Source organism: Rattus rattus, chromosome 1 (genome assembly GCF_011064425.1).
Source record: "Rattus rattus isolate New Zealand chromosome 1, Rrattus_CSIRO_v1, whole genome shotgun sequence".
Classification (NCBI taxonomy): Eukaryota; Metazoa; Chordata; class Mammalia; order Rodentia; family Muridae; genus Rattus; species Rattus rattus.
In genome coordinates this window covers 11,073,107-11,204,785 of record NC_046154.1, presented here as the reverse complement: position 1 = coordinate 11,204,785, position 131,679 = coordinate 11,073,107, and the positions used below count along the sequence as shown (strand labels likewise).

The window sequence follows — 131,679 nt, the reverse complement described above, 5'->3', positions numbered from 1 at the left end:
AAAAAAGAAAAAAAAAAGGGGGAGCTGGGTGTATTCATTCACACATACATGTAGTCTCAGCTCCTGTAAGGTAGGCGTGGGAGAATCGGGAGCTCGTGGTCATCTTTGGTTTTATAGCCGGTTCCAGGCCAGTCTGAACTACATGAGACCTTACCTCGAAAGGGGAGTGAGGTGTTAGAGCACACCTTTAACTCCTGCACTCTGGAGGCAGAGGTGGGTGTGAGGCCAGCCTGGGCTACATGGACAGTTCCAGGACAGCCTGGGCTACACGGTAAGACCCTGCCTCAAAAGAGACGGAAGGGTGGTGGAGATGTCTCTCAGTTGGCACCGTGCTTGCCTACTCAGGGGTGGCGCAGGAGATGTGTACAGAATCTCTCCCTCTCCCTGCAGCTCTATGCTCGGGGACCAGCCTTGTAGTTATCTAGTTAATCGCTCAGAGGGAGGGGGGGGAGGGGCGGGCTGGCTCGGGTCCAGCCTCCAGCAGAGCTTGGTTGGAGCCGCCGGTCACTCACCTTGAACTGTCCAACTCGGGAGTCCGTAAAAGGAAGTAGGTCACTTAAAAAGAGCCAGGAGCACCTGAGCAGGTGAAGCAAAAGGGTCTCCTAGGGCTTCCGGCCTCGCCGCAGACACCCTCGGGGCTCTGCCTTCCTAGGCACCAACGCCTGCTGCTGATAATGAGCTCCCATGCAGGACTGGGGTGAAGATGGAGTGTGGAGCGCACACAGCCCGGAGGGCAGGGAGGCACAGCACCCCGTCCTTTGTTGGTGCCTCCCATTCCCAGAGTAGGATGCGGTTGAGAAGGAATTAAGTGGTTCTCCGTCCCCGTAGGTAAGTAGCAGCTGCAAGCATCCAGGAAGCCCTCAGCCTTTGAACAGGGTCCTTTGTCTCAGAGAAATCATTCCCTTTTGTGGCACCTGATCTAGCTGATGGAGACAGGAGCCGGCTTCCTGAATGGGGCAGCTCTGGACTCCCTGAGACCTCAACACCGCCCTACGCCCCCCAGGGGTCCTAGAGCAAGATCCCTGCACCTGGACAACCGAATCTTTCCCACAGGATGAACTAGACTCCAACTGACGATGCCCTGCCCTCCCCCCACCCCCACCCCTCCGTTTAGAAACCATTTACGTTTTATGCTGTCCTTTGAAATAATTTGATATTCTGGGAGACAGCTGGGTGTTTAGGAGGTAAAGTCAGTGAAATAAAGGCCTGAAAGGGGGGTGGGGCTCAAGAGATGGCTCAACAATTAAGAACACTGGCTACTCCTTTAGAGGGCCCAGGTTCAATTCCCAGCACCTACACGGCAGCTCACAGAGTCTGTAACTCCATTTCTTGGGGTTCAGCACACCAGGCACCGATGTGGCATGCAGGCAAAAATATCCATACACATAAAATCAAAAGAAAACAGGGTCTCATGTATCCCAGACAGGCTTCACGATACGTATCCGAAGATGGCCTTGAATTTCTGATTCTCCTGCCTCAACTGCTTGTGTATTGGAATTACAAGTATGGGCGGGGTATATGCAGTGCCGGGGATAAAACCAGTGTTCTGCATGCTAAGCAAGCACTCTGTTAATTAAGCTTCATTCTCAGCCTGCACATATGTCTTTCAATATCAGCTAGTGTTTTGTCTCCACCTGGACAACCTGGAGACTTTCCAGAAGGCCACCAGTACCCATCCTTCAGAGAAGGGTAGCCGGAAGAGTTGGCTGTCCACTTGTCTACTCATTGCCACACTCCACCCTTCCAGCCTCTGCCTGGTCTTCTTCCTAAGGCTCACAGAAGGAGCTTCTGTTTACACACCCACGGGAGCCCCACCCACCCTGTACAGCCCTAGGAGGTAACATCAGACCCAGAATCTCCAAGACTATACACTTCCGGGTCTTGCTTCCAGCCGGAGAAGGTGAACATTCCCAAATATCTTTTATTCCTTTATACATGAATTATAATTTAAGTGTGGCCCCCTAAAGTTCGTGTGTTGAAAACTTAATCCCTAAATTCATATGTTCATGATATCTGTGTGGGGCTTTTCAGAAGAGACCTGTGCCTGGCTTACTGTGCATCACCAAGTGTTACTGTTCACCTTGTCACGTTGCAGCGAGAAAGCCTCCACCAGACGCCCACGCCATGCCCCTCACAGGCCTCCAAATCCACGAGCCAAATAAACTTTCTGACTTGCCCAGTCTTAGGTATCTTGATATAGCAACAGAAAACAAACCAAGATAGGGGGTCTCTCGAATGCCCCAGCCTTGCTAACACAGCCGGTTGGCATTAGACACTAATGGTCTGTGTGGAGCCCTTTGCACATGCCCACCTCAGGAAGGGGTAATGTCAGTGTATACCTCATCTGCCCGAGTATCCACCTGAACTCTGTTTTCTTACCTATCACATTATGCAGACGTGGCCGTTCACGGCTAAGCTAAACTGGTTTTTCTAGAAATTTCGATTCCACCTTAAGCCTCTTGGACTTAGAACATTGTTTGGCACCCACAAAATAAATATTTTTTTTTAAAGACTTATTTATTTATTATATATAAGTACACTGTCTCTGTCTTCAGACACACCAGAAGAGGGCATCAGATCTCATTACAGATGGTTGTGAGCCACCATGCGGTTGCCAGGATTTGAACTCAGGACCCCTGGAAGAGCAGTCAGTGTTCTTAACCACTGAGCCATCTCTTTAGTCCCACAAAATAAATCTTTACATCCACACAGCCATAGCCAGGGTCCAGGGAGTCATGGCTTAAAGTGAGTGCTCTGGGGACCAAGGGAGGCATGCACCCCAGGAGGCTGCCTCGGAGGAATAATGACAATTCACTCGTAGGACACGCTCAGCAGTGTGACCTATATACAGTGGGTGGTCAGGACATATGGTCACCATGAAGTCACCCTGGGAGGTGTACTTCCACCCCCACCCACTCATACGTCACACAGAACACAGACTTATCTGCAGTACTTGGGGAGGAGCCCAGCCCCAAGTCCAATTAGGTGCCTACTAAATGCTTTCTGATGAGGACAGACAAGCTGGGATGATCCCTGAGTAGACGCCAAGGCCAACTGCCTTCCCCCCACCACAGAGCCTCTGTCTCACTTAAGAGGCTTTTGTCTGTGGGGGGAAGGGTGCTAACTGCCTTAACATCCCTTGGACTTTCCAGGCCAGTGGGGCTCAGAGGGGTCCTCCAGACGGCAAGGCAAGCAGAACCTGGGCACAGCAGCTCTGCCTTCTGGGGACCTTCCTTCTTCTCCCTTGTACTCTAAACACTCAGCACAGCCAGGCAGGGAAGGGGATAAAATTAAATCCTTGATCATGATCGAGTGGTTAAAATAAGCCATGGCAGCCAGAGGCTTCCTCCCACTGCAGCTCTGCTCTCAGCAAGCAGGAGGAGGAGGAAGGGGAGGTGAGCAGCACCCTGTGTGCCCAGCACCCTCCTGCTTCCTTCCGTCACCCAACGGGACCCAGTGCCCAGGCTGCCACCCTCTTCCTAGACGGGGAGTCCTAGGCTTTCCGAAGATGGGAACTCACATTAAGGGTAGCCCCCCGAGGATGTCTAACACTCTCTCCAAGAAGACAGGTTCTCAGCTCAGGGTTCCCGAACTGGAGGTCAGGGTTCAAATTCTGACTGCCAGGTATTTTGGCTGTGTATTATGAACAGATCACAGAAGGTCTCTGAGTCGGTGTTTCTTAATCTGGAACGTAAGAACAACAATGACGCCTCGCCAGCTGCTGTCTGCATTTATCAGCTATGCTGTGCTGAGAGTGGGATCCTGTGGTAAGGCGGCGAGGGGAGCAGCCTCCCTGGGGCTCAGGCCAAGCTGACTGGAGAGATTTTCAAGATGATAAGATGATAAGAAGTAAAGGTGGGGGCTGGAGAGATGGCTCAGCGGTTAAGAGCACTGGCTGTTCTTCCAGAGGTCCTGAGTTCAATTCCCAGCAACCACATGGTGGCTCACAAGCCGTCTGTAGTGGTATCAGATGCCCTCTTCTGGTGTGCAGGAAGACAGCATACTCATATACATTAAATAAACAAATAAATTAATCTACCCCTGGCTCACCCAGAGGCTGTTCTGACTCTAAGCCTGAGAGATCCATCCTCAACTTTTTTTTTTTTTTTTTTTTTTTTTTTTTGTTGTTCTTTTTTTTCGGAGCTGGGGACCGAACCCACATCCTCAACTTTTACCTTCCTCTTGTCCCCTTTAGGGGGACAACCCTGGCTGCTGGCTCTGCTCATCCAGCCTCTTCTATGAGTTGAGGTGGTCTGAGGCTGAGGACAGCGTGAGGAAACTTCCTTCCACGGTGGGCAATGCCCCAAGCGCAGGCACCTCTAATTTCCGCACCAGAATGAGAATGAGAGTCAGATGGGCACACCATTTTCGTACCATAGAACCCAGTTGGCCTGGAGGCCGCACCTGATGGTGGTGACCTGATGGTGGTGGCTGGTGTGGCTCTAACCTAGCAGGGCAGAGAGCTACCACTGCTGGAAGATCTGTGCTACACGTGGTGTGCTGCCGGGCAGCACCAGGGTGTACCTTGGCTCAGGAGCTAGGAAGCTGAGTGAGGAAACAATGAGGTGGTAAAAATAGTCCTTTGTTTACGTAGCTCACATCCTTGTGTGTCCTTGCATGAAACAGAAACCACAGCCACACGGATAAGGATGGGTCTTGGTGGAGGGAGTTCAGGCTCCCATGCAGGAGAGCCTGGCTGGGCAGGAGTGGGTGCATAACCCTGGACAGCAAAGGCCTTTTGTGTGGTTACTGCTGGGGCCCCTTAGAAAGGCCTTGCTCCCAGTCCAAGCCCTGGGAATCTTGAGGGGCTCAGTGGGGTCTGGCTGCTCCTTCCAAGTTTCCCCTTCTTAGCTTAGGCTGCTCCCCTGGGAGTGTGTTCCCAGGGGTATTACATTATCCTAGGGGACTCTGTGATCTGTGAGCTCATTTCAAGCTGACCCACCTGTCCACCGGAAATGCTGAAACTGTCTGCCAAGAAGTGCTGACCTGGTAGGGGCAGCCTAGAGTCTGTCTCTTAGGGCTTCTGTCTAGAACCTTCCTCCGGATCTTTCAGGGAAATCCCCCCAAACATGCAGTTCCCTAATGAGGTGAGCCCCAAGCCTTTGGCAGGCACCCAGTACTCCTCTGGGATCCTGGAGAGTTAACCCAGCCCACTATGAGCTAACTGGGCTCCTGCCAGATCTGAGCTGGTCAGGACCTGCTGGGCCAGGCTGAAAGGGCAGAAATGTAAGATCCAGCCCTGCCCTTGAGTTGCTGAAGTTAATGGAGACAGACTTGGAAAACTCCTCCTCACCCGGAGGATAACACGTCATAACAAGCAGACCCAGGCTTGCCGGCAGGGAGGGACACTGTCCCTTTGGAACGTCTGCACATGCCCAAGGGGACTTTCTCTCTACTTTTCCCTTGGCTGATTGGGAAAGTCAGGGAAGGTACAGAGGCCCGTGAATCTGATGGTCCCTGGCCCAGAATGCTTCAGGAGTGGAAAACCCACACAAACAGATTCTGTCCAGACTAGCCCAGAAGCTTTGTAGAAGAACCAGCGCTGTTCCACCACCATCCCCAGCTCAGTTGGGGGTTCCCCAATATGTCGGGGAGCAGCAGCCAGTGCCAGTTCAGGCTTGATTTTCTTCTACCCCACCCCCATCCCCTGCATTACTCTAGGCCCCTAGGGAGGAGGGGGAAGCTGACGAGGGCTATCCCACCCAGTTGAATCCAGCTGGCAACGAGGATTTACACAGTCCTCCTGAGGAGCTGCGGCTTATGTGCCCAGAGGCAGAAAGGCTTATGGGATTACTGTCTGGAGGTCAGCAGGGGGCCACAAGGGAAAGAAAAGGACACCAAGGAAAGCATCAGACTCACCTGGAGCCAGGGCTGGGTTTGTACCTGCCCCTCTCCGGACACCTTAGGTAACTCTGTTTCCATGTGTCTGAGCCTCAGGGAGCCTGTAGGACACATTACTGCCAATTCTTAAACATTCCTATTTAAGTCGCTCCCGGATAGATAGATTGTATTTCTTTAATCTGGGCCCTAATTTACCTTATCTAGATAATGAAATGTATGCAGTACAATGAAGGGCCATTCTGGGTGGCAGCTTCACAAGCCACTCTGTAACACTCCAGAGGTGGCTGCCCAGCCAGCCCGTGTCCTGGCAGAGCTCCCTCCTTCTCCATGTATGAAGAAGGAACCATGGTGCTTCAGGCTCTGGGCCTGAAGTCTTGGCTTTGTTTCTGCAGCAGCCTGGCCACTCCCTGCCAGGCACTTGAGTTGCATTTGACATCTCTTTAGTCACTGAAGTCAAGGCCGGTCTACACTTGCAATCACAGAGTAAACTGGTCTCCATCCAGTGGTTCCCCAAGGCTGCATGGCAGCCCTTTGCTTTTTCTGATGCCTGTGGCCATACAAGTTAAGGCCATGCAGATTTCCGCCTTGTACCCTGTAAGCCATTAGCATTGAGCATTCCCTCCTCGCCTGGTGCTTCCTTTGAACCGCTGACCCTCTTCCTATTACCCCGCTTGCTCCCTCCCTCCAACACTGGCATAGTCCTCTCTTCCAGACACTACTCTGAGCTTGCTCTCACTTTAGGGATTTTTTTTTTTTTAAGAATGCTCTCCCCGAATGGCTAAATGAACCTCAATCCTCTCCGGTTAGCCTGGGGATGGAGCTCCGTGGGCAGAGTCCTTGTGGGGCCGGTAGGAAGCCCTGGGTTTGAGCTCCTGCATAGTGGTGCATTCCCCAATCCCTTGGGGACTGGCAGCTGAAGGATCAGAAATTCAAGGTTGGTTCCTTGGTAGCACTCCACGAGTCCTAACACTCAGGAGGCATAGGCTCACAGACCTCTTTGTGAGTTCAAGGCCACCTTGATCTACATCGAGAGTTCCAGGACAACCAGAACTACCTGGAGAAACCTTGTCTAGAAGAAAAAAAAGTTCAGGGTCATCCTTGGCTACATAGCAAGTTTGGGAATAGCCTGGGCTACATGAGACTGCCTCCCAGCTTCAGTGGTCTCCCTCACTTTAGGGTTCACCCATCACCATTTCTTTTCTTTCTACAAATACTGACACCCCTAACTTTTTAAATTTATGAATTTTCTTTTTTTTTAAAGATTTTATTCATTTATTATATATAAGTACACTGTAGCTGTCTTCAGATACACCAGAGAGGGCATCGGATCTCTTTACAGATGGCTGTGAGCCACCATGTGGTTGCTGGGATTTGAACTCAGGACCTCTGGAAGAGTAGTCGGGTGCTCTTAACCGCTGAGTCATCTCTCCAGCCCTAAATTTATGGATTTTCTTATCTACTCGTTTATTTCTTCCTACTAAGGGTCTTGGATCCTTAGCTATTGTGTCCCCAGTACCTGGCAAGGCATGGCTCTCCATAAAGTTCTTTTTGTTTTTGTGTTGTTGTTGTTTTTCGTTTTGTTTTGTTTTTCAGATAGCCCTGACTATCTGAGAACTTTCTCTGTAGGTCAGGCTGGCCTCGAACTCACAGAGATCCATCTGCCTCTGCCTCCAAGTTCCATCTCTGCCTCCTGAGTGCTGAGATTAAAGGTGGAGTGTGCCACCATGCCCTGCATTCTCCAGAAAGTCTATTTTTACGTAAATACGTGTATCTTTCCTACACACACACACACACACACACACACACACACACACACACACACACACACATATCCATAAAGTCTTAAGTGACTGGATAGCCTTGGCCTTGGTATGGTTCCTCTGCTGGGCCCCCTGTGGGGTACAGTGACTATTTTCTGATATCAAGGGCACCGTGCATAGAGGAAGATGCTCTGTGTGAAGCATCTCAAATTCCCATGGGATATCCCGGGAGTGGGCTGGGGGGGAGGCTGGCCTTGGCACCAAATGGCTCTCCAGGCCTTCTGGGCCTGTCTTGTTGATGAACTGATTTTGGGCTACGGAAGTGGTGGGGGTTAGAGGGCATATGCGCGGTCAGCAGAGGGCTAAGGTGATGATTGTAGGAGCCACAGCCTCGAAGCGGGGTCCTGGAGGCCTGGCGCTTCCTCAATGCGCTTGCCCAACGATTAGGAACCATAGCCTAGGGGGCCTATTCTGGAGCCCTGCCGATTCCTCTCTGCACTTGTCCTTTAGGGTTCTCATCTGCTCCCACACAGACTGGCCTTCTTTCCTTGCCACAGTGACACAGCTCCTGGCAGTGTTGATGGAAAAGGAAGCTGCTTCCTCCGGGTCCCAAAGGATTCCCAAGGCTGACTCTGACTGAGTGTGCTTGAGTCACGTGTCACCCTCTGGACCAATCACGATGGCTGGAGATTTAGTTCTATTTCCATTGACTAAATGACTGGGGTGGAGCATCCTATTGAAAAGGGACATCATCACTAGAGACCCACAGAGGGGAGAGGCCATGTTGGTTCCTAAAAAGGATGCTGAGTGCTTCGAATAGGAATGTCTGCTACAGATCCCTGAAGCTGGCTGAGTCCCCAGGGTGAGAAAATCGTGGCTCCGTCAGCCTGCCACAGAGATGAAAACCACTGAGATTATGACGACCAAAGTCTTCCATGCTTTCAAACCGCCTTCTAAGTATTTCTGCGCACACCCATAGGCTGAGCTGCCCCCGACCTCGGCCAGACTGGCTTCTTCTGCAGTCGGCAGTAGTTAATATCTCAGGGGTGCACAACTCATCAAGGTCCTCAGAACAAGCCACCATTAAATGCTCAGCCCCAAATAGGATCTCTATCCTAGCACCTCCAAAGCTCGGGGGATGTCACGGAAGAAAGAGGGGGGAGGATGGAAGACAAGGACAGGGAGGGGTGTGTGAAACGGGAGGGGTGTGTGAAACGCCGTCTTCAGACATGACGATTGGTCATTGGAGTCATGACCCTATTGCCGATATGGTTACCTGCACAAGACCTGCACAAGGCCAAGCCAGCAATCTCAGTGAGCTTTCCAGCAGGCTGCACTAAGTGGAATCAGTACGTTATTGAATCAATAAAGATGAGGATATGAGGGTGGGAAGGAGGCCTGGGGGGCTTGTCCTGGGGGTTGGGGGTTAGGAGTTGGGTGTGGATACATTGTATACATGCAAAAAATTGTTAGGGCTGGAGAGATGGCTCAGCGGTTAAGAGCACTGACTGCTCTTCCAGAGGTGCTGAGTTCAATTCCCAGCAACCCCATGGTGGCTCACATCCATATGTAATAGGATCTGATGCCCTCTTCTAGTGTGTCTGAAACAGTGTATTCACATACATTAAATAAATAAGTAAATCTTTTTAAAAAAAGAAATTGTTAAAGAATAAATAAAAGGAAAAAATGACACTTTTTACAAGTAGACCTGCTGTATCATCAGAATGGTACTATACTGACAAGACTTTAGCCTTCTTGCCAGAGACTTACTGTATAGGCGTACTGTGCTTTGAGAATCCCTGCAGCAAAGACATCTAAAACAGAAACTACAAAGGCATCCTTTCCTACCTTCCTGTGTTTTGTTTGCTTATTTGCTTGTAGCCCAGGATGGCCTCAAACTCACTATGTAGCTGGAGCTAGCCTTGGGCGTCAGAACCTCTTATCACTGTGTCACCTGGGATTACAAGTATGTGCTACCACACATGGCTTTAACCCCAACCTGCCCCTCCTCTACCTCCTTTGTTTAACCTTCTAGTTTAGAGACAGAATCTTGCTAAGCTGCCTAGGCTGGCCTTGAACTCACTCTGTAATCCAGCCAGGCCTGGAATTACCATCTTCTCTTCAGACATTGGACACACAGAATTAGGTTCAGCCTCACCCTGAAGACCTCGTTTTAACTTGACGACCGCTGTGCAGACCCAGTTAAGGTCACATCTGGAGACTAGGAACTCAATGTACACATTTTGGGGGACACGGTTCAGCCACGGTTCAGCGGGAATCCCCTCCCTCTGTCTCACTAGCGTTAACACCGTAGCCAGAAGCTCATGGCTTGTGGTCTGCTGGAAGAGAGAGTGAGCCCATAATCGTGTTAATTGCCACAAAACCACATCTGCAATTAATATGCCTTTAGAACAAAGAGCAAATGCACTAATGACTCGTAATTGGACTTCAGCTACACCCTCGGCAGAGCCGTGCTACTAAGCCCGGGTGTTTATGCTCCGCTTCGAATTAGCAAAGATGAACAAATTAACATCCATTTCCCCTTGGCTCAGCTCTGGGGTGGGTGGGGGGGTCTGGAGGGGCACCTCGGGGGTAGAGATGGCTGATGGGTACCCTAGTTGGATCCTATGCCAAGCAGCTAGGCCCAGCCTTTGGGTCAGTGGGCAAGATGAGGGTGTCAGAGTATTGCCTAGCATGCTGATCCAGAGGGAAGGTATCTAGACCCTTCCATGAATCCTGAAGCCAACGCAAACCTAAACGGGCTTTGGCAGGCACCTGCTGGCGCTGGGGACTGTGTGTCAGGTGACAGGGAAAGTGTGATTTATTCTCTGCTGTATTGGGGGAACTCACACACAGGGGAGGGCAGTTGGGGCCCTGAGAAGCTCAGGGCTGTTGAGCACTCCCTCTCTGGGGTAGAGGTTACGTCCAGGGGCAGATGGCTGGCTGGAGAAAAGGAGTGACAACCCCCCTCAGAGACTCCTTTTTCTTCCTCCCCGCCACCCAGCACCCTCCCCTTGCTTTGTGTATCCCGGACCTTGGTGCAGGCTGTCTGCTCACCTTGTCTCCTCCCCTCAGGAAGGTGCCCTGCTCAGACCTGGATGCTGAAGGCTTGTCAGTCAGTCTTGACAAGAGGCAGCACCGGCACAGCTCTGGGGCCGGCCACAGCCTCCTTACCTCTGCCTTCACGTGTCTGGAATTCTTTGCTCTGGCTTCCCATCTGCCTCTTCCTCTACCTCCGCGTCCTCATCAAAGCACACCAGGGAAGGACTGCACATCCAGCCTGTGGCTCAGGCTGTCTTAACGCTTCCATCCATCACAGCTCCTGGCTGGGCCAGCGCTGTCAGGGAGAATCATTTACAGACTCCTCAGTGCCGCCCCCTCTGTTGTGGGCCCCTAGTCTGTCTTTCCCCACCCCCAGCCTTTAAAGGCAGCGAGGACCTGACATGCTAGCTGACCTTCTTGCCTTTCCCAGGTCTCTCTGGGCCTCCTCCTGGCCCCTCCTCCTGCTCAGGAGGCTCATTGAGAATTCTCCGAGCTCTGTAGCTGGGCTGCTGGAGGCTGCCATCCCCAGACAGACAGCTTCTGATTTGTAGAATCTTAATCAGTGACCCAGGGCCCAGCCAGGCAGCCCGACTGAGGTGGGGTGGGACACCGTGTGAACAGGGCCAGGGAGACAGGAGAGAGGACAGCTCTCCTCTGGCTGCCCGTGGCCTAAGGGGATCTAGAAACTGGAGGCTCTTGGTAGCCCCCCAGGGGATGGAGGCAGGAGTGAGCATCCACAGGGGCAGGGGCAGGTGCTGAGAAGTCTCTCCAGACAGGAGCTTCCTTTCTATGGCGGTACAGGCTTTAATAGGAAGCAGGCAGGTGGTACTGGGCTTTATGAACAGGGCTCGCTATGATGTCCTGGGCCCCTGGCTCCACTACCCAAAGATGTGAGGACCTCGGAGTCTGAGGCCCTGGAAGAAGGTACTTGGCTTAGGCACCACTCGTTTGCATTTGCATGGCTATTTATTTATTTATTTGTTTAATTTATTTTTAAAAACTGGGTCTCATTATGTAGCTAGCCCCAATTGGCCTGAAATCAGTCTGTAGACCAGGCTAGGCTTGAACTCACGGAGATGTGCCCGCATCTGGCTCTGTGGTGCTGAAATTAAATACAAGTGTCAGCCTGCTCAGAACTTAAGGTACCCTTCTTTCTTTTCTTTTTTTTTTTTTTCCGGAGCTGGGGACTGAACCCAGGGCCTTGCGCGTGCTAGGCAAGCGCTCTGCCGCTGAGCTAAATCCCCAACCCCTTAAGGTACCCTTCTTAAACCAGCAGATCCAGGCATGGCAAATCATGCCTCTAATGTCAGCTTTCAGGAGGCTAAGGCAGGAGGATGATGCATTTGGGCCAGCTGAGGCTAGACAGCAAGGCTCTCTCACAAACAATAAACCTAAGAACCGGTTTATTAGAAATTATCAGAAAATAGCCATACAGAGAGTGGGGGTGTCCAGTACCCCCAGCCTGTTCCCACCTGTGGGTATGTGAGGAAGGACAGGAAGTCTGCCTAGAATGACAAACATCAAGCACGGAGTCTTCTCGAGGGCCACACGTCTGTCCACAGCATCCCTTGAGAGGCACGCACCTCACGATTTCCCTACTTCTGTGGATGAGCGAATGGAGTGCAGACGCCACAGAACTACAGGATGTGGCCGAGCCAGGGTTACATGAGAAGAGACCCCAGAAGTGTTTGGAAACCTGCCAGGGGCCGTGTGCCAACGATGAGTCTGCAGCCTGTGAGGGCGTGATCTGGAAGGGCACAGTCAGACCTCTCTCTATCCCAGCGTCTCGGTCCTGACATCACAACACAAGCACTCAGAGGGGGCAGGGGGGGTGGGTATGAGCCAGACTGTGGCAGGCAGATAGATCGTCATGGCCTTGCAGACTTTTCAATGCCAGGGCATTGGTGGGGGTCGCAGTGTTGGCTCTAGGGACAGGTAGCTGACTAGTGAAGGGAGGCGGCAAGCCCCCTTCAGAGGCATAGATCAGACTCCTGTCCTTTCTTTCTCTGCCCCTCTCAGCACTCATGTATACCTGCTTTGACTTTCCATCGCTGCAAGGACAGGCTGTCAGACCTAGCTGTGTAATCTTGGGCAAACCGCTTAACATCTCTGAATACCGGTCGGTGTCTTCCTGTGTGTGAGAGGGTCATAATTACATTAATTGTGTGGGATACTGCCAGCGTGGACTCAGACAAGGCACACAGCATCCTTTGTGGAAGGCTGTCCCACCGCAAACAACGTGGGAGCAGAGCTGGCTATGTCTCCATCTCCAGAGGCGTGATTAATCCGGGCGACACAGATGAGGAAGGAGGGAGGAGGTAGCCCCAAGCCACATAGTGAGCTGAGGACTGGGGAAGCCCAGGGTTTGGCTCTTGGTACCCTACCGTCTTCCCTAGCACTGGATATTGATGGCTGAGCTTCAAGGCCAAAGGAAAAAAATCACTGGGGGCGTGGGATGGAGGGCAGATAAAAGACCAAAGAAGAACCGGGGACTTAGCTCAGTGGGTAAATGCACTTGATGAACAAGCTGACGACATGAGTCCGGATCTAAAGGCCTTTGAAACCGTAAGATGTATGACCCGTACCTCCCCCAGCTGCCCATCCAAGGGTGGGATCGGGATATACTGCCCACTGCCTTTGGTTCCTGCTGGGAGGGACAAAGCACAACACAGAAGGGATTATGAAAAGGTGACATTGTCCCTCTCTGACACATTCGATCACTGAAAGGATAGTTACTGCATCATACCTGGGGCTTTTCCTATCCCATACAGGCCGCACAGCCATGAAAAAGTACTAGAAAGTCAGAAACAAAAAAAGACGGGGTTGGGGGATTTAGCTCAGTGGTAGAGCCGCTTGCCTAGGAAGCGCAAGGCCTGGGTTGGGTCCCCAGCTCGAAAAAAAAAAAAAGAACCAAAAAAAAAAAGCAAGACGCAGAGACTCTTGTCGGTTGGTAACCCTAGCACTGAAGTAAAGACATAAGGATCGGGATTCAAGGTCTTCTGTTCTGTTAGGTACCAAGTTCAAGACCAGTCTACGCTGAGACTGTCTCAAAAAAAAAAAAATCTATGTATCTATCTGTGTATCTATGTATCTATGTATGTATCTATGTACCTATGTATCTGTCTATCCATCTATCCATCTATCCATCTATCCATCATCTATCTATCTATCTATCTATCTATCTATCTATCTATCTATCTATCTATCTATCTCAGTTGGTGGAGTGCTGAGTTAGTATGTACAAGGCCTTGGGTTAAATTTCCCAGGGTAGGCGCCATATTCCTGTAATCTCAGAACTCTGGAGGCCAAGACAAGAGAATCAGGAGTTCAAGGTCATCTTTTGTTTTGAATTCCAAGCTAGCCTAGGATAGGAGACCCTGTCTCAAAAAACAAAACAAAACAAAAAACCAACCAAACAAAAACTCCTGGTCTGTGATTGAGTACTGTCAACACTCAGGAGGAAAAGAAGGCAGGTGGACCTCTGTGAGTTCAAGGCCAGCCTAGTCCACAGAGGAAGATCCAGAACAACCAGGGCTACAGAGAAAAACCCTGCCTCAAAAACAAAACAAGTCAAAGCTATGAACAAAATAAATAATGCAACAGCGTCTCCCACTGCAGTAGCAATCGCGCCAAGCTCTGTGTCCTGCTGTTGGCTCAGCTGTTCTCCATGACAACACAGTAATCTCCCATGAGGGGCGCTAACTAAGGCCCTCAACCAACGTCATAGGCTTTAGAGGTAGCGGAGGCCCGCTCATTGCACACACACAAGACTGGAAACAGACCTTTAATAAGGAGGAGTCTGTATTAGGGGCCTGATTAAGACGCTCCTATACGCTCCCTCATTCACGTAACTGAGTACTACGCAGCTGGGACAATGATGGCTGTGTCTATGTACAATGGAAATCTCAGCCTTGGTCTTTCCATCCGTCTGTCTGTCCATCCATCCATCCATCTGTCTGTCTGTCTGTCTTCTTCCTTCCTCAGGGCTTCATACATGCTCCTTCACTGAGCTTCACCCTGCCCTGGGATATTTTCTTAAGTGAAAAAAAAAAAAGCAAAACTCAGAACAGTAGGTGTGATCTGCTGCCCTTCATCTCAGAAAGCAGAGAGAAATATAAAAATAAAACCAGAAAGCAGGCAGACTGGGCATGGACGTGTGTGTGTGTGTGCGTGTGTGTGTGTGTGTGTGTGTGTGTGCATGCGTGCACACGCTCGCACATGCAATACCAGCCCTAGGGAGGAGGAAGGAGAGGAGGGGGAGCTCATGGTCACTCTCTGATATATAGCAAGTTTGAAGTCATTCTGAGCTACAGAAGCGTCTGTGTCAAACAACAAAAGACAAACCCTCCAAACAACCCCAAAAGTAGAAAGGTAACCCAGAGTAGACAAAATGGTGAATATCTATACAAGAAAGGAGGGAGGGAGGGGAAAGGGACAGAAAAGGACTTTAAAAATATTTTGCTTTCGCCAGGTGGTGGTGACACACACCTTTAGTCACTGCACTCTGGAGGCAGAGGCAGGTGGATCTCTGAGTTCAAGCCCAGCCTGCTCTACAGAGCCAGTTTCAGGACAGCCAGCGTTATATAGAGAGAAACTTTGTCTCACCCCCAATTGCTTTCTAGGTCTGACTTTAATACAACTATAAAACAATTAATTTGAAGTTTTACAGAAGAGATGAGTAGAAATGTGTTTGAACCCAAGTGTGTCCAGCTTTAAACCATATTATACATTGTATCCGAGAATGTAGCTCAGAGGTAGAATGCTTGCAAGATGCCCGAAGTCATGAGCTCTGTGCAGGGCACCGCCAATAAACAGACAAAGAAGTAGGAGAGGGAAAAAGGTGAAAACAACATTGAAAGAATTCTCGCCAGGGCTTGCTGATGTGTACCTGAAATACAGTTCACGGAGGGAGAGACAGGAGCTGGAGAGGGCTCAGCTGCGGCTCTTCCAAAGGGTGTTACAAGCACCCAAGTCACGTGACCTGCAACCATCTGTAATTTCAGTTACAGGGATCCAACAATCACTCTCTTCTGGCCTCTTTATGTGTGTGTGTCTGCATAAAGAAAAAAAATCTTTTATCAGCAATAAAGTGATCTGCTCAGGCTACCCACAGGCAGAGATCAGGCTCGACCTTGTGCTCTAGGTCCTAATGGTTCCTGGTGGTTTCTTGGCTGAGGCGTTAGGACCCGCAGGAGTTTACGGTCAGCATGAAGACTTGTCTAACCTTCTCTGGTTGCAGCCCCTGACTGGCTTCGTTTCCCTGGTATATGGTTAGACAAGTACCCATAATAACTGCTTACTGGTCCAGACTCCCCTCTGCAGACACTTGCCAAGCATATACTGTGCAAACCAGTAATAATGTGCCTGCCTACCTGTGAGCCGGCGCTGCATTGCTGGCGAAGGGTGTCCTGCAGGTGACCTCAGTTCACCCTCACTGCCATTCTGGATTTAGGACTCACACACCCAGCCAGGAAGCCCAGGATCCATGAGATTGGCCCAATGGTGTCTTCTACAACTGGAGGGCAGGACTCTACAGGTTTCTCCTCCTCCTTCTGTTTTTTTTTTTCTTCCTTTCATTTTATTTATTTATTTATTTTGATCTATTTTTTTGAGACAGGGTCTTTCCTGGAATCTGATATGTAGACCTGGCTGGCCTTGAACTCACAGAGAACTGCTTGCCTAAACAGCTGGGTTTAAAGGCATACCTCATTACGCCAGCTCCAAAGCTGTACCTTCTGAGGCAATGGAGCCAGCTGTGGGATCCTGGAGTGCCTGCATGTGTGTGTGTGTGTGTGTGTGTGTGTGTGTGTGTGTGTGTGTGTGTGTGTGTACTTCACATATAGGCTCCTGTTTTATTTAGAGTTGGTGACAAAATTGAATGCCAGGAGTCCTACGCTCTACCAATCTACCTTTAAGCGAATTTGACATTTCCCTCCTCTGTGAAACAGAGACGACAAAAATACCTTCTGGAAGTGTTGCTGGAAACCATTTGCAGGTAAGAGCATGGAACAGAGGCTCCTATTGTTATCAAGTATTTCCCCAGAACTCAGTGATTTGGGAACTCTGTCCTCACCACACACTGCCTCACATCTCGAGTTCAAGTCTTCCTTGACCAACTGTCAAAGCCCCTACTTATCCTCGATCCCACAGGCAAGCCTGGCTTCCTCCCACTGTTTCCTGGTCCCTCCCAGACCCCACTCTGCCGGCCTCCTAATCCGGATCGATCGTTTGCACACTAGCAATCTCTTTGAAAAGTGCCACTGTGGCAGATGCTCTCCTCAGGCAGACCAGACACCAACTTTCCTGGCTTCCAAGACTTCCACATTGACCTTTGCAGCCAGTCAGGCTATGCTATGGGCAGAGTCTCAGCATGGGCAGGGTGCCCAGCTCTCCAGGCCACCCCACCCACCCCAGCCTTTTCCATCTACCTCTTTGTTTCTAAGGGACAGTGACGAGGAGAGATAAGGGGTTTGGGATTCCACACAGGGAAGATCTTTGTTTCTGTCTTTAATAGAACTGAATACATTAAAATTTCCCTTTGGCACGGTCTGTTGACACCAGCCAGTTCTGAGGTGAGACCTTGGTTTCATGTTCTGCAAATCTTAAAGATTTCTGAGAAACCTGCAGAGTCCTTTTTTTTTTTTTTTTAAATGGTGAGTTCCAGACTAACACTACTACTAAAATGGACAGGAAATTCACTCAATTCACCAGTAGGATATTTACTAAGTACCTACTATGTGCTTGACAATATGCCAGGGCTCAGAAGCCTTCTACTCCCAAGGGAAAATGCACGGACCATCAATTTACAAGGGTTGTATGCAAGACTCTGTGAAACATGTTAATTTTTTTAGCGACTGGATCGCACTGGCTACTCTTGCAGAGGACCTGGGTTTGGTTCCCAGGGCCCACAAGGCTGCTGACAACCAACTGTAATTCCAGTTCCGGGAGATCTTATGCCTTCTTCTGGTCTCCTTGGGCACCTCTTGGTACACAAGCATGCAGGTAGGGAAATAAATACCCATGCACATAAAGTAACAGAATAATTTAATAAAAATTTAATTTACATTTCATTTAATTTCTTGTGTGCTTGTGTGTGTGTGTCTCTGCGCACGCGCGCGCGCGCATATATGTGCACACACACAGTCCACATCTGGAAGTCAGAAAACAACTTGCATGTGGTTTCTGGGGATTGAACGCATTCATTAGGTTTTGGTGGCAAAAGCCTTTAGGGCCTTTGTCCCCTGAGCCACCTCTCTCCAGCCAAGGTCTCTTCGCTTGTTTGTTTGTTTGAGGCAGGATCTCCTGTCTCCCGGGCTGGCCTCAAATCCCCTATGTAGCTGAGGATGATCTAAATTTCTGGTCTTTCAGCTTCCACCTCGTGCGCACAAGCATGTGCCGTCCTGCCCAGTTTATGGAGCGCTGAAAATGGAGCCCAGGCTCTCAGGAATGCTAGGCAAGCACCCCGCTGACTGAGAGCTACCTCCCCAGTCCCCTGTGAGACACTTTGATTTCATCATGTGGCATAAATCTCCCGACTCTAGAGATGTGGGTATTGGATTTCACAGGAGAGGAAAGAGATCCGGAAAGTTTCATGATTTGCACACGGCACTCCTTGCCAAAGCAGAGCACCGTTCCAGCCCAGTCCTGCCGGCTTGGACTGTCGAGTTTGGTCCTTCCCACTGGGCTTGGGGGGATGGTGGTGCGTGTGTGTGTGTGTGTGTGTGTGTGTGTGTGTGTGTGTGAGAGAGAGAGAGAGAGAGAGAGAGAGAGAGAGAGAGAGAGAGAGGACTGGGGAGGTGGGGCAGGGACTGCCAGGAGGACTTCTTGACAGAGGCAGCCCTGACATTCTCGGGACAGGGGTGAAGGAGGCTGGGCTAGGGGATGCAGGCCTTGGGTAGGAACGAATTCGAGTGAAGACACCGACAGCACACTCTTAGCTGTGTAGGTCCCAGGCTGAGGTGGGGAGCCTTCCCAGAACTTCCTAGAGCAGCTGAGGTGGCAATAGGAAGTCTCAAGAGTCAACAACAATGCTGGCAGTTGTAGTCGCAGTCAGAGGATGACATCTTTGGCTGGGAGGAGTGCTGGGGGCGTGGTCTAGAGGTGGGGACGGGTCAGAAAACAAAGGACAGAGAGGAGAGTTTCCATTACAGTTTGCTTTGACCCCCTCTCGGGTCGCAGCACCTCTCCTCACAGCTGTTGAAGGTCTTCCTGTAGCATACAGTCCAAGTCCTCTGACCTGCCTGTGTCCGGGCACTTCAGTCTACCTCTATGGCCTTCTTTCCCAAACTCTCCTAAACGGTCCTCTCTCCCGACAGGCCATGCTCCGCCCAGCATGGAGGGCTGCCCGCCTTCCTCACCCTCTCCCCAAGCTAGCCCACCAGCACCCTGTCCTCTCCCAAACACACCCCTGACATTGTTGATGACTCGTCCAACATTGGCTGAATAACTCTTGTAGGGCAGTTGAGCTTTTTGTTGTGGGTGTCTCCCTAATGAGGCCACCCTGCCCTCCAGGGCTGACCCTACATTGTTTTACCTGAGAAGGCATTTCACTTTCCTCATCCGCAAACTGGAACCAATTAAGTCTCCGAAGGCGCAGTGCTCACTGAAGCTCACAGTGACTGCCAGCCCTCTCCTCTAGAATGGGGCAGTGTGATGTGTGTGTGTGGGTGTGTGTGTGTGTGTGTGTGTGTGTGTGTGTGTGTGTGTGTGTTTCCAGATTACAGTAGCCCTATAAGGAAAAGGGACAGACTCCAGAACCCTGTAGAGAACCCTTCTTTTGAATTTCCAAATTCCTAAAGGATACGTAGTATCTCTATTGCGCCACAAGCCTATAAGCCACAAAAGGTTTCTACGGTAAATCAGGAATCCCTGGAGTCAGAAGTCTCTTTCTAAACCCCCAGACTGGAGCTGGAGAACAAGTACAGACACCCTAGGCTGTTTACCAAACTCACTGGGATGAGCTGTGTTCCTTGCTCTGCTCTTCACCTCCACTCCGCAGAGGAGGTCACTGAGGTGCTTGGAGGAGACACCGCTTGGATAAAGTGAGCCGGTGCTGGAACTCCGAGGCCCACGGATCTGCAGTTCTAGGGGGTGGAAGGACAAGTCCTTAGGTTCGGAAACCGAGGCGCAGATCCCCAGGAGTTTTGGGGAGCTTCCAGGTGCAGCGCCCAGGGGCGCGCGCGAGGAGGAGGAGTGGATGCTCCGGGGAGGCTGCGGGCAGGGGGCGCGTCCTGCCCGTCCCTCCGGGCTGCTCCCGGGCCAACCCTCCCTGGCGCGTCCCCGCAGGCGCGCACCGAGGGCTCAGCCTGTGGGCTCGCGCACCCGTGGAGCGGGGAGCGTGCGCGCGCGCTCTCCCTCCCCGCCCCGCCCGCCGCCACCCCGCCCCCGGCCGGGTACCCTCGCCGGACCCGAGAGAGAGCGCCGCCGCCATCTTAGTCGCCGCCGCCGCCGCCTCCAGCGCAGCGCTGCCGACGAGGGGAGGGCGCGCGCGGCCCAGCAGCACGGCGGCTGCCGCTCACATCCCGGTGCTCGCCGCGCCGCCCAGCCGCTGGCCCCCGGCTGCACGCGCCCCTCTCGGCGTCCCGCGCGACTCCCTGCTGCTTCCGCGTCGGGCCGGCCGCGGCGCTCCGAGCCCGAGCGATGCTGCGCCGCCCTGCGCCCGCGCTGGCCCGGGCTGTCCGGCTGCTGCTGGCGGGGCTGCTGTGCGGCGGCGGGGTCTGGGCCGCTCGAGGTAAGCGGCGGGGCTCGGTGAGCCGGGTGCGGGAGCCATAACTGGGTGCAAGGTTGGGCCGAGTGCAGGAGTCATGCGGGGCCGCGGGGGTCGGGTCGGAGCCGGGTGCGGGAACCGTGCTCGGGCGCAAGGTGGGGGGCCGAGTGCGGGAGTCATGCGGGGCGGCGGGGTTATGGGCAAGGCGGGTATAGTGCTGCAGTCTTGCAGGGCCTTTGGGTTCTGGGCCGAGTGCGGGAATCGTGCCAGAGCCCAGGGTTCGGGCCCTAGTGCACGCATTGTATCAGGCAAGGTTCGGGTCCGAGTGTGGGGATCGTGCAGAGGCCCAGGGTTCGGATACGAGTGCGCGAATCATATTGGGCAAGGTTTGGATCGGAGTTCCGGAATAGTAACCGGGTGCAAGGAGGGGACAGAGTGCGGGAGTCGTGCAGGGCCGCAGGGTTTGGGTCCGAGTGTGGGAATTGTGCCAGGGCCCAGGGTTCAGGTCCGAGTGCGCGCCTCGTATTGGGCGAGGCTCGGATCCTAGTGCGCAAATCGTCTTCGGCAAGGTTCGGGGCCCAGATCGTATCAGGTGCACGGACGGGTGCAGGACCCAGTGCAGGAATAGTGTCAGAGCACGGGGATCCGTGCCTAGTGAGGTAGTGTTGCTGGGGCGCGGGGTTCCGACCCGACTGTGGGGCTGATTGCCCGGGCTCAGTGCGGAACATCGAGCCCGCTCACTACGTGAGGTTCAGGTTCAGGCGCTCAGAGAAGAGCTCCGGAGAACCTAGGCGCGCGCTGCAGATGCCTGGGGAAGCCAATTTCGTTCCCGGGCGGGGCACCTGGGCCTTGACTGTCCTAGTTGTAGCCGCAGGGGTGGTTGAGGTGCTGATCTGGGGAGATCTGGGGACGTGCGGTGGGGGTCAGCTCACTTTCCAGTAGCGCACGCAGCCTGGGGGTGCGCCCTTGGGTGGGATGCAGTGTGTTGGATGATCAGCCTAGGGATGCATACACGGATTTTGGTGTGTGCTTACATAAGATTCCACTCCTCCGCATCACTCTCCCAAGATCCCGGTTCTCTGCTGCGGCTAAGTGGACACCACGACTTCGCCCCCTTTCGCCTCCTCTCCGCCGCCTCTCCGCGTCCTTTAAACGTGTGGTTTCGGAAGTAGCAGGGGCGAAAACTCCGCTCCCTTCCCACCCTTTTGCCCAAAGACGAAATTGAGAAGGTGCTTGTGTTCGCTGTTCATCCACCAGTGGGAACGAAGTGTTCATCTCCTGTCACTTTACTCAGAGTAATGTTACCTGACTCGTGTGACCACGACGGAGACCAGGCAGCCCCGCTGATTCCTTAGGAGTGTAGGAGGCAAATATTTCTTTGCTAACTGAGTGTTTTAAACCTTTCATGCACTTCAACTAAACATTTTACCTGCCTTCTGATACTTGACCGAGGTTGCCACCGAAAACGCTTACGCATTGCAGATGAAGGCTTCTGAATGGAACTTGAAACCGTAAACATTTCCCTGGTCTTAAAGAAGTCTAGGTATTACAGTCCGCAGAGTGCTCGAATCTATTTTCTTCGAGTGTATATTTTGGAAATCAAAAGAGCCTTGTGGGAGGAGGATTGATAGACGTCTGGGTGAGACGGTCACATAATAACTTGCAAGCTTTCAAAAGAGATCCTTTTTCTCCTTGGCCTGATGTAGGAAAGTTGTGTTCACAAAAAGGGCAGAAGAGGGCAAAGCATCCTTTGTTCCAACATGCCACACAGAGGGTGATAAACTGAAAACGTCTTTTATTTCATCTAGAACATTCTGTCCATTCTTGTCAAATTCAGCTCCTTGCCACTAAGTATCTAAGTACTGCACATTTGATTATTTTTATTTTTTGAAAAGTTTCATCAAACCAACTATGAGATGAGATTTGAAGCCTGATATATTCAAGAGGGAGAAAAGTCATTGTCGCTTCTCTTGGGGGAAAAAAAAACGTACATGAAAGCAGGGGAGGGCTGGATTGGGTGTTTTGGAAACAGTTCAAGTAATATTTGGTTGAGTTGGTAATACAATTCCTTGCTTGAATCTCAGCTTTTAAAGTGTGTTCCTACACACCCTCTAATTACTCTGGTAAACTATGGTTCAGGCTCACCTGATTAGCCTCATTATGGCTGAGAGGAACGTGAAATTTCCAACGTCTTCAAAGTAAAAATGTTTGAACATCAGTTTTTCTTTTGCATGTGTCGTTTTTTTTTTTCCCCCCAGCCTGCACGGTCATGAATATTCCATGACATGCTAATAAAACAATTTCAGTTTGAAATGTTACAAATGAGTTTTATATGTAAATATGCAATTTCTGCAGGCACGTTCCCTGGCCTCATTATTTCAGTGAACATCTGAGTCCTCCCTGCAACGTTGGTGCTGGGGACGGAGCCCAGGGCTCGTAGGCTGGGCAGGTGCTCTGTTCCCAAGCCACACTGAGCCACACTGCCCCTTCAGTGTTCCCCATTTGTTTCTTGTTGCAATGGAATGGCATAAAGTGTTGTTCATCCTCCACACGCCTTGAATGGTTATTAATGAGATAAAGGTCACATGCAGACTTACAGTGAGAACGAGATAGTCTTACTCTGTGGCCCGACTTGCTGTGTAGACCAGGCTGGCCCTGAACTTGTGATTCTCTGGGCTCTTTTCCCTATTGCCGAGGTTACATATATGTACCTTCTGTATGGCTAATTTGGGTTTTTTGTTTGTTTTTTTTTTTTTTTAAGAGTACCATAGAATTTCACTTTAATTTAAAAAATCCAGCAAATCAAAACTCTAGACGTCTCCTCTGCATGTCCTGGATGGTCTTGTCTGCAGGAGCTCATCTTCTAGCCAAGGAGATTGGGAGAAACCATCAGGGGACAGAAATCGAGTGCAGAAGACAGAAACCGACATGAACGGGGATGCGAGATGCACTGGGTTTGTTTTTGCTTTTGCTTTGTCTGTCTTTTCTTTCATTTCTTTCTTTCCGAGACAGGGTTTCTCAGTGTAGCAGCTCTGGCTGTCCTGGAACTCACTCTGTAGACCAGGCTGCCTCAAATTCAGAGATCCTTCTACTTACGCCTCCTGAGTGCTGCGATCAAAGGTGTGCATCGGGGCTGGGGATTTAGCTCAGCACCTTACCTAGGAAGCGCAAGGCCTGGGTTCGGTCCCCAGCTCAAAAAAAAGAAAAAAAAAAAAAAAAAAAGGTGTGCATCACCACTGCCCGGCAAGATTTCCACACAGGCTTCTCACAGCCTCAGTCAGAAATACTGGGGGGGGGGGTGTTGTTGTTGTTGTTTGGTTGTGCTCTTTGGTTTTGTCTTCAAAATCAGAATGCTAACGGTCGAGCATGAGATAGGAAGGAGCGCCTAAGCTTTCCTCCTGTCCTGTTCCACAGCTAAAGCCTCTCTTGAGAGACAGGTGCCAATTTGAAGACTGAGCCCAGGGTCTTGCGTGTGGCTAAAGAAATGTGCTGAACTGAATCTCCTGCCCTCACCCCTCTATTTGAAATTGTCTGTCTGTCCGTCTCTCCCAGACCCCTGCTCTCCCTTTCTCTGTTTCACTTGCTCATTTTGCATATTATTATTTTTTTTATTATTATTATTATTTGGGAGAGGGAGCACATCTTCTAGGCATCTTGCTGGCCCCTGTTAAATGGGTTTTTAGAAATAACTTTTGAGGTGGGGGATTATTTCAATACAGACTTTATTATTATCCTTAGTGAACACTTTGTTTATTTGGACCCTTAAATGCAAAAAGAAGTAATAAAATGTTACTAAACCTTAGTGTGTCATAGTTTAAGAAAACTTTTTTTTTTTTTTAAATAAACTGTGAGCTGACATGTGGTTGCTAGGAATTGAATTCAGGACCTCTGGAAGAGCAGCCAGTGTTCCTAACTGCTGAGCCATCTCTCCAGCCCATAATTTTTTTTAGGGTGGGTGCTGGGCGGTTTGAGACAGGGTTTCTCTGTGTTGCTCTGGTTGTTCTGGAACTTGCTCAGACTCATAGAGACCCACCTACCTCTGCCTCCCAAGTGCTGGGATTAAAGGCGTGCACCACCACTGCCCGGCCTGTAATTTCATTTTTAAGTCAACAAGAACAACTCGTTTATGTATGAGAATATAGCCTGAAATGACATGTTTTTGTGAAATATATCATTTTTATATTGAAATGAGAAAAAGACTATAATTGTAACAAGCTTCAGTAGCTGAGTACGCGTTTGAGTTCTAATGCCATGGCACATGATAAGGAAAAACACTTAAAAAAAACAGAACCGAGGCTGGAGAGATGGCTCAGTGGTTAAGTCTCACCGTTTTCAGAGGACCTAAGTCTAGTTCGGTCCAGTGGATCTGGTGCCCTCTTCTGGTCTCCTAGGGTACTGCACACACGTGGTGCACAGACACACCTGCAGGCGAAACATATAAAAAATTAAAGATAAATCTTCTTTAAAATCAAAAGAAACCAGGCATGATGACGTATACCTGTAATTATAGCCCTGAGGAGGGTGAAGCAGGAGGATTGCCACAAGTTTGAAGCCAGCTTTGGCCCTGCAGTGAGTTCCAGTCCAATGTCAGAAGCCCGTACCTCACATATTCGGGTCGAGGCTGCAGACACGTTCTCGCTTGCTTTTCCTGAGGTCTTAATTTGCTGGGAGCAGAGTTTCTCAAAAGGAATCCGTCTTTGCACATGGAAGTCTAAGACGTCGATTCTCCTGTGAAACGCGGCTTACGCAGAACATGGGGAATGTGTGCTCCTGTTCTCTTCGTTGTTTAGAAACCCAGACGCCGCCGTGCCCTTTAGACGCAAGCGGAGGCTATGGAAAGGCCACAGGTGGGAGCCGCATGCTGCGACAGCCCCTCCCTGAGCACATTCTCTGTGGGAGCCACCGCACGGAGACATCTCACTTAGCTGCACAGAATTGTCCTGCCCTTTGTCTGCAGTGTTTTAGCGGTGATTTTGTTCATCTTATCATCTAGCTGTGGGATGTATTATTAGAGCAGACATTTTCACAGGCTCCCTTGCTGAGTGGCTTTTTTTTTTTAAAAGGTTCTTGGCAAAGGTTCAGTTTCTTCAAAGTAACTGAATATAGATATATACTTAAAACCTGTAACGTGTCTGAAGGTCAACTTCCTTCCACTCCAACCCCAGCAGGGAGGGCGTGGTGGGCAACATAAAAAAAAGAAGGTCTGTGCTTTCCTTTGTACCTTTCTCGTCAGAGGCGGACATTGTCTCTGTCCCCTGCTTCAGGTCAGGTCCCAAGAGCTCCTGTTGAATCTCTTCCCAGCTTCGCTGTTGAACCCATTCTCCATCTCATGAGCAGTCAGCCTCTGAACTCACTCTTTTTTTTTTTTAAAAGATTTATTTATTTTATGTATTTGAGCACACTGTCGCTGTCTTCAGACACACCAGAAGAGGGCATCGGATCCCATTACAGATGGTTGTGAGCCACCATGTGGTTGCTGGGATTTGATCTCAGGACCTCTGGAAGAGCAGTCAGTGCTCTTAACCACTGAGCCATCTCTCCAGCCCCTGAACTCACTCTTGAGGTCAAAAGAAAGCCAACGTTTCCCATATCCATTCAATGAAATAATTAACTGATAATTATGTTGTAGCTGGAACCCAGAACCCTGTGTATGCTAAGTCAGTGCTCTGCTACCGAGCTACATCCTTTTTTTTCTTTTTTTTGGAGCTGGGGACCGAACCCAGGGCCTTGTGCTTGCTAGACAAGCGCTCTACCACTGAGCTAAATCCTCAACCCCAACTGAGCTACATCCTGACACTCCCTTTGCAACAACACTGTGGAGGTAGATCTCAAACCATAAAATTTACATGCGTGTGTGTGCGTGTGCATGTGCATGTGTGTGTGTGTGTCTGTGTGTGTGTCTCTGTGTCTCTGTGCGTGTGTGTCTGTCTGTGTCTATGTGTGTATGTGTGTCTGTCTGCATGTGTTTGTCTCTGTGTGTGTGTGTGCCTGTCTGTGTGTGTGTGTCTGTGTGTGTCTGTCTCTGTGTGTGTGTCTCCATGTGTCTGTCTGTCAGTGTCTGTGTGTGTGTGTGTGTGTGTGTGTGTGTGTGTGTGTGTGTGTGTGTGTCTGTGTCTCTGTGCGTGTGTGTCTGTGTGTATGTGTGTCTGTTTGCATGTGTTTGTCTCTCTCTGTGTGTGCCTGTCTGTGTCTGTTTGCATGTGTGTATATCTGTCTGTGTATGTGTGTCTGTGTGTGTCTGTCTGTCTCTGTGTATGTGTCTCCATGTGTCTGTCTGTCAGTCTCTCTGTGTGTGTGTCTGTGTGTATGTATCTGTCTGTGTCTGTCTGTCTGTCTCTGTGTGTGTCTGTGTGTGTGTCTGTGTGTGTGTGTGTGTCTGTGTGTGTGTGTGTGTGTGTGTGTGTGTCTGTCTGCATGTGTTTGTCTCTGTGTGTGTGTGTGCCTGTCTGTGTCTGTTTGCATGTGTATGTATCTGTCTGTGTATGTGTGTGTCTGTGTGTGTCTGTCTGTCTCTGTGTGTGTGTCTCCATGTGTCTGTCTGTCTGTCTCTCTGTGTGTGTGTCTGTGTGTATGTATCTGTCTGTGTCTGTGTGTGTGTGTGTCTGTCTGTGTCTGTGTCTGTGTGTGTGTGTGTGTGGTTGACATCAGATGGCGTGTTTTATGATCTAGGGTTCACCATGGCTGGACTGCCTGCCAGTGAATTCAAATCTCTCCATTTCTTGCCACCTCAGGAATAGGATGTTTGACTTCATCACCATGCCCTGTGTTTACGTGGGTACTGGTGATCTGAACTCGGGACCCTGTGCACAGACACACACACACACACACACACACACACACACACACACACACACACACACACACACACACACACCCCTACCTTAGGAGACAGTCTCATATAGCTCTGGCCTCACCCAGCCATATAGCCAAGATTAACCTTACAAGTCTGACCCTCCTGTCTCCGCCCCCACCCCGTGCATGCTGGGATTATAGACATGTACTCCCCTGCGGTGCTGCGATAGAACCTGAAGTTAACCCTTTCGAGTGTACCATTTGGTGATGGCCCTGTGCAGAGTGGCAGTCACATCCATGCCTTTGGCAAGCACTGGTTTTCTGTCTGGATGTCCTGGTTCTGGACAGGGCACACCAGTGTTCTCACAGTACTGCCCAGGCCTCTTCCTTATGTGTATCCTCAGGATATGTCAGTGTTGCAGCGAGTGTCAGAACCTCATTAAAAATTTTTGGCCAAATGATGCTCCATTGTGCTACATTTTATGCATTTATTCACCGGCTGGGAGGTGCTGGATTACGTCCACTTAGTCCCTTTTCTTTTTTAAAAAATTGTTTATTTTATGCATATGAATACACTCTCGCCATCTTCAGACACCAGAAGAGGGCATCGGATCCCGTTACAGATAGTTGTGAGCCATCATGTGGTTGCTGGGATTTGAACTCAGGACCTGTGGAAGAGCAGTCAGTGCTCTTAACCACTGAGCCATCTCTCCAGCTCACACTTAGTGCCTTTTCCATACTATGAACATTGATACACAAGATTTTGAGGATGAGTCATAAGATCTCTTGAGTAGGAGTGGGATTTGTAGGGATTAGGGTAATTCTTCGTCCTCTTCCTTTTCTTCTTGATTTGTAGGAATTATGGTAACAACAACTCCTCCTCCTCCTCCTCCTCCTCTTCCTCCTCCTCCTTCTCCTTCTCCTCCTTCTCCTCCTTCTCCTCCTCCTCCTCCTCTTCCTCCTCCTCCTCCTTCTCCTTCTTCTCCTTTTCCTCCTCCTCCTCCTCCTCCTTCTCCTTCTTCTCCTTTTCCTCCTCCTCTTCCTCCTCTTCCTCCTCCTCCCCCCCTCTTCCTCTTCTTTCTCCTTCCTTCCTCCTTCCTCCTCCTCTTTTCCAATCTCTCATAGCTCGGCCTGATCTGAACCCATCGAGTAGTAGGGGCTCTCATTGGTTCCCTGATCCTGCCACTAAGAAGAGAGATCCCAGGCTACTTTTGGTTTAACCAGCCTCCTTACTCAGAGGCTCCGCCATCTGGCAACCTTCACAGTCGCCCATGGGAGGATTTTTCTGTTCAAACACCGCATCCGACGCTGTCTGTTCTTAGGTCACAGGTTGCTCATTTTTTCCTACTGGGGCAAAGAAGTGTTTCACCTAACCGGTTCCCTCCTTGTGTCATCCATGTTCCCCCTTCCCCCACGGGGCTCTGGGTACAAAGCTGCCTTTTCTCTCGCTCCGGTTTCCTTTGCGCTGAATCCTATCTTCCTTTCCTATCTTGGCGTCATCACCGCCTTCGGCTCTTTGCCACCTTTCACTCTGAGAGGCCCACGACGCTCTGTGGCCCAGTATCTCCCAAGTCCTGATGCTCAGTGGTCTGAGGTGAAGCCAGCTCATGTGAGGGACACATGCAGAGTGCGGGTCTAGGCTTCTGAGCAGGGCTGAAGGGGCCGGAAATGACACTCGAAGTCCTAGGCTTCAGTCATCGTAGAGGATGATGATTGCTCATTCATTATAGTTGTTATGCTGATCAAAGACCGGGGTTTAAAAATTAAATTATTTTGTCTGGTCTTTTGATTTTCTTTAATTAATGTTCCTTATTTACGCAGCCTTTAATCCTGGTACAAAACATTTGGAGATGACGTTTTTAGATTCAAGTACATTTTAAAACTCGGTAAAAAATAACTGTCATTTTAATACCTCCTTAAAAATCAAAAGAAACAAAGATACTTATTCTAAGTTCTTCCGGTACTTAAAAATCCTTAAAATTCCGTATATTCTGTACAAAACCGAGAATGCCCTTCGAGGTTCTGATCCTTCTGTCTCCACCTCCATGGTCTGGGACGACTGGCGTGTGCTGTCATTCCCAGTTTGTGGGTTCAGGGCATCAGACACACATACACACACTTAATACACATTCACACTCGAGTGTGGCTTTGTGAATTCTAGTGAGTACTGTAAGGCCAAGCCATACTCGAGTGTGTGTGTGCGTGCATTTTTTTTGACACAGGGTCTTACCCTGTGTCCCAGACCAGCTTAGAACTCACCATATCACCCTGGCCTGCCTTTAACTTTCCTCAGGCCTCCTTCTGCAGCCTTCTAGATGAAGCAGCCATGCGTACCCACCCTCCCAGCTGATGCTTGCCTCCGGCCTCCTGGGAGACTCCAGTCTTCTATTCTCTAACAGCCTCAGGATGGAGGCCCCCCTTCTTTGTGTGCACAACACCTTGCCACAGACATGGCACTCTAAGTCCGTCGGAGACAGGAAGAACAAGTGGGGTTTCTGTGTGATTGGGGGAGTTAAAACCCCGTGTCGGGGGGTTGGGGATTTAGCTCAGTGATAGAGTGCTTGCCTAGGAAGCTCAAGGCCCTGGGTTCGGTCCCCAGCTCCAAAAAAAAGAACCAAAAAAAAAACAAAAAACAAAAAACAAAAAAAACCCCGCGTCGGACAGACTGTGTTTACCTTTAGGAAATGTTGACTAATTCCTGCCAGTTTCGTGCTGCATATAGAATCAGCACCCAGGACTACGGTCATTAAAATTCACGGCGAATCCGTCAGCTCTTTTTCCTGCCTTGCATTTCAAACATTTGTCACGAGCAAGAACCGTGTACACGGACGTTGACGATGAGATTTTTTTTCCTGGCCTCTTCTGGGTAAAGACTGTGGAAGAACAGCGGGGTGGGGGGGCTGGCAGGAGGGCCGCGGCCAGCTTTGTGCCTGAGCCCTGTTACGGGGCGCTGCATTAATGGCTGAGCAGCTCGGAAATCCTCAGGGAAGGTTGTGCACCGAGGTGGTGAGGGCTGGTCTTGCTTCTGAGCGTTCGTAAATGTCTTCATACTCCCATGTGTGATTCCCCGGTAAAGGGTTTTGTTTTTTTATTTATTTTCTTGGCAGAGGTTTAGAAAGGCCCTGCCCAGGTGTGAGCTTGCTTAACCAGGGGACGATTAGGACGCATCATCTATATGTCAAAGTCTCAAATGTAAAATAAACGTCCTATGGCTACAGGGATGGCCCGGCAGTTAAGACATCTTGCCGCTCTTGCAGAGGACCAGTCGGTTTCTAGCATTCTTACCACGCAGCTCACCACCACCTGTAATTCTTGTTTCGGGGCATCTGATGCCCTACTCATGTAATGTACACATACACATGTAAACTTTATTTACATGTGGTTAGGGGTGTGGCTTTCCGTTAGAACACATGCTCGCTCTGTGTGTTTGGCCTCCACCATTGCAAAAGCAAAAGGCAACCCGGGAGCTGGGGAGGTGGCTCGGGCTGAGAGCACGTGGTCAGGTCTGGTTCCCAGCACCCACGTGGCCTTCACCTCCATCCATAACTCCAGTTCCAGGGCATCCAGTGCCCTCAGACCTCTGCACGCAGTGCATGTGTGCAAAGCACTCATACACACAAAATGAAATACTATCAAAATAGAACACAGCGACAGAGCCCTTGACTGTCGGTAGGCAGGCATGGCTCAGCGGGTAAAGGCGCTTGTCACACGAGCCTGAATTCCCGGAGCCCATGGTGGAAGGAGAGAACAGAGCGCTGAGCCTCCAACTGTGTGCTCCGATGCGTGAACTCATATTCCTATCCACCTACATATAATAAATATGAATGAAAACGTAGGTGCTTTTTCTACATGAACTGGGTGTGTGTCGTAGGCAAGCGTGCTGTCACTGGGCTATCCCCAGTCCTGGACAATGCCATGTTGCTCCAGTTCTGGGGACTTGAATAACCAGGGCTACAGTGTTAGTGTTTGTTTCAGTGAAATGTTTTAGAGGCCACTGGTGGCCAGGGATACATAGTTGCTTATCTAACTGCCTGAGTTTATTGACCCTTAAAAAAAAGCCATCCTGACTATTCTTTTAAAAGTACTAAACTATGGAGGAGTTAGAGAAAGGACTGAAGGAGCTGAAGGGGTTTGCAACCCCATAAGAAGAACAACAATATCAATCAACCAGATCCCCCCACCCCCAGAGCTCCCAGGGACTAAATCACTATCCCAAGAGTACACAGGGATGGACCTATGGCTCCAGCCGCATATATAGCAGAGGATGGCCTCATCAGGCGTTAATGGGAGGAGAGGCCCTCGGTCCTGTCAAGGCTGGACCGCCCAATGTAGGGGAATGTTAGGGTGGGAAGGTGGGAGGGAGTGGATGGGGGTGGGGGAGCACCCTCATAGACACAGGGAGAGGGGGATGGGATAGCGGGTTTCTGGAGGGGAAACTGGGAAAGGGGATAGGATTTGGAATGTAAATTTAAAAAAATCCAATAAAAGAAAAAAAAAGTACTAAACTTTTTGCCACTTTTAAGAAAAAAAGTGAGGTTGGAGATATGGCTCGGTGGTTAAGAGTATTTGTTGCACTTGTAGAGAACTCAGGTTCGATTCCCAACACCCACAGAGGCTCACAGCTGTCTGTAACTCCAGGGTCTGATGTCCTCTTCCGTTCTTATCCGGGACCCAAGTTAGTCCAGGGATGTACATGCACATAAAACACCCATACACAAAATAAAATAAAAAATGTACGGCCAATGGCCTGGGGTGACTAGTCTTTGGTGCCCTTCTCTAATTATAGGTGGTATCGCCGTGGCCTGAGGTATAGGAGGTTTCCCTGTGTCTTTAGTTGACGCCAGGGCCTTAGTATCAGAGCGGTGACCAGAGACAGAGGGAAAGATGCAGGAAGTATGTGGAGTGAGCAGCCCAAGGGATGTTGTCAGCGCCCTGTTTTGGAGGGAGCAGTGAACCACTGAGAACAGGAAGGGCATGGCTGACCATTGCAGAACTGGCTGCAGCCAGACTGCAGAGGCGGCAGCGGCCGGTCCAGAGCTGGTTAGGACGCTGGAAAATGCAGAACATGGGTGAGCTCAGTTCCTCTCTCTGACACTAGCTCACTGTGACCAGAGCTCTGGTGGTCCATGTCCCCTATGGCCATGGGTCTCATCCTGCACCTTCTCAAGGAGGAGACCAGGAAGCGTACAGGGAGAAAGTCACAGTATGGGATCCTAGGTCTGAGCCTGGCCTGGAGCAAAGGCAGAGGGACCCCAGGGACCCCCGTCCCTCAGCTTGAATGGGTGACTGCCTTCTGCTTGGGGGATCCTCAACCCTGGTGGATGGAGCAGAGCCAGGGGGCAGCGTGAGGGCAAGCGAGGCTCTTGGGCTGGGCGGGCGGGTGGCTTGGAGGGACAGTCTGAGTCTCCGTGAGTCAGTAGGGCAGCAGGGAAGGCCGTGGGACAAAAGTCTTCACTTCTGAACAGTCCTGACTCTCTTGTTTTCTGAGACAGGGTTTCTCTGTGTAGCCTCGGCTGTCCTAGAACTCACAGAGAAATGCCTGCCTCTGACTCCAGAGTGCTGGGTTATAGATGTACACACCATGCAGGCCCAAGAGTCCTGATTTTTAATTTTAAGGGGGAGTCTCCCTGTATTGTCTGAGTGAGGTTGGACTTCAACTTCAGGGCTCAACCAATTCTCCTGCCCACAAGCTGATTGGATTTTCTTCTAGAAATTGAAATATGCTGGTAAACTAAGGCAACTGGTGTAGAAGGTGGTGTTGATACCTTGGCCAGATTAGCCGGATGTTGACAAAGTTAAGCCATGTCTAGTCTGGAGTCGATTGAAATCTCTCCTGGATGCCAGGAGTGTATTTAATCTCTCCTCGCTCAGATCCTGTTGTCGTAAACTGGCCCTCAGCATTCTCTGACCTCTGGTATCTTCTGGAGCTAAGAGCCAGCTTCATTCTGACAGTCTTTTCTGAGATCAAAGTCATGTGTGATGCCGGGATGATCCAGGGGTCACACCTCGGGTCACTTGTTAATCCGCGAGGACAGCAACTCGAAACTCAAATAATAGTTTCTGCTTGGGAACATTAGAAACTGTGGAAGTTTCCCAAGTGACCACGGGATGAGATGTTTACTCAGCCTGTATTGAGATTGGGGTAATCTATAGGGAAACAGTAGTCACACAGACGCCATGGCATGGGTAATCACGGCTGTAACTCCCGAGTCTCATGTACGATGAAGAGATGAGAAGGTGGAGAGAGAATTCCAGTGTCTTGAGTTCTGCACCAGGGTGGGTACAAAGGTGGACACAGCCCGTCTGTCATGGTCTGAAGGGGAAATAACGGAGCCCGAAGTGGAGGGAGTGGAAGAGCCTCCTAGTGCCTGTGGATCAGGTCAGGTGATGTGCTCACCACCGGGGACTGTCTGACCCCTTCTGAAACTTGGTCTCGCTGTCTCCAGCTCCCCGGTGCTGGGATCTTCAGCATGGACCACTTTGATGGCCTTTCAGGAAGTGTTTATTAGTGTGCATTACATAAAGCCGTGACTGATCAAATGTACCCAAGAGTTGGTATTAAAGAATTTAACTTAAGAATTGCTGTTTGGAACTGCCCCTTGGGCTTTCCAAATCGTTTAATCTATAAGAATCAGATTCGCTCTGTTGTAGGAGCACCACACCAAAGTAAAGCTAAAGAGTGGGTTTCGGAGCCAGCCTGAGAGCTCAGTGGTCAAAGTGTTCGGTGTGGGAGCCTGTTTTGACTGGACTCTGATCCCTGTGGAGAGATCCGGCTTCCCAGGGTTCTACTCTGACCACACGTGGGCTGTGGCACGTGCACGCCCACTGTGAGACACAAAACATCACGCATCATACACACTCACCTGATGGTAAAAGCTCAGAAGAGGGCTGGGGAGGTGCCTTGATGGCCGTCCTTGCTGAAGAGTTGGGCTCAGTTCCCAGCACCCACGCTGCAGCTAAGAACTGTCTGTAACTCCAGTCTCAGGGGATCCAGCACCCTCTGCGGGTAATGCCTACCTAAGGTACACAGGGATACACGTAGGCAAGGACGTACACATAAAATAAAAACGAACATGTCCTCAAAGGAAAAATATTAAACTGCGGCCTGGAGGGATGGCTCGGGTTAGAGCATTGGCTGATCTTTCAGAGGATCCAGGTTCCGTCCCTCGTACCCGGGTGCAGCTCACAGCTCGCAGTCTGTAACTCCAGTTCCCGGGGATCTGACGCCCTCACACAGACATACACGTGGGTAAAAAACACCTCCGCTCAGAAAATAAAAATACAAATTTAAAGTGTGTTTTACGTAATTTCCCCCTCCCCACCCCCTTTTTTTGAGACAGAGTCTGTGTCCCAGGCTGGTCTTGGACTTAACTGTAGCTGAGAATAATCTTCCGCTTCCGATCTTCCTGCCTTTCCTTCCCTCAGGCTGGGATTACAGTGCCACCTTGAGGGGTTTATTCAGTGCTGGAGGTCTAACCTGGGGTATGCTAGGGAAGCCGTCTACCTTCTGAGCTGCTGCATCTTCAATCCCTCCACACGGTTTCACTGTGCCTGCAGGTGCTGGCCTGACAAGCACATTCCCCTACACCCATTCGCTCTCAGAGGAAGCGTCCTAACGGGGTGTCCATTAGGCGGTGTTCCAGGGCGTTGGTTATATTTACTCGAAGTGTTTTATTCATGCAGTGTAGGGCGTGGTGGCTCAGTCTTTTAATCCCAGCACTGGGGAGGGAGAGCAAACAGTTCATTTGCCGTTTGTACCGGTGTTAGGTATAGTACCTGTAGTTCTTACAAGCCAGAGGACCATTTCGGTACGGGAGTTTTGAGACCAGACTGGGTAGACCTGGTACCAAACCAGACCAGACCGCACTCTGGGGATGCAGCTGAGCCTAGGTACCCACCCTTCAGGGTTTTAGAACTTGGCGTGACTATTTATAGTTTTCATTTGTTTTGTTTTTTTGAAACAGAATTTTTCTGCATAGCCCTGGCTGTTCTGGAACTCCCTTTGTAGACCAGGCTGGCTCAAACTCACAGAGATCCACCTGCTTCTGCCTCCCCAGTCCTGAGCCCCAGGGCGGGCATCACCACCACCCTGCCACAGTTTGTGTTTTGAGACAGGGTCTCCTGGGGCTCAGGTCTCCGGCACAGCCTACACTGACCCCCCCCACTTCCCTAGTGCTGGGGTCACACCAGGCAGTCTCAGACTTGACCGAGGACTTAAGGAACTTGTGTTAGGGTAGGTTTTGTTTCTGTGCAGTTTAGAAACCAAAAGCAAGACCCAGGTAATCGAATTGATAATTAGTTACGGAGACTAATAATAACCCCATCACATGACCATTTCACATATTAAATTTTTCTTCCTGAAACAGCTTAGAGAGCTGGGGATGTGACTCAGTTGTCGGAAAACAAAAAACCAAACCAAGGGGCTGGAGAGATGGCTCAGTGGTTAAGAGCACTGACTGCTCATCCAGAGGTCCTGAGTTCAAATCCCAGCAACCACATGGTGGCTCACAACCATCTGTAATGAGATCCGATGCCCTCTTCTGGTGTGTCTGAAGACAGCTACAGTGTACTTATATATAATAAATAAATCTTTAAAACAAACAAACAAACAAACCAAAACACTTGCCATTGTGTGGGAGGCCTTGGGTTGGATGCCCAGAACCCCCAAAACCAAAACAAGCAACAATTTAATCAGAAGACCAGCACTGATTTTTTTCTGATCCCTGTGTCTGGTTATGAAGTGAGCTGAGTCCACTCCGTTTGAAATACAGGAGGAAGGTTCAGCCTTACACAGACGCATAGGTTCAGGCTTCTGAAAAGGCCACCTCCCCCTGCCCCCACACACACCCGTAGCAGGAGTGGCTTTATTGCAGCACAGAGAGATCTACTTGCTTCCTCTTGCTGTGGACCTCATTAACCATGAGGGACTCCCTGGAGGGGAGTTCTGGCCCTCACGCCTGGCACTGCTTGTGGTACAGTGCAAGCCACCATGGCCCAGCGAAGCACCTTCACAGATGGAAAGCTCCCTCTGCTTGGTGTTGGGATTTCTGTGTGCTTTCGAGCTACATTACTTTGCTTAGTTTGGTTTGGTTTGGTTGGGACTGGTGTGGGCTGTGTGTCTGCTTCACCACTGGGGTGCCCGAGTGCCTATGGCAAGCCGCTCAGGGGAGGCAGAACACAGTGTGTGTGATGGGGTCCCAAGCGAGAAACAGCCGGGTCTGGGACAGATGCTGAGGTCTGAGCCTCCTGTGAACCCAGATGCTGCTGGTTACCTCGGGGAGTTGGGAACGGGGTCTGTGGGTCCACACCGTCCCTGCACGTCAGGCAGGAAGGGGATGGCTGAGCCTGGGAAGGGATGGGATCTGGTTTGGTGCCCAAAGTATGGAGGGACTGGGAGAGAGAAAGCCTCCATGAGAGTTAAGCATGGCCTCACCCAGCCATGGTCCTTGATAAAGGAGCCGGTTCTTGCTTGTTCAAACCGCTTTATTCATGTTGGATGAGGATGCATACGTCTGACTCTGGGTGAACCAGGGATTAAATACCCTTTGCAGGAAGGAATGCCTAGGAAGGGAAGCCCGCTGGCTAAACACTCTGGGCCTATCCAGATACCTCGTTAGCATGCAGAACTCCACGTTTTTATGCTACACGACTGATGGTCTTCTCAGTGGGGCGTCTTGATTACGTGTTCCAGAGCTGGTAGTTTGCCAGGGAGCTGGCCTCACGCCTACTGTCCTCAATTCTGAGATTTCCTGGGGTTTAGGCTTTGCTCAGCCTTACCAGTTCTTCTGTCTGGTGGCGCTGTCCACTTGCTCCACAGAGGATGACCTTGAACTCACGACCTTCCTACCTTCATCTCTCAAGTACTAGAGTGCAGAAGTGTACTGCTCTGCTTCCACATTTCTTTTCTTTTAAAGTTCTGTTAATTTTTATTTTCTACGCGTGGGTGTTTTCCGTGTGCATGTGTGCTCGTGTGCAGCAACACATGTAGTGCCCGTGGGGGCCCAAAGAGGAGGGCCCTCTAGAACAGGTTGTCACCACCCTGTGTGTCCTGGAAACCAAACCTGGTTCTCCGCACGAGCAGCCAGTGCTCTTCTTCACAGAGCCATCTCTCCAGCGTCTCCTTCACCGAGCCTTCTCTCCAGCACACTTCTGGGTCCTCTCGGGAGGTGGTGGTCCTGGGGTCCGAACCTCACTCATGCTCTGCAAACTCTACCATGTCGGCCTCTGTTCTTGGACTTCAGTTGTTAGCAGTAACAACAAATTATCACCTTCGTTTACCCTCCCAAGATGGCCCCTTGCAAGCCTGCAGGGCGCCTGCTTTTTCTAAAGCTGTGATGAATGGAGCCTGTGTTTGCTGCCTGCTTTATTTTCCTGAGGAATCTGTTGGGATTTCTCAGCATCAGGCTTTACTCAGGGGACAGTTCCACCCTCGGGACCTGCCCCGTGCCTGTGGGAAAGGCTGTGAACTGCTAACCCCGGGGCGTGGGTTTTGGTGTTACCCTTGATAAGACCAGTGACTTAAGCTTAGATAACATTCTATACGTCTGGGTCCCTGAGCGTACTCCGTCCCAGTCCCTCTGTCCTGTGTGTGTGTGTGTGTGTGTGTGTGTGTGTGTGTGTGTGTGTGTGTGTGTGTGAGAGTGAGAGAGAGAGAGAGAGAGAGAGAGAGTGTCCTTTACTTGTAAAGCTGCCAGCTTGCCTGCCACTTAAACAGGCTCTGTAGCCTGGACTTGTATTGCATTAGGATGTTGGGCACTTAAAACCCTTAAGCTTTAAAAGGAAAAAAAATCTACCAATTTGTCTTAAAAACAACAACAATTAAAAAACAAACAAACAAACAAAATAAAACCTCAGCTACTGAATTGCGGTGCTGGAATTCCAGAAGTAAAAGGAACTTCAGAAATCATGTTACTTACGCATTTTACCAAAGCGGAAGTGACCACGGCTGATACCTCTGTCAGTGGTTTTTGTAGCTCAGGACTAGCAGATTAGGTTGAATAGTAGAAATGACTTAGAGGTTAAGAATACTGGGGTTGGGGATTTAGCTCAGTGGTAGAGCGCTTGCCTAGCAAGGTCAAGGCCCTGGGTTTGGTCCCCAGCTCCGAAAAAAAGAAAAGGAAAGAAAAGAAAAGAAGAGAGAAAAAAAAAAAAGAATACTAACTGACCTTGCTCTAGACCTGGGTTCAGTTTCCAGCATCTGCATGGTGCCTCCCTAACCACCTGTAACTCCAGTGTCAGGATATCTGGTTCCCTCTGGTCTCCATTGACTCCTGCATGCATGCATACGGTGCATGTAAATTCATGCATGCAAAATCATTTAAATCCTTTAAAGTAAATCAAAAGTTCGAGTGAAGTGTAGCTCATTGTTGGAGCGTGTGCCGTGCATATGTAAGGCCCCGGGTTTTTGTTTTTGTTTTGTTTTTGTTTTTTGTTTTTTGTTTGTTTTTTTTTTTTTTTTGGTTCTTTTTTTTCCGGTGCTGGGGTCCGAACCCAGGGCCTTGGGCTTGCTAGGCAAGCGCTCTACCACTGAGCTAAATCCCCAACTCCAAGGCCCCGGGTTTGATCCCCACCACGACCCCCGAATATTTCGTATAATTGGTACATTGTATTTATTAACCTCTGTGGCATTTACGTGTGTAAACATCTCAGAAACGTGTGCTCGCCCTGTTGGCAAGTGCCTAGGAAGGGTCTGCTGTGGCTTTACTAAGTACTGCTCTCTCTGTGCTGTCTTCAGTGCGAGCCCCAGCCCGCTCGCCCGTCTCCAGGGGAGCCCTCCTCATCAGGGAGCTAAGCTTTATCTTGGAGGGCATCTGGAAGGCTGGCTGCATTCTGCCTGAGCATCCCACGGGGTGAGTTTGGGTGTGGCCACTCCCCACTGGGAGCTCTGTGTGGGTTATTTAACTTCTCCGTGACCCAGATTTCTATCGCTGAAATGAGGATAGAGACAGTACCCCACCGGGTCGTGGGAGGAAAGTGAACCTCTCAAGTGTTTTTTTTTTTAATATTTTTTATTATTATTAACTTGAGTATTTCTTATATACATTTCAGGTGTTATTCCTTTCCCGGTTTCCGGGCAAACATCCCCTCCCCCTCCCCTTCGTCATGGGTGTTCCCTCCCACCCCTCCCCCATTGCCGCCCTCCCCCGACAGTCTAGTTCACTGGGGTTCAGTCTTAGCAGGACCCAGGGCTTCCCCTTCCACTGGTGCTCTTACTAGGATATTCATTGCTATCGAAGTGTTTTTAATGGCAGAATAAGTACGTAAGCTGTTTTATTAAAGTCCGTGTAAGTCTCCCGCGCCTCTTCTTAAAATTGAGACAAAATTCACATAATTTAAGTGGACAGTTGAAAACCTTTTTTAGCGTTCGCTCACACGTGTGTGTCTGCGCTCATGTGTTCCCCTGCCACAAATGCAGAGACCAGAAGACAGCTTGAAGGGCTTGGTTTTCTCTTTCCATTGTGGGTCCCTAGGGATTGAACTCGGGTGTTCGGGTTGGTGGCAAGTGTGTTTACCTGCCAGCCCTGGTGTTTATGTGGGCATACATTTTTAGTTTGCACGGGTAAGTACTAAGGACAGTGGATAAGGGTGTCTCTTGTCTGAAACTGCCAGTGTCTTTCAGGGTAACGTTTTGCCTCCACACCAGTAGTGATTGAGAGTCCCCGTTCGTACCTTCCCCGGCGTTTGACCGCTCTGTTACCTGGTCTGTTTAGTGGAGTCTCACTGCCGTTCAGGTCAACAGCACATATGGGGAACATCTGTTCACGCATTCACTCACCTTGCCGTCTATGGAGGATTCTGTCTGTCTTTTGCCTGTGTTAAGATTGTTCATTTTGGGGACTGGAGAGATGGCCCAGTGGTTAAGAGCACTGGATGCTCTTCCAGAGAACCTGGGTTCAGTTCCCAGCAACCACATGGCAGCATAAAACTGTAACTCACACCCTCACACAGAAGAATGCATGCAAAACACGTAAATAAAAAAGAATAATAAAAATGAAGATGCCGTCATCTTCTTACTGAGTTTTCCTCTTGCCCTCAAGCTCCTGCCCTTGTCTCCTTTTGAGGTGAGGTCTTTATTTGGTGCCCAGGCTGGTTTCAAACATCTCATCTCAATGATCCTCTTGCCTAGATCTCTTGAGGAGCTCTGGCTACAGGTGTGTCTGTCTATCTGTCTATCTATCCATCCATCCATCATCTGACTGTCTATCATCTTTTCATCTTATCTATCATCCATCCATCATCTGTCTATCCAACCATCTATCATCTATTCATCCATCCTATCTATCTATCTATCTAATCTATCTATCTATCTATCTATCTATCTATCTATCTATCTATCTATCTATCTCCTTCCTACCTTATCTATCTATCTATCTATCTATCTATCTATCTATCTATCTATCTATCTATCTATCTATCTATCTATCATCTGCTCATCTGTCCATCCATCATCCATCCATCTGTTGACAGGTTCCCATTATGTCCTGGCTGTCTTAGAACTTACCATGTAGACTAGGCTGGCCTCAAACTCACAGATACCTTCCTGCCTCTGCCTCCCAAACTCTGGGATTAAAGATGTGTGCCACTATACCTGGCTGTGCCTGGCTCTTTATTGAGACCTGTGAGTCCTTTGTTTGTCTTGGGTGACAGTCCTTCATGCGAGACACCTTTCGTAGATGTGGTGAAGTAGCCTGTGGCTTGTCTTACGTTTTTCTTCTTCTTCTTTTTTTTTTCCTCTTTTTTTTTTTTTTTTTTTTTCCCGGAGCTGGGGACCGAACCCAGGGCCTTGCGCTTGCTAGGCAAGCACTCTACCACGGAGCTAAATCCCCAACCCTTCTTCTTTTATTTTAAACATTTATTTATTTATTATGTATACATCATACAGCTTTCTGCCTGCATGTATGCCTGCAGGCCAGAAGAGGGCACCAGACCTGATTATAGATGGTTGTGAGCCACCATGTGGTTGCTGGGAATTGAACTCAGGACCTCTGGAAGAGCAGACAGTGCTCTTAACCTCTGAGCCATCTCTCCAGCCCCCTTCTTCTTCTTTTGAAAAAAGATTTGTTTATTTACTTTATGTACATGAGTGCTCCATCTGCATGTACACCCGCGTGTCAGAAGAAGGCATTGGATCCCATTACAGATGGTTGTGAACCACCATGTGGTTGCTGGGAATTGAACTCAGGACCTCTGGAAGAACAGCCAGTGCTCTTAACCACTGAGCCATCTCTCCACACAGTGTTTTTTATAGAAAAGAATTGTGAGTTTTAACAGCTTATTGATAAGCTCAAAGTCACTGGATTTTTCTTCTTTATCATCTGTTTGGTCTGTGTATTTCTTGTGTGAGTTTTGGCAGACTTTGCCTTCCAAGGAGTTGATCCGTTTCTTTTATTTTAGTTCATCAAATTATGGGCAAATAATTGTTTTGTATTATTTCCTTATTCTTATGTCTATAATCCTTCACTCTTTTTAAAAATGTTTTTAGCTGGGGTTGGGGATTTAGCTCAGTGGTAGACCGCTTGCCTAGCAAGCACAAGGCCCTGGGTTCGGTCCCCAGCTCCGAAAAAAAGAAAAGAAAAAAATGTTTCTAGCTTTATTTTTATTATTTTATTTTTGTCTATATTTATTTTGTGTGTGTTTTGCCTGCATGTGTGCCTGCTTGTCACATGTGTGCAGTGCCCATGGAGGCCAGAAGAGGGCGCTGGATCTTCAGGAACTGGAATTACAGACAGATGTGAGCTGCTATGTGGGTGCTGGGAATTGAGCCTGGGGTCCTCTGGAAGAGCAGCCAGTGCCCTTAACTGCTGAGCCACCTCTCCAGTCCCACCTCTTTTATTTCCGCACCACTGGGAATCCTTTTCCTTAGCCTGTCTAGAAGTTTGTTTCTTTTTCTGTTTGTTGTATCTTTTTGTTCGTTTTTTTTCTATCGGTTTTGCTGATGTAGCTCTAATTTTTGCTTTGATTCACAAATAGCTTAACTTCTTTTATATCTTTGTTTTAGGGCAGTTGTTCTCGACCTTCCTAACCCAGCTACCCTTTGTTACAGGTCCCCATGGTGTGACTGCCAATGAAAGAATTGTTTTGCTACTTCATAACTAATTTTGCTACTATTATAAATCATAATGTAACATAATGTAGATACTTATATGCAGAATGTCTGAGCCTCCAGCCCATGGCTTCTGAGAGGTAGGAACTGTAGACTTGTGTTACTGGGGGTTTTTTGTTTGTTTGTTTTTTGTTTTAAGATTTATTTTGGGCTGGAGAGATGGCTCAGTGGTTAAGAGCACTGACTGCTCTTCCAGAGGTCCTGAGTTCAAATCCCAGCAACTACATGGTGGCTCACACCCATCTGTAATGAGATCTGATGCCCTCGATGCCCTCCTCTGGTGTGTCTGAAGACAGCGACAGTGTACTCGTATACATTAAATAAATAAATTAAAAAAAAAGATTTATTTTATTTATATGAGTATAGTATTGCTGTCTTCAAACACACCAGAAGAAGACATTGGGTCGTATTTCTGATGGTTGTGAGCTACCAGATGGTTGCTGGGACTTGAACTCAGGACCTCTGGGAGAGCCATCAGTGCTCTTGGCCACTGAGTCATCTCTCCAGCCCCCTCAAGTGTTGTTTAGTGATGGCAGTTATGAGGAATGTGTGGCTAGCCAGTCTTATCGCTGTGTAAGCATAGTGTGTGTTTACACAGGCTTAGGTGGTGTAGCCCGGAGCGCATACCTGTACACACCTGCCCTCGGTGTGTAGCCTAGTTTATGTTTTAAACTTTAATTAATCACTAGACTCTGAGATGCACATTAGCCTGTACCTCCACGGGGTTGAGATGGTCAGTATTTCTTTTCCGTCTCATGTCTCATTCCTTAGGTCTCTGGGGCAGTGGCAGGCTTCCGTCCATGTTACCTCATGATGACATAAAGGAGTACCTTCTAAGATAACAGCAAACAAACACCATGGCTTGTCCATTCATCTGTTGATGCTTCCTTCGGGTGGACCTCGGCCAGCACCTATTGATGCCCTGAACAGTGCTGCTCTGAGTACTCATATTTATGTGGCTGCCCCCGACACTCCCAGTTGTAAGGCACCAAGGATGGCGTTGTGTTCGTTAGCTTTTGAGAAAGTTCCAGCAGTGGCAGAAATATTTTTTTGTTTGTTTTTAAAAGGCGTCCCCCACCACCACCACCCCACACTCCAAACCCCCACCTGAGACAGGGTTTCTCTGTCCAAGGTTATTGGCTGCCCTGGAACTTCCTCTGTAGATGAGGCTGGACGATTTATATTTAATCTTTTTTTTTTTTTGGTTCTTTTTTTCAGAGCTGGGGACTGAACCCAGGGCCTTGCGCTTCCTAGGCAAGCGCTCTACCACTGAGCTAAATCCCCAACCCCTATATTTAATCTTTATTGGTGTCTGCATGTGCACGTGCGTGAATGCACCCCACGTGTTTGTGGGTGCTAAGGGAGACCAGAAGATGACATTGGATCCCACAGAGCTGAAGTTCCAGGCCGTCGTGAGGGGCCCGATGTGGGTGCTGGGTACTGAACTCAGGTCCTCTGCAAAAGCAGCGTGTGCCTTGACCCTGAGCCATCTCCAGCCGGGCAGAAACATTTTCACACGTCAGCCAGCAAAGGGAACCCTTCCTTGTCCTTTGCCTTTGAGGGCAGGTGAGCTTTCCCCCACCTCCAGGCCAAGCAACCTCTCCATTCCTCAGCCGTCCTTCATGTGACTCTGTTTCTCAAGCTTCCACCAGCCAGCCTGGTTTCTTTCTGGGCACCTCCAATGGTGTGGGTGTCGCCTGTCAGCTGAGGGTTCGATGGAGGTCCCTATACCTGTCACCATCGGGGTGGCCAGCTACCCTTTTCTGTCAGCACGATGCCCTGTTCTGGTGCGAGCCTTCGTCCTCCCTCCCTTTCATCCATCTTGCTGCCTGTGATCCTCGCTCTAATTTACTGATTAATCACCACACATCCCATCTATTCAGTCGTGTCATCTCCAATTTGACAACCAGATGGGTTGGAGGGAGCCCGGTGAGGACAGAGCCTTTGAAAGATGGCTGGAGGGTGGTCTGGGTTCCTGATTCTCCTGAATCGGAGCCCTTTTGAGGAGGTTGCCAACACGTGGTAAGTCCTCCTGGCCTGCCTTTGGCCGGTCCCTGACTCCCATCCTGTTCTCAGTCCCTGCAAACCCGGAAGCCTCATCATGTGTCACGTGTTCACCGGAAGCCATGTCACGTGTTCACCGGAAGCCATGTCACGTGTTCACCGGAAGCCTCGTCACGTGTTCGGGATCTCAGCTGAGTGAGGCAGTGAGGCCCAGGCCCGTGCTTGGCACTGAGCGAGCTGTAGCTGAAGTTTTCCTCTCAGCCTTTGCCTGAAGCATCCAGAGATCTTGTCCATGTGAATCCGGATGCCAGCTCTCGCAGTTCCTCGGTCTTCTCTAAAGGCACAGGAACGAGCTGAGCATGTGTATCCTCCGCAGCCGCAACCGTCTTCATCTCGCGGCTTTGTGAGCACCATAGGCCCCTTAAAGAGCAGCTATGGTGGAGCTTAGTGTCCAAGGACTTAGAAGGCTCAGAATAGCTCAGGCAAAGTGAGTCCCTTTCTTCTTCACGTTCTCCTCGCTTGGAGTCTGGTTCATGATGACATTGACTCTGTTCTTTCCAGGAAAATAAACGCGCTTCTTGAGAGGCCCCCGTGGCTGAATCTGATAGGGAAGGCTAATTTTCTGTTTATCCTAAGAGTGTTAACATTTGTTTTGCAAATAATACAAGGGCTTGTCAGAGCACCAGCTTTGCGGTGTTAGTCTGTAGGAACATAAATAACAAAGGGGAGAGGGGAAAGAAAAACAGGATCCTGATTTTCAGACTAGGCTTTCTGACTTTATAGATGCTTCACAGCCAGCCTTTGGTAGCACTTGGGAAGCAGCTGGTAAGGGTTTTGCATCGATAATGAATGTCAGCAGGTTTCCAATACCTCGTGGCCTTTTTGGAACTGCGTGTGATAAAGTTTCCTATTGTGCGTGAAGGTCAGAGACCAAAAACAACACAGGACTTGGAAATGCCGCTGGACTATTAGTTACCCGCTCAAGACGGTGCCCTGCCCTATTTAAATTCAAGACAAATGTGGCGGTGATAAAGGGGGAGGGAAAGGTCAAATCCTGGCCTGTATTTTCTGATAGCACTAAAAGAGGAAATGAGGGGACTCATAGCTTGTGCTCTGCGGGATAACTGGGTTTGTAGTCAGCACTGTAAGCCCCGCCCACCCGCCAGAGCGTCACCGAGCTGTACCCACGTGCTTACCGTCAGGATCTGCCCCTTGCGTGTTACCATTTAATTCTATAGGAAACTGCATGGAGGTGCTATGGAGAGGGCTCAGCAGTTAAGAGCACTGGCCGCTTTTGCAGGGGACCCCGGTTTGGTTTCTGGTACCGACACCGTGGCTCAGAGCCAATCTCTCTATAACTCCAATTCCAGGGGATTTGGTGCCCCCTTCTGGTCTCTGAGGGCACCAGGCATGCACATGGCACAGATGGGAAGCCGAGACAGATAAGTTGATCTGAGGAAGCAGTTGGGAGATTTGGAAACACTGGTTGCAGGGTTTATGTTGGAAACCCCGGCTTGCCCTAAAGCACCTAGGAGCAGTCTGCACAGAAAGAGACTGTTGGCAGCTCTGCGTGGAGATTCTGGGCTACATCTCAGAGACTCAGCAGTCATCCGAGAGAGAACGGTAAAGGGGCGAAAGTAAGGAGCTGGTGGTCTCAGCTGCTGCAGGCGATGTGTGAGAGCCAGGGTTGGGTTCCTCCCAAGGTGGGAGTGTTCAGAGAGCACTTGGGAGAAAAACCCCACTCAACTCAGGCTGAGAAACCTTGCCACTTTCCCCAGCTGGCCTCTGCCCCTGAGTATCCAGTGACACCGTTGGGTTCTCTGTCGGGAAGGGTGACAGCTACCTAGAGAAGGCCACACCAGTGCTGCAGCCGGGTCAGTCCCACTGCCTCAGCCTCCAGTGTGAGGTCGGCTGCCCAGCGGAAGTGCACCAGGCACTAGACTTCCTGCCCCCCTGAGGTGTTCAGAGCAGGGTGACTCTTTGTAAGGTTTGCTCTCCCCTGCCCTTATCCTCAGGAATGAGAGAGTCTTCCAGTTTCCCTCCTTCGTCCGCTTCAGGGACAGACACCTGAGAGAGATGCACTCTTGTCTCAACTCCAGTCTCCCTGACTCCTTTCCACACCTCACACCTTAGTTCCCAGGAAGCCACTGCTCTGTGAAGAGTCAGCAGTCACTGCTTGAGGTGGGAGCTCAGAGGAAACTGGACCCCTCCCACCTGACTCTCCCTCAGCTGCCTGAGATGCGACTTGCAAACATCAGGCGCCCTCTGTCTTCTGCGTCCTCTCTGGGTGTTCTGAGAGCCTCTTTGATCTCAGGGATACTGCAGCTCAGGGTGTGACTCCATCTCTGCCCGAGGCTGTCCTGGGTCAGGACATAAGGACACCCAGAGGAATCCTGTGACCCCAGGGCCCGCTTGACTGGGCCCTTTCCACCCTCCCACCTAATTCAGAGAGCGATTTCTGGTTTCCTCAACTCCCAAGGCCTGCCTCTCCCCCCACTCCTCTTCCTTCACCTTTGGGAACGTCCAGGAAGTGGTGCACGAACTTTGGTTTGCAGTGCGTGGGGTCCAGTGTAGACCTGTGGTGCATGTCTTATCTGCTGCTGCAGCCGGTCTCCAGACCCCCGCCCGGTGCAGCACACTGATGAGACTGAAGAGCCCTGGGGACACTGCGAACTGTGTAGGAAGCTCAGGTGACAGTAAGGGTCACAGGCTATCGTGGAGTTTGTCATGGTTTCCGCTGGTGCCTGCCGGGCTTTGGTAGAACGGATCTAATGTTGAGAAAAACAGATTAGAGGCATGACATCTACGGTTAACGTCACTGCGCTGGCTCTTGTGCTCCTGGAGAAGTGTGTGTGCGTGTGATCGGAGGGCACTTTTGGAAAATTAAAGATAACCTTTTATGAGGGTCTTCGTGACAAGAGAGCGGGGTTCGTGGAGCTTTTACTGCTGCTGCTGCTGCTACTGTCGTCTGCTGTCACTGTTGCTTGGGATAGACCCAGCACCTTGTCCGTGTCAGACCCCTGCTTTGCCATATAGGACATGTTCTCACCGCAGTGCACACGGAAAGGATGGATCAAACTGGATGTGATGATGCAAGCTTCGGTTCTGTTGTTGTTTTCTGAGACAGCGTCTCCCTGTGTAGCCCTGGCTAGCCTGGAACTCACTCTGTAGACCAGGCTGACCTCGAACTCAGAGATCCACCTGCCTCTGCTCCTTACTGCTGGGATTCAAGGCGTGCACCACCAACGCCTCGCTGTGACACAGCTTTTAAGCTCAGGATCTGGGAGGTAGAAGCAGGCAGAACTCTGTGCTTGACTTCTAGGCTAGCCTCGTCTACATAGTCAACTCCAATCCGAATGCTTGTAAGGCCGTCTCCCCAGGCCCTCTTTTGTAGATTTCCCTCAGCCTCCTCTCTTGTCTTGTGCAGCTGCAGAAGCTTAGGAGCCCCAGGCCAGCATTTCCTGCTTCCTCCCTCACCGCCCTCCTTTGGAGCTCGGGTGGGAGAAGTCTCAGGGATTCTTCTCTCTCCAGCCACACTGGTAAATCTCCAGTGTCCCCTGCAGCTGTCCTTTCCACACATGAAGGACTCGGTGCAGCTCTTCAGTCCCAGTGAGGCAGACTGCCGCAGAGTCAGCCCACGCCTGGTGACAGGTTTCAAGCCAAGAGCCTCTCTAGAGGGTTAGATCTGGCTCTGCCCTGGTTGAGCACATTATCACCTCGTAGGAAACTGGGCCTCTTATGACGCAGTGTCACAGCCAGTGCTTTTCATAGTCGAAGTGAGTAGATGTAACCTCCATTCTCTCCCCTTAATTCTGTATAGCTGAAGGTGACCTTGAACTCCAGATCCTTTGGCCTCTAATTTTGGGTGCTTTTCATGAGAGAGAGAGAGAGAGAGAGAGAGAGAGAGAGAGAGAGAGAGAGAGAGTGTGTTAGTTCACACCAGAGGTTGATGCCAAACATCTTCTTTAATTGCTTTTCTCTTTATATATTGAGGCACAGTGGGTCTCTCACTAAACCTGGAGGTCTCTGATTCAGTCAATCTGACTAATCTGCAGTCCCCAGAGAGGCCTTGTCTGCACCTGTTAGGGCTGGGATTATAGGTGGACCCTGTCATACTTTTTTAAAAATCTGGGTGTTGGGGATCTGAACTCCATTCCTCATGCCTATGTGGCAAGTACTTTATCCACTAAGCCATCTCCCAGCACCTTCTCCATGATGTTTACTAAGAAAACCAAGGGCTTACTTTTATAATTTAATATTGTCTTATACATTGTATGTTTTTATGTGTACAGATCACACTAAGTTGTGTGTTTTAAAAGCGTACAGCTGATTTTAATGTGCAAAGCGTTTTTTGAGACCGATTTCTCTGTGTAGCCCTGGTTGCCCTGGAACTTGCTCTGTAGACCAGGCTGGCCTCTAACTCAAAGATTAAAGGTGTTGAACAGTCACTGCCTGGCTACATTGTTCTTAGCGAGGGGAGTCTAAGTTGCCTCTTAAGGAAGCAGGGCTAGAATTTGCCTTAGAGGATTTCTGACCACGGCTTGACTATGGCTGACCACGGCTTGACAGCTTGACTTAACCAGGGAAGATGCTAGGGCTGTCTAGTGTCTGGAGGTCTAACATTGGACGTTCAGTCCACTTGTTCCTTTTGAACATTTGCTTATTTCCGTTTTATGAGTGTTTCGCCTGCATGTGTGTAAGTACACCAGGGGTGTGCTGTGTGTGCCCACAGAGGCCAAAAGCCTGTGCAGCACGGAGCCCCTGGCCCAGTCCTGGTTTTCAGTGGGGGAAATCACTGAACAATGTGAAAACACTTCACAACGAGGGAACAGGTGCGCTGACCAAGCCGGGCCTGGGGCTAAGCTGAGCAGCAAGGTACGAGTTGCATTTTACTTCAGTTGATTTAGTCTCCCTGTCGTTAAAGGGGCAGGTTCTGCCTTACCCTTGACATGGCCGTCGCTGTATGGTCCCTCTCTTCCTTTGTTGAGGAAGAACAAATAAATCCTCTAAAGGTTTGAGAGTGGGATTCTCTTTAACGTGAGTTGTACTAGTTGGATTTGAGGAATTGCTGACTGGGGGATGGGGGTGGGGGTGGGGGGGGTGGGAGTTGTGGATTTGTGCCCTCCCATCCCAAGCCTGGGAGGTGGCCTAAGGGGTCTGGCCCTGCCGCCTTCACAGCTACTCAGATAGTTAACTGTCTTGCTGCCAGCCCCTCGGGTGTATGGTGGTTACCTAAGTAAGGTAGTTCATCATCCACGCCCAGCACTGCCGAGCATGTATGAGGCCCTGGGTCCCAAACCACCTCTGCAAAAAGCAAGAGAAGGAAAAAAGGCGCACCCCTCCCTGGACCCCGCCCCGTGCATTTCCAGCAGGCAGAGCCGTGTGGCATCATCACCCTCTTCATTCCCACCCGAGGCCTCCTGCCGCTTCTGACCTCCCGCTCTTTCTAAAATTTTAGTGCTGGCATGGTGGTGCGTGCCTTTAATCCCAGCATTCACTGTGTCGTTCTGGCTGGACTGGAGCTCACTATCAGGTCAGGCACACACCCACAGCAAGTGCTTCTCTGGAGGGGGAATCTTGCTTTGCTCCCCTTGCCCTTGGCATTGGAGCGGGCATGTTTGTGTTGGCAGCTGCCTGGGTGTGTTGGTCCTCACTGTGAAGTTACCCTCACTGGGTGCCGGCTCATTACCGCGCTGCAGGGCCACTGTGAGCAGAGCTCAAGTGGTTTGGAGTGCAGATGCAGTTGACGTTGTGTTCTGCCGGTGCGTCCTGAGAGCCCAGCACCGCGCCTTCCTCCTGCAGAGGATTGAAAGAGTGCCTGTAGCCCATAGTTGTGAGAAGTTAAGGACCTTCGACGCCCAGCTGGCTGGAAGGATCACAAGTGGTCTGAACTGAACAAAATTTATACTTGAGGACAGTACTCAGTCTGAGAGTGTGTCTTTTTGATCTAAAAATTTTCTTTTAATTATTTTTTAAAAGAATTATTTACTTATTTTATGTATATGAGCACACTGTCACTGTCTTCAGACACACCAGAAGAGGGCATCGGATCCCACTACAGATGGTTGTGAGCCACCATGTGGTTGCTAGGAATTGAACTCGGACCTCTGGAAGAGCAGTCAGTGCTCTTAACCACTGAGCCATCTCTCCAGCCCAGTATCTTTTTTATTTTTACATCTTATAATTAAGATTATTATTATTATTATTGGTGTGCATGTGTGCAAGTGCGTGTGAGTACGCACCCCAGTATGCGTGTGGAGGTCAGGGGGTAGCTTGCTGGAGTTGGTCCCCTCCGCCACTGCATGTTCCTGGGCTGAAACTCAGGCTGTCGGGCTTGGCATAAAGTGCTATCTTCTAAACTATGATGGTGGCCTGAGAACGTCTCTTCTTTTTAAAGGTTTGTTTTTGCCATTTTAAATTATGTCTACGTGTGTGTTTGTATGTGGGTATGTGCTGGTACAAAAGGTGTTTTGAACCAAACTCGGGTCCCCTGCAAGAGCAGTATCCTCTGACCCTAGTGGCTTAGCCATCACCTGCCCGGAAAGAGCGCCTGCTGCATTTCCAGTTTGGATCTGTGCAGACGTCCTTCTGTCTGCTTTCTGTTGCTGTGAACAGTGCGTGAGAAAATCACCCTAAATAAGGAAACGTGTGCTGGCTAATAGGTTCAGAGGTTGCTGTCTGTGGTCCATCTGCTCTTGTTTCTGGGCCTTGCTGAGTGTAACACTGCCTGGGGCATGTACTGGAGGCCACTGACCTTCTGGGGCCGTGGTTTTCAACCTTCCTAATGCTGCCACCGTTTAATATAGTTCCTCGTGGTGTGGCGGTCCCCAGCCATAAGGCTTTTGTTGCTACCTTGTAACTGTAATTTGCTGTTATGAATCATACTGTAAATATATCAGCAGGATATCTGACGTGACTTCCCTCCCCCAACACAGGTTGGGAAGTGGAGAGGAAGTAGTGAGAGGGACAGAGAGGAAGTGGGCCACCATTCTACTCCAGGCCAAACCCCCAAAGGACCACCTGGTCCCACCTCCTATAGGTTCTGCCACCTCCCAAAGGTACCACAGTCTGGTGAGCAAGTTAGAGCATCCAGGCCTGCAGGGGGCGCTCACTCTGTAACCTGTACCAGTCCGCTTTAGTGTTCTGCTTTGGTTCTAGATTTATGTGTGTGTGTGTGTGTGTGTGTGTGTGTGTGTGTGTGTGTGTGTGTGTGTTGCCTGCATGCATTCTGCACACCACATGTGTGCCTGGTACCCACACAGAGGTCCAATCCCCTGGAACTGGACTTACGGATGTCTGTGAGCCTCCATGTTGGCGCTGAGACCAAGCTCCTAACTGCCGAGCTGAGTCCAGCCCCTCCCCTGTTCCACAGTGTATTTGAGGAAAGAACGAGTCAGCTAGAGACTTTACGTGTACTCTCTCATTTTTTGACGGGTCTCACTCATAGCCCTGGCTGCGCTGGAACTTGTGAACCCTTTGCCTCTGCCTCCTGAGCTTGCAGAAGATTGTGGGCATGTGAGGCTATGCCTAAGTAGGAATTTAGAACATAGTTGCTGGCACTCTTCCACCCCAAGCATCATACGGGGGCTGCTGGTAACACCAACTAGAGGTTATTTTTAATCAAAGCATCATTTCAAGCATGAACACCCGAGCACCTGCTGCCCCCTGGTGGCAGTGTCCTAGGATTGCAGGACCAAGATTCACTCATCTTGGATTTTTTTTTTAATTTATTTATTATATATGAGTACACTGTAGCTGTCTTCAGACACACCAGAAGAGGGCATCAGATCTCATTACAGATGGTTGTGAGCCACCATGTGGTTGCTGGGAATTGAACTCAGGACCTCTGGAAGAACAACCAGTGCTCTTAACCGCAGAGCCATCTCTCCAGCCCTCGTCTTGGATTGTTACAGGTTCAATTATAGTCAAAATGCATTAAAGACGGTTGAAGCTTACAGCATGGTCAGCGTAGGTATTCTGCTATAGGAAGCACACATCAAATCCTTACTCTCGGCCAGTGGATTTCTACACGGAAAAGGTGTAAAACAGAAGAAGTCATGTAGTGTGTGATTGGTATCAAGGGCTCTGTGGCACATTGTGGATCTGAAACCTGCCTGTCGGAATCTCTTGTTTGTGTGACTTGGGCAGGGGAGCAGCCTTCTTAGCCCACAAAATTGGGATGTGTTGGGATGAATCTTTAGTATTTGAGATTAACCTTGCGGTTCACTGATTGGTTTTGTTTCTGGTTTTTTCTTTTCTTTTCTTTTTTAAGATTTATTCATTTATTATATATAAGTACACTGTAGCTGTCTTCAGACACCAGAAGAGGGCATCGGATCTCTTTACAGATGGTTGTGAGCCAACATGTGGTTGCTGGGATTTGAACTCAGGACCTCTGGAAGAGCAGTCAGTGCTCTTAACCGCTGAGCCATCTCTCTAGCCCTGTTATTTTATTTTATTTATTTTTTTTTTGGAGACAGTTTTCTTGTGTAGCCCTGGCTATATTAGAACTCGGTCTGTAGGCCAGACTGGCCTCGAACTCAGAAATCCACCTGTCTCCACCTCTTTTTTTCTTTTTTTTCTTTTTTTTTTTTTTCCTGGAGCTGGGGACCGAACCCAGGGCCTTGCGCTCGATAGGCAAGCGCTCTACCGCTGAACTAAATCCCCAACCCCTATCCACCTCTTGATTATTGGGATTAAGGCACGCGCCACTGCCGCCTGGCATTTGTAGATTCTAAAATCAAGTTTCTAATGATTAAGATCTGTAGTCACAAAAATCATTTTTATCTGAAAGTAACCCCAGAAAACCCACACACTAACAGGCGTGATCTCTAGGTCTGCCATTAGGAATGTAGCCGGCTTCGATGCTCTGGAACGCAATGGAGTGAGGGCGTAGGGCTGTGCCAGGGCTGATGTGGTCCTCAACTTAACCGCCCATAATCTTCTGGTGGTTTGGAGAGTGGATGATTACAGAAACATCAGTCACTTGTTTCTATAAATGTTTCATAGCACAAATTGAATGTAATGAAATATTAAAAATATCATTCATTAATTATTGAAAAGTTCAGCCTTTGGAAATGGCCATATCTCTCATTATACTGCCAGCTTAAAGGAGCAATTGAGAGATTTCGAATTATAAAATTAGAACACTGGGATGGCGGTGAAATGAGTCGACACAAAGTTATTTTCCCCTCTGAAATTTGTTAACCATTTTCAGCCTGTAGCCTTTCTGCTAAGGCGAGCGGCTGTGTTAGGACAGAGCAGGCTCACCCCACACTTCGCTTTGCTTGATACTTTTACATCCCTGTGGTGCTGGGAAAAACAAGGTGATGTCATATAATCTAAGAGTTTTATGGACTCAAATGTTGGAGTGAAGTTCAGTTTGTTTTATTATGCTTGTGATTTTGTTAGTAAAACAAAGCATCGATACAAATTTGTATCAAATGTTGCTGTTCGTTACAAGCCGATGAATGGTTTGCCTTGTAAAGTGAAAGATTGGAGTGGGGCGGAAGCAGGAAGATTGAAGCCAGCCTGGGATATATAGATGAGAGAGAGAGAGAGAGAGACAGAGAGACAGAGAGACAGAGACAGACAGAGACAGAGATGACAAAGAGAGACAGAGAGAACCATAAGACTAGAGGTTGGGGAGATGTGTCTGAGTCTTCAGACTTTGTGAGCAATTTGTAGCTCCATTTGCCTCCGGAGTTGTCCCAGCTTCCTTCCTAGTGTGCTTCTTGTAAAAAGATACTGGGGTCTCACCAGTGGGTGAATCGCCCGTCTCCTGTTGCCTAGCAGAGGTGCCCCCGTTGCATGAACCCTTTAACAGAAGGCCAGCCCGTGCTGCGTGTGAGACTCGATTCTGTCGATGTCAGCAATCATCCCTGCTACTATGCGATTCCATCCTGCGCCCGCCATGGGACTGGGGGACGGAGGGTGGGAATACTGACCCTCCTGAGTCCCCTCTGTTAGAGCTCATGTGTCAGGAGTATTTTGTGGAGGAAAGAATCAAATTTTGTCTTGGTGATCTGGGTTAGATTTTACGTGGGGCACTCCTGCAATCAAACCATAGTTTACCCTTTTCAGACGATCTGTCTCTTTGCCCTCACCGATGTATGTGCCTCTGGCTTCGTTTTCATGTGCGTGCACACACACTCGTGCGGAAAGCCAGATGACACAGACTTGCCTTCAAAGGCGACAGAGCGCCAAGCATCTCGGTCTGAATCTTACCCGTGTTTCCCGTTTTCTCCCAATGCAGTTAACAAGCACAAGCCATGGCTGGAGCCCACCTACCACGGGATCGTCACCGAGAACGATAACACGGTGCTGCTCGACCCCCCCCTCATCGCCCTGGACAAAGACTCGCCGCTTCGCTTTGCAGGTACGGAGGCCAGCAGTTCACTGTCTGCAAGGCTGTCCTGGATAGGAAGCGACTTAGTGGCTGGATGACTGGACCTCTCAGGAAGTGTTCTGGTAACTGAGAGCTGCTTGTAGCTCCAGGCACCCATGTTCTCCTTGTAGTAGTCACAGGTAGCTGACACAAGCTGTTCTGCTGGACGAAGAGGGAAGGACATACTTAATTGTTCTGCCTTGTGCAGATAGGTAGATACTGTCTAGACACACACAGCGCAGATGGAACATGGACACCGCTCAGGACAGAGTTGATGTGGGACCTGCACTCTGCCCGTTCATTCATGTCCGGGTGTTCAAATGTCAGTTTCCTTTCACTCCAGAAACTCTTAGTCACCCGCACAGACTTCAGAAACGTTGAGCAGTCTTCATTGGGGAATAACTTTCAGCCTAGATTTACGTTTTTTTCCCCAATCTTTAAATTTTATTTAACTAAATCTTTTTCTATAGTTTTATTTATGCATATGAATGTTTTGCCTGCACGTATGCATATGCATCGTGTGAATGTCTGGTGTCCACAGAGGTCAGAAGAGAGCATCGTATCCCTTGGAACTAGAGCTGCAGATACTGGGAGTCAAACCCAGGTCCTCTGGGAAGGCAGCAAGTGCTCTGTGGTTTAAAGTCACGTATGGGGCTGTGTTATTTAAGGCGTGCGCACTGCATGCTGAGCATATTGTCAGTTTGTGTTTGTTTATTTTTTACGGGCATGTACCACTATGTCCAGTTTAATGAATTTACTTTTTCTTCCTTTTGTGTGTATGGGTGTTTTTTTTTTTTCTTCTGCCTGCATGTGCCTGTGTACCATGTGCATGCAGTACCCAAGGAGGCCAGAAGAGGGCATCAGATTCCCTGGAACTGGAGTTAATGGTTGTGAGTGACCTTGTGGGTGCTGGGAAGCAAACCCTGGTCCTCTGGGAGAGCAGCCAGTGCTCCTAACCCCTGAGTCATTTGTTCAGCCCCTTGTTTGTTTATTGAGACAAAGTCTTTGCTCTGTTAGTGCTAGCTGGCATCCAACTTGTCATCCTCCTGCTGCAGCCTTCTGAGGGACGAGGTGACACACACGTATGCACCACAACACCTGCCTCAATAAAGTTATTAAATATTTGATACAAGTTATTTTTTTATAAGATTGTATCCTGTATCTTTGCAGAGAACAACCTGCAGGACAGTGCCATAGATTTCAGTCATGTGGTGATTTTCATACATTGCAGACATTCAGTGGTGTTTGCCAGTCGGATCTGCCCTGGCTGCTGGATGGCTGTGCTTTTCAGTCCCAGCATTACAGTAAACGCTGGGATCACACACGGATGTGTGTGGCTCTGTCCAGCTTTTAAGTTTCCTTCCTTCCTTCCTTTCTTTCTTTCTTTCTTTTTCTTCTCTTTTCTCTTTTTCTTTCTCTCTCTTTCTTTTTTTTTTTTTTTTTTTTTTTTTTTTTTTTTAAGTTTCTGAATATGGGTGTTTTGCCTGCTTGTGCACAAATGTCTTAGGAGGTCAGAAGAGGGCACCAGAGCCACCGTTGTCCTGTGAGTGTCCACCCAGGTTCTCTGTGGGAGCTACCGGTGCTCTTAACCACTGAGCCATCTCTCCAGCTCACTCTGTTATTTTTTTTAAGTAGTTATCATTTCTCCTTTTGTGTGTGTGTGACATTTAAAGATACATCACAGTTATAGCGGGGTTGCCTAGGATGTGTTGCTGGTGGATTTATATATATTCCTGCATTTTCAGAAGTGCTTTGGAGGCTTGGGGAGACAGCTCAGTGGTTAAGAACACCGGCTGCGCCCTGGGTTGGTCCCCAGCTCAAAAAAAAAAAAAACAAAAAAAAAAAAAAAAAAAAAAAAAAAAAAAAGAACACCGGCTGCCCCTGTGGAGGACCAGGGTTCAACTCCTAGCACCCATGTGGCTCAGAACTGTAACTCTAGCTCCAAGGATTACAGTGCCTTCTTCTGACCTCCGCGGGCACCAGGCGAGCATGGGGTGGTGCATAGACATGCATGTAGGCAGAAACACTCTTATACATAAAAATAAAATGTTGTGAGTAAAATAAGAATGAATGTTTTAAAAAGAGAGTAGTAACTCAGGCTAGGAAATGCACCCACCTGGCAGCAAAAACCTCCGAGTTCAGAGCTCAGACCCATGTAGCATGTCCAGGTGCTACATGCTTTTAGTCCCCTCAGCCTCCGTGAGGTGGAAGCAGAGGGATTAAACAGTCATCCTCCTCGGCACAGTCAGTTTGAAGGAGACCAGCCTGAGTTACACAGGATCCTCTCTCGAAAAACAAGGAGGCAAAGAAATGGCTGTGGTCCGGGATTCCGGGGTCACTGCCGCCGGCCTTGATCTACAAGGCTCCAGCTGCGTGCAGCCTGTGGCGCTCGGAAACCACCCCACAGCTAATAATGCATTTGCTCCTGAGCATCAAGAATAGATTCCAGGCCCTCTTCCAAGTGCTTTATTAATAAAAATTTATATTTAATTCTCCACCACTTGACGTGAGGATGCTTTCTGCCAGACCCCCTTTTAACAAGAGGAACTAGGAGCTGCAGAGATGGCTTGGTGGTTAAGAGCGCTGGCTGCTCTTCAGAGGACCAAAGTCTGTCCTGAGCACCCACATGGTGGCTCATGACCTCCATCCACAACTGCAGTCCTGGGGATCTGATGCTCTCCTTTTCAGCCTCTGTGGGTACCAGGCATACACGGTGCACAGCCATATAAGCAAAGAAACAGTCACATATAGATAAAAATAAGGAAGTATTTTTTGTTTTTTGTTTTGTTTTTTTTTTTTGAGACAGGATTTTTCTCTGTGTAGCCCTGACTGACCTGGAACTCTCTCTGTAGACCAGACTCACATCGGACTCACATCCACCTGCCTCTGTCTCCTAAATGCAGGGATTAAAGACATGCGCCACTACACCCAGCAATAAACGTAATTTTTAAAGATGTTAATGTATATCCTTAAATTTAATATTCTGTGGGAAATGTGTTTCTATCTTTTTGCATAAGTCGTTATTTAACTCCCTCACACTTGGAAGTTATTTTCGTGTTGAGCAAGGCTTACTCTGCAGACTCGTTCTGAGATTGTTTTTGCGATGGTACCGAGTCCGCTGTGGCGACAAGATTGGAGAAGGCTTGTGCGGCGGCCGGCCGTGGCTCACTCTCCATGAACTGACAGTGTTCCCAGCTTGTCCTGGGGCTCTTTCTGGCCACCCACCCTCGGCTTCCAGAAGTCAAGTGCCGTCACCCTCACCGTACCATTTCCCCAGTGGGCAAACTGGTTCAGAGCGTGTGAGCTGCACGCCGTCGTCGGGCATGGTGATCTCTCCCAGTTCTCTCCATAGTACCCTGGCTACTCAGTGCTTGGGACGCACCAGGGCTCCAGACCTGCATGCGGAAGGACAGAGGAGTCCGTCTGAGGCCACACGCTCTGCTAAGCGTGTTGCCTTTGAGCCAGGCCCTCTGGCTGCGGCTCTCCGAGAGGTGACATTTCAAAGTTGAGAACAGTCTGCTCTGTGTACCCAACCCCACATGGGCTGTGTATGTAGGAAAGCGCTGAGCTCTCTTGACAGAGCTCGGAGGCAGACACGTTTGTGGCATTGAACCTTTTGTCCCTGGTGCCCCTGGTGTGTGTTGTCAGTGTCAGACTCTTAGGGAACACACAGCCAAGTCTGCATTGTTGTCTTGCGGGAAACTGAGTTAGGGCGATGTAAGAAAATGCACCAGTTTGCTGAGGGTGTCTGCCGTAGGCGTCCACCTTCATAGATGAGCCCGACAGTGGTGACTCCCTCTCTCTGCCTTCACTCTCACATTTTTTCAAGATTATTATTATTATTAGTGTCATTATTATGTTTCTGGCTGTCCTCAAGTCTCTTTCTCTGCCCTATGGTCAAGTGTGAGCATTTTTGCCTACCTGCATATATGTCTGGTGCCCTCAGAGGTTAGGAGAAGGCATCAGATCCCTGGAACTAAAGCTACAGATGCTTGGGAGCCACCATATTGATACTTGGAACCGATTTTAAGTCTTCTGCAAGAGCGGGCCAGTGCTCTTAACTTCCGAGCCTTCTCCAGCCCCCGTACTTCTGTTCCATTAAACATGGCGTTCCTTACAAGTAGCTTATGGTCAGACTTCACGAGTTCAGGAATCATGACTGGTGAGGCAGGAGAGGGGACACGGAAAGCCTTTCTTGGCAGAGCCTAAAAGATATGGGTGCTAGTGATTGAGCACAGACAGGAAGGCACGGTGTAGGGACAGCACAAGTGGACACGGGGCAGCATGGGTCCCCATAGGTCACCATCGACTTCCTAAGATAGCCGTTGGGATGTAGCTTGGTGGTAAAGCACTTGCTTACTGAGTCTCAGGCCCTGGTTCAATCCCAAATATAAATGGGGGGGGGGGTTGTTTTGTTTTTAAACATATTTTTTTATTATATATGAGTACACTGTTGCTGTCCTCAGACACACCAGAAGAGGGCATCAGATCTTATTACAGATGGTTGTGAGCCACCACGTGGTTGCTGGGAATTGAACTCAGGACTTCTGGAAGAACAGCCAGTGCTCTTAACCGATGAGCCATCTCTCCAGCCCTTTAAAGATTTCTTTAGGGGGAAGGTACCCTTGGCCATTTTAGATAGGAGAGGAAGAGGTTGGCGGTCAGAAGTAACTTTGGGGGAGTGACAGGTTGGGAGAGTTCTGACTCTGTCCCTCGCTAGTATAGCTGGGAATCTGATTTTCACGGTATCATAAGAGTTTCCCTGCCATGAAGCAGTTGTATGGAGTCCTCATGGGACAGAAAGGGCTGGGCAGGGAGGAAAAGGTATGTGAGGTGATTCCGAGAGGTTCTTCTCTGTAGTGTGGGACCCAGAGAACATGACTGAAGTCACAATAGCGGAGGGTAGAGATGCCAGTGTGGGGCCACACAATGCTAGTAAGCTCTGTGAATTTTGCGTGGACTGGGAAGGGAGGAGAAATCGATGTCGACTGGTAAAATAAATAAACAAGCCAGTTGTTCTCATACCGTGCAGCACATCGGATATCCTGAGTATCAGATATTTATATTAGGATTGAAGACAGAGGCAAGGTTACAATTCAGAAGGACCAGCAAAAATAGTTTTACGGTTGGGGGAGGTCACATGCCACGAGGAAATGTAGTAAAGGGTTGAAGCATTAAGAAGGCTGAGAGCCACTGAAGTAAATACGTATATATGCATATACATGTGTGCATGCATGTATCTATGTATCAGCTACTGGGAGAGTGGGGTATGAGGGACACAAATCTGTATTAGGGGAGGAAGATTCTAGAACATTATTGTCCATTGGGCTGTGGTGGATTATTGTGCTTGTTAAACAGAGATAGATGCTGAAGCGAACGGAACCACGGCATACCTGGGGTTTGCTATGAAAGTCTCCACGCATGCCCAAAGATGGTAAGGGGCAGGGACACGCCCTAAACAGCATGCACACACACATACACACAGATACATACCACATAGACACACATCCCACACACATACATACACACAGGTTCACACCGCCGGAGAAACATACAGATACCCCCCCCCACACACACACACAGATACACACCGCATAGACACACACCCCACCCCATACACAGACACATACATACACAGGTTCACACCACCAGAGAAACACACATAGACACACTCCCCCCCACAGATACACACCCCGCACACAGAAACATACATGCAGACATATAGACACACACACACACATACACACACACAGGTTTCACACTACATACACAGAGAGACACATAGAGGCGTAGTTTCTCACTTACACTTGGACCACATCTCCCTCGCCTTTAAAGTTCCTCCCGAGACTAGGGCTGATCTCATCTAAAATAACCTCCTGAGGGGCTGGAGAGATGGCTCAGGCTAAGAGCACCTGATGTTCTTGCAGAGGACCTGGGTTCAGTTCCCAGCACCGAGATGGCTCACAACCTGGTCTAACTCCAGTTCTGGGGGTCCAGCACTTTTCTGACCTCCACAGGCACTGTACACGAATGACACGCATGAACTTGTCCAGGCAAATGCACATAGATGTAAATAAAATTCTAAAAGCAAAAGTGACCTCCTGGGTCTGGTCCCCAGGCTCTCGTGCTGGGGGCCAGATGGCCATGTTTACCCAGACAGACTTGTTTAACAGAGCAAAGGTCCTTTAGGACCAAAGTCCCATTCATCTAACCATCTGCTGTCTCCTCTCTTGATGGAAATTCTTGTCTCAGCCTGACAGGACGGCACAGTATGGCCACTGTGGAAGCTAAGGCAAGAGGACCACTAGAGGGTTCAAGAGCAGCTCAGTCCTCAGGCTGAAGCCCTGACTTGTCTCTCATTGCTTGGGATCGAGCATCTTCACCCTCCTGTTTGAATGTGTGGCGTTAGTGGTTAGCGGTGCTCACATTCTCATGACATGGTCCTGGCCCGTGCTCACCAGCACGCCTGGTGGCCTTGCCAGGAACACACAGCTACTGTCAGGGGCACTGGCTCACTCGATACCGAGCTGCCTCTCTTGCCCTGTGCTCGGCAGAAGAATGAACCCCAGTCATGAACTGGGAAGTTTACAGTGAACTGAAGCCTGGTAACTAGGATTCAGTGTATTTTACAGTGCTGGAGAGATGGCTTATTGGTTAAGAGCGCACGCAGTTCTCAGAACCTATGCCGGGCAACCACAGCCACCTTAACTCCAGCTCCCATGGGGTCCGATGTCTCTGGCTTTCCCAGCATCGTTACTCTTATGTGTATACCCATACGCACAATTAAAAGTTATGAAAATAATACGGATAGAGTCTATTTATAACGCAGTTTGTTAGCATGTCCTGGGGTGCTATTTGGGACCACATACCGCCTGGCTCTTCTCTCTCAGGGCTCTACATGAAGGATCAATAAACCTTTTCCCTTAAAGATCTGCACAGGGAATGCGGTGGGTTCTGCAGACCATTGGGTGTCTTGCAATGGTACAAACTGACAGGGAATTTAGCCAGCATCGTTGGGAAACAGCTGGGGACCGACTCAATGGACATGTTTGTGGTCCAGCCAAATGTCACTTCTGAAGACTGATGTTTGCATTTTAGTATCGTTTCCTCATGCTCTGAAAAACCATTTACAACAGTAACAGCCAGCCAGGTGTGGTGGGGTGCTACTGTAATCCAAGCACCCAGGAATCTAAAGCAGGAGGATCGTGGGCTGGCTTGAGCTACAGAGTAAGTTCCAGGATAGCCCGGGGCTCATAGTGAGAGCCTATCTCACTTAGATGAAGTACTTTTTTTTTTAAAAAAAGATTTATTTATTTATTTTGTATATGGGTACACTGTAGCTGTCTTCAGACACACCAGAAGAGGAGGGCATCGGATCCCATTACAGATGGTTGTGAGCCACCATGTGGGTGCTGGGATTTGAACTCAGGACCTCTGGAAGAGCAGTCAGTGCTCTTAACCGCTGAGCCATCTCTCCAGCCCTGATGAAGTACTTTTAAAACAGTAAAAACCATTCCATAGCACATGGGCCTTTGAAAAAGAGGGGGTGGCCTGATTCTGGCCCACACTCCCTGGCCCGCAGAGCCTAGCCCTACAGTAGCCATGCAGGAGAACCTACTGAAGTGGTGTTCTGAGTTCTGCAGTCTCCGAGCGGTGTTGTGAGCCTTGAGTGGCTGTCACTCAGACTGTGGCCAGGGTGACTGAGAAGCTAAAGGCTTAACGTTACTTCATTTTAATGGGGATGTTAGTTTCTATTCAAGCACCCCTCTGTGGCCAGCATGTACCTTGCTGGGCAGCCCTGGTCCGTGGGAGTCTTTGTGCCGTAGGAACCATGGACAGAAATGCTTCCTGCCCATTGTTCACAGGCAGCCAAAGGCCCGAGACTGCACCGTACACAGAGTGGAAAGTGGTTTTAGTAACAGCGAATGTGGAGTGCTTGGTAGGCAGTCAAGAAAATGAGTAAGCCACCGTCTTATACATCGGTGAGACAAGATCATGAGGTTGTGTGAAAGGCACAAACCCTGCGTTCCGTCTTAATACTGTGCTTAAAACCTTTAACGACAAGCAGAACGAAGCAGTATTTCTTCTTTAGGGAAATGTGTGGTGAAGCCACCGAAAAGGAGGGAATTTGCTGCATCTTCTCTGTGTGGGCGTGGGGTGAACGGCTGGGTTGGAGCTGACGAGGTGATATCTAGAAAACAGAGTGGTCAGCACAGGTGGCTGTCTCGGGGTGGCTACTGTGACTGGCTTCTGTTTCTTTCAGAGGCATTTCTGTCGGTTGCTCTGATCGGGTACTTTAGACACGGTGTGAACAAAGACTTAAGTCTGTAGCTCCAGAATTTTGTTTCAGTAAATCTAATGATGAACTGAATGTTTCTAGAGTTGTATTTAGCTTAAAAGTAGGAACACTGTTCAGGCATGGTGGCCCAAACTTTTAATCCCTGTACTTGGAAGGCAGAGGCAAGGGGATTTCTGTGAGTGCCAGGCTAGCCTGGTCTATATATTGAGTTCCAGGCCATCCTGAGCTACATAGTGAGACTCTGTGTCTAAAACAAGCAAGTAGGAACACTTAGGTTTACTTAATCGTCATCAAGGGAAAGTCCTGTGACAGCTGGGGGTGTTGGGAAACTTGATTGGTCAGTGTCTCATCCCTGAGTTCATTGTGAAGTTACATAGTTTATGGTAAGTAGGATTCAAAGTAGCAATGGTGGGAGAATTCTCAGAGCAGTGCCAGCAGCCGCCTGGGAGCCGAGTGAGGTGACCTGCCCAGCTTTCTAAGTAATGTGTTGCAGCTTTGACTGTTTCCTTGTTATCCCCTCTTCGCTCTTTCCTGAATTACTGACATGGGTTTGTCTTTTTTCCCTTTAGAGAGTTTTGAGGTGACAGTCACCAAAGAAGGTGATGAAGGGTTCTTTGTCTCCCTTTTATGAATATTAACCCACTAACTTGTTTTATAAAATTGGGAATCAGCCTTAAACGGAAGCAACTGCCATGCCGTCCCCCTATTTATTCTCTTAGTTTGTTCTTTCTTTCTTTTTTTTTTAAGTGTATTTATGGAAATTGTATGTAACCAGACCCTTGGTTAGAAATATCTAGAACTCAGACATCCATTTGAACTCTGCGTTCAGGGCCAAATGTTTTGTTAACTCGGGTTTGCTGGCTGAGCACTGTTTTCCTTCTATTCATTGGACTTGTGGGAGAGCACAGTCTTATTTGCATATGGAATAAATTTTGTAGCTTCACATGTACATCAAGACATGAAACCTGTTCTCCCACGGGCAAGCGTATAAGCTCGGACCTTTCTAACTAGGACAGTTTCACCGTAGTGCAGTTCCCAGGCTGGCGCCCCTCTTAGGTTTGGTAGGGTGAAGCACCGAGCTAAGGAACCTAATGCCCCTCCCCGTAACGGACGATGCCGACAGCCGTTGAAATGGATGCCTGAAAACTTGGTATTTCTACTTCTCTTATTTAGCAGTTTGTTTTTGATTCCCTAATTTTAGCCAGACTCATTGCACAGGAAGACTTGATTCTCTCTTTTTTTTTTCTTTCCTTGACAGAATGTCTGTAATTCTGATACCGATTCCACCCGTCTTCTCTCAGTGCTTAACTCTGTATTTTCATCCTTTCCCAAATCGCTGCCGAGCCAGCGAGCGCGGGCTCGGGTCGCCTGACAGCCTGACCTGGCTGTTGCTCTTGAGACTTAACCCTCCGGCCATCCTAAGTGCTCCTGTGGAATGCCTGTCTGTGTCCTCTCTCTTGTATCCCTGCATGAATGGATGCAAAGTAAACCAGTTGCTTGGAAAGCCAGAACCGCTTCTAATAAAGCCCCAGAACTCACCCGTGCTAAAGCACAGCGCCCCCCGCTTTGTCCACGGACCCCCCCAAACCCCCTGGCTGCTAAGTTATTGTCGTCTATTTCCCTTGTGGGCGGAGGGCAATGAGCAGAAGGTTCGAGTGGCGGGCGTACTAACCCGTTCTGGTTTACTCTCCAGGTGAGATTTGTGGCTTTAAAATCCACGGGCAGAATGTCCCCTTCGATGCCGTGGTAGTGGATAAGTCCACGGGTGAGGGAATAATCCGATCAAAAGAGAAACTGGACTGCGAGCTGCAGAAAGATTACACATTCACCATCCAGGCCTACGACTGCGGGAAGGGACCCGATGGCACCGGTGTGAAAAAATCTCACAAGTAAGTGGGCCGGACAGAGCGCAGAAAGAGCCACCCAGGAGCTGAGCGTGCGTGGGAGAGGGGCAGCCGGGAGCCGGCTCCCAGGTTCTCTGAGTTTTGAAAAAGAGTAGGAAGAGTTCCGCAGGGCGTCAAGCTGGCTGTAAAGGGTGGGCTCCAGCCTCCGTGTCCCCTTTTGTGTCTAACTTCTGACGGAAACAGGGTTTGAGAAGAGAATGAGTAGTTTTATCTCACGAAGTATTCTTGGTAAAGAAACTAAAGACCCACTGGGAACAGCGGCTCACGCCTGTTCTTGGAAAGCTGAGGTAGGAGAATCACAAAGTCAAGGGCAGCCTGGGTAATAGAGCAAGTCCCTGTCTCTGGAGGAGGAGGGTGGAGGCAGGGGAGACGGATAGATGGACGGACAGGCAGACAGATGCACATGGCCCTACACACACACACACACACACACACACACACACACACACACACACAGCCCTATATTGAACTTTTTTCTGAAGGAAAATGGTTCTGTTATTATTTCCTGTAAACTTTAAGTGCATAAGCTAGCTAACTTGTGGAGGAAGCAGACAGGCCTTCTCTGTCCTGCGTCAAGTTCAGGTGCCTTCCTCCCTGCCATCAGAAGGCTTAACCCCAACAGAGGGCTCTAGAAGACACTGGTTTAATATTCTAGCCTTTCCTCACCAGCCCTTCAACCGTGCAGATTTAATGTTGCTGAGTGCTGAGTTCCCTCAGCATCTACACTGAGTGGGCCACACACTGTCTGTCACAGGGCACGGTAAGCGCGCACCACATAGGTGAACGTGGGTTGGTGAACAGCAAGGTGTGTTGCACCAGTGAGAGCAACACCTCACCTTCTCACACAGTGACGTTTTATTCACTGAGAAGATTTTGAGTGTGTGCTTTTTGGGTAAAAGACAGGACAGGACCCCCCCAACAATAGCTTTCCCCCTTCTTGTCTAGAGCAACCGTGCACATCCAGGTGAACGACGTGAATGAGTACGCCCCCGTGTTCAAGGAGAAGTCGTACAAGGCGGCCGTGGTGGAGGGCAAGCAGCACGGCAGCATCCTCAGGGTGGAGGCCGTGGATGCAGACTGCTCGCCCCAGTTCAGCCAGATCTGCAGCTATGAGATTCTCACCCCAGATGTGCCGTTCACTGTGGACAAAGACGGTAAGAACGGAGAAGCCTCCTGAGGCCTGGCTCTTCCAATGAGGTCAGCGGCTGACCCGGCTTCCCAGCACTGGCAGAGCATCGAGAGCTTGCAGGCTGTCCGGAGTCCAGCTAGTGCAAGTCACTCCTGTTTGGCTTAACTCCCTGATCTCAAGCCTCTCTGAAGCCCGGGCGCCTCTGGGCTCTCCTTCTCCAACCCAAGTCAAGTAGAGGCATCATTTAATGTGAATCTCCTCAGTTCTGGCCGCCTGCAGCTGGGTGTGTTGTCCCTTTGGTTACACTGATAGTTTTCTCCATTCAATTAGAACCTTTTACACATACCCTACACATAGGCTTTGGTGATACTAAGTATCTAGTCCAGGGCTTCCTGCATGAGAGTCAAATGTTCTCCTGCTGGGCTACACTATAGCTCCTTCTGCCTCATCCTAAAGGTGAGGGATCATTCATTCGTTCGTTCTTTTAAAAATTATCATTATTTTATTTTACATAAAATAATATATTAAATAGCATAAATAATTATAAAATTATTTTAATATATGTATTATATAAATAGATGTTAGTTAATTTGTTTGTTTTTTGAGACAGGGTTTCTTGGTGTATCCCTGGCTATCCTAAACTCACAATGTAGACCAGGCTGGCCTCAGACTCACAGAGATCCACCTGCCTCTGCCTCTCAAGTGCTTGGACTAAAGCTGTGCACCACTGCTGCCCAGCTCAGACAGTATTTTTAATCCCGAGTCTCTGTGTGGGTTTGCGCATGGGAGTGCAGTGCGTCCGGGTGCCCTGGAGCTGGAGTTACAGGCCCTGTGAGCCGCTTGCTGTGGGTGCTGGGAATGGGTCCTCCTGTGTGGCCTAGGATGGATTATAGCCGAGACGGAGATGTCTAGCCTCTCATCTCTGCCAGAACCTTTGTTCTCGAGTAACTGACGGGAGACACACACGGACTCGGCTCCTTCGTAACTCATGCAATAGCATCTCGATGGTAGCGCGGTGTGTCCGTCATAAAGTGGTTCACACCGCAGCGTCTGGTAGAACTGTGACTTTGTCAGCCCACTGCGGAGGATGGGTGTTCAGTCTTCAGCCCTCACAGCAGGCTGCTCATGGCCAGGAGAATCCCACTCCCCCTTCTGGCATCCAAAGGCACTAGACACGCATGGGGTATATACATGCATGTAGGCACTCACACATAAAATAAAAACAACAGTTAAGAAAAAAAAAATAGGGGTTGGGGATTTAGCTCAGAGGTAGAGTGCTTGCCTAGGGAAGCGCAAGGCCATGGGTTGGTCCCCAGCTCCGGAAAAAAAAAAAAAAAAAAAAAATAAAAAAAATAAAGACTCGCACACATGTGTAAACCAAAGGTCCTGTCCATCCTGGAACTCACTCTGCAGACCAAGCTGGCTTGGACCTCAAGATCCACCTGTTCCTGCCCTCCCCACCCCCGATGCCGGGATTGATGGTGTGCAGCACCACTGCCTGGCTTCTCCGTTGTTGTTTTGAGGGAAGGTAGTTCCATGCAGCCCGGGCTAGTATGATGTAGCTCAGTATGGCCTTGAATTTTTAATCCTCCTGCCTCTGCCTCTCAAGTGCTGGGATTCCGGCCAGCACTCTTGGTTTATGGAGTCCGTGGTGGGTGGGGTGGGGTCCAAAGATACTAATTCCATCCTACGTCCCCAGCATTCGGCTTTTCCTTAACAAAATAAATCTTTTAGAAGAAGTATTTAGGGTTGGGGATTTAGCTCAGTGGTAGAGTGCTTGCCTAGCAAGCGCAAGGCCCTGGGTTCGGTCCCCAGCTCCAAAAAAAAGAAAAGAAAAAGAGAAGAAGAAGAAGAAGAAGAAGAAGTATTTAATGAAGTTTGGCCCTGTTGTTAGTATTGGGATTTAAACTGTCTGCCATTCTATCTTTATTACATGCCAAGTATTAAATGTTGACCCAAAATCCGGGCGGGCATGATGGCTCAAGTCAAAGTACTCAACACACAAGCACGATGACCCGATGTCCATCCCCAAAACCACAGCGTGAGGAGAGAACTGACCCCTGAAAGTTGTCCTTTGACCTCCACACACGTGAGGAGGCGTGTGTACAACCACCCGTACACCAAACAAAAGTGGTTTTAAAAAGTTGGGTGGACGGTAACATGCCCTTAATCCCGTCATGTGGGAGGCCAAGGTCTAGCCTGGCCTACATAATGTAACACGTTCCAGGACAGCCATAGCTACAGAGTGGGCCCAGCATAGAACAAATACAAGAGTACAAGAGTAAGCAGAGGACGAGCTGTGTGGATCCCAACGGTCCTTGAACACTCGAGCATGGATTTGGTGTGTTCTCCAGCTCCGGCAGGACCGGGGAGTGCTGTGATCTCGGGCTCTGTCTGTCCCTCCCGCACCCCACGAGTAAAGACGGATCTCATTGTTGCTTCCCTTCTTGCCAGGTTACATCAAAAACACAGAGAAGCTTAACTACGGCAAAGAGCATCAGTATAAGCTCACTGTCACCGCCTATGACTGTGGGAAGAAAAGAGCCACGGAGGACGTCCTGGTGAAGATCAGCGTTAAGCCCACCTGCAGCCCCGGGTGGCAAGGTGAGCTGCCCTCCCTCTAGCTCCCGTGTCCATTGTGAAATGAACGCACCGTAACAAAACGTGGTCGTGAGCTTTCTTCCTGTCTCTCACACCCGTCCATGGCCCATGCAGGCTGGAGCAGCAGAATTGAATATGAGCCCGGCACAGGCGCTTTGGCCGTCTTCCCGAGCATCCACTTGGAGACCTGCGACGAACCTGTCGCCTCTGTGCAGGCCACAGTGGAGCTGGAGACCAGCCACATAGGGAAAGGCTGCGACCGAGACACCTACTCCGAGAAGTCCCTCCACCGGCTCTGTGGTAAGGAGGTCTGGTGTCTGGAGCCCTCAGCCCTCCCTCTTCAGGGAGGCGGGTCCCTTAGAACCACAGCCCCTGGGTCTTGGTCAGTAAAAGGATGGGTAGAACAGACGCAGTGTTCTGAAGTGGCTTTTGCTGCCTTGCTGCCTGGTTTTCGCTCAGGACGGGCACGGGGAGTATGCAGACTCCAGAATCAGTTCAGAATTACGTATGTTGTCTGCATTGAAGGGCCCGTGATTCAAACAAAGTAAGACGCATTGAGAGTCATTCAAATGTGGGTGATGTAAGAACGAGAAGCCAGGCTTGGGAATGTGCTCTGGGATCCTGCTACTCTAACGGTTGAGGCAGGGGATCTTTTGAGCCATGAGGTCTGCTTTCGCCTAGGCCACATAGGGCACAGTGTGTGAAAGGCTTTCCCTAATGCGTGAAGCTCTGAGTTCAATCCCAACTCGAGAAGGGAAGACAAAAAGTTTACCCTGACAGTATTTACTGAGGGTCGTAAATCTTCTCTCTACTCTTTTTTTTTTTTTTTTTTTAAGATTTATTTATTTATTTTATGTAGCTGTCTTCAGACACACCAGAAGAGGGCATCAGATTTCATTACAGATGGTTGTAAGCCACCATGTGGTTGCTGGGAATTGAACTCAGGACCTCTGGAAGAGCAGTCAGTGCTCTTAACTTCTGAGCCATCTCTCCAGCCCCTCTTTCTACTTTATTTATTTATTCATTCATTTATTTATTTATTTTACGTGTGTGTGGTGCTTGTGTGCTATGGTGTTCATGCAGAAGTCAGAGGACGCCTCGTAGTAGTGGGTTTTCTCCTTCCAACATAAGGCTGGTCCCCAGTTGTCAGGTTACATGTGTTGAGTCATCTCATTGCCTTCTCTCCCCTGTTCTTTGGTGCAGTAGTTCCAGTTCTAGAAGTTTATGCTAAGGTCAGAATCATTAGACACATAGATGCTCATTCCCTGTCCCAGAGAGAGGACTAAGCGAGTTACATTGTATCTGTTCAGTGAAATGCTATGCAGACTCTTTACACTAGAGAAGAAGGAGAATGTATGTGTATATTGCAAATACAGCAGGATTCCAGTTTGATTTGGCTTGGAGAGGGGTCCTGAGGAAAGAGTGTATGGGAGCAGTGAAAGAAATAACTCGAAGTCAAATCATGGGTTACAAGCTGACAGCCTATGTTCTGCTCGAGACAGCTCTCTTTTAGAGGCTGCTTTAAGCATTGCTAATGAATTCAGAAATCTGCCTACCACTGCAAGCACAGACAATAAACTAGCTAGATGGGATCTTGCTCTGAGATCACCATTCTTACCATGCCTGGGCCTAACCTCCCTCTTTCCCAGACTGACCTTGAACTCACAAATATGCTTTCCTTTGTATCTTTCTGACAAGCTGGCTCATAGTGTGGCTGCCTCTGTTCTTTTAGGTCTGTTTGAAGCTCATTATACAATTCATATTGTATCCTTATATTTTGTATAGTTGAGAAATTTTATATATATATATTTTTTGAACTCATGTTTTCAGGGTTCTTCCCCACAGCCTTTTAAGGGCTGTCCATATGTGTGTATACCCATACACATGTGTGCCCACATACATGCAAACATACACACACATGTACACACCACTATTTTATATATTCATAAAAAGGGACTAGAAGTGTATATATGGGTGGGAGCATCAAAAGTAATTTTGTTGTTGTTGTTTGTCTGTTTTGAGACAGGGTCTCTCTGCATAGCTCTGGCTGGCCTGAACTTCACTCTGTAGACCAGGCAGTCTGAATGCACAGAGATATGTCTGCCTTTGTCTCTGCCTCCAAAGGCCTGTGCATCATCCCTGGCTCTGTTTTATCTTCTTCATTCCTCTCCTTAAAACAAAAAATTGAGAGGGGGGGGGGGAGAGAGAATGTGTGTATGTGTGTGTGTGTGTGAGAGAGAGAGAGAGAGAGAGAGAGTGTAATGTGTGTATGTGTGTGTGTGTGTGTGTGTGTGTGTGAGAGAGAGAGAGAGAGAGAGAGAGAGAGGCAGGCAGACAGACAGATAGACTGACTGACTGACTTGTGGCCCAGACAGGCTTTGAACTTGGCAGTCCTGCCATGCCTCTCAATGCTGACATTACTGATATGTGTGTGTGTACTGTTACATTTTCGTTAAGACAAGAAAAATCCCTTATTTTTCAGGAAAAGCAAAATTAAACCAGCAAACATTCTAACCCTGAGCTGAGAGCCACCCCTTAGTGAGGCCCTGAACCACTCCCCAGCTCCCCGTTCTCCGTGAAACTGACAGCCCTGTCCCTGTGCTTCCAGGGGCTGCTGCCGGCACCTCAGAGCTGCTCCCGTCCCCCAGTAGCTCCTTCAATTTGACCATCGGCCTCCCCACTGACAACGGCCATGACAGTGACCAGGTCTTTGAGTTCAATGGCACACAGGCGGTGAGGATCCCAGACGGCGTTGTGACCCTTGACCCCAAAGAGCCTTTTACAATTTCCGTGTGGATGCGGCATGGGCCTTTTGGCCGGAAGAAGGAGACAATTCTCTGCAGTTCGGATAAAATAGGTTTGTTGTGTCCCCGGACTGACTGGTGTTTCTTCCGAGTCCCCTCACAGGGACTGGGTCCTCTGGCTGCTCTCTGTTTTATGCTGGGAACACTTTGTCCTCAAGAGAGACAGAACTAGCCTGGGAGATTTATCAATTTTACTCAGTAGATTACTCAGTAAAGCTCCCATGTGTCTGTTTCTAATCCCTGTCTTGGCCCAACTTGAGGGTTCATTTGTACAGATCAAATCTCTAAACCCATTAAGGAAAGAGTCCTCCCCGTGGGCCCGAAGTTGGCAATTTACCCACAGGCTCTGTCTGTCTTCTCAGATATGAACCGACACCATTATTCGCTCTATGTCCACGGGTGCAGACTCATTTTCCTCCTCCGTCAGGACCCGTCTGAGGAGAAGAAGTACAGGCCTGCGGAGTTCCACTGGAAGCTGAACCAAGTGAGTAGTGGAACCAGGCCACGTCTCATCTCTCAGGATGTGACAGCCTGAGGGACATTACGATCTGTGCATCTGTGGGGCACAGGATAGCATGTCAGACTCCTTAAATGTCTTCCCACTGCTGACCTTTCCCCATGTGTGCATTTTGTACATAAAATACTAACATAAATATTATGTTCTTTTGGGGCGAGAGCTGGCTCCCCAGATAAAGGCACCTGGCACCAGGCCTGGCAACCTGAGCTTGATCCCCAGGGCTCATGCCCATGACAGAAGGAGAGTTAGCCCTCTGACGTGCAGACGTGTTGTGGCACTTTCAAAATTAAAAAAGAATGTGTGTTTTAAGTGAAAGTACAGTTATGGTTGACTAGAATGAAGGGCGCTGTCTCAAGCGATGGCATCAAAACCCTCCTGGTTACATTAGTTGTTGTTGTCTGAGGCTCCCGGATATACCAGGGAGTGCTAGACCGACTCAGCCATTCAGAGAGACCACGGATGCCTTAAGTATCCAGGCAGCTGCCATCTTGGCGTCTTTTGGATGCCACAGAAACTGCTAGCTCGACGTAGCATATGTCTGGAGAGACTGCAGAGCAACCCCCTCTTGGTGATGTTGGGGCTTTGGGGGGCTGATTTTCCTGCATCCCTGTGATAGGCGCTGGGTAGGAAGGCCGTCAAAATATCTCCGTTAAGGAAGTGAAGTCAGCACATGCTGTACACTGAGACTCAAACGAAGGAGGGAAGGAAGCTCTGGCTTGGCTGAGACTCACTTGGTGCATGGAGTTAGCGGGCAAAGGAAGGCGGACAAACAGACATTTAAAATGTAACACTCGGGGCTGGGGATTTAGCTCAGTGGTAGAGCGCTTACCTAGGAAGCGTAAGGCCCTGGGTTCGGTCCCCAGCTCAAAAAAAAAAGAACCAAAAAAAAAAAAAAAAAAGTAACACTCCGTGAAACAGTTGCGAGATGCATAAAAGGCGGAGGTATCCATGAGAGGGGAGCATAGCCTGTAATATGCCTGCCTTTCTGCTGTGGCTTTTATTTACGTAAATAATTGTTTCTCAAAAGTTCTTACTGTATTTGTCCAAGAAGCTGAAGGAAAGTATGTTGTGGAAAAAAAATCTGTGCAACAGAAGTGGATACTGCAGGCTGTGAGGTGTCTACTGAGGTGACTTGTGTAGGGTCCCCCGGTTACACATTTGTTAAAACTTCAGATACATAAGGAAGACAGGTGAGCATAGCACCCACTCCCGTGTGCCCTCACCCGGCCTCTGCGGCGAGCAGTCCTTGTCAGCTTTGCTTCATACGCCTATTCTCCGTTAATAATTTATATTACCCATCCCCAAATTACTCAGTAATTCCCAAGAAATTGAGTGCAGAGTGTTTCGTTTTACGTAGACGTTATGTCTTTAAGTTGTAACATAGCCACAGTACAGCCCTCACACCTCAGATTAAGGGGGCTGGGAGCATGGCTCCGCACACCTGAGACCCTGGCTCCAATAACTAGCACCCTCATTCCCACCCCACAGAAGAGAAGCAGAAGGAAAAGATTACAGCAATTCTTAAGGTAATCAAATATCCAGTAAGTGTTCAAATTTCAAGCCGTCTTAAACGTGTTTTTTACTTGAGCCACAGAGAATCCCGTAAGGAGTCAGACATTACATTAGGCTGATATAGACACAATGACTGCTCACCGCAGTAAAGGAATTCAGGTTGATTTGGCATGCGGTCTGAATCGCATGTCCTTACTTGTTTGTTTTTGCTTTTTTTTTTTTTTTTTTTTTTTTTTTTGAGGCAGGGTTCTCTGTAGCCCTGGTTATGCAGACCTGGCTGAACTTGCTGTGTAGACCAGGCTGGTCTTGAACTCACAAAGATGTTTCCCTTTGCTTCTTCCTTTCCCCTCCCCTCCCCTTTCCCCATCTCCTCCCCTCCCCTTTTCCCATCCCCTCCTGTTCCCCTCTCCTCTCCTCTCCTCAGGGATTGATGTAGTTCAGGTTGGCCTCAAACTCTCTATGAAGCCAAGGAGGCCTCTGCTTTCCACCTGATGAGAGGTTACAGACAGGCACCACGGCGTGGTTATTTGTGGCTCTGGGAATCTGACCCCAGGGCCTTATGCGTGGGTACTGTACAGCTGGGCTCAGCCCGGATGCTCCTATTTGGACGAGCAGTCGTGACTGGAGACATTACTATCTCAGTCAGACGAGGTATGACTAGTATTTGAGAAGTAGAGGCGATGGAGCGCTGGCTCCCAGCCCAGTCCCAGGACAGTCAGGGCCACCTCAGTGTGTGTAGGAGGTAAATGTCTAACCTGCTGTTAGAGAAATTTGTGGAGAATCGCACAGCCCTGACTGTTAGCCTCTGGCCTACGGTGATGCTGCTGGCTTCGGATGCCCGAGAGATGAAGTCACCCTTCCTTCCAGTGGGGTGTGTTTGTGAAATACTTTCTCGACAGATTTTTTAAATCCTTTTCTTTTTAGGAAGTCATTCCTAAGCGTGACTCATCTTCCGGGTCCTGTCCTGCTGCGGCCAGCCGGGGTTGTGTCTTCGCCTGAGCAGCTCTTTGACCATGTCACGCTTCTGTTGCCTTGGCTAGGTCTGTGATGAGGACTGGCACCACTTTGTCCTCAATGTGGAAGTCCCAAGTGTGACCCTCTATGTGGACGGCGTCTCTCATGAGCCCTTCTCCGTGACCGAGGACTACCCACTTCATCCAACCAAAATAGAAACTCAGCTTGTGGTCGGAGCTTGCTGGCAAGGTAACGGCCTGGGGAATTAAATAGCAGCTCCTTACTGTGTTGTCGCTGTGTCTGAGCCTTAGCCTTAGCTCATCGTCTCTACCCACGCCTCCTTTATCTGTGCGTAGTCTTTTAGGGGACACTACTCATGTCATCAATGGTTGTTTACCAAAGGGGTGTGTGGACAACAGCCCCCTATCACCTTTCCTGAACCTGAGAACACTCGCACAGGGGAAGTATAGTTAGGAAACCTGCATATAGGCCAACCTGTTTATTAATTGTTGGTGTCTGCAATAATTATTAACAGTCTGAACTGTAGGTACAGAACAGTAAAGGCTGTAGAAGTCTCTGGCCAGCAGGCCTCTCCTGTGGTATTTAGCCCTTTGGCAAGCTGTCAGAAGCTTGCTAGGAACCTGCGAGGGAGGGGACATTTGGTCAGGGCTCTGGTAAATTCTACTGGAGAGATGACCCCCGAGGCTAAGAGCAAAACCCCCAGGTGGCAGGCTGTCAGCTGTCTCCTCAGACATGTTATCTCAGGTAAGCTTCATGTTCCTCTCATGTAGCAGAAGGAACTGAGGCCCCCCGGAAGGAGCAGGCCCAAGATTATCCAGGTGACTAGCACAGAGCTGGGGTTTGAACCTCAACGCTGTGACTGACCAGACCACAGGCCTTCCTGGTTTGGTGAAGCCTATGAACCCCTTAAACAACCCGTTGGTTATTCGTGGGATCTTCGGTTAGCCAGTGAAGTAGAAATGGTGACCAGCATTCAAAAGGATCGACTCTGAATTTGCGTAGTGATACCCGTGATGCGTAGTGAGAAAACCAACCATGATTCTCCTGGTGACAGGGTCACCGAGACCACCCACACTGCTGTTGTGGCTTATAGTCTGTATTTATAGCCAAAGGAAATAAGTTATTAGAACTTAATAAACACTAACTGTTCTTGTGCAAGTTCACAGAGCCACATGTCGGCCTCGGAGGGTCACATACCCACTGTGACCCATGCGCCCGACAACCTCCTACACGACTCCAGGCACCGTCTCTACGCGTGCTGGGCGAAGAGACTTTAGATACGATTTTTATCCCCATAGGAAGACGGCGCCTTGCCTTTAGTTAGAAACGTATGAATGAATCCTTTTCCCAAGACAAATCTGTTTATTTTAGGAGAATTTAAATTTCACAGTTTTTCTTTAAATCCTTCTGGGTACGAAGGAATAAGGTAGCACACAGAGGTGAACCACCTGAGCGGGTCCCGGGGCTCACGGTTGGGTCGTACAACTCCCTGTGAGGAAGTAAGACGTGAAGCCTAGGACCGGGCGGCAGAGCAGGCAGAGCAGGCAGGCGGCCAAAGCCCTGTCCTTTAGGTTTAAATTCAGATGTGCTGTAAGGAAAAACAAAACAAAACCAAACCACAGGCATAAGGCTAAAGGACTGACTCTGGCAGTTCTGTCATGTTGGTTAAATGGGCCACCCTGGGCTCTCCTGCCACCTTTGGCCACAGTGTCACTGCCGTCAAACACCAGGTGCTTGTCATCCTTCCTCTGTGACCTCAGCTGTATCAACCTCACTGATTTTCACACCAAGTCAACACAATTTTTTTTTCTAATTTTAAAACATCATGTGTTGCAATATTTTTGCCCGTATGTCATGTCCGTGCACCTCACGTATGCCCTGTGCGTGGAAGCCAGAAGAGAGGACATCAGATCCCCTGGAACCAGAGTTACAGACGGTTGTGAGCCACCATATGGGTGCCGGGAATTGAACCTGGATCCTCTGAAAGAATAGCCCGTGCTCTAACCACTGAGCCGTCTCTTTAGCCCTTATCAACACAGGCTGTTTAAAACTCAGTTCACGTGGAGGAAGCTGCCCTTTGCCTTTCGGTGGATGTGGAACCCCTCTCCCCAGTAGTTCACAGTGGGGGTGGGGTGGGCCTTTGGCAGCCGCTCCACCTCTTAACTGTTAGAGAGGTTATGGCGGGTGGACATGGAGGTGTAACGGCTCCACAGGTCTGGCCTCATCTCATTTCCCCACTTGTCGCATGGAGACACTTGAGCATGGTATAGTGGCCGGTGTTGCCGAGCAGTCGCAAGGGGAGCCATTTCCCCACAACACGGTGCAGAAGGTGTGGTTTCTGTGCTCAGCCATGGGGTGTATAACCACCGGGGAGGCTTTGGAATTGGTACCCTGATCTACAGCTGTAAGATTGTGGTCTGTGAGTGCCCAGGCCTGCCAGGCAGTCGGTATCCCTCTCGATGTCTTCTTCCCTCTGGTGTTTAAAGTCCGGAAAGGACAGACTCGCGTATTTCATGTGCCGCACTCTGGACCTGGTATGGACCCTCCCGTCTGTGCCTTCTGCTTCCCTGTCTGGAGGGAGGAAGACGGCTGTCCCGGAGCTGAATGTTTATTTACATCTGCTCCAGCGCCACTCCCAGCCAGACCTCCCGGAACACGCTGTCCGGGTCGGCTAAACAGAGAACGAATTCCGTGTGCCTGCTTCCTAGTCTTACTTTAAGCTGATTTGTGTTTCCGAGAGGAGAAGAGGTGCCCGTATGAAAGAAAAACCCCAAATGAAGCATTGGGAGGTGGGGGGTGGGGTCACTTCTGGGAAAAGGTCACCAAACGCAAGCCTGTATCCAGGTGTCCCAGACGTCAAGGGGGACTTTGTTCTCTGGGGCCCATGTTTGGCTGCTCCTGGACATGAGTGACTTTTGAGGTCCCGTGTGAAGGCCCTAACCTCTCGGTCCTTTCTGCCGTCTGTCTGTCTTGCCTTTCCAGAGTACTCAGGAGTCGAAAGTGGCAATGAGACTGAACCTGTGACGATGGCCTCTGCAGGTTGCTGGATCACCCCACCCCCACCCGCACTCCCCCTTCACTATAGTGCTTCCTTTAAAGATGAGACATTGATCCATTCCACATGTCGCATGAGATGAGCAAATCGTATTTGATCCCAGACATCATTTCAGCTGCCTGTCTGCATCGAGCTTCCCCATTGCCTCCTGGGACCTCCCTCCCTGCCCCCGTCAACCCTGGGGGGCAGAGGGAGGCAGATGACACCCCTGTATGCTGCATTTGTGGGGATTCGAGCGCCTCCAGTTCCCCAGGGCCCACTGCACAAGGCTTCTACTAAAAGTTCCCAGGCTGGGTTTGGGAGGCCCCTTCACGGTGCTCAACTGGCTGGGCCACGGGACAGAAGAGCAGTTTCTACATTTTTCCATCCTAATGGACAGAGCTTCTAATCAGAAATACCAGTTCCCTAGCGATGACTTGCCATGCCAGAGCCCTGCCCTTCGTTAGCATAAATGGGAGCAGTAGCTCTGTCAGGGTCTGTCCCCTGGGGCTTGGTCTTCCCTGCCTCAGGGAATAGAGGGAATAGAGTTTATCCTCACAGATAGAACTCAGCAGAGCTTCCGGGAAGCCTAGGTAACTTGGCGTCTGACATGCTCACTGTGCAAGCATGGAGCCTGGAGTTCACATCCCTACCACACATGAACATCAAGTGAACCTGGTGGCCCACTTGTGGTTCTAGTGATTGGAAGGCAGAGACAGGGAGTCCCTGAACTAGCTGGCTAGTTAGACCAGCTGTATAGGCAAGCTCTGGGTTCACCCAGAGGCCTACCTCAGTGAATAAGATTTCCAGGGTCAACCTCAGGTCTGTCCACATACGTGCACGCACACATGTACCCAAACATGTATGGACATGCATACACACATGCATACTGCACATGTATGCATCGCGCACACACACACGTACATACATGCATGCACACATACACAAACGTGTGAACGTGCATACACTCCCGAGTACTGTACACATACTGCGCCCACAAACGTCTGTAGAAGGCCTCAAAGGGTTTTAGGTGGGGACTCTGAGCATCCAGAGGTCCTGCTGTGTTATGATCTGGTCTTTCCCCCACCCCCCCAGCTCCGACATCCCCAGAGTCGGGATAAGCATCCCACAGTGTGCTTAGCCGATAGGTGGCAGTGGTTGAGCAGGCTGGTACGAAGGAGGGAGGCAGTGTCTCTGCACCTTGGTGATGGCACTGCATTGGCCACCATCACCAGGTGCATAAGGACCCTGGAGGGGCCTCTGAGCATTCGGGGTGTGGGTGAGGGACCCCTCTCCCCCCTCTTCAGGCCATGTGCATGATCATAAACAGTTTAATTTTCCATCTCGCTTCCATGTAGATTGCAAGGCTAACAGGGTTTGTTCTGAACTAACCTGCATGGCCATCCATCAAGCTGCCACCGCTGGTAACACGGCCGTGAGACCACACCAGGATCCTGTGGGCCGCAAACCTAAGTTCTCGCTTCCTCCCCTTTCTAAGGTGGTGACCTGCACATGACGCAGTTTTTCCGAGGTAACCTGGCTGGCCTCACAGTCCGTTCTGGGAAACTGGCAGATAAGAAGGTGATCGACTGTCTGTATACCTGCAAAGAGGGGCTGGACCTGCAGGTCCCTGAGGATGGCAACAGAGGGGTGCAGGTAAGAGCTCACCCGACCTTGCTCCTAGCCTAGCCCTCTGAGAGTGGAGCCAGCAGGGTAAGGCAGAGAGGGGGTGCTAGACTTTACGCCATGTGAAGAGTCTTGTTCATGGGGACTGAACAGTTTCTCGGCGACTCAGCCCCTGCTGATAACTCCACCTTGTCCCCTCTCCTCTCTCTGGTGTGATGATTGCAGATCCAAGCAAGCTCCAGTCAGGCGGTATTGACCTTGGAGGGGGACAATGTCGGAGAGTTGGATAAGGCCATGCAGCACATTTCTTACCTCAACTCAAGGCAGTTCCCCACACCAGGCATCCGCAGGCTCAAAATCACCACCACCGTCAAGTACGTAGCAAAAGACCGTTTCCATTCACCAACCCTCAGGCAGAAAGTGTGTGTGTCTTTCGGTCTTTAAGCCCGTTTGCCTCTCCTGCTAAGGGAAGACAGGTCATGGCTTGATCTTGCTGAATGAGGAATGGGATGTGTACAGAGGGAAGAGTATCCCTGGGGTAGCCACCTGCTGTCCCCACCGAGTCTCACACAAGCCTTTGATTGGCAGCTGCCTCCAAGCTCCCAACGCCTCCTCTTTCCCTCCTCTTCCTGCTTCTCGGACAGGTGCTTTAATGAGGCGGCTTGCATCGAGGTGCCTCCGGTGGAGGGCTACGTGATGGTTTTACAGCCAGAAGAACCCAAGATCAGCCTGAGTGGGGTCCACCACTTCGCCCGCGCAGCTTCCGAGTTTGAGAGCCCGGAGGGTGTTTCCCTCTTCCCTGAGCTGAAAATCATAAGCACCATCACCAGAGAGGTGGAGCCCGAGGCGGACGGGGCTGAGGACCCCACAGGTAACAGCCCCCCCCCCAGCCTGCCTCTTTTGTCTTGACTGGCAGCCTCCTCTCGGGCTCTTTTTCTGTCAGGTTTTGGAGATTTTAGTGTTTTTATACGTGAGTCTGTTCCTGGAACTTGGCTGTAGCTGGAGTCTTTACTTTTTTGGTCAGGTGTTGGGTTTTTTGGGTTTTTTGGTTTTTTTTTTTTTTTGTTTGTTTTTTTTTTGTTTGTTTGTTTTGTTTTTTTGTTTGTTTCTTTTTTTCGGATCTGGGGACCGAACCCAGGGCCTAGGTGTTGGGTTTTTTTTTTTTTTTTTGATTCTTTTTTTTTTTTCGGAGCTGGGGACCAAACCCAGGGCCTTGCGCTTCCTAGGCAAGCGCTCTACCTCTGAGCTAAATCCCCAACCCCAGGTGTTGGGTTTTAAGGTTTAGCTTGGGGGCCGGCCCATAGGAAGACAGTGCCCCACCGTTCTTACCGGGGACTCACCAAGTGCTATCTGTTGACTGAGCTGGATCTAGGTCTGGGCCGGGCCTCCAATATGCTAATCATATATGCTCTACCGCTGACTACACTCTCAGCCCCTAAGTCTTGAAGGTGGCTCTCCCATGATTGGTCCTTACTCTCTTAACTGTGAGCTTGAGATCTGGCCTGCTGGGGCTGTGGGGGGAGAGGGGGTTAGGGGGGGGGGGGGGGGTTAATGCCTGCAGCCTCTGCTATTCCTGGTCGACCTTGTTTGCAGTGCAAGAGTCCCTGGTGTCGGAGGAGATTGTGCACGACCTGGACACCTGTGAGGTCACGGTGGAAGGGGAGGAGCTGAACGCAGAGCAGGAGAGCCTAGAGGTGGACGTGGCCCGCCTCCAGCAGAAGGGCATCGAAGTGAACCACTCTGACCTGGGCGTGGTCTTCACAGGTGAGGGGCTGGGGCTGAGCAGAGGGTAAGGCAGGGGGCGGGGTCAGCGGGGGCGGGGGCGGGGGCGGGGGGAGGGCTCTCATCGGCCGCTACCTGCAGATGTGAACTGGGGTGTTTGCCTCACACCGGCACCTTCCTTCTGCACACAGAGGGGCACGCAGCCAGTGCTTTATTCTGGGTGAGGCTGGGCGGTAGCAACACTGGGTGGAGAAATGGTCCTCCTTGCCCTGCCTCCATCCCTTGACTCTGAAAGCCACAGAGGTGAAGGCACTGGCCTGGCTGACCCAAGCGCCTGAAGTTAGATACCCAGGCCCAGCCTGGGCTCCAGACGTAAGCCGCTCACCTCCAACGCCCTACAGGTGTGGAAACCATGGCAAGCTACGAGGAGGTTCTGCACCTCCTGCGCTATCGGAATTGGCACACCAGGTCCCTGCTGGACCGGAAGTTCAAGCTCATTTGCTCGGAACTAAATGGTCGTTACCTCAGCAACGAGTTCAAGGTGGAGGTGAGTCCAGGGTGCCCACCCCAGAGGGCCAATAGTATAAAAATAAATCAAATGTCCTGACTCGGTCCCGAGGTTTCAGATGTTCGCAGTGGCAACTGTTTGGGCTCAGACCAGGGGTGGCTCTGTCCACAGGGTAGACATCCTGCCTTGGAGCGGCTTGGCAACCTTGGAGAGCAGAGATGAAAATTGAGGGATAGAGAATGTCTGTGGGAAGGGACAAGGGGGTTCCCCGGGCTCCGTACATGAAAGAGACCCCAGGAAACCAAAGGGTCTTGGCGGCAGTGTCAGATCACTGGCCCTGTTGAGGGGAACGTTTGGGACCCCGGCTGCCGGGTGCTAACACTGCCGCAGTCATCATGAGGCCACGGCAGCTAGAGGACAGTATACTGCTCTTTTTTTTTTTTTTTTTTTTTTTTTTTGGTTTTTTTTTCGAGCTGGGGACCCGAACCCAGGGCCTTGCTTCCCTAGGTAAGCGCTCACCGCTGAGCTAAATCCCCAGCCCCTATACTGCACTCTTAAAGCGTCAGCAGCTGGCTCCATGGGCCAGCACCTCTGAGGTCTTAAGACATGAGTTCAGAGCTGTTCCGAGCAGCCTACCATCTCCACCATGATCCAAGTCATGGGCAGAGGCCAAATGCACTCGGGCCTAAGGGTGGCGGGATGGAAAAGCGAGGAGTGGTGATCCGTGCTCTCTCCCCACGGCCAGATTGGTCTCCTATTCTGATGCGAATGCGTTCTTTCACTGGCTACGCCATCAGCGAACCATTGGACACACGCCGTTTCTAGGATATGTGTGTGACACTGTTGTGACACTTGGCAGAGTCTCACTAACGGTGCTTTTCTGGTCACTGAGTAACCGTTTGCTCCCGGCCTGGAGCTGGGAGGCTGGGGAGACGCAGGTACCTGTCCGGTACGCTTGGGGTGCCAGCCATACTGACTCTCTCTCTTCCGTAGGTGAATGTGATCCACACAGCCAACCCCGTGGAACACGCTAATCACATGGCCGCCCAGCCACAATTTGTCCACCCTGAACACCGATCCTTCGTGGGACCTGTCTGGTCACAACTTGGCTAGTCCTCACCCATTTGCAGGTAGGACTTGGGGGGGAAGCACATAGGTCACCATGCTGTGGCATGGCCAGGTAGACCCCCGCACGCACAAACATGGTAGTCAGCATACCTCACAACCGTGGCCTGTCAGCTACCCCAATGCTGTCACCTACACAAGGACAGCCACAGAGCAGCAGGCGAGCAAAGGCAGGCTTAATGCTTCCTCCTAGCGACTGGGGGTCAGGCAAAGCACTATGTGACCTAGAGTAGTCGAGGAGGCCGAGGGTGGGGTTGGCTCTCTGGGTAAGCATTGTCACAAAAGCTGTGTCTGGTCTTCAAATCCCGTGGCAGTTGTCCCCAGCACGGCGACTGTCGTGATTGTGGTATGTGTCAGCTTCCTGGTTTTCATGATCATCCTGGGGGTGTTTCGGATCCGAGCTGCACATCAGCGAACAATGCGGGACCAGGACACCGGGAAGGAGAACGAGATGGACTGGGATGACTCTGCCTTGACCATCACTGTCAACCCCATGGAGGTAAGTGCAGAGGGTCCCCAGACTGCCACGTGCCATGGAGACCCGGGTATGTGCTCTGTGAGATTAGGGAGGACATCTTCAGATGAGGAAGACCAGGCTCAGACCTTGCTGAAGGTCTCGTGACTAGCATAGGTAGGCAACTGACGCTCTCAGTTTTACCCCAAGATGTTTCTGGCATGACAGGACTAAGCTCCATTCCTCTGCGGTGAGCACCCCATCCCAAGCTCATGGCCTCCATGTTGCTAGAGTGTCACCTGCCCGGTCACTTTTGACTGGTGACTCCCAGCACCGCTCTGGCCTTTCTGTCACTGTGGGGGGTTGGTTGTGTTTTCCTTTGTGGCTTCAAGAAGGTGGACACTGGGTGTCAGGGCCACAAGCTAGACTTACACCATCGTCTCTGCCAGACGTACGAGGACCAGCACAGCAGTGAGGAGGAGGAAGAAGAGGAAGAGGAGGAGGAGAGTGAAGACGGGGAGGAGGAGGAGGACATCACCAGTGCCGAGTCAGAGAGCAGTGAGGAGGAGGAAGGCGGCCCCGGGGACGGCCAGAACGCCACCCGGCAGCAGCAGCTGGAATGGGACTACTCCACACTCAGCTACTAAACACGCGCTCGCCCAGCACCTGCTCTCCAGACTCTCCCAGCCATCTTCCAGCCCCGCGGGTCCTCGATGTACAAATCATTTTGACCAGCAGGTCTGCAGACCCCTCCCCCATTGCCGAAAGTCCTCCCGTGCTTGGTGTGTGGGGCCACAGGCTCCGCCCTCCCTGCCCGTCGCGCTTGCAGTTTTGCTTAGGAGCCGGCCCTTCCTCCCAGTGCAGGGGCCCCACAGCACCTCAGACCCCAAGTGTGTCTGGAGTCCCCTGTCAGCCAGGGAGAGGACACCAGCACCTGGGACCTCCAGAGAAGCCGCAGTGAGCGGACTTGTCGACAGAGGGTAAAAAATTACTCCCACGCAGTCATCATTTTTCTTCATTTTTAAAAGTTTTTATTTTCCAAAATAGTGCATGTATAAAGTGGGAGAGCGGGGAGGGGGGGTTAATATGTAGATGACCAACTGACTTTTTAATATTTTGTAAATAAATTGGGATTCTTTGTGTCCTTTGTGCTAGTGTAGTCCAGGACAGGAATGTGAAGTCAGAACATGAGGCCAGGAAGAGCTCTTCCTCCCTTTTCCCTCCCAAGAAACCAGGTTGGAAAGGTCCAAGTCACAGTGGCCCATGCTGGCGTTTCTGTACAGCCACGTGGCCAGGGCCATAGGCTTTGAGTGCTGCCTGGGGGAGCCAGACCCACACGCTCCCACCACGTTAGAGGCTGGAAACAGCCAGGATGTTGCCAAAGCCCCTGGCCTTCCTTGTACACGCCTGTGACCAGCCTCGTGGCTTCTGCTAATTAGCGTGTCTCCCTGTGGGTGAAAACCTGTAGCTGGGAACTGATGGCCAAGACGGACAACAGTTCTGAGCAGTCTGCACTACAGCACCCAAGAGGAGAACCTGAGGCCCGAAACAAACTGCTACAATGTTTCAAAACGAGCTGCGCTCTCCTCCCCAGAGACCCCACGGGATGACCCCTTGCTGTCGGGTTTGGGCTAAGACCTAAGACCCAGCAGAGGAGAGCCAGCTGGCTTGGGGGGTGGGGGTGGGGGAGGAGACAGCAGCTAAAACCCACACAGCACGGCTTGTCATTCACAGTCACAGTTTAGACTCCTCCAGCTGGGGATTCCGGTCCTCGCTGCTAGTCCTAAGGATGCTGACGCTGTGCTGCCTGTGGCCACCCTCCCATGTCCTGTTCCCTGTAGTCGCTTTATAGATGGAAACAGGCTATGAAGAGGGACACTGTCGTGTGTCGGTAGCCGCAGGCTCCCCTTAAGATGTGTATATTGACGCCAGGTCAGGAAGTGTATGCGTTATAATAAAGTTCTGGTTCTAACTCCAACCTGAGTGGGATCCATTCTTTCATGGTTTGGGGGCGGGGGGGCTTGAGGGATTTATTTTTGAGACAGGGTCTGCTACATAGCTCTGATATGCTGGCTTGGAACTTCCTAGGTAGACCAGGCTGGTTTCAAACTTAAAGCAACCCTCCTGCCTCTGCCTGCTCAGTGCTGGTTTTACAGATGTCCACCATGCCCGGGCTAGGATTTTTTTTTTTTTTCCTTTTTTTTTTTCGGGAGCTGGGGACCAAACCCAGGGCCTTGCGCTTGCTAGGCAAGCACTCTACACACTGAGCTAAATCCCCAACCCGGATTTTTTTTTTTAATGGTCCTGAGGACTGTTCTCAGAGTTTTGCACCTTCCAGACAAGGACTTTACCAATGCACTGTATCCCCAAGCCCCCCCCCCTTATTATTTGAGCCAAGAATATAAGAACATAAAAGAGTTTTATTTCTTTTCACCTGTCTTTACCGGACGTGTCAGGGTTGCACAGACTGATCTCAGCCCACATCAGTGAGAGGAAATCTACCTTCCCCCCTACAGAAACGTAGAACAACTTAAAAAAAAAAAAAAAATAGAAAATACTTTTCCAGCCAGGTACACAGACCACACACCCAACCCAGAAAGGCTGAGCCTCTGCAGAATCTGCAGCCACACCAGGGAGCACCTAGACTCTCTTCAATAAATAACATGGCACACACGCACACACACACCCCCGCACACGCACACACACACGCACACTTCCTATTTCAGAGTTGGGGCAGACTAAGGGTTCAGCAAGTGCCCTGGAGGCACCAACCACTGCTGGACCCTCAGTTCATCATCGTGAAAGAGCGGACACCTGGCTTCCTTGAACAGCCATGTTCTGGGCTGCCAGCAAGATGGCGGTGATGGTTCTGCAAGTCTCAGGATGCTACCGGGAGAGCCAGGTCCTGAGGCGGCAGCTGATGCATCACGGTGGGCTCGGGATGGCACGTTACGCATGTGCACCACTGAGCTGGGCTCTCTAAAAAGCCAGGGGACTGGCTCTACAGCCCAAAGTAGGTTTGGATACCTGGGAGGGGGTGGAGACCCTGCATTTCTGGAGATGCTCTGGTCGCCCAGACTACACTAAACTTGGTCCTCCTCCTCCTCACGCACACTTCAGAACCCGGGTCCCCAGCGGCCTTCTGAGAATGGCAGCTCTGGGAGACATCAGTCCTGTCCTTCCAGAAAGCTGCCTTTGTGTGCGACTCTCACACGAATTGCGAAGAGGACTCCGTTCCGGCTTGCCCTTTGTCTGGATTCACGACCACACCGCGCTAAATCGGGCACCAGTCTCTAGTGTTTTGAGGCCCGGAACACAGCTATCTGTAGTGGAAGCCAGGTCCTTTACCCCGGCTGTTCTATACAGAGTTTACATAATCATGTTCTTACCCGCAAATAAAAGGTGAGGGTGTTTCCGTACCCAAGAGGTCGTCGCTTCAGCAGTGCAGAGCAAGTGTGCCTGAGTCTAGAGGAAAGCTCCTGGCTTCCTCAGGAGCTGCCGGAGGCTTGGTAGATGGAGGTCGCCGAGGGTGGGCCACACGAAGGTGGCGGAGGTGAGCTGAGCTGAGGATTGAGGTGTCCTGTCTGCGTGGGAGGCACCAGGTGACTGCCAGGCTTGTTCTAGGCAGCCGGCTGGGAGCCTGGGAAGGTGGCCCCCAAAACTGCCTTTGGGGGGCCAAGACCCACAGGTTGGAAGACTAGGGGTACGATCCTCAAGGTGCTGTTTACATTGCTGATGGAGGGGGGGTCACGAGGACAGCACCCCTCCCCTGCACAAAAATGCACTTCCGTTTATGGCTATTCTGTTCCTTAAACATTTCGAGTCATAAATAAATAACCAGTGTAAACAAGAAACAGTTGTGTGGTTCTTCCCTGTGAGGGACAGTTCAGGTCTGGGGCCCCTTTGATGACCACTGAGCATGCCTGGTCTCCAGGACTGACAGTTTACCTCTATGGCTGAGAGCCCGGAGGGAACCGCCATGTGACGCCCAGGGGAATGTGACGCCCAGGGGGGGCGCCTCTTACTGCCTGTTATCCTTGGACACATTGTGTGCCAGCCAGTTGACTTTGGTTTTCCAGCTCTCCCGGAGAGCTTCATTGAACTTCACTCGGAAGTGCTTTAGTGCTTCTTCCTCCGTCTTCCCTAGTGCCAGAGAGTCCTGGACAAACACCACAGCAGGGTGACATTGAGGGGCCCTGCTCTCTCAGTTATGGGATCTATACTGAAGTCTAATGGGATGTTAACTTCCCTTTATTCAGACCCCCAAACCCAGATGGTCCACCCCACTGACTCAAATGTCAGACACCTTGGAGTGTCGTGTGGCCCTCGGGGGATGCCCTGGCTAGGCCAGCTGCTGGTCACCACCCCCCTCTGCTCCAGTTTTCGCAGACCGAGGCCCTGGGCAGAAAGTATTAATACAGTGTGCAAGGAACCTCAGCTCACACAGGCTGTGCAGGAGTGTGTGTTTGAGTGTGTGTTTGAGTGTGTCCACGCACACACGGGTGTGAGGACACCTATGAGGGACACGTGGATTGGCTAAGGAAGGTTACCACGTATCTGCCACCCAGCATAAGTGGGTCCAGCAAACTGGACCTCTCCAGCCACTGCCCACTGCGAGGATAAGGATGGCATCAGTACCCCCTGTAAGTCTACCAAACGGGGCCCTCCTAGGGTCCAGGCTGCCCAGGCAGGCCATGGAAAGTATACAGCCGTGGTTGAAGGCCCTGACTCAACCCTGGCTTGACCTACTGTGTTAGTAGTTTTCTCCCAACTTGACACAAATCAGAGTCACCTGGGAAGGAGGAAATCTCCTCAACTGAGGAAACACCTCCATCACTGCCCGTAGTTAAGCCCTTAGGCATTTTATTTTACTTTACTATTTTTTTGGATCAATGACTGTTAGAGGAGGGTCCAGCCCACTGTGGGTGGTGCCATCCCCTAGGCAGGTGGTCCTGGATCATAAAAGAAGGCCCCCTGAGCAAACCCATTGCTTCTGCTTCAGTACCTGCCCTTGCCTCCCCACTTCACGACCCAAATGCAAGCTGAAATGAACCCTTTTTTTCTGCCCACGTTGCTTTTGGTGGCTTTTATCATAGCAGAAGGGACCCCACGGGGGCACTTACCTTGAGATACTGGATGTCTTTGGAGCAGCTAAGCTCAGGCAGACCTGCTGCACGCATCAGGGCGAAGAGATGAAGGAAAAGCAGCCCGTGACGCCGCAGGATGGTGTAGGCTCGTTCACAGTAGCCTCGGAACCTGCAGGCGAGGGAGGCGGGGGCAGGTGAGGTCCTGGGTTCTCTTCTCCCCTCGGACCCAAAGGCCAGTGGGCCTGTGTGCACCTCCCCCCCTGAGCCGTTGCTGAAGGTGGTCGTTGAAGGTTATCATCCGCCAGACGCTAGTTCTTCAGGCTGACCTTCCCCCTGCCTCCTACTGGAGTCACAAACCTCCTTCCCCAGGGAAAACAGGTTTGGAGGTCACTCATCCCAATCCACCAGCATCCAGGGGAAGGGGCAGGACGGGGACTGACAGCAGCCTCCAGCCTTGTTCCCACACAAAGCATCTCTGGTGTCCGGGGAGATAATCAAGGGCAGAGCGCTCGCTCACCTTTCAAATTTCTCACTGTTGTTAGTTTTCCCCTGCTGGATCACGTGGACAAAGTCGTAGGTGAGAATGAAGGGGACACGCTCCCGGTTGATCCCGAACTTGGTCTTGAAGTTCCCCAGAAAGTGGCCAAAATCAATGTGGAAAAGCTGACGGGGAAGAAGTGGACCCTTAGCCTCGCATGAGCAGGGCTCAAACCTCAGGAGCCCCAGGGAGGGAGAAAAAGAGCACAGAGAACAGGGAGCTTCTTGAGAGACCCAGGGAAAGAGGACACCAGCAGGGCTCACAGCAAACACAGGGTGGAGGGGCCAGCAGGCCAGATGGGAGGGAGGCCACCCAGCCACGGCCCCCTACCTGCCCACTCTCTCTGATCATGATGTTGTCGCTGTGCCGGTCACCGATGCCCAGCACATAGGTGGCCACACAGTAGCCAGCACAGGAGAGGGTGAATTCCTCAATGGCCCGATCCAGAGCCTCCCTGAGTGGGGAAGATCGAAGGTCACAGCACGCCAGGCTACAGCCCTTTACCAGAGGCCCTGCTCCTCTGCCCCTTGGATCTAGCTTGCCGGCTTGCTTTACTCGACAGAATGTAGTGTCCCAGAGCTTAGGCCTAGATACCTCTCTGACCTGCCCCTACCACATATGAGCACCAGGGGGCAAGGCTGAGGGCCAGCCCACACAAGCTGAGGCCAGGAGGAGAAATATAGCCGACAGGTAGAACCAAGACCCTAGGCATTGAGGACTCAAATCTTAGACGCCCCCCTACCCCCAGGTTTGGGAAAAGTTCCAGATGACTTGAGTTTTCCCAAGCAAGGGACCTTCATAATATCCCAATGTTCGAAGCAACTGATGTCTAAGGTCGTAAGCTTTGAGGGGGGTATCACAGTTGCCGTTGGCAACCAATACACGAACAGCTTTGCTGACTCAGACTCAGGCTGGCCCCACAGCTGAGCCAAGAGAGTCAGAGAGGATCACAGCCCTTCCCTCTTGTCTCTGATAGGCCAACCCTTCCCAGACCGCACCTCCCAGAAGGAGAAGGCTGGAAACCTACCCAGGGTTCTTAGACTTGAGCCAGTTGAGCAGAGCGTCCTTGTTGAACGCAGCCGTGGCTGCCATGTTGCTTTTATTCAGCTGGATGTTGGCGATGGTGTCCGAGTGGAGGACCACCTCAATGAGGCCTGTGCGGTCTCCGGTGGGGAGGCAGCCGTAGGGGGTCATCCTAGGGGGGGAAGGAAAGGACGGCAGAATGTCACCATCAAAGGCTGTTCCTGGGGACGCCATACTCAAGCTGCTGAGGAGCGGAAGCGTGAAGGACTCGGAGGCTCCAGCACTGGCACCCAAGATGAGGAGGGTTTGAGGAGGAAAAGAAGCTGCTGCTTCCTTGGGACGCAGGGCCAGGAAACGCAGGAGGGAGTAAGACAAATGTTTGACTGCCCTCCCTGCCCCCTCCTCTCTCTCCTCTCCCTTTCCCAACCCACACAATAAGGACGGGTTTGATCCCCCTTTGAAAGCACAGCTCTAAGGGCTGGCCTAGAAGCACAGTGGTTACAGGATGGGCCCCAACCTCAGGTCCAGGCCCTCCTGCTTCCATAGGAAGTCCATGAGCTGGATCATTTGCAGAGTCAGCATGTCCTGGCGGAGGTCTGTATCGTGGGAAGGAGACCACAGTGTCTGCTAGGTTCTCGTTTCCCCCTGTGTGTAGGCTCCCAGGACCACCCCTCAGGATAGCACAGGGCTGGTTAGGCCTCAGCGGCTCTGTGGCCCGCCCGCTCACCATCCCCGTTCTTAAAGATGATGCCCACGCTGCCGGCACTGCCTGCCTTCTCGCTGCTGTACATGATCCACAATGGCTTCATTTTGGAGTCCATGAAGGTGCACTGCTCCACACTGCTGGCCAGAGAGTGGGGTCCACAGGTGCTCCTCCACAGGCCGGGAAGGGGGGAGGAGCCCTGGTAGGGCCAGGCATGGGGCTCACCAGACTTCCTCCAGCAGGGTGCTGGGGTCGAGGGGAGACTGCAGGTGGGACAGCGCCTCCATGTAGGTCTCCTGGCGCATACACATATGCATCATCTCCTTGGTCTGGGGCTTGGTGGTCTTCTGCGAGCTCGCCTTCACAAAGTCATTCAGGGCCTTAAGCTTGCTCAGTGCCTCCCCCTGGTGGTGGTAACAGATAGGGGTGGCGGGTGCCAGCCACAGGTGGGGAGGATGGTCGGGGACAGCGTTCCAAAGCTTGTAAGCAGAACCTGATCAAGCCTTTTTTTTTTTTTTTCCTTCCTATTTTTTTTTTTTTTCCGGGGCCTTTGCGTCATTAGGCAAGCGCTCTACCACACCTTTTTTTTTTTTTTTTTCGGAGCTGGGGACCGAACCTGATGACCTTGCGCCGCTAGGGCAAGCGCTCTACCACTGAGCTAAATCCCCAACCCCCAGGACCAGCCTTACCTGCTTCATCAGCACCTTCATGTGGTGGGTGCTGCCTCTGCAGTAGGCTTCCATGATGAGGCCAAAACGCAGGGCCACGGACGGTACATGCATCTCAGAGCTGGGGGGAAAAATGGGACTGAGTCTTGCCAGTCGGGGCCTCACATCCCCTTCCCTCCCTAGGCGGGACCCGGAGCATCAGAACATCGGAGCCTGCTGGAAACAGGAGTTCAGCAAGATCTCAGGAAGCCCGAGACCTCCCTTTCCCTGTGCCCCTCGTAGGATTTCCAAGGAATAGGCTGGGGTGCCCTCAGCTACCGGAGGTGCCAGAACAGGAAGTGCCCGATCTTGCGGTTAGCCAGGGCTCGGCCCAACAAGAATTTGGTCAACTCGCAATCCAGGTAGGACTCATATTTGAGTACTTGTACCAGCTGCAGAAGGTACTGGAAAAGTTCGTCGTCCCTGAAGAGAAGAAAAGCTGATGGTCTGTCATCCTACGGTAAGCAGAGTAGGAAGCAGAGGCCAGGGTCTTCCCAACCCAGGACCCACTTCCCGGCGCTGGGCAAAGCTGCGTTCCGGAAGAATAGGGAGTCCGTGGGCCCCAGGGTAGCGCGCGGCTGGGACTCACGTCAGCTTCCGTAGGGACTTGATGGCGAAGGAGCCCACGTAGCAGTCAGGAAAACTAAAGTCCAGAAGCTCCAGGGCGCTCAGCACAGGAAGCTCGGGCCAGGAGCACAGCAAATAGAGCATCTGGGACAGCTTGGTGGTCAGGTGGGGGGGGTGGGCGGTAACTGTCCGTCTGCCCCCGGGCGCTTTTCCCAAACTCCTCCCTCTACTCACCTGGGCCACATCCTCATGTTTATTCCACTTGGTGACCAGTAGCAGGCGGGCCAGCGCCTCTGGGAAATGCTCCTGGACTTCATGGCGCATCTTCCACACCAGGTCCTTCTCATGTTCGTACAGTTCCCCAGATCCCCGCCGCTCCAGGATCTCCCGCAGCTGCAGCTGCTGAGGGGCACAGGCAGGGTGGGGCCTCCAGCTCTGTGCCCAATTGATTCCAGCTCCCCCATCCCAAGACCTGAGCTCACCTCCTCCTCTGTGATGCGCCCACGCTCCCCGTGACGCCCCAGCTCCAGGATCTGCAACGAGTGTCAGGCTCTCAGTGCGGGGGGGCCCCAAACCAGGATTCTACACCTCAGACCTAAAGTTTGTCATCCTCAAATGGTCTTGTGCATTGCATAGTCTTTACCAGCATCCTAGCTTGCAGCTATAACATACCTGGAACATTCTTCCCATACCAATCATTACCAAATGGTCGCTCAAATGGCCTTTGAAAGACCCTGAGTTGGCATATGGCATTACCCTAGCAATGGCGAATCCCAGGGTGGCCAGGGTCTAACTCTCTGCAAAACTAGACTAGGAAAAATCTAGAACAATGGCTCTCAACCTATGGGTCAGGAGCCCTCTGGGGTAGTGGGGGAGGTGTCCAACACACCTTTCAGGGGGGTTGCCTAAGACCATCTGAAAATACAATTATTACCTGATGATGTGTAACAGTAGCAAAACAACAGTTATGAAGTAGCAATAAAAATAACTTTATGGTTGGAGGCCACCATAACAGGAGAAAGTGTATCAAAGGGTGGCAGTGTTAGGACTGAGAGCTAGTGGGCTGGAAGGAAAGGATCGTCACTGACCTTCTCCAGAGCAGGGAAGTACACAGGGTGGGGAGCCACCTCAGGTAGGTAGATGACCAGGGCAGCGGCACTCTCTGTGTTGGGGTTACCACGTACTGTACCCGCGGGATTCAGCAGTTCCCCTTTCTCATCTGAACACAGGGACAGATGCAGCTGTGTGTGTAGTCACTTGCTTTGGGACCTCTACCCTCACCCCCCTCCCCCCGCTCGCTGCTCCCCTGGGGCTGGGCCCACCTGGGACAGAGGGCCACATGTAGAGGCAGCGTTCGCCCGTCTTGAGCTGATCTTTGTAGTCGAATAGCATGAGGTTGGCCCAAGCGATGGGACAGTCCTGGGGGAGGACACCAGTGGGTTAGGGCCAGGCACAAAAGCCCCATTTACTGATCTCAGAGTAGGACAAACCCCAAAGGCCAAGTTGGGAGGGGATCTGGGCTTCAAGGGAGGACTCCCAGATAGACTCAAGGGAAGATCCTGCTTGAGAAGAGGGAGGACCAACTGCCTTGTTCTAAGTGAGAAAACCTTCGTCCTGGTTTCTGGCCTCCAGAGAAACGGGAGCCAGTCCCCGTATCTGGCTCAGCGCCCAGTGTGTGTGCATTGGCAGGGCAGGTGAGAGCCACTTTAAATACTGGAATTGGTGTCTAGGAGGGGCCCAGCCTCTCAAGACAACAGCTGGCCCAGGTCCTTTCGTCCCTTCTGGGGACACTTTCTACCCAGGGAGCTGCCTGTAAAGGCCCCTCTGAACTACAGGTCCCGAGCAGATATCCCCACACAGACTGTTCACAGGTCATCCCTAGAGTGGATAGGGATCTATGATGGTGGGGAGACTTGGGGTTTAGGCCCCCCAGGATCCCTGTCCTCCACCTGCCTGCCTGTGGCTATGGCACTGCAGGGAGGCCTAGGCTCCTCCCAGCCAGCCCTACCCACCGCCTTCTTGGACTTCTTCTTCGTGGAGCGCGCCTTCTTAGCCTTCTCCACGACAGCATAGAGGGCAAAGCAGAGCCGGGCCATGCGGGGGAGGTCACAGACGCTGATGTCGAACTCTAGTCGCTGCTTCCACACGGGCTCTGAGCACACATTCACCTCTGAGCTCGACACGGTCTTGCACAGCATCTCATTGCCGTGGAAGAGCCCGGCCTGCACAACCAGCTAGGAGGTAGGGTGGGGGGCCAGGCACAGATTAGGGGGAGCAGGAGACCTGGGCTCCACACCCCCTCTCTCTCCTCACCAGGCTTCTCCCAACAATTTTCTCCTCAAATGTCCTCATTCTTAAATGGGTCTCAATTTACTTCCTCATGGGGTGTGTGTGTGTGTATGTGTGTGTGTGTGTGTGTGTGTGTGTGTGTGTGGTGGGGGTGGGGGCAGTTGTTTGTCAGAGGGAAAGCCAATGGCCAAGTAGGACAAGAAGTCATGGGGAAGAGGAGGCCACAGACTGTGCACTGATAGCCCAGGGCACGTCCCGTCCCATCCAGGCCTCAGTTTCTCCAAGAGGAGATGGTAAGACATCCTAAGGCTGCCTACCCTTTTTGAACCTTAGGGGCTCCTATCCAGGAGCCACACCAGTTGATCACCCCACACCCAAGTATCCAGGCCTCCAGGTTTGTAAAATTATGGAGCTAGGAAGGAAAGCCAGACTATCTGTGGGCCTCCCGTTCCACAGATGGAACAAGACCACCTCCACCTGGAGGGCAGTTGTAAGAACGGAGGATGTGAGGCTGGCAGAAGCGTTTTAAAAACGGCGCCCCATGCCCCCACGCTGTCTTCAAAACCCAGAGGGGAGCTCAGAGCCCAGGGGATGCCATCCAGGCTGCAGGCCTACCCTGACCAGCTGCAGCTGGCTCCTCCTTGCGCCTCACACACCTCCCCGCAGGCCTCTTTGATCTGCACAACCCTCCACCAAAGTCAAAATACACAGAAATCCGCTCTGCCCGGTTTCCACGAATCCGTCTCGGGCTGGCTGGCCCACCCCACTCCCCTCTTCCTGTTTTGAAGCAGCTTACAACCACTCCAGGCAGGGACGCTGGGTAATGTGGTCAGGTGGCTTTCGTGTGACATCTTCCCACTCTTCTTCCGCTGCTGCCACCCCTCCTGGCCACAACCACCTTGTTTGTATAGAAAGCGGTGACTCCCCCTTCCTCACTGGCCCAGGAACTCTACCTTCATCCTTTCGTCCGCATTCACCTTGCGGCCCTCAATCAGCTCAATGCAGAATGGCTGTTCCAGGGACCACAGGGACACAGAGGAGGGCTTGGGAAGTAGGGGGACAGGGTTAGTGGCAAAGAATAAGACACCTCTCCCCAACGCTGACTTCTTATCAGAAGGCCTGTTGTGCAAACGCACAAGGGTTCCCAATACCCCTAAGATCCACAAGAGGACCATGGAGGCTGCCCTGCGGTTCACACAGGTCCACACAGGACCCTGGTCACCCGTCACAGGCCCCTGAGTTCAGAAGACTAGGAATGAACAGATGTGAGGAACAGGGACTATACCACCTCACCTTCTTGGCAGGGATCGGGGGAGGTTTGACGCGTGGCTTCTGCACCTGGGGGGCAGGGTTGCTCTGTTCATCCCGCATGGCGAGGATGGAGGAGGAGTGGACCATGGTCAGATGGGGAGTCAGTCCGCTGTGCAGGCAGCTACAGATGTACTGGAAGAGAGGTGTAGGGCGAGCTGCTGATGGGGTAGGGGGAACCCACTCATTCCCTAAGTCCAGTTCCCGTATGTCCCCGGCCACATGCGGGTGGCAGGGGGGTGTAGCAGGCTCACCTGAAAGTGGCAGAGGGGGTAGCTGCCGTAGAGGTACTCGTGCCTCCCGTTCACCTGCAGGGCATACTCCTCAGGCTTCTCCACCAGAGGCTGCCGGAACACGGTGGCCTTTTTTCGGAGGGCACAGGCCATCAGTGCGAGGGGCATGTCCTTGGTGGATACCTGGAAGGTGAAGCTCTCCTGTAGGAAGAAGGATGTCAGCCTTCTGCTCCGCAGTTCCCGAGGCCTCTAGGGCACAGAGGTAAGGCTGCCTAGGAGAGAGCCCATCTCCAAATCATGTCTAGGTGTTCACTAGTCAAAGCGTGCCACCAACACTCTGACTTCTGTAGACACTAGACATGCATGTGGTACACTTTTTTTTTTAATTTTTATTTTATTATATATAAGTACCCTGTAGCTGTCTTCAGACACACCAGAAGAGGGCATCAAATCCCATTACAGATGGTTGTGAGCCACCATGTGGTTGCTGGGAATTGAACTCAGGTCCTCAGGAAGAGCAGTCAGTGCTCTTAACCACTGAGCCATCTCTCCAGCTCCGTGGTACACTTATATACACACGGGCCAAACATTCATACACATAAAATAAAGTAAAAGAAGATAAATCCAGATTTGCCTGATGGGACAACTAGGCACGCACAGGGAACTGGCGGGAGAAGGAACAGGGGGGGCGCTCACCTCACTGCCCTCGAACTTCACATTGACCAGCAGGGGTCGGTTGCTGACATGCAATAAGCCAGCCCGCCAACCCCTGGCTGAGGGCTCCAGCTGCAGGGGGAAGCTATACTGCAGCCATTCCACCCAGCCCAGCTGCTGGCGGTGAGCCGCGGCCTCCTCGCAAAACTGGCGCATCTTAGTGCGGAAGTCGTTTACTTCCGGGTCCCGCAGGGAATCAAACTCATGGAGACCTTTTCGGGAGTGAGAGGAAGAGATCAGGACAAGCGTCAAGACACGTGGGGCCAGGCGAGTCACCTTCTATCTCCCGCGAGTCTACCTTTGCCGATGAGGAGGCTGATCTGTGAGTTGATGAGCTTCTTCACGCGGTCCCCCTCTCGGGCCACCAGGCGCAGCACGGGCAGGAAGGGCTGGATGTCACACAGCCTCCGCTGCTCATCCTCCAACTCCTGCTGCTCCGCTGTCTGGTTCACACAGGTGAACACATAAGCCTCGGGGTCACTGAGCATGTGGAAGAACGGCTCATACTGTGCACGATGCCACAGCACCTGGGAGACGGGGTTTCCATCAGTCCCTGCAGGACTCCCACAGGGGCAGAGGGAGACCCCAAGCAGACAGAAGCTCTCACACTGGAAGACCAGCCATAAACTTCCTGTTCATCGTGTCAGAGGTTTGCTGAGACTCGGGGCAGGGCAATGGGCCCCTATATCTCTTCTACGGGGTTCAGGGATGACCTCTGACTACTGAGGATGGCCATGCGTGACCCTTGAATCCCCTTTACCCCCAACAGATGATCACTGTGGGTACCACTGTCATTACTCACTTTGTAGACCAGGCTGGACCCATCTTTGTTCTGCCCCTGCTTCCTAAGTGTTGGGGCCACAGGCATGAACTGGAGTATATTTAAAGATTATGGCCCAGAGCAAGTGTTACATTGTTCATTCAGGAAAGAGAGAGATACTAAGGGGCTGGACGGAGGGCTCTGAGATTAAGAGCACTTGCTGCTCTTGCAGGGGACCTGGCTTCAGTTCCTAGCACCCACGTGGCAGCTCACAATGCCCTGAAACTGGAGTTTACTGGAAAATTCACACCCTTTCCTGGCCTCTGCAGGCACTAGCACACGCAGGTTACACATACATATATGAATGTGCTCATACACATTTTCAAAAAAAAATCTTATAAAAAAGAGATATAAAAGTTCATCGTCAGATTTGTCCCGAGACTCAATGTGCAGGTATAAAATGATCTGGGAGCCCCAGCGAGATGGCCCAGCAGGTACAAACACTGACAATCTGAGCTTGATCCCTAGAACCTACATGCTAGAAGAAGATCCCCTGATCTCCAAACCATGCTACGGCATACAAATGCCCATGCACATACATGCAAGAGACATATACAGGTAAATAAACAAATGTAAGATTTTTAATTAGAAGCAAAACCAGGAACTAGTGGAGCTGTTGAGTGTATTGTCTCATGTGGCTCCATCACAGATGGCTTTTCTTCTTTCTGTTTTTAAATGTTTGTTTACTTATTGGGATGGACGGAGGACACATCTACTGGTACACGTGTGGAGCTCCGGGGACAACTGAGTTGCGTCTCTCCTTCCACCATGTCTGTTCTGAGGATCAAACTCAGGGTGTCAGGCTTGGCAGCACCCTTACTGGCTGAGGCATCTCACCAGCCTGCCTTCCTCTCCTTTAAGACAGGAGCCCAGGACATCCTTGAACTCTCTGTGTAGCTGAAGAGGACCCAGAACTTCTGACCCTCCAGTTTCCCAGTGCCAGGATTACAGATGTGTACGGCCACGCCCAGTGTATGATGTCTGGGAATTGAACCCAGGACAGCATGCATTGTGGGCAAGCCCCCTACTAACTGAGCTATATTCCCAATGTCCTTTTCCTTATCTTCCTAAATTTTAGTATGTCTCTGCTGTTTTCGTAGTGGAAAAAAAAAATCAGTATTAAAGGAAATCTGGGGCAGGGAGCACGAAGATGACTCTTGCTTCTACAGTTGGTTTTTCTGTTTCCACTTATGGCTTTTAAAATTCTGCAGTAGGGGCTGGAGAGATGGCTCAGCAGTTAAGAGCACTGTCTGCTCTCCCAGAGGTCCTGAGTTCAACTCCCAGCACCCACATGGTGGCTCACGACCATCTGTAATGGGATCTGATGCTCTCTTCTGATGTGTCTGAAGAGAGTGACAGGGTACTCACTTATATAAAATAAATAAAATCTTTAAAATTCTGAGGTAAGGTCTCCACCTTTGCCCACTCGAAACATGCTCTAGCAGCTCCCACACTTGGTGGGTTGCACGAGCCCCATTCAAGTCACAGACAGGAACTACCAAATGCCATCCAGTTCCATGCGATGCTTTGACTCGGTAAATCATCCCGAAAATGATTCAGTAAACTCAAACCTCTTTTTTTTTTTCTTTTTTTTTGGAGCTGGGGACCGAACCCAGGGCCTTGCGCTTGCTAGGCAAGCGCTCTACCACTGAGCTAAATCCCCAACCCCTCAAACCTCTTTTTAATGATAGTGTCTACTGCCAGGGTGGCAGTTCTAAAGACAAGTTGGCTACAAGGCCCTTGCTCTGTGGATAGAGTGGTTCTGAAAATGATCACACAGTCATGAGTGGGGACGAGAGCCCAGCCAGAGGCAGCCCTGAAACTCGCAATCTAGCAAATCTACTAAAGGGAAACGCATACTGGTAAAGGGGAAGCTTACTTTGGAATGATAAGTGGAGTCTAACCACAGGTTTTTAAACAATTCTTAGAGATTTTATCTAGTAAACGTCACATCTAAGGGCTGAGGGTAATAGTTCAGTAGGTACTTAAGGACCTGAGTCAGTTCCTCAGAATCCACAGTTAAAAGGCAGAGGGGGGACTGGAGAGGTGACGCGGCAGTTAAGAGCACTGGCTGAGCTTGGTTCGGTTCCCTGGCACCCACATGATGGCTCAAAACCATGTATAATTCCAGTTTCAGGGGATCCAAAGCTCTAGTATGACCCCTGATGGGCACCAGACATGCACGCGGTGGACGCCTATACGCATAAAATAAAAATAAATAAATCATAAAATAAAACAAGCAACTGTGACTGCACTCTTGGACTCCCAGTATGGAAGAAGTGGAGAAGGGTAGATGGATCCTTTTGACCTGCTGGCCAACTAGTCTAGCCTACTCCAATGAGACCCAGTATCAAAAGCAAATAAATAGAGGCTGGAGAGATAGCTCAACGGGTTAAGAGCACTGACTGCTCTTCCAGAGGTTCTGAGTTCAAATCCCAGCAACCACAGGGTGGCTCCCAACCATCTGTAATGAGATCTGATGCCCTCTTCTGGTGTGTCTGAAGACAATGACAGTGTACTCATATAATAAATAAATCTTTAAAAAATAAATAGAAAAATAGGGGGTACTGCTCCTGAGGAAATGGCGGCCAAGGCTGCCTCCAGCCAGCTCACTCCGCTCACACCTAACTTACACCCTGGCATTCTGTGTCTCCCTGAGCATCAAGGTGTGAGAACCGGCCTTAAAGTGTTGGCTCTACCTGCTTGATGGTGCTGAGGTTGGCATTTCGGGACACAGGGAAGTTCAGGTAGACTCCTGTGGGCAGCAAGAAGTCAACGGCCACGCTCTGGCTCTCCTCTTTGGTCCAGAACTCCATGGGGCAGTCTACCCCAGGGGGCATCCTGCTGTGTTACTTCTCGGAGGCCTGTTCTCCTGTGGGAAAGGCAAAGACACAATGAACCAGGGCTTTGGGAAGTGGGATTGTCAGATCTGGGCCACAGGAGGACAGGGGAAGCCTGCCACCCGAGAGGCACCATCCTGCCGAGGTGGCTTGTGACTCCTGCCAACGTAAGCCACCCTGAGGTGCTTCTCATTACAGATGGGCACGCCACAGGCCGAAAGACCATGTGATGGCCAACCGAGGGCCCAGAGAGGGGGAACGAGAACGGGCAGATGCTTGAAAAACCGAAGGCAAAACTCTACAAGTCTTAAAAAAAGTTCTAGGCAGAAACCAATTAGCTTAAAAACAACTTTGAGTAGCCAGGCACACAGGCACCTGCTTCAATTCCAATACTTGGGAGGTGGGGGGGAGGACAGGGGGGGGGGGCAGTGGTGGTGGTGGAGGACACTGACCAGGAGGAAAGCAAAGCCAGCCTCAGCTATGTAAGTTCAATGCCAGCCTGGTGACCATGAGACATCTGTCTTTCAGTTTCTCTCTCTGTTTTTCTCTCTCTCTGTGTCTCTGTCTCTCTCTCTGTGTCTCTGTCTCTCTCTCTCTCTCTCTCTCTCTGTCTCTCTCTCTCTCTCTCTCTCTCTCTCTCTCTCTCTCTCTCACACACACACACACACACACGCAGGCACAGAAAGAGAAAATACAGGACTTTATCTAAAGCGTTATATCTGTTATGCCAACCCTCAGCCATCCCTGCCCCCACCCCCACAGTACCACAGCAATAACAAAACATTGCAGATAACAGGACACAGGGTGTGTTCACCACCCACACTCCAGAGCACCAAACCCCTCCCCCGCCGCCACCAGCTTCCCCCTTCCAGGTCACCACAACCTGGAATCCAGCCACTTATCAATGGTATGCATGTTTTCATACTCTTGCTACTAGTGTGCGTCCACGAGCAATTCCTAGTGTTTTCTGCGTGCTTTTTAAGACCTTCCTGCTTAGTGAAGTCGTGAGAGCCTCGGGCCACCCAGCGTGAGGGGACGGCCACAGACCCAGGCTTGTGCAGGTCTTTTGCAAGGAGCCTACTGCTGCTGTGAGTTCATGGATGCAACAGCCACGTCATATCAAGAGAACATCATTTGCTTGCAGCCCTCCCTCACCAGCCTTGGGCTTCCTCATTCTCTCTGCCCAACCCTCAGACTGGGGTGGGGGTGGGGGCGGCAGGATGCTACAGATTTCCAGTTTAGTGCTGAGCAGTAAGTAGGTCTAATGTCCACACAATCAAATCTGTTCACTTATGTTTTATTATTTTGATTATTTTGTTGGTTTGTTTTTGAAATAGAGTCTCTACTCTGTAGGCCACGTTGGCCTCAAACTCATAAATGCTGGGATTAAAAGAGTGAGTGCACCACTGTGCCTGGCCTATTTTTAGTCTTTAAAAAAGAAAAAAGATTCTAGGCTGAGGGTGTGTGGTTCGGTTGGTAGAGTACTTGCCTACCTCCCCTCCTCTGCTCCCCCAAAGATCTACATTCGATTGCCAACACCACATAAACAAACTGGGTATGGTGCTGCACATCTGTAACCTCTGCTCACGGCAGGCAGAGACAGAATGATCACACATTCAATGCCATCTTCTCCTACATTGCAAGTTCAAGGTCAGCTTCGACTACATGAGACCCTATCTCAAAAAAAAAAAAAAAAGGTCTTCTGAGTTGGGATTTGTAGCTCAGTGAACAGCTCGGCTTAAGGCTCTGAATCGGAGCCCGACACCAAAACATAACAAAACTTTCCCTGCCTACCACAAGGTCACATTCTCCTGGTTTAAATGACATGTTTGGTTTATGAGAGATGTCCCAGTTGGTGGTGGTATCAAGTGGGCTGTGCCGGACTCACTGGGCAGCAGCTAGCAGCTGCTCCAAGCCTCATGCTCCCTTGTGTGCCCCCCCCAGGACCACCCCCCCCCCGTTGGTGGTAGCTACTTCCTCTGAGTGTGAAACCACGTCCTACTTGGGGTTCCTCTTTCTGAGGCCAAAGTTTTCCCTTTTTTATTTAAACTTCGGGCGGGGTGGCAGTCAGGAATCTGGGAGATTACATGCACAATGCATTCTTTCTACGTTTGGGAAGTCAGGGGTACCTTCAGTCACATGAACACAGGCTTGGGCTTTTGAGAACCCTCCCCAAAGGTCTGGGTCTGAGGTAAGCAGATGTTTTGTTTTCTTGTCCCTCAGCCCTGTGGAAAGGAAGGTTTCAGATGCATCTACCCATCTGGCGGCAGAAAACTAAGTCTGTCAACAACTTCATTTAACCACGGGAAAGATCCCAGGGTGTGCCAAGACAAAGAGGAACCACTTCTCTCTTCTCTGGAAGAAGTCTAGAACCTTCCATTTCCAGTAGGATGCAAAATAGAGAGAAAAGCAGGTGCAGGGACTCAGGGTTACCCCCAAATTGCACACTGATACAGCCATGGACGTAAACTGTTGGGCTGTATTTGAGTGAATCATGCCTGTGCCCTGGGACCAGGCCAATCCTAGTCCTTACCCAGGCACTCACCCAACGGACCTCGAGTACAGACACCGTGGAAGACACATCAGGAGAGTTTAAAGCATTGCATAGTCACCCTCAGGGACATTCTAAGGTGGAAGCCAGCGGCAGGATGCACGCTACCCTTCCCACTGACGGTTATGTAGAGGCGAGGAGGAAGACTCTACAGATAGCTGACGAAAACAATGACTCTCATGGACAGAAAGCTGAGCATCTGAGGCTGGGAATGAAAGCCAATTCACACAAGTTCAAGGCCAGCCCGGGACACAAGAAACATTGTCTCCAAAGAAAAGATACTCTCCTGACGTAGGCAGCTTGTCCTCCCATGGAGTTCCTGCCTCCTCTCCACTTCCTCAGACGCACACCATCCTTCCTGCTTTCTACAGCGATGGGGAGGGCAGTGAGGGTCTCTCTCAGGTTTTGAGTGTTATTTTTAAAACATAGGTATGTTGAGCTGTGGTAGACATGAACACATGGGGATCCATGCCCCTTGGAGGGCAGAGCCACCCGATTCCGGAAAATTGGAGTTACAAGCAGCTGTGAACCATCCCGTGTGGAAACTGAACGTGGACCTCTTTAAGCGGTAATCACTCTTAACCGCTGGGTCAGCTCTCCACCTCTCCAGCACCAAGTCCCCAACCCCCAGGACACCTTTGATCCCCTGGATCCAGACACACCAGCAGCCAGATCTATTCCGGCTTCCATGGGGATTTTCTTTTCATTTACAGCATTTGAATTAGGTTTAATGTTTAATTAGCTGGAAGACAAAGGTAGGTGAATCCCTGAGCATTCAAGGTCAGTCTGCTTGACATAGTGAGTGCTAGGGCAACCAGGTACAAGGATATCCGGTCTTTAAAAAAAAAAAAGGGGGGGGGGTGTGCTAGAGAGATGGCTCAGTGGTTAAGAGCACTGACTGCTCTTCCAGAGGTTCTGAGTTCGATTCCCAGCAACCACATGGTGGCTCACAACCATCTGTAATGGAATCTGATGTCCTCTTCTTGTGTCTAAAGACAGCTACAGTGTACACATATACATAAAATAAATAAATATTTTTAAAAAAAATAGGGACTGGAGAGATGGCTCAGTGGTTAAGAGTACTGCCTGCTAGGGGTTTGGGGATTTAGCTCAGTGGTAGAGCGCTTGCCGGGGAAGGGCAAGGCCCGGGGTTCGGTCCCCAGCCCCGAAAAAAAAAACCAAAAAAAAAAAAAAAAAAAAGACTTCTAAAAAGAAAGAGTACTGCCTGCCCTTGCAGAGGACCCAGGTTCAATTCCAAGCAATCACATGACAGCTCACACCTATCTATAACTCCTGACACTCCTCACACATGCATACACGCAGACAAAACACCAACGAACATAATAGACAAAATAAATTATAAAAAAAGTTACATTTACTTATCTGGTCTCGTTTCTGTCGCACACATACTCCACGCTAGCTGGCCAGCAAGCTCCTAGCCAAGTTGTTCCCCCTCCCCATCTTTCCACCTTCCACTGCACATAACTTTTTACGTGGGTTCCAGGGACCCAAACTCAAGATGCTGGCTTGCATGGCTCCCACTCTCGCCCACTAAACCATCCCGATAACTCATCGAGTTGGCCCTTCTGCCGTCTCCCAGACAGCATCCTTTCCCACATAAGAAGCAGTACCCTTCCAGACACTTCTTGTTTAGAAAGTTCTTTCCTTGAAGGTTGACTGCCTCTGACAGCCAATTTCCGCCCTCTGGGCTACCATCAGTAATAATCTAGGAGGGCAGCTCAAGGTCAGCGAGGGCCAGGACGGTCCCAATACCTGTGAGTAATACCTGTATCTCAGACATTCATCCCAGCTCTTCTGTCTGCACCTACATTATTCAGAAGGTGTCTGAGAAGACGTCACAGGACACAGCTTAGTCCCTTCAACTTGTACCACGTGATCTGCAAAATCAGCTATTGGACAACACTGTGGTAGATTTATGAGTCTCCGATCAACCCTTTGACCAAATTCTGGATGTTCCCCACCAGTCTGCTTTAGCCTGAGACGGCTCAGTCAGTAAAGCCCTTGCCTTGCTGCCTGAGAACCTGAGGTATCCTCAGAACCCACATAAAAAGCTGGGTACAACAGCATAAGCTTGTAATATGAGAGCTGGCACCCGGGACAGGAGGAGGAGGAGACAGTGAAACCCAGAGCTCACGGGTCAGCTAGAAAGGCTTAGCTGGTGGAGCTGCAGGCCAATGAAAGGCCCTGTCTCAAACAAGAGCGTGGAATCCTTCCTGGGGAACAAGACCCGCACACATCTGTGTATATATGTGTGGATACACACGTAGATCCAGGAGAGAACTTCTCCAAAGACTAACAGACATATCTGGGCTACCACCAGCATCCAGGGAATGCCTCAGGGGCCCTAGGAGACTTGGGAGAGGCCTGCAAGCAAGCAAGGAGCCTGTGATGGTTTGTATATATGGTCGGCTCAGGGAGAGACACTATTAGAAGGTGTGGCCTTGTTGAAGTGGGTGTGGCCTTGCTGGAGTAGGTGTGTCACTGAGGGCTTGGGCTTAAGACCCTCCCCCTAGCTGCCTAGAAGCCAGTCTTCCACTAGCAGCCTTCAGATGCAGATGTAGAGCTCTCTGCTCCTCCTGCATCATGCCTGCCTGGATGCTGCCATGTTCCCACCTTGATGATAATGGACTGAACCTCTGAACCTGTAAGCCAGCCCTGATTAAATGTTGTCCTTGTAAGAGTTGCCTTGGTCATGGTGTCTGTTCACAGAGTAAAACCCTAAGACAGAGCCCCACTGGCTTGAGTCTTGCCCCAAACTGAGTTCCCAGAGAGTTCTTTGCCTTCTTGCTAAGCTCTCAGTGGCTACAATCCCTGGATTAATAAACTCCACCTCTTTCCAGGGTCCATGGCAAATATGGATAATTCTGACCGGGCGAGTTACCCGGCCTTTGTCAACATAAAGGTAACTTTTGGGGTCCTGCCATCCTGAGTCCTGTGGAATGGCCTCGTATGGGAACACACGAGTCACTTTGGCTGGACACACTGGGGACAGGCAACAAGAACAAGAAGGGAAGTTGTGTCCCCCTTCTCTGGATGATAACCATCTTCCTCCCGGAGACATGGAGCCCTGGGAAATCTACGTCATGCTCCCTCATGCTGCCCCAAAGGGGACCCAGAGTCACTCCAGAAGAGGAGTGTCGAGGTCCCCTGGGAACCATCTCTACATGTCTGTGGAGAGTCAGACCATTCATACTGTATCCTGCTGAGAAGCCATCTGTCCAAAGCCTGGATTTCAGAGTCAAGATGACAATTTAATTAGTCCAAGAGAGTCTGAGTCACAGAAACTTCCAGAAGGTGATTATGCATAATCTAAGTATCCATACACTCAGGCTGGAAGATCTAAGACTGGAAGCCATCTCAATAGCAAATTGTTCGTGGAGCAGGTGAACAGTGACCAGCAGCAGACACTGAACCTAGCGCCACTTTCAAAGAGGGCTGTTTGCAGGAGCCCCTCAACCTCAGGAAGCCCTGCTAATCAAGGTGTTCATCTCTCAGCTGCAATTAACCTAGGAGGAAAACCACACATGTGTGCTTCAGGGTACACAGAGTCCGAAGGTGTTTTATAAAGGGTAGCCTCACAGCAAATGTCCAGGGATATTCCCCAAGAAAAGACATTCTTAAGACCGTCATCCTGCGGGGTTGGGGATTTAGCTCAGTGGTAGAGCGCTTGCCTAGCAAGCCCAAGGCCCTGGGTTCGGTCCTCAGCTCTGGAAAAAAAAAAAAAAAGACTGTCATCCTGCTCTGGATGCCAAGGAAAGTCCAAAGCCCCCAAGACACTCCCTGGAGGACCCCCGAAGGGTGCCATGAAGAGCCACGCTCCTGGGCTTGCCTGCATTAACCACTTACTAATACGGTCAGCAGGAAGCCGACAGGCATCAATCACCCTTGCTCTTAGGGAATTTTCAAGTCTAATGAGAGGAGACAGGAAATCAAAAGGAAATAGAATGAACAAGATGATTTCATAGAGCCAAAGATCTGGACTGAAACAAAAAGGACAGCAGAGGGGTGTCCTGTGGATGAAAGGCCATGGGGGGCAGAGCAGGGAAGGAGCAGGGGGGAGGGGGGTATGGTCCTTGGGTGGGAGAGGCCACACAGAAGCAAAGGCTCCACTGAGTGAAGGATCCAGCAAGGACGGGTCCCACAGGGACCAGGTGGTGACAACAAGGCAGGAACAAGTATAAAGACCCTGAAGCAGGAAACCAGGCGACAAGCCCTAGATCCTCTGGGGGAAATGACCAGGAAAGGTGAGCTCAGCCCCTGCTCACACTCAGGGCTCCAGTTTAGTGCTAGGCTCTCTCCCTCCTGGCTCTCGCTCCTACCACAAAGCCATCTAAGGCAATAGGCTCGGAGGCACCAACAACTGAGAGACAGGACCTTGGGCTTTGAGCCCCAGTGACTAAGGACTGAATAAACACCTTTTCTTTGTAAGTAGCCTGCCACGATTTAGTTACGTAATTGAAAACAAAACTTAACATAGTGTTGTTTTCCAGTCATTCCCAAGCCTCAGAGAGCACTTGAAACATTGAAAGCCATTTGGCAGCCAAGGCAAATGAGAAACAGACACAGTTGTACATTGTATCCACTTTGGTTTCGGGTTTTCTTCTTGCTTTGTAGCTCAGGTTGACCTCTCGTCTCAGCCCGCTCAATATTGAGATACAGGAATGATACCTGGCTTACCATCTGTTTCCTACATTCCTGAAGACTTTCTCACCATTTCCTCAAAAAGACATAAAAGCTATGTGTCAAATTTTTTATATTTACATCTAAAAAATACTTTAAATGAACCATGCACGATTTCACCTGCCTGTAACCCTAACACCAAAGAGGCAAAAGCAGGAAGGTCGTGAGTTCAAGACCAGCCTGGGCTATATCATGAGACACTTATGTATAGAAATGCATGGCTGTAATCCCAGCCCTCAGGAAACAGAGGTAGGAGAACTGTCCCAAGTTCAAGGCTAACTGATATAATAGGGACTCCTAGACCAGCCAGACCCTCTTTCAAAAAACCCAAACCAGAGGCTAGAGAGATAGTTCAATGGTTAAGATTACTTGCTGCTCTTGCAAAGGACCAGAGTTTGGCTTCCAGAAGCCTTATTTGGGTGGCTTGCAACTACCTTAACTCCAGCTCCATGGGATCTGAAACTTCTGATCTGGATCCAAGGACATTACACTCACATACACATAAATTCACATACACACAGACACACATATACACGAAGTCTAAAATTAATAACAAAGCCTTTAATTCCAGCACTTGGGAGGTGTGGATCTCTGCGAGTTTGAGGCCATCTTAGACTACCCAGGATAGTTCCAGGACAACCAGAGCTGCTACATAGAGAGCCCCTATCTTTAAAATAAAAGTAATAATCTTTAAAAGAAAACCATTATTTCTGATGCCACAGGGGTTTGTTTGTTTGCGACAGAATCTCAAGGTAACCTTGAACTCATGTAGCGAAGAGTGACTTTGAACTTCTGATCCTCCCGCCTCCCAAGTACTGGGAGGCCCCAGCACACCTAACTTACACAGTATTGGGGGCTGAACCAGGGCTTTGTGCAAGCCAACTGAGCTACAACTCAACCACTGTTAACTTAGTTTCAATGCCTAAGAGCATTTTGTCTCTCCTTTAAAAAGAAAATGTGGCAACTTCTGGTTTCCTTTGTCTGTCTGTCTGTGTCATTTTTTTTTTCCCCCCGGAGCTGGGGACCGAACCCAGGGCCTTGCGCTTCCTAGGCAAGCGCTCTACCACTGAGCTAAATCCCCAACCCCCTGTCTGGGTCATTCTTGCTAAGACCTTAACTATGTAGGACCATCCAGGGCTGCCAGGTCAAAGGTAAGGGCACTGGGTCAGCTACTTTCACTTCCCTGTAACAAAATAACTCATAGGAACGACTTAGGAAGGAAAGACTTATTTTAGCTCACAGTTTCAGGGGTCTCAGTCCATCACTGCCAGGCAGGCATGGTCATGATCAGCTAGTTCATGGCTTGCAGGTCTGTGGCAGATGCTGTTCACATCATGGTAGACCCAGAAGCAGACAGCACCGCAAAAACTAGGGATACCACCCTCACCCTCATACCTACCCTTCTGCTTACCATGTCTTACTTTACCCACGCTTCCAACAGCCTCCCAGAAGTGTACCACACCACATGGGGACAAACATTTGAAACATGATACCGAGTGTGACACTTCAGAGTCACACCGCCACAGCCACTAACCCCATTTGGACACTGGAAGGGTTCACTGTGTCAAGGGCTACGTGAGCCAGTGATCAATGTCGGGATTGATGGTGGCTGTTCTTGTGAGATCAGTTTCCTCAGAGAGAAGCTTTGCAAGGCCCTGCTTAGTGAATGGGTGGAAGCGGAGACCCCAAGCCTCCATCATTTTCTGCGCGAGCGTCTAGGTTCCTTCCTATTCATCTTTCAAATTTTTGAAATCTCCCTCCAACTTCTATCAACTTCCTTCCTCCCCACCAGCCCCTTTTCCCGATCCATGACTTTCAAAAAAGAAAAAGTTTTCCTAGATTTTTCTGATCCATTCTTTTTAATTTAACCAGGATCATACTATCATACACATTAAATAAAAATGACTTTTAAATGGACTCTTGGGGTTGGGGATTTAGCTCAGTGGTAGAGCACTTGCCTGTAAAGCACAAGACCCTGGGCTATTTTGCAAAACCTGAAGGCCCGCCACAGGACGTTGGAGAGGGGGGGGTCCCCAGGAAAGCTCTGAAAAAAGAAAAAAAAAAAAAAAAAAAAAAAAGAAAAAGACCTAAAAAAAAAAAAAAAAAAAAAAAAAAAAAAAAAAAAAAAAGAAAACACAACTCTACAAAATTGTCCTTGGACCTCTATACACACACCACCATGGCATAAGTGTACCTGAATACACAATAATCATACATGTAAAAAATTTAAGGCGTTTTGAAAACTAAGTTTCCATCATAAAAAAAGTTCCGTTTCTTCCTATAGCCATTGTTAACATTTTGTTTAAAGCTGGGCAGTGACGGCACACACCTTTAATTTCAGCATGCAGGAGGCAGAGAAAGGTGGACCTCTGTGAGTTTGAGGCTAGCCTGGTCTACAAAGGGAGTTCCAGGACAGTCAGGGCTACACAAAGAAACACTGTTTTGAAAAACTGAAGAAGAGGAGAAGGAGGGAGGGACCGGGAGGGGACGGTATAGGAAGAGGAAAAAGAGGAAGGGGAAGAAGAAAGAAGGAAAGAAAGAAAGAAAGTTGCATAATATTTTTATTTTGAAAGAGATCCACAACAGAGAGGTTTAGCAAGCACTAAGAAAGACCTAGAGATGATGAGAAAAAGCTGGGGAAACTTCACAGATGACACGGACCCTGCCCTTTTCTTCCTGAAAAGGCAGCGCTTCTCAGGCAGTGTTCTCCATGCCTACACGATAATCATACACCTGCAAGGGGACCCCAGACTGCAAGGGAACCCCCGACTTCTCCACCACACAGCTCAATGCCCACCCTGCTTACTGCCTGGATGGGAGGTGCCTTAGGTACTTTTCTATTGCTGTGGAAAGACACCATAACCGAGGCAAGTTATAGGAGAGTTTATTTGGGGCTCGTGATTTTAGGGGGCTAGAATCCATGACCATGATGGTGGCGAACGTGGTGGCAGGCAAGCAAACATGGTGCTGGAGACGCTGAGGCCATGCATCTTAAGATATAAACATGAAGCAGTGGAAAGAGACACCAGAAATGGCCTGAGTCTTTTGGAACCTCAAGTCCCCCAGTGACACATTCCCCTGACAAGGCCACACCTCCTAACCCTTCCTAAACAGTTCCACCAACTGGAGACCTAGCATTCAGACGCACAACAGTGGCCCAGAAACTCAAAAGAGAAACCTACCTTGGGCTTTGTGACTGCCCCAGTCTCTGTAGATACAAAAGCCCCTACTTAATGCCACCACCCAGCTATAATCCCAACCCCCACTCTCTTCCTCTGAGAAGGCTCACCCTATGGACAAGTCTGAGAGGGTAGATTTTCTTGAAATCCCTATCTGTAATACAGAATCTCTTCCTTCCTCTACGTAACTCTCCCTTCTCACAACCTACCTGTTTGGGATGGGCCGAGAAGGACCACCAGCCAAGGCCCCTGTGCCTGGGAGATTACAGGTGCTTTGCCATCAGGGAGCTTCATCCCACTTCTGCCTGGCTCTCAGCTCCTTATGTGTCTGAAAGAAAGAAAGGAGGAGAGAACACTTTGAACACAGACGTTCAGAACCCATGCTGACCACGTAGCTCAGGGCAGTGTTTGCCTGCCCAGCACGCAAAGAGACTCCCAGTACTGAAGGAAGCCCCACTTCATCTCAGATCCCCTTCTTGTAAGCCAAGCCCAATTTGCTGGGTCAACCTATCTAGCTACCTGCGTCAACCCCACCCCAGTCCGCTTTGCCAGCACAGAAGCAAAGCACAGGGTCATTCCCAGACCTGAAGCTGGGCTGCACACAGATGGCTCAGGTGGTCGTTTAGAGCTGCTCGTTGGTTTCGTGAGAGCAGAGTTAATTGATCTGAGCCCTGCCTAAGTTCGAATCCCATTACGTGGCTTCAAGAAATAAAAGTTCATGCACTTTAGGTCTTCATTTTCCCATGTAGCTCTTTCCAGAGCCAAGGCTAAAGGGAGATTCACCCTTGTTGTGTTAGAGATGAAAAGCTCAGCTGGGAGCGGAGGGGTGTTTCTTCTCCACCTTGGGCACACCTAGAAATAACTTGCTCCCTATGGGAGAACTAATGGACACCCTGCTTCTGGGCACTTGGACGGTGGGGCAATGTGAGCCTCGGCTCCGTTAGACAGAGTGGGAAAGGCGGCTGAAGACGCACAAGAAACTCCACTAATTACTGCCTTCTCCGTAAGACAAAAGCAAAGCTCTTAGGAGCCCGCTGGAAATAGTGTATCGACACACATTTCCCAGGCAGGGTCTAAGCTGAAGTCCTCCAGCCAGACCAGACCCTGAAAGCTCGCTCAGCAACCCTGTAGCAAGAGCCTGGGCAGGTGGGTGTGGATAAACCCTTCGGTTTAGCAACCGGGAGGGCCACTAGGGCTTCCCAAGAAAACTATCTGAGATCCACCCGAGGATTGGGTCAAGGACTAAAAGAAGAAATAACTCACACGCTGACCAGTGAAAACAGTACGAAGAGAGCAAGGAAAACAGTTGTAGAACAGAGCCAGGGAAACAAGAAGTTAAGTGCAGAAAGAAAGCGCTTTGAAAACGGGAAAGACAAAGCAGAGAGCATGGTGGAGCCCAGAAGATTGCGTCCTCAGGAATTCAGGACCGGAGATAAGGAGCCAGGAAAAAAATGCACCAGGGATTAGTCAGGAAGGACTAAGTCCCACGGCGGAAGACGGATCGGACTTCCAAGCCTGGGTATGTTTTCGGTTAGCCCCTCTTGGTTCAAGGGCAAAGCTAGGGATGGAGCGGGAGCGAGCCGACTGATGGGTAGGGAATCGGGGACAGGGGGAGGGGGTGGACCGGGGAGCGCGCACCGAACTGCTTCGGTTCCAGTGAAGTAAACAGCTCGTCCTCCTAAGCAAAGCGCGTCCTCCTCGGGAGCCCACTGAGGGTCCGGCATCAAGGGCGGCAGGGGACACACCCAGGATTTCATCCTTAGAGACTCACAAAAAGATGAAACTCAGCACCTCCCCCCCCATCACACTCAAACACACACACACATACACACACACACACACACCAGGGAATCCCAGGCAGGCTCGACCCTGTGTGAGACTCGGCCTCTCAGGCGGGGTGCTGGAAAGCATCCTCTGGATGCTCCTGCCTCTCCTAAGCTCCGCCACCCTGGAACCCTGATGAACTCCCACCCTGCCCGCCCAAACCCAGGCCGACAAAGCCCGGTATTAGGCGGGGCAGAGCATCTGGCCAGTTAGGGAAGGCACAAGGACCCCAAAGACTCCCGCACAGGTGGGTTTCGTACCCGGTGTTGGTGGCAGGGGCGGGCTCCGTCTCCCTGGAGACAGTTACCCAGGGGACACGGCGGGAGGGTCCCGAAGTGACCGGAGGGCGCCAGCCTCCGGGCGGCCGAGTGCAGCCGGCAGGGCCTGAGGGCAGGCCCCGCCGCTCGAGGTGGCGGTGAGTGAGCGAGCGAGCATCCGCGGAGGGGCGCGGCTCGGGGCGGGGCTGAACAACGGGCATGAGAGGGCGGCCGGGTGGGGCGAGGCGGGCGCGGTCAGAGGCGGAGCATCCCAGGGATGGGGCGGGAACAGAGGCCGCCTCATCACTTCAGTCTACTAGTATAAATACCCCATCCAGCACAGCACTGCTGGAGGAATAGCCGCGGGGCGCTAGGAGATGGAGACACCTTAGCCAGGGGTTAAGGCCAGAGTCTTTAGAGTTTTCCCCATCTCCCCATCCTGGAGCCTTAGAGCAGCCAAGTGATTCAGGATGACAAACATAAGCTTCCCGTCCTAGATCTCTTAAAGCCAGCGGATATTAGGCACTATTTATAAAGGGAGACCTAGTCGTCTACCCAGTCTCTTGTCTTAGCTTGCTTTGTAGTGCTCTGATAAGATACCATGACAAAAAGCAATTTGGGCAGAAGAGAGTTTATTTGGCTTACATATCCCTGGTCACAGTCCATTAAGGGAAACCAAGGCAGAAACTCAAGACAGGAACCTAGAGGCAGGAACTGAAGCAGAAGCCACAGAAAAATGCTCTTACCGGCTTCCTCAGCCTGCTTTCTCAGGACTGCTTGGGACCACCTACCCAAGAGTGTCACCACCCCTACTGAGCTGGGTTCCATCAATCATTAATCTGGAAAGTAACCCCTCCCCCAGACTTGCCTACTGGCAACATGTGAGAAGTATTTTCTCAATTGGGGTTCCTCTTCCCAGATAACTATGAGCTGCATCAAGTTGAGGAGAAAACAACAACAAAAACATGGATTCAGTTCTGTGGGTTTCCAGGACATCACCTGGAAGGGCAGAACATTCAGATCTGGGTCAGACCTGGAGCTGTTGTCCTCAAGTATCAGGCAGTCCCCAGTCTTGACTCTGGGCTCAGATCTGGCATGCTGGTTGTTCCTAGCAGGTGGTCTGCCCATGGGAGTTCCCCACATGGAATTAGCAATAAGTGATTTACCCAGACTTTTACTCAACACATCTAAGTTCCTTACAAAAGCAACGCTGTACTAGGGCTGAGGTTCCACCCAGGAACCCATACGGGCAGGTATCGATTGTTCTCCCTGGAGCAGTGAATGAGGAAACCCGGGGCACCCTCCCATCCACATACGATCTGCACAGCCTTTCTGTTTTGCTTTACTTTACTACTGGGCTTTGTTGTGTGCCTAGCCTATTTAAAGAAGTGAATACACTGTCACTCTCTTCAGACACACCAAAGAGGGCAACAGATCTCATTACAGATGGTTGTGAGCCACTGTGTAGTTGCTGGGATTTGAACTCAGGACCTCTGGGAGAGCAGTCAGTGCTCTAACCACTGAAGCCATCTCTATAGCCCACCCCAGCCTTTTTAAAACTATATATATATATATATATATATATATATATATATGTGTGTATATATATATATATTACTTACACACACACACACACACACACACACACACACACACACACACACTTGACTTGAAACAGGAGCTCCCTGTTTGAGATCCTGGCTGGCCTGGAACTCACTATGTTGACTAGGCTAGCCTCGAACTCACAGAAATCTGCTTGCTGCTACCTCCCGAGTTTTGAGATGGTCTCACTCAGGTCACCCAGACTGACCCTGAAATTCTCAGCCTCCTCAAGAGCTGGGACTGCAGGCCCAGTTCACATGGCTTTGACAGCAGTGCTAGCATGGAACCGGTTTGACTTCGCACTGGCCCCATGAACCACTTCACTTGCTTTGTCTTGTCCTCTTACACTGTTCTTAGATTTAAGCCTTTGGGGAAAGTGAAGCTCAGAGGAGGGAGGGGCTCTAGGCCCACGACTGCCCCAGGTGAGGCTAGTTCTCACTGGTCCTCGTTGCTGAGAGTCAGAGGAACATCCCAGAGTTAACAAAGAGGGAAGAAGACAAAAGCTGGCCAGAAGTTCCCAGGAATCGCTAAGCGCAGCATGGGAGGACTAGGCTGCTGAGATGGCCAGGATGTGGGAGGTCCCCAGCCAAGAGTCACAAAGCCCAGGCCAGGAGCTTCCCACGGCCCCCAGCAGCTCTGCCTGGAGCACCCTAGAAGGAGAATTAGGCGGGACAGGATGCAATTCATCTCCAGTACCATGTCTAGATGTCTTTAAAAAAAAATAATCACCAGCTGAGCTTCATGGGGCCAACCTATTAATCCCAGCTCTCGAGCAGGGAGGCAGAGGCAGGTGGATCTCTGTGAGTTCAAGACCAGCCTGGCCTACACAGGGAATTCCAGGACAGCCAGGGCTATACAGTGAAACCTGGTTTCACAAGACAACTCCCCAGGCATATACATATATGTTTGTGTATTAACATGAACAGGGAAGGCACATATTGCCCTAAGGCCTCAAGCATCCAGCTGTGCTGTTCACAAGCCAACCTCTGGATCTTTGGAACCAGGACTACTGGGTGTGGCCAACCCGAAGCCCTAGGGCCCCTGACCCTGGGAGTCTCCCCCTTCCCTTAGAGTCTACAAGCACATCTGGGAACAGAGCTGCCTAAAATCTCCAAGGTATGAAGTCTGGGTCTCCTAGGCCACCCAGATTAAGAAAAGTTATTGCCCTCCACCCCCACAGGAGCCGAGTCCTTGCATAGTGTTACCCCTCCCCCCAATTTAGCTCCCCCTACCAAAGCATGGGTCTGAGTGGACATCAAGCTCAAAGGCAAGATGTTCTTTAACAATGGAAGCCCGTGACTGGTTTGGGGTCTAAACAGTGCACGCAGTCAGGTACTAATTTCTCTTGGAGTCCCAGAGGAAAATATAGGATTTCTTTGAAACGGCAAAACCCACAAAAAAAGGTGACCTATGTATATCACAGAAATGTGTTCAAACTATGCTGGCAAATACAGGAAAGATAGGAACCATTTTAAAAAAAATTTAAAAAGTCCAGAGAGAGAGGGCTCAGTGGGTAAAGGCTTGCCTTGCAAGCCGAACAACCTGTGTTTGTCCTGGAGCCCTTCTAATGGTGGAAGGAGAACGACAACTTCACAAAGCGGTCCTGTGACCTCCACACGTGCACAGTGGCACGTGCCCTACTCCCAACGACAATAATACAACAAAGTTAGAAGCCAAACAAAGTCTGGAGAGAAGCCAGGCTTCTTGGAGGTGCTTATAAAACTTAGGATGTAGAAGATATATCCATTGTTAACCTCTGACTCCCACATGTGCGCACGCACACGCACACGCACACACACACACACACACACACACACACTCATCTAGGAGTTTCATTACTGTCAAAACTCAAGTGTAAACAGAGACAATTAGATTTCCACCCCTCTGTTTGCTCCAAAAGGAGCCAATTCTCTGCAAATATCCTAGCCTAAGAACAGGAAACCAAATACTTCCACTCATGGGAGCCCCTGTTCCACTCAAGAAGTTTATCGGCTCCATCCATCACTCCTCCCCCTCTCTGTCCTGACACTTCCAGGTCACCAAAGTGTGACACAATCTTGCCTCTTTTAGCAGCCTGTCTGAATCCCCACTGCCTTCCCTGCAGGAGTCCTGCAGGCTTCTTCCTACTCAAAGTGGCATCTGCATTCCTAGGTGTGCTCAGATAAGACAAGAGAAGAGACTATTTATTCTTTTGAGCATTGACAACTTGACACTGTGTAGGGTCACCTGAGAAGGGGGAAGTGGGTAGATGTGTGTCATGGACACAGTGTAGGGTCACCTGAGAAGGGGGAAGGGGGTTGATGTGTGTGGTAGATTATCCAGACTGCCCAGCCCACTACGGGTGGCACCATTCCCTAGACAGGTGGTCCTTGAGCTGTATTAGAAAACTAGCTAAGGGGGTTGGGGATTTAGCTCAGTGGTAGAGCGCTTGCCTAGGAAGCGCAAGGCCCTGGGTTCGGTCCCCAGCTCCGAAAAAAAGAACCAAAAAAAGAAAAGAAAACTAGCTAGGCATGAACCTGTGAGAAAGCAAACCAGAGATGGGGAAACAGCAAGTAGCATTTTCCCATGATTCTTACCTTGCTTCCTGCTTTGACCTCCCTCAATGAGGAACTATGTGAGGACTATTCTTGGTTGTCAACTTGAATACATCTGGAGCTAGAGACACAACTTTAATCTGGGGCACACCTTCTGCTGGAAACCTATATGAACATGGAAGAAGGAAGCTTCTTTGTCTGCTTGCTCTCCCCTTGCTAGACCGTCCATTCTTTCCCAGGTTTTAGATCAGCAGCTCTCTACCTTCCTGACACAGTTCCTTGTTGTGCTGACCCCCAACCATAAAATTATTTTTGTCGCTACTTTGTAACTGAAATTTTGCTACTGTTATGAATAGTAATAATGTAAACACGTGTTTCCCAATGGTCTTAGGTGAGCTCTGTGAAAGGATCATTTGATCACACAAAGGGTCGCAACCTACAGGTTGAGATCCACTGAATTAGAGCCTACTTCTTTGGGATTCCAGCACATGCTGAAAACTAGTTAGACATCAGCCTTGGGGACTGAGCAACTACTGGATTGTTGGACTTTCTGTTCACAGCCAACCAACATCGAATTAGCTGGAGTACAGCTGGTAAGTCACTTTAATAAATCATATATCTATCTATCTATCTATCTATACATACATATATGTGTATATGTACACATACATATATACACATATATACATAAATAAACACATGTGTATATATGTATGTATATGTGTGTATATTTATGTATATATACATACTTATGTATATATACATATATATGTATAAATAAATATATTTATTTGTGCATATATGTATATATACATAAATATATTTATATATACATATATATTCATTCTATAAATTCTGAAGACTAATAGACAGACTAAGACAGACTAACGATGCCACTCCCCGATAACCAAACATTAAAATATATGAGCCCATGGGGGCTATTCTGACTCAAACCACCACAGACTTTACCCTCTAAAATAAAATAAGCCCATTCTTTCCCTAAGTGGCTTTTGGTCATGGCGTCTGTCACAGCAACAGAATGAAAAGCACCACGAGGATAAAGTCGGGGAAGATCAGACCCAGCTACGGTAAAGTGTGTTAGATGTGTTTTAAATGCTAATCAGAGGGCTGGAGAGAGACGGCTCGGAGGTTAAGACGTAGGACCCATATGCGTAAAATAAATAAATCTTTAAATTCTAATGGGAAAGCAGGAGGGCAGTGAAGATTTACCCATCTTAGTCAGGGTTCCTCTTGCCGCAGTGGAACACCATGACCAGAAGCCAAGTCAGGGAGGAAAGGGCTTGCTCCGCTTACACGTGGAGTCCATCACTGAGGGAAGCCAGGACAGAAACTCGAATGGCGCAGGAGCCCGGAAGCAGAGGCCGTGGAGGGGTGCTGCTTACTGGCTTGCTCCCCGAGACTTGCTCAATCTACTTTCTTTTTTTTAAGATTTATTAGTTTATTACACTGTACACCATAGCCGTCTTCAGACACACCAGAAGAGGGCATCAGATCCCATTACAGATGGTTGTGAGCCATGGTTCTCCAGCCTGGAATTGAACTCAGGACCTTATGGAACCCAGGCAGTCACAAGTGCCCCCAATCACTAATTGAAAAGCCATCTCTCAGCCCTCAATCTCTTCCAGAGGTCATAGAACCCAGGACCATCCACAACCATGGGATGTCCCCCATTGAAGATCACTAATTAAAAAAAAAAAAAAAAAAAAGAAAATGCCTTACAGCTGGGTCTCAGGGAAGCCTTTCCCCAGCCAGTACAACTGACCCCTTATCAACCTGACAGACACATCGCTATGAAGCCACAACCCCTCCTTCCTTATTCCTCCCGAAGATCTCACATTAAAGACAGAAGTTTAAAGTCCCAGTTTTTTTTTTTTTTTACAAATTCAAACACACTAAAATTTCAGTCTCTTTAAAAATGCTCAATCTTTTAAAATCCAAAGATATATATTTTTTTAATTCAACCGTATTTCATTCTCTCGACTGTGGGCTCCAGTAAAATATCGTATTTCAAGATGAAAAAAAAAAAAAAAAATCAGGGCACAGTCACAATCAAACCAAAGCAAAACCAATCTCCAACCATCCAATGTCGGGATCTAGTCGCTGCCTCCTGGGCTAAATCCCAGGACTTGGGTCACTTCTCCAGCTCCCCGCTCTGCAGCACACACGGGTTTGCTTTTCTAGGTTCTCCGTGGTCGTCCCACGGTACTGGCATCTCCTAAACTGCTGGGGTCCCTTACTGCAACTGGGCTTCGGTTTTACCAACAGCATCTCACAGGGTCTCTTTCCGGGGCCAAGCCTCAATGTCTCTGTAGGATCCCTTCAATCCTTGTTCACCTCCCCTGGCCTCTCTCAGTGCCAAGCCTCAGCTGCTCTCCATGACCCCTTCAAGACTTCAAAACAAGCACCACCTGGTGACTCTTACACTCCAAGCTCCGAGGCCAGCCTGAGGAACAGGCTGCCTCTGGAACAGAGCTTCTGTGTGTTAACTCTCAGGAAACGCCTTCTAGAAGCTTTCACCTCACGGATGCTGGTCTCCTCTTAATCACCGCTAATTTCTCAGCTCCAACTGACCAGCACTGAGTCTCCCAGCAAAGCAAAGGTTTCCTTTACAAGTTCTGGTATCTGGTTAATCAGTGATTCTTCAGCCCCAGATGCCCAGAATCACAAATTCTTCACACAAAAGACTGGTAAGAGCCTTGGCTTCCCTCTGAAACGTCACAAGGCAGGCCCCCATCGTCTTCACTGTGACTTTCCTAGCTCAAAATTCCAAAGTCCTCCCACAATCCTCTCCAAAACAACACGGTCAAGTCCGTCATAGCAATACCCCCTCCTGGTATCTGCTTGTCTTAGGGTTTCTATTGCTGTAATAAAAACCATGACCAAAGGGGTTGGGGAGTTAGCTCAGTGGTAGAGCACTTGCCTAGCAAGCGCAAGGCCCTAGGTTCGGTCCCCAGCTCCGAAAAATAGAAAAAAAAAAAAAAAAAAAACCATGACCATAAATAAATAAATAAATAAATAAATAAATAAATAAATAAATAAATAAATAAATAAGGGAAGAAAGGGTTTATTCAGCTTACACTTCTACTTTGTAGTCCAGCACTGAAGGAAACCAGGACAGGAACTCACTCACGGCAGGAACTGGAAGCAGGAGCCGATACAGAGGAGTACTTTTCACTGGCTTGCTCCCCCTGGCTTGCTCAGCCTGCTTTCTTATAGAACACAGGACCACCCTGGGATGAACCCACCCACCATGGGCAGGGCCCTTCTCCCCTTGATCACTGATTAAGTAAACGCCCTACAGCTGGATCTCATGGAGGCATTTCCTCAACTGAGGTTGTTTCCTCTCTGATATCTTTAGCTTGTGTCAAGGTGATGCAAAACCAGCCAGTCCCCCCCTCAAAGAGACAAGATTTTTATATTTATTCACATGACCTCACTATACTGTTTTGTTTTGTTTAGAAACAGTGTCTTCACTTGTGTTTGCCCCCCAAGCTGGTTTCTAATTTGAGTGTCAGCGAACCAGCTGCAGCAGCTCCCTGAGTAGCTGGGACCGGAGGTGCATGCCTGTCCTGTGCTACTCTGTTCTCGATACTTTTACCTAATTACAAGAGTCCTCTCTCTCCCTCTACTTCACACAGTTTCATTAAGCTTTGAAATCTCACCCTCCGGGTTAACTCAAAAAGTCACTCAACTGTAGTTAAAAAGCCAAGTTAATTAGGACCTGAAGCTTCCTTCTCCTCTGGGGTAAAGTCCCTAAGCTCTGACCACAGGTCTGTCTTAATTGAGGCTCCCAGAGTTTGTGACTCAGGGCACGGAAGTGGGTGGGCAGCCGAGGAAAATGAGGCTTGTGTAGGCGTTGTTCATTCTTTCAAGATTCTACCAAACAAAACAAACAAACAAACAAAAAGAAACCACTAGTGTTTCCGGCTCTGGAATAGACTTGGCTTTGAAGACACCTGCTAAGCTCTCCTCTGCTCAGTGCTTGGCCCAGGACAGGAGCAGCAGCCCACGGCGGGTGACCTTGGACTCAGGAACAGGGATCCACGGCGCACACAGGCAGCTTCTACAAGTATTCACAGGGGAGTTTTGTGTCATCCCTGAGTGGGAAAAAGTGCTCTGTTTGTGGAAAGGGCGGGCTGTGAATTCCTATGGAGGGGAAAGTTAGAGTAATGAGCTGAATGAACAATGTTTCCAGTTCCTTTCCAAAGGGCACCGGGGTGGGTTTCTGGACCTAATTTTCTAGAATCATTTTAGAGATGTGTTGTGGCAACTGCTGGGGTCTTTTTGTTTTGTTTTGTTTGTTTTTTAAATGAGCCTGGCAAAATTTAAGCTAAACGCTGTCACAGAGCTGTCCTTAGAGAGCAGGTGACCTGTGGAATAACGGCAGGAAGCACCACCCCCCTCACCACCCCCACGCCCTCCCACACACACCCAGCCCCATGTTAAATACCAGTTAGCAGGGAAGTACTGTCATGGATCAGGCCTGTGTTAAAAGCTTGATCCTAGCCTGGTGCTGTAATCTAAATACACCCACCCCCTCCATCTCCACCTCTCCTTCCCCTCCCCCAGACACATGATGGCTCACAACTGCCTGTTGTCTAGCATCAGAGGATCTAATGCCCTCTCCTGGGCGCCTCTGTGGACACCTCCTTCACACACATGGTGCACATATATACTCCCAAGCTTACATACATGCACATAAAATAAATAAATCTGAAAACTAATAAATAAATAACATAAAACTCAACCACCAAAGCTTCAGTAAGGTCAAGGTGCTGGAACAGAGGGGTGTGGAACCCAAATGGGGGTGCCTCACCCCAGGACTGTCCATTCTCAGTCACCTAGAAGCAAACACTGTACTTGTGCTGAGCAGATGGACACATCACAATACACAGTGTATCTTAACGGTGATGTCTCAAGAGTCTGTGGATTGGATAATAGTTATCAAAGACCTCCATTGTGCTAGGACAGCAGGTGAGCCAGCCTACTAGGCGGTGGTATCACATAGGCTGGCTCTGTAGTGTTGGGAATCCTGGATGAGATGTGTGGATCAATGTCTATATGCAGGTGAGCCATCATGCGCTATTTCCTGTGTGAGAGAGCAAGTTTTATGAAGTCCCTACCTGGGGGGTCAGGCCGATACCTCTCTTTATTTTGTACTTTTTCTTCCTTATTTGTACATTCCAAGTTTTTTTTTTTTGGTTCTTTTTTTCGGAGCTGGGGACCGAACCCAGGGCCTTGTGCTTCCTAGGTAAGCGCTCTACCACTGAGCTAAATCCCCAACCCCACATTCCAAGTTTTTATAAGTAACTTGAATTAAAAATATATACTATACATGTGCAGTGTCACGGATGGCTCTATAAATATTACACATGTAATATAAATATAATAGTGTATTTATTATATAAAATGTAATAATATAATATTAAATAAAATTTATTTAATATTAAATAAATATATTTAATAGTAAATATGTAATGTTTATTATATATGCTATGTGCACACACACACACATATATATAGAATCTAATATGCACTACAGAACACATCAGTCCATAACTCTTAGAAGACGTGACCACCTCCATATCCTTGCAGTATTTAGTATCTTTTAAAACTTCTTTCCTTAAAAAAAAAGATTTATTTATTATATATAAGCACATTGTTGCTGTCTTCAGACACACCTGAAGAGGGCATCAGATCCCCATTACAGATGGTTGTGAGCCACCATGTGATTGCTGGGAATTGAACTCAGGACTTCTGGAAGAGCAGTCAGTGCTCTTAACCGCTGAGCCATCTCTCCAGCCCCAAGAAATATTCTTTATAGTAAAATAAACATACACGCATCACGGAAGAGAATGTAAAATTAATGTCAGTTTTAAAATAGGGCCTGAAGCTTCAAAGCAAGGTCACGGTGGGGGCGGGTCGATGTCACCGACCCTGGTTATACAGAACATCTCCTCTGGCCAGAGGAGTGGCTGGGAAAGTTGGAGAAGATTGGTTCATCTGGGTCAAGGTTACTTCCAGCTGCTCAACCGTTTCCCAGCTCTTTCCCACAAGCCTCGTGCCCGGGGATCCCGCGCGGCCGCTTCTGAAGTAGTCCGCCCATGTGTTAGAGCTACAGACAGACATCGTCTCGGGCACACTATCGAGTTGCAAAAGGCTGGCGCTCACACCACACCGTGCGAGCTTCAGCCATAACGTGTGGCACGCACGCCTGTTGTTCGTGCACCATTCCTTGCCACAGCGTGGGCCCCTAAAGATTCAGACTTCAAGTGGCAGAAAATGTAGAGCTTTTCGTGGGGCCGTAAGCTGCGCGAGGTTCAATCATATCTGACCATCAGGACAAACCAGTGAAACTCCGTGAGGCCCAGTTTTTCAGACCAAACCTTGTCGGCTCACACACTCATGGAGTTCACATAACATGTTAAGTATCTAAGTCTGTGAACCACCTGCCTCTTGCTAGGTAACCTAGGTGAGCATCGAACTCCCGATCCTCTTGCCTCAGCCTCTTGAGTGCCAGGATTACAGGCGTAGGCCGCTATGCCCAGTCTACCTGTCTAACTCTTTTTTGGATTGCATTTATCTATGTATATGTTTGTGGGTACAGACATGAGAATGTCACCGACCGGGTGGTTGGAAGTCAGAGGACAACTTATGGGAAACCATCCTCTCTCCCACCATGCATTGCTAGGGAACAAATCAGGCCATGAGACTCGGCAGCGAGCATCCCTACCCACTGAGCATCTCACCAGCTCTCGTTCTTTCTCACACATTTTCGATGCTAAGGATCAATTCAAGCCCAGGACCTCAGGCACACTAGGCAATTGCTCTGTCCCACTGAGCTAAATTGCTAGCCTTCATCTGTTTAATTCCGAGGCCCTTGCTCTGAACACTACTATCAAGGGGCTGTTTCCATCTGCTGTCGCCGAGCACGGCCCACCAGACACCGAGCACAGCCCACCAGACACCGAGCACAGCCCACCAGACACCGGAAAACCTTGGGTGTCTCAGACAATGGCCACTCGTTAGATGTGCCTCACTTAGCTGAACAAAAACTTCAAACCACAGTTGACTGGTTTCCAAATGACAGGTGAGTCACCTCATTCGAATACCTGTCCGGACACACCACAGGGAGAAAAGTTCCCAAAGGATGATTCACCCCTGATGCGGGAGCCCCCAGAAGCAGAGGCACACGCTATCCTTTTGTCGACTCGGAAAGTAAAGGATATTTACCTCTTTGGAATTGTTTTTAGATGGAGAAGTAGGTGGGGAAAGCAGGGGGTTTTGGTGGGATTCCCCTCAGAAGAAATTTCCCATGAAGCAGACTAGGTGAGAACAAGGTCCTAGTTATATATTCTTCCTTCATCAGCAGCAGCGGGTCAGCCTCAAAGAGGAACACCTGCGCATGCGTTCCGCGCTACACCCTGCCCACTTGAGGCTGCCTGGGACCCACTGGAGGTGAAATCAGGGGCCTCTTCATTCTAGAAGGCTTCAGTGGGCTGGAGAGACAGAGATGGCTCACGAGTACATATTGCTTCTGCAGAGGACCCGAGTTCAGTTCCCGGGAACCGTGTCAGGCAGCTCACGGCTGTCTTGGAGCTCCAGCTCTGATCTGATGCCTCTGGCCTTTGAGGGCACACACCCACTCATCCACCCACGCACACCCACTTCTAAAAGGAGCGAGCTTTTAAAAAGTAAAATACCGGGCTTTAGGAGAGCTAGGGGTGTAGTTCGGTAGTAGACAGCTTGCCTAGAATGTGCAAAGCCCTGAGGTCTGTCCCTAGCAATGAAAACAGAAACAAAACAACAACAACAACAACAAAAAAGTGTATGTGGAGTGGAGTAGATGTCCTTCAGGAACTGGCACCATGGGCAAAAGGCCGGGCTGGTGCCCAAGCCCTAGGTTCCGGTTTCTGAAGTCTCTGGGTCATTCCTAGGCCTACTTCAGTTTATCTGCTTTGAGACAGGGTTTCCTGTAACCTAAGCCAGCCCCAAACCAGCTATGTAGCCAAGGGTGACCTTGAAATTCTGATCCTCCTGTACCCATCCCCCGAGACCTGGCATTATAGGAGTACGCCACTGGGACGGGCTTATGCGGTGGTGGGAACAAACAAACACAGGCACGAGAAGCAAACACTACCTCTTAACATCCCAGCCCTGACCTGGGCTTCTCAAACCGCACAATGGGGTTCGTGCACGCAAACAGTAGAACAGTTCCCAAGATGAATTCTGCTCCTGACAAGAACCATTCATAACCCTTATTTGTACTTTCCACACCACAGAGGCTGCAAGACCACAGGGGACCCAGGCTCCATCAGGCCAGGGTCCATCAAAACTATCTACTCTGGAAGGCACACATGGCCCTGCCGCAGGCTTGTTTAATGCCCCAGAACCACCACCACCCAAATCCAGCCAGAGAGCCAAGGATTAACCAAGAGGACAGTCCATTCGGACAGAAAGGCTTTGCTGGCCCGCCCTCTAAGATCATCGACCCCACCTTGGCAGCTGATGCCTCTGTGGAAGTCACTCTCCCTTTGGCTTAGGGGTCTATCATTTCTCCTTCTTAGAGCAAGATGGTGAATCTTGAGAGCAAAATGGCAACTTGGAACAAATGATAATTGGGAACAGATGACACTGTGTGCCTGGCACTATTAACCTAATTTGTCTCACTTAATCTGCCTTGGAGCAGAGCCCATCAACTTTGTTTTACAGAGTTTACAGAACACCTGAGGAGTCAAGCAACCTATCAGAGGCCACTCAGCCAGGAAGCAAGAGAGAAGAAGGTTGCAATGTGAACTCAGCCACTCCAGAAGGCAAGCTACTTAAACTCGCTGGCAAAGAACTTCATCGTAAATGATTACCCTTGAGAGGGTTAGCAAGACCTGTCTCTCGGTGATATTCAGTGATGGAGAGAGGGTCTTGAAGCCGTGGTATATCGGCCTCGCTTCTAGAGACAGACACGTTGTCTCTGATGTAGTCATTCCAGAGTATGAGGAAGGCCATGTGCCTGAAAACTTCAGTCACAGATTTAGGGATAGGGACTGTGACATGGGCGGACAGGTCTGGAAGCAGCATAAGGGTCCCTCCCTGAAGGCTCCATCAGAGCCTATGGTACCCCTGCTTTAGAGATGTATGCTGCACCAAGGACCACTAGGGTAGGAAGTAACATGGAAAACTGTTAGGTTACAACACGTAAAAAGTCAATTACAGGGGATTAGGAAGACAGCTCAGTGGGCACAAGTGCTCACTGTGCAAACACGAACCCCTGAGTGTGAATTCCCAGCATCCATAGAAAAGCCGGCCATGGTCAAGACAGCCCGTAAGTCTGATGTTGGTGGGGAGAGAGATAAATGGATCCCAGGAGCTCAATGGCCAGCAAGTCTAGAGAAAAGCCCAGGTTCATCTAGGGACCCTGTCTTTTTCTTTTCTTTTCTTTTCTTTTCTTTTCTTTTCTTTTCTTTCCTTTCCTTTTCTTTTCTTTTCTTCTTCCTTCCTTCCTTTCTTTCTTTCTTTCTTTCTTTCTTTCTTTCTTTCTTTTTGAGACAGGGTTTCTATGTGCTGTCTTGGCACTCCCTCCGAAGACCAGGCTGGCCTCGAACTCACAGAGCTCCTCCTGCCTCTGTCTCCCTAGTGCTGGGATTAAGGGCATGTGCCACTACTGCCTGGCTGAGACTCTGTTTTAAGGGAATAAGGGAGAAAGAATGGTAGACAGACTGTCTCCTGGCCTCTACGTGTGTGCACCTAAATACACACACACACACACACACACACACCCCACATGCCTAGCTGGGCATGGTGAGTGAAGCCTGTCATCAAGGAGATCAGGAGTTTAAGGCCATCCTCGGCTATGTAGTGAGTTTGAAGCCAACCTGAGCTCCCTGAGACCCTGTCTCATAGATGAGGCCATATTATTGTACATTACTGGATTACATGAGGTACCTAGAGTTGTCAAGGTCTTAAAGACAAGAGAGCAGTTATCAGGGGCTAAAGTGGGGAAGGGGGAGTCCATGCTTGGGGTAAAGGGGGCTCTCCTAGCTCCTTTCCTCTTCCTCGTCTCAACAACAGGGAATGTTTTCCCTTCCCTGTTAAGAACACACTGCTCCAGCCTCCACAACAAGGAAAAACAATTTCCCATGTAGAGCCAAGGGAACAGAGTGGCCCGGCAGGGCCCCTGGAGACGCCCTCACCCATCACACTCCCTCTTGCTTCTGGATTTTAGCTTCAGTAATGGGGGCTCCCCAAATCCCTTCAAACACCACAAGCCACACCTCATTGAATCTGCCAGGCAAATTACAGTTCCCGAGGAGGACATGGGGATTCAGCAGCAGAGAGGGGCAACGGTCACCTCCTCTGGCCACAGAGAAGGCACCAACCTGAGACAGAGAGGGGTACAGGAAAGAGAGGGAGGGAAGTGTACACAAGGGCTCCCATCCCCTCCCTGGGAGTCTCACACATGCCTCTCAGAAGAACTGACTAGAAAGCTGATGCTAGTCACAAAGCCACGGAAGGGGAAGCAGAAAGGATACTTGGGACAGCATCGATCACTGGGAACTGAAACACCAGTCTAAGGTCACCCTGCAGAAGAGGCAGGGCAGGGCACGAGTAAGAAGATAACACCAGCATCTTCCTTGGAAAACTTATACAGAATCCTCCCTTTGCTCTGGTGAGCCGGCCAGTGGCTCTCAGGGGTGTCTCTGCTCTCGAATCTCGACATTGATTGAAAAAAAATGTTCGTGTTTATGTACATGTGTGCATGTGTGTACAGGCTGGACAAAGACCTCGGTACTGTCCCTCAGGAACACTGTCTGTTATTTATTTATTTTTGGTTTCAGGAGACAGGGTTTCTCTGTGTAGACTTAGATGTCCTGGAACACACTTTATAGACCAGGTTGGGCTTGAATGCACAGAGATCCACCTGCCTCTGCCTCCAGGGTACTGGATTAAAAGTGTGCACCACCACTGCCTAGTAAGACAGGGTATTATTACTTAATATTTTTAATATTTTTGCTGGGCAGAAATGGTACACACCTTTCATCAAAGGTGGAGGCCGGCCAGCCTAGTCTACAGAGCGAGTTCCAGGACAACCAGGGCTACACAGAGAAACCCTGTCTTAAAAAACAAGAAACAGACAACAACCAAAAAGAAAGAAAGAAAGAAAGAAAGAAAGAAAGAAAGAAAGAAAGAAAGAAAGAAAGAGAAAGAAAGAAAGGGAGAAAGAAAGAAAGGGAGAAAGAAAGAAAGAAAAAGAAATGAAAAACATGATTTTTTTAAATTTTACATGGATGTGTCTGAGTGTATATGCCTTGAGCACAGGAGCTGTGGAAGCCAGAAGGGGCGTTGGCTCCTCTGGAGGGGTCGTTACAGGCTGCTGTGAGCTGTCCCAGGTGGGTACTGGAAACCAAACTGGCTCTCTAGAAGAGCAGAAAGTGCTGTGCTTTCCTGACTCAGTTTTCCAGCCCATCATCATCATCGTCGTCATCATCATCATCGTTGTCATTGTCATCGTCATCATCATCATCACCATCATCACCATCACCATCATCACCATCACCACCATCATCACCATCACCATCATCATCACCACCACCACCACCATCATCACCATCACCACCACCATCATCATCATCATCCTCATCATCACCATCATCAGTGCATAGTGTGGGACGTGCCACAGCACACACATGGAAGTCAGAATACAACTCTGTGGAGACAGTTTCCTCCTTCTACCTTTATCTGGGTTCTGGGTCATCATGCTTGCATCTTTGGGCAGCAAGCACCTTCTCCTACCGAGCCATCTTGCCAGCCCAAGACGGGGTTTCTCTTTGGCCTAGAGCTCACCAATTAGGCTTGGCCTTGGCCTGTTGGCCAGTGAGTCCCTGCAATCTGCTTCCTGTCTTTGTATTCCCGCTGTTGGGACTGTTACCCAGCAAGCTTGGTTTTCATGGATGTTTCTAAACATGGGCTCTTTGGCTAGTACTCAGGTAAAGCATGTTTCACCAACCCGGCTCCCCAGCCCTTGAGAAAGTATCTTTCCATACATAAGTTAATGGATGACTTTATGACTAATGACGTTAATTAGTTAAATGGCTTTCACTAACGAAGTTCAAAATGACTCCCTCCCGCACGGGTTCCTCCAAGAGACACAGCAAGCCACACAGACAGGAGGAGATGACCATTATAAGGACAGAGGTATATGAGTAAGGAGGGCCTCTTGGAGCTACTGACAGCTAGGAGAGGCATGGTTTACCCTAAGGTCCTGGAGGGGACATGGACCTGCTGGGGCTCTGACTTCAAACTTCTGGTTCCTGAATAGAAATCTGTTGTTTTAAGGCACAAAACTGATGCTCCTTTGTTACAGCGGGGAACCAACCCAGCATCCCGATAGGACCTGAAACCCCAAGCAAAGGGCTCCCCTTTTGGGTCTCTCTCCCTCTGCTCTCTACTCTCCTCCAGTTCTCTACAAATGGAATTAATTTTCCCTCAGGAGAGGCGCTCCTGGATGGAGCTGGCCGCATCCATCTGGCTGACCAGCAGCTCAGAGCCAACACACCCAGCACAGGAAACAGCATCCTTCCCAAGCACCTTTCTCTAGCAGCAGCCTGACCCTCACCCATCCTCAAAGCCTTGAGGCTTTGTGTGCATATTCAACCGGAAGGGGAGCTTTCTTAGCTCCCAGGGACGGCCCTGGCCCTGGGGGAGAGCAGAGCGAGCTGTATTTTGGTGCACCCCACAGAAAGTCACACACAGTGTTTGGGTGCCAAGAGAGATTGGGGAGGTTCCCGGTTGATGTTTTTTTCCACCTTGAAACCGGCCGTGGTTCTGAGATGATGGCTGGGGAATTCCACCAGCCTCTTCAACGACCATTCATTCAGTTTGATCGTTGAACAGCAGGAGCAAGCAGAGACCTGCAACGTCCGCCGATTCCAGATAAGCTGGTGCTTTTCTCACTGCCCAAACAAGCCAGGCTCCTGCTGTCCTGCAGGCTGGCGGCTAGTCATTCATTACTGCAACACGTGCCCTATTCGGGGTTCTCCTTGCCCATCCTCCAGGGGCACTTGCCTTCCGGACCAGCCCTACTATCAGACCTCTTGGGAAGCACGGGTTCCCTGGGGAGTCACGGGCGCTTTCTTAAGGTCCGGTCTTAATCAAACATTTGCTGGGGCGCTGGACCCACAGAGGCGAACTGGGGAATTGCTCCAAGCAAAAATAATTTTGAAAAGAGCGGTCAAAGGGGGAATTGCTTCATCCATTGTACATTCACTTCCCTCTCCTACCGTGCAGTTGAAGAAAAACACAGCAAAGCAGGAAGCCACCTCTCACCATCAGCGACCACTCTGGCTCTTCTATTTGTGGATCCCTGTCCCTCCCGTGCCCATCGCCGGAAGCCTGTGCTTTCCCTACCTGCCTTGTCCTTAGCATAGTCTCTAGTCCTGGTGGGACCTTAGTGAGCATCAGTTCAACCCAGCTGAGCCAGAGCAGGGATGGAGCCCACAGCAGGTGTGTACGTACACCCGGCAAGTTTGTAGGAGAAAGTCCCTGTGGGAGAATTAAACAGCCAAGAACCTCTGGTGTCAGGGATGAGAACTGGGATTATGATTTTACTTCTTCCCACGTCCCTTTGGAGCAGATAGTGAACCACTCCTAACCAAGGAACCGCTCTCTCTCTCTCTCTCTCTCTCTCTCTCTCTCTCTCTCTCTCTCTCTCTCTCTCTCCTCCTCCCTCCTCCCTCCTCCTCCCTCCTCCCTCCTCATCCCACATATATTGAAGACTGTGTCCCAAGTCTCAGAGTCTCAGAGGGCATTTGGGGGCGGGCTTCTTCAAGTCTGCTGCAGAAGCTCCACTGACTGGTGAGGCTGCAAGCTGACAGGACCCTGCTCCTGGCAGAGACAGCTCAGAGGACCCCAGATTCCATCAGCAAACTGAAGGGGGGGGGTGTTAAGGGAACTAGACGAGGCCCCACCCAGTATGTGAGCACTTCACACCCTGACATTGCAAAGCCCATTCCCAGCCTCCACTCCAATTCCAGAGTACCCGTGTCCTCCTCTGCCATTAGTCCCGTCCTGGGTTCTGGAGCTATGAAAGTGGACGGCCACCTTAGTAGTAACCCCATCCCGGGGCCCACAAAAGGTCATGCTGGTCTCTCTATCTCTTAAGGATGAGGTGCAGAGGAGGAAGTATAAATAAGAACAGGAAACTAAATTTAAAAAAAAAAAAGGGCCCCATTCAGGCTGATTTACCGGCAAGAGTATTTTTCAAAAGAAAGGTCCGGAAATGCAAAGCTGGAGGCGGTTTTGCCGCCGTAACCCCAGCTCAGCCGCAGATCTGTAGTGATCTAGCCCTCCCTCACCTGGGTCCAAAACTCTGCGGCAAGCAGCACAGGCAGTGGGGGGAGAGAGAGGGAAGGAGGGCCCAGAAACGTCAGTGTCTGCCCCTAGCCAGTCCTGACCCTCCGTGAAGAGGCTAGGAGGACCGCAGGGCCAGGCAGGGTGCAGAGGATCTTGTCGCTCCCCTGTCCCAGCGCCTGGACTGGCAAACCCTGCTGGAGCTCAGCCTCACCGCACTATCCAGACGCCTAGAACACAACACGGACCTCACTGCCCGACTGGAGAGCCCCTGTCCGGAGATCAGGGCGCACAGAGACAGGTGTAGGGGAGACGCTGGTACAGGGGGATGCGGGCACAGAGGACGTGCAGACCCCAAGGTAGCTCAGGCCCAGGTCCCCGCAGACTGGCTCCGGAGGGATCCACTGTCCACTTGCCAGACACCAGGAGGCGCCCAAATTCAAGGCGCACTGGCTGTGCGTGCTGGGAGCGAGTGGGAGAGCTGCCCCGCGCTCCCCGAACCCCCTTCCCACCTTCTGACTCAGTCTTCTTCCCACCTCTGCCATGAATGAATCCCATGGAGAGCACTTACCGGTCCAGCAGCTGCGCCCGCGGAGCTGGCAGCCCCGAGGCAAGGAGCGAGTGAGCTAGAGGCGGGGCGAGCAGTGGGACAGGGCCGCCTACTGACAGTCCGCACACTCCACTTCCCACTTTGTTTCCTTTCTACAGATAACAGGAAAAACAACTGGTCCCCTACGCCTCTCCAGCCCCGCCCCAAGCCTAGCGGGCCCTGCAAAGAGTAGCGCCGCAGGTGCCTCTTGAACCCCACAGAAGCTCGCACTGTTCAAAAACAAAGTCTTCTCTTGATGCAAAGCACACGGCCAAATAAAGGTCCGGAGAGCCCTAGGCACCGCCACAGTCACTCAGAAAACAACAACAAAGCAAAAACAAAACCTAGACCGTCTGGGAGTACGACAGGAGGGGTGGCTGCTGTCCTGAGCGCTCTAGCAGCCA

General features: G+C 50.2%; 2 protein-coding genes across 2 annotated transcripts; one reads left to right on the top strand and one right to left on the bottom strand.

The window, feature by feature from the left end:
- The first annotated feature begins 20,025 nt into the window (after nucleotides 1-20,025).
- Clstn1 (calsyntenin 1) lies at nucleotides 20,026-84,823 on the top strand. Its single transcript, XM_032894372.1, is given in 20 exon segments — nucleotides 20,026-20,373; nucleotides 54,504-54,626; nucleotides 63,504-63,533; nucleotides 64,628-64,823; nucleotides 65,784-65,992; nucleotides 68,422-68,571; nucleotides 68,683-68,868; nucleotides 71,177-71,425; nucleotides 71,735-71,856; nucleotides 74,442-74,604; nucleotides 77,359-77,415; nucleotides 78,909-79,066; nucleotides 79,262-79,410; nucleotides 79,681-79,907; nucleotides 80,630-80,800; nucleotides 81,160-81,305; nucleotides 82,260-82,352; nucleotides 82,354-82,396; nucleotides 82,706-82,890; nucleotides 83,295-84,823. Coding segments are annotated over 20 exon segments (2,946 nt in total). The 5' UTR covers nucleotides 20,026-20,282; the 3' UTR covers nucleotides 83,493-84,823.
- A 424-nt stretch (nucleotides 84,824-85,247) lies between these two features.
- On the bottom strand, nucleotides 85,248-112,359 carry Pik3cd (phosphatidylinositol-4,5-bisphosphate 3-kinase catalytic subunit delta). The gene is made up of 24 exons (XM_032894362.1): nucleotides 112,190-112,359; nucleotides 110,315-110,433; nucleotides 99,534-99,706; nucleotides 96,313-96,541; nucleotides 95,997-96,226; nucleotides 95,322-95,501; nucleotides 95,053-95,202; nucleotides 94,713-94,802; nucleotides 93,483-93,704; nucleotides 92,793-92,889; nucleotides 92,559-92,689; nucleotides 91,953-92,003; nucleotides 91,705-91,872; nucleotides 91,493-91,623; nucleotides 91,183-91,326; nucleotides 90,886-90,985; nucleotides 90,422-90,600; nucleotides 90,221-90,333; nucleotides 90,011-90,089; nucleotides 89,498-89,665; nucleotides 88,801-88,924; nucleotides 88,450-88,595; nucleotides 87,969-88,101; nucleotides 85,248-87,004 (listed from the first exon to the last, which is right to left on the bottom strand). The coding sequence occupies exons 3-24, from the start codon at nucleotides 99,672-99,674 to the stop codon at nucleotides 86,867-86,869; spliced, it is 3,144 nt and encodes a 1,047-aa protein (XP_032750253.1). The 5' UTR covers nucleotides 99,675-99,706; nucleotides 110,315-110,433; nucleotides 112,190-112,359; the 3' UTR covers nucleotides 85,248-86,866.
- Between the last annotated feature and the right edge of the window lie 19,320 nt (nucleotides 112,360-131,679).

Coding starts and splice junctions, on each gene's coding strand:
- Pik3cd (XM_032894362.1), bottom strand. CDS start 99,674: ATGCCCCCTGGGGTAGACTGCCCCATGGAGTTCTGGACCAAAGAGGAG. Junction 94,803..95,052: donor CCCCGATCCCTGCCAAGAAG/GTGAGGTGGTAT, acceptor CTACTTCCCAAG/CCCTCCTCTGTGTCCCTGTG. Junction 88,925..89,497: donor CTCAAGTCTAAGAACCCTGG/GTAGGTTTCCAG, acceptor TTCCCCACTCAG/GGAGGCTCTGGATCGGGCCA.